The sequence below is a fragment of the Carcharhinus amblyrhynchos genome, chromosome 15 (assembly GCF_965287045.1).
Source record: "Carcharhinus amblyrhynchos chromosome 15, sCarAmb.v2.hapA, whole genome shotgun sequence".
Taxonomy (NCBI): Eukaryota; Metazoa; Chordata; class Chondrichthyes; order Carcharhiniformes; family Carcharhinidae; genus Carcharhinus; species Carcharhinus amblyrhynchos.
In genome coordinates this window covers 17,185,121-17,329,299 of record NC_137338.1, presented here as the reverse complement: position 1 = coordinate 17,329,299, position 144,179 = coordinate 17,185,121, and the positions used below count along the sequence as shown (strand labels likewise).

General features: G+C 42.5%; 2 protein-coding genes across 3 annotated transcripts; one reads left to right on the top strand and one right to left on the bottom strand.

Annotated features, from left to right (window-relative positions):
• The first annotated feature begins 3,461 nt into the window (after positions 1 to 3,461).
• LOC145353462 (uncharacterized) lies at positions 3,462 to 36,169 on the top strand. Its single transcript, XM_080204257.1, has 5 exons — positions 3,462 to 3,530; positions 22,895 to 22,973; positions 24,520 to 24,879; positions 25,908 to 26,213; positions 35,964 to 36,169. Exons 1-5 carry the CDS (start codon positions 3,522 to 3,524, stop codon positions 36,167 to 36,169), a joined length of 960 nt encoding a protein of 319 aa, XP_080060383.1. The 5' UTR covers positions 3,462 to 3,521.
• Positions 36,170 to 82,933: 46,764 nt separating this feature from the next.
• Positions 82,934 to 143,078, bottom strand: cip2a (cellular inhibitor of PP2A). 2 transcript variants are annotated; one of them, XM_080203220.1, is made up of 22 exons: positions 142,979 to 143,078; positions 141,575 to 141,678; positions 136,197 to 136,344; positions 132,845 to 132,954; positions 132,218 to 132,312; positions 128,471 to 128,567; positions 121,874 to 121,996; positions 120,425 to 120,570; positions 118,793 to 118,868; positions 117,499 to 117,726; positions 111,162 to 111,321; positions 110,193 to 110,334; positions 108,701 to 108,800; positions 104,312 to 104,430; positions 98,641 to 98,821; positions 95,784 to 95,858; positions 92,057 to 92,167; positions 89,963 to 90,159; positions 89,375 to 89,488; positions 89,152 to 89,234; positions 86,811 to 86,950; positions 82,934 to 84,039 (listed from the first exon to the last, which is right to left on the bottom strand). In XM_080203220.1, exons 2-22 carry the CDS (start codon positions 141,674 to 141,676, stop codon positions 83,869 to 83,871), a joined length of 2,718 nt encoding a protein of 905 aa, XP_080059346.1. In that variant the 5' UTR covers positions 141,677 to 141,678; positions 142,979 to 143,078; the 3' UTR covers positions 82,934 to 83,868. The 2 variants fall into 2 exon arrangements, with proteins under 2 accessions (XP_080059346.1, XP_080059345.1); XM_080203219.1 differs by lacking the exon at positions 142,979 to 143,078 and adding an exon at positions 141,823 to 141,923.
• Positions 143,079 to 144,179: the final 1,101 nt, after the last annotated feature.

The following is a 144,179-nucleotide window of genomic DNA, read 5'->3' as shown; positions in this document are numbered from 1 at the left end:
GAGCAAAGAGACATTGACTGACCTTCAAAATAAGTTGACATTTTATGAGGATAAATGTGTACTTCTTTGTTAAAGTGCTATCCAGAATCAGAATAAACTCATCAGCCATTTTATATTCTTCCCCCGGTTGGTGTGGCAGATGGAGTGGTTGAAAAACCGAGTGGCAAACAGCCAATGCCTACCCACCCCCACAGATATTCTATTTACCATGGCAGGGCAGGATATATCCTGAGTCCAAGCACCCAGGCAAAACACTCTGGCTGCACCAGAAGGTTGCACTCAGTTGTTATAGGTAGGTCCCTCTGAGATTTTCCCCCTCCCCTGCACCCCACCCCCACTGCAATTCCCTTTCCCACTTGCCTTTTACACCCCAACTCCCATCCCCTTTGCAGGGGACGCCAGCCTGGACTCACCTTCACCCTGATTCCATGGTTCCACTTCTTTGGTAATTGGCTGCAGTCCCAGCAATGGCCACCAGCTCCAGTGGTGCTACTGAGTTAAGAGAGCTGCTGGCCATTTGATTGACTGCAGCATTCTGAGGCAGAGCTTTCCTTTCCATGGGGGTGCACCTGCCTCAAACCAATTATAATCACGAAACCCAGTGAATTCCCCTGACGTCAGGTCAAACACGGACAAATTCCCGCTGATTATCACCCAACACTCTCCCTTAGATGAGAAATCCCTTCTCCTCCACATTGCACACCTCTTGGAAGAAGCACTGAGGGTAGCAGGGACATAGTCTGGCCTATTGGTCTTTGTCTGGTTCGTTGGCCTAGGGGTAAGATTCTCGCTTAGGGTGTGAGAGGTCCCAGGTTCAAATCATGGATAAGCCCCATTTTTGTGGGGTGACACAGTGATTAGCACTGCTACCTCATAGGGACCTGGGTTCAATTCCAGCCTCTGGTCACTGTCTGTGCAGAGTTTGCATGTTCTCCCTATTTCTGCATGGGTTTCCTCCAGGTGCTCTGGTTTCCTCTCACACTCCAGCAATTAGGCGAATTGGCCATGATAAATTGACCCTAGTGTCAGGGGGATTAGCGGGGTAAATATGTGGGGTTATGGGAATAGGGCCTGGGTTGGATTGTGGTGGTTGAATACTCGATGGGCTGAATGGCCTTCTTATGCACTGTAGGGATTCTATGATAGAATGTACTCTGAGTGGGGAAACATCAATTTTCACCACCAATAAGTGGCTTGGTAGCAGCGTGACTAACTATACCAGGAGATTCCTGAAGGGCATTTCTGCAGACTGGGCCCATAGCAGATGGTGAGTAAATTAATGAAAGGGAATTACTGACTTGCCTTTGTCCTCACTCACCTACCTGTCTCAGGTGTGTATGCCCATGAAAGTATTGGTAGCAGAGATCATTACTTGGAAAAGTTCCACCTTCAGATTGAGGACTCCATTACATTGTGTAGCACTGACAATGCTGAATGGGATAGATTCAGAACAGGTCCAGCAACTCAGAAACTGGGCATTCTGAGACATTGTGAGCCCTTAGCAGCAGCAGAATTGTATTCAACCACAATCTGTTAACTCATATCCCTCATTCTCCCAAAGCCGTCAAGCCGGTGAATCAACTCTGGTTCAATGGAGGATGTGTCAGGAACAATACCTGACTTGTCAGCTGCAAATCTGGTGAAGCTACAATAAGCATGCTAAACAACCGCACAATGCAGTTTACACATTCTCCCTGTGACTGCGTGGGTTTCCTTTGGGTGCTCTGGTTTCCTCCCACAGTCCGACAATGTGTAGTTTAGGTGCATTGGCCATGCTAAATTACCCCTTAGTGTACCCGAACAGGCACCAGAGTGTGGCGACTAGGGAATCTTACAGTAACTTCATTACAATCTGAATGTAAGCCTACTTGCGACTAACAAATGAACTTTTTGTTTTAAACAATTTCCCCTGCGCACCTCTCTGTCTTTGAGATATTGGCTGGGATTCTCTGACCTCGCCCGCAGCTGGGATTCTCCAGTCCCGCTGTTCATAAGTTCATAAGGCGTGGGAGCAGAAGTAGGCCATTCGGCCCATCAAATCTGCTCTGCCATTCGACCATGGCTGATATGCCCCTCATCCCTATTTTCCTGCCTTCTCCCCATAACCCTTCAATCCATTAGCAATTCAAAAAGTGTCTAACTCCTTCTTAAATTTACTCACTGTCCCAGCATCCACTGCACTTCGGGATAACAAATTCCACAGATTCACAATCCTTTGGGAGAAGTAATTTCTCCTTGACTCTGTTTTAAATTTGCTACGCCTTATCCAAAGACTATGACTCTCCTTCTAGAACACCTCACTAGCGGAAGTGTCCACTCCACGTCTACTTCATCCATATAAGATGATAAACTTGATTACCTCAATTTGATCTCCCCTCATTCTTCTAACTGCCAGAGAGTATAGGCCTAAGCTGTTCAATCATTAGATCCCGAGCTTCTTTATGTGTGCACTACATCTGGTTCTGTAGGTGTCAGAACATTAAGAGTGGCCTGTGCTGTCCTTTTCATCTCTGCCCTGAACTCAAACTGCTAATGGAAGCACCACTGTACTCAAGAGAATACCCAAGGCAGACTTGAAACTTTTAACACTGGGTTTTTTTCCCCCAAGTTAAGCTTTATTACGTTAAAGACATGGTTGCACACATTAACAATGACACATCGCTCAAAAGCAAAATCTGAACTAGATAGGGATTTCCCTGTTTAATTACACAACTTCTATACCAAGAAAACTCTCCCTCTTTATGTTAGAAGGGTCTCGTCAATTATTAGTAGGCAATGAAGCAATTGAGGTCAGATTTGTTCAGTAGAGTTTGTCTTCTGTTGAAGCTGCTATAAACGGAGTTTTGGTTGACTGCCACATTCTCCATTCTCGCTGGGTAGCAGTAGTGGGGTTCCCGGGACAGGAGAATTCCAGCCATTATGTTACATGAGAAACGCTTTATAAATGATTGTTCTTGTTGCTTATGGATGTGACATTGTTATCTGATCAAGAGAATGCAAGTTGCACGTGGTTAATTGAGTGATAGGACATCTGCAAAAAAAAGATATGTGTTATGAGTGTGAATTTAATTCATTAAAATTTCATAAATAATTATAAATTTTCCTTTAACATACTTACTGTACTCAAATTCTGAGACTGCTCAGCCATGTTTAGAGCATCGCTTTGTCAGTTGACAGCTCTTACTTGACCAGTTTTGAGAACTGTGGAGGGCCAACATTGTATGTTTATTTATTAGTCACAAGCAAGGCTTACGTTAACACACAGCAATGAAGTTATTGTGAAATCCTCCTAGTCACCACTTGCTTGGGTCAATGCACCCAGCTGGCACGTCTTTCAGAATGTGGGAGGAAACCAGAGAATCCTGAAGAAAGCCACACGGAGAACGTGAAAACTCCGCACAGACAGTGACCCAAGTCGGGAATTGGACCTGGGTCCCTGGCGCTGTGAGGTAGCGATGCTAACCACTGTGTCACCATGCTGCCCTGACTGAGTGCTTCATTACTCAACATTTGGATGACACATGGATATGGTTAGTAATTAGCAGAGATTGTACATGTGTCTTGTATGTAGATTTTGTGCAAATTGACAATTGATTTACCGGTAAGCATTATCTTAGTCTTTTTTTCTGTTTGATGCAATTGAATACTTGAGAAAACAAGAATGCCTAAAATACTGATACATTCTAAATAATCCAAAAGTAGCGTTCTCTGCTTCCAATGGAAGCACATGTATGTTTAATCTTTCAAAAAGGCAAAGTTAGAATTTATTTTGTTGACACAATAGGGATGATTTTAACCAAATTTGGTTAAATTCGACGGGGTGAATGAGCGACAGAACTGGGTGGAATGCTGGTTTTAAATCTGATCCAATGTTACTTCCCATTGCCTTCTATATTCTGGCAGTTGGGTAAAGTCACTGTCCCGCTGAATGTCGCCCGAGAACTAAATCCTCACATTTTTGGCAGCTCTATAAATAAAATCAAGAGATAAGGGAAAGTTGACCGTTGTGAATCTGTTTGATGCCTCGCTTTAAAATAACAATTACATTGTAGCAATATTAAAGCAAAATACTGCGGATGCTGGGAATATGGAATAAAAATAAAGAATGCTGGAAAAAAAAATCAGCTGGTCTGGTGTGGAGAGAGAAGCAGAGTTAATGTTTCGCGTCCAGTGTGAAGAGTCATGCAGAATTGATGCATTAACTCTGTTTGATTTGATTTATTATTGTCACATGTATTAACATGGTGAAAAGTATTGTTCCTTGTGTGCTATACAGACAAAGCATACTGTTCATAGAGAAGGAAATGAGAGCGTGCAGAATGTAGTGTTACAGTTATAGCCAAGGTGTAGAGAAAAATCAACATAATGCAAGGTAGGTGCATTCAAAAATCTGACAGCAGCAGGAGAGAAGCTGTTCTTGAGTCAGTTGATACGTAACCTCAGATTTTTGTATTGTTTTCCCGATGGAAGAAGGTGGAAGAGAGAATATCTGGTGTACAAGAGGCCCTTAATTATGCTGGTTGCTTTTCTGAGGCAGCAGGAAGTGTGGACAGTCAATGAGTGGGAGGCTGGTTTGTGTGATGGATTGGGCTACATTCAGGACCCTTTGTAGTTTCTTGCAGCACGGTAGCACAGTGGTTAGCACTGCCGCTTCACAGCTTCAGAGACCTGGGTTCAATCCCCGGCTTGGGTCACTGTCTGTGTGGAGATTGCACATTCTTCTTGTGTCTTCATGGGTTTTCTCTGGGTGCTCCGGTTTCCTCCCACAGTCCAAAGATGTGCAAGTTAGGTTGATTGGCCATGGTAAAATTGCCCCTTAGTGAGATGCATAGGTTAGAGGGATTAGTGGGGGTAAAATATGTAGGGATATGGGAGTAGGGCCTGGATGAGATTGTGGTCGGTAAATGTTCGATGGGCCGAATGGCCTCTTTCTGTACTGTAAGGTTTTGAATTCTTGGTTTCTAATTCTTGCGGTGTTGGACAGAGCAGGAGTTATACCAAACTGTGAGACAACCAGAAAGAATTCTCTGTATGGTACATCCTTAAAGGTTGTTGAGAGTCATAGCTGTCATGCCAAATTTCCTTCATCTTCTGAGAAAGTAGAGGCATCAGTGGGCTTTTTGGAGGGGACCAGAGCAGGTTGTTGGTGATCTGGACACCTAAAAACTTGAAGCGCTCGACTCTTTCTACTTCGTCCCCTTTGATGTAGACATTCTCTACAGAATCCACCATACCTGCTGAGCACTTCCTGTTTTTATTTTATATTGAATTGTTGCGCCGCACTTTTCCCTCTGCAGTTCAAGGGGAAAGATATCTGCATTTGTCTGGATCTTAGGGTTAGGCTTAGGATTACGGTTAGGATTGGGGTTAGGGTTAGGAGATAGAGACATCAATGTGATTTTAGGACTCAGTCAAACTACGTTGGCCATGTAACTTGTTTAAAGAAATATTAAGCTGATTTCCCGTTTAGGTGCCCTCAGTGATCTTGATGAACAAATTGCAGCCAGAGATTTTCTAATTATTAACGAAAATGAATGGAGAATTGAGTACTTTTGCTCTATAATTTCTCAAACAGCACTGCACATTGTCTGGAGCAACTGACTAAGAAGTCTGCTCCATAGTTACCGTAATCTAACATGCATGTGCAACATTACAGAACGATTGCTGAGTTGAAATTTAACAAGTTTATAGATCAATTAGACAAGTGGGGAAGGAAAATAGATGATTTGCTGCTTTCTCTCTCAGTAAATTCGAAGTAAATGGCCAATTATAAATTCATTCAGGTCAGCGAATGCCACAAACAAGCATATTCAGCAAAGCAAGGGCAGCAAAACCAGTAGCTTTTTTTTGCAGGGAATAATTATTCCGAGTCTTAAGAATTTGTATGAAAATTCATCTGTAAAGATATAAATTGTGAACAGGAGAAGGCCATTCGGCCTCCTCAGCCTGCTCTGCCATCCATTAAGATCATGGCTGATCTGACTGTAGCCTCAACTCCACATTCTGCCCACCCCCTGTACCCTAGTCTGACTCGTCAATCAAGAATCTATCTGACTCAGCCTTAAAAAGATTCAATGACGCTGCCTTCACCACTCTCTGGGGAAGAGAATGCCACAGAAAGCTCCTAATAAAATCAAAATGCCCATTGTAACCGGCATCCGGTTACAAATGTTGCCTGAAATACGCAATCTGGGTTGTTAATAGCGAGAGCAACAATGATATAATGCAGTGTTTCCTTGTATGCACTCCATAGGTAATCCCCCCATGACTATTAAACAAGGCAGAGAATACAAATTTTATTTTAGTAGTAACAAGAAATGCTGTTAACTTGACAGGCAAGCATTTCATTAATTATTTATAAGACTGTGCCGATGATAGCGCTGATTTTAGTGACTGCCTCTGCCCTCATTAATATATTCTACACATCGCACCAGGTGGAAACAATGACAGTAAATTCATATTTGAGGAAAGATTCAACACTTGCAACCCAGATAAACATCACAAAATCTTTTCAATCTTGTAGAAGTGGAAGAAAATGTTTTTCTGCCGAGGAATGCGTATTATTCAACATAATTATTTCATATAAGGGGCGTAATTCTATTTTATGAGTACTCTCACAGGGAAGAAATTGTCAAATGACTCCTGAGCGACAAAATGGAATGATTGAATACCATAGGTTATTACCGCCCATGAGAAGTGTTGGTGCCCTCCAGTATCTCTGTGTGGCACAACCTTTAAGAAGTCAGAGGACAAAGGCTGTGTGGTTCATAGCTGTATCTGTGGTTTGGTGATCAGTAAGTGTGAATACTCTGCTGATTGCTGTTTCTCATTACAATACATTTTAATATCTACTATGCAACGGAACCTTATCATGACATTGTAGTACATCAAAAAGAGCAGGAGTAAGCAATTTGGCCCCTCGAGACAATTCTACCATTTGGAAATATTGCCTACGTTATACCAGTGACTACAACTCAAAAATATTTAATTAGTTGTAAAGTGATTTGGGACATCACAGAAGATGTTGTATAAATGTAGGTTCTGTCTTCCTTTCATTACATCTGCGTGCAGTGAGCAGATTAACAACAGCAATGGTGAAATTGGAGGCCCAGTGCTGAGTCTTTAAAGATCATGGAATCACAGAATCCCTGCAGTACACAAGTGTCCATTCGGCCCATCAGGTCCACACTGACTCTCCAACTGAGCATTTCACTCAGGCCTCTCCCTCACCCCCTCCCCACAATTCCACACATTTCCCATGGCTAATCCATCCAATCTACACATTTTGGGACACTAAGGGGCAATTGAGCATGGCCAATCTACCTAAGCTACATATTTTTGGAGTGTGGGAAGAAACTGGGGCACCCAGAGAAAACCCACTCAGACGCGGCGACAATGTTCAAACACCACATAATCACCCAAGCCCAGAATTGAACCTAGATCCCTGGAAGCTCGTGGACTCCCTGGCCCCCCTCACCCTATCGCACCCCCACCAAGCCTCGAGATCAGGTCCTCCCCTTGCCTTTCTCTGTTCAAATCTGTGATAAGCTGTTCGTCTGAACTTACAATGCTTTAGACGCAGTAGGTGTGATCTTACTGCCCGTTCGCACCAAACACTCACTGCAACGGGGTTGGAGAATTTGGCAGCTTGCCAAATCTCCGTTCACTGCGACAGGATGGGAAAATCCTGCTGGCCTGAACAGTGGTGAGAATGTGGCCAATGATTTAGTATGCTTTACGTACCATTTCAATACAGCAGTGTAACTAAAAATAATTTGATTTTGATTTGGTTTATTACTGTCACACGCCATTAGCATGCAGTGAAAAGTATTATTTCTTGTGCGCTATGCAGACAAAGCATACTGTTCATAGAAAAGGAAAGGAGAGAATGCAGAATGTAGTGTTACAGTCATAGCTAGAGTGCAGAGAAAGGTCAACTTAATACGGGGGAAGTCCATTCAAAAGTCTGATGGCAGCAGGAGAAAAGCTGTTCTTGAGTCAGTTGGTACATGACCTCAGACTTTTGTATCTTTTTCCTGATGGAAGAAGGTGGAAGAGAGAATATCCAGGGTGCGTGCAGTCCTTAATTTTGGTTAATTCAAATTAATTATGGTCCAGTGATGTGCAGGTTAGGTTGATTGGCCATGCTAAATTGACTGTAGGTGCATAGGTTAGAGGATTAATGGGTAAAATATGTATGTGTGGATGTGGGGGTAGGGCCTGGGTGGGATTGTGGTCGGTGCAGACTCGATGGGCTGAATGGTCTCTTTCTGTACTTTCTTTGAAAACGGCCAAACTATCGGTGTGAAAACTTTTGAGCTTTTTCACAAAGTGCACGGTTTAGATGGTATCCTGTGTTCGAGGCAAGTGAGCTACATTTACCACAAAGCACAGGTCTGACTCTAGTTAGAAAATTCTAAAAATATTTCTGAATACTGTACATGTAGTATTCCTATCATATGGGTGTTGCAAAATACACAGGCAAGGCAGCTTGGTGCGAAGATCTGCATTCTGATATCTGCAACAAACATCCTGTGTGGGCAGGAATTCAGGAACCTTCAGTTTTACCAGTCATCAGCTACATTTCTTCATATCATAGAAACTACAGCACAGAAACAGGCCATTCGGCCCATCGAGTCTGCATCGATCACAATTCCACCCAGGCCTTGCCCCCATATCGCTACATATTTACCCACTAATCCACGCATCTCAGGACACTAAGAGGCAATTTTAGCATGGCCAATCAACCTAACCCGCACATCTTTGAACTGTGGGAGGAAACCGGAGCCCCCGGAGGAAACCCACGCAGACACAAGGAGAATGTGCAAACTCCACACAGTGACCCAAGCTGGGAATCGAACCCAGGCCCCTGAAGCTGTGAAGCAGCAGTGCTGACCACTGTGCTACCGTGCCGCCCAAATCTTATTCGTATCTCATTTACTTGGGCCACGATGACATGGGCAACAATCAAGTGACACTTCACATCTCCTCGGGTTAAGATATTAAATTGGGGGAAGACTAACTACAGCCAGATTAGGCAGGATTTGGAGGCTGTTGTTTGGGAGAGGTTGGCTGAAGGTAAATCCTCATTTAGCATGTGGGAGTCTTTCAAGGAGCAGTTGATAGGAGTTCAGGACAGCCATGTGCCAATGAGAAGGAAGGACAGGAAAGGCAGGATTCAGGAATGACCAGGGAAATTGTTAGTCTAGTCAAAAAGAAAAAGGATGCATACATGAAGTCAAGGCAATTAAAAACAGGTGAAGCATTTGAAGAATACAGGGAAAGCAGAAAAGAGCTCAAACAGAGTTAGGAAGGCAAGAGCAGGGTCACAAAATGTCTTTGGCAGACAGGATTAAGGAGAATCGAAAGGCATTTTATACATGTATTAGGAACAAGAGGGTGGCTAGAGAAAGAGTTGGTTCACTCAAGGACAAAGGAGGAAAATTATGTGTAGAACCAAAGGAAGTGGGTGAGTTCCTTAATAAGCACTTTGCATCAGTATTCACAAAGGAGAGGGATATGTTGATTGATGGTGTCATGGAGAGGTATGTAAACCCTTTAGAACAAATCATCATTATGAGGGAGGAAGTGTTAGGTGAATTAAAAAACATTAAGGTAGACAAATCCCCTGAGCCAGATGGCATCAACCCCAGATTACTGAGGGAGGCAAGAAATGAAATTGCTGGGCCTCTAACAGAAATCATTGTTTCTTTGTTGACCACTGGTGAGGTACCTAGGGTTTGGAGGGTAGCCAATATTGTCCTGTTTTTTAAGGTAGCAAAGATAACACAGGTAATTATAGGCCAGTGAGTTTGACGTCAGTGATAGTGAAATTGTTTGAGAGTATTCTTAGGAACAGGATCTATACACATTTGGAACTGAATGGTCTTGTTAGTGACAGGCAGTTTTTTTTGTACATGAGAGGTCATTGAGTCTTTTGAGAAGGTGACAAAAATGATTGATGAGAGAAGGGCTATGGATGTTGTCTACATGGACATTAGTAAGGCATTTGACAAGGTCCCACACAGCAGGCTGGTGCAAAAGATTAAATCTCATGGAATCAGGGGTGAACTAGCTAGATGGATTCAGAACTGGTTTAGACATAGAAGACAGAGGATAGCAGTGAAAGGATGTTTTTCTAAATGGAGGTTTGCAACAAGTGGCATTCCAAAGGGATCCGTGCTAGGACCTCTACTTTTCATAATATATATAAATGACTTGGAAGAAAACATAACTGATTTGATTAGCAAGTTTGTGGATGATACTAAGATTGGCGGAGTCTGGGATAGTGACGAAGATTGTCAGAGAATACAGCAGAATGTAGATAAACTGGAAAATTGGGCGGAGAAATAGCAGATGGAATTTAACCCGGACAAATGGAAGGTGATGCATTTTAGTAGATCCGATTTAGGTAGGAAATAAATGGCAGAGCATAGACAAAGAGAGAGATCTGGGAGTATAGATCCACAGATCCTTAAAAAGTGGCAGCACTGGTGGAAAAAAGTGGTGAAGAAAGCATATGGCATGCTTGCCTTCATTGGACAGGACATCGAGTATAGAAGTTGGCAAATTATGTTACAGTTGTATAAAACCTTTGTTTGCCCAGATTTGGAATGCTGGGGGCGATTTTACCGTTTTGATTCTAAGTGCTGAATCTGGGTGTGATTCAGACCTGACTTGGAAACTTGTTCCCAGGTGTCCCCATACGCACTCGGCCTGAAAAAAAAATTGCGAGGCTAAATCACGCTGTGGGCGGGGCTTATCGTGCCCGAAACGCTGCAGCTCTGATCAGAACCTTCAACTGCGCATGCGCTGAAAAACGCTCCCCTGTCATATTGCTCCCGAGCTGCAAAAGCAGATAAAGCGGACCAGGAGCAATGGCCCCCACAGACGTCACCCCACCCCTACAACATAACTATCCCCGTTATACACCGCACCGCCCCCCACAACCCCAGACCCATCGCGACACCCCCGCCCCCTTCCAGCCCACCGATCACCCGCAGAGTGACAGCGGTCCCCCTACCCCCCACCGATCACCCGCAGAGTGACAGCGGTCCCCCCTACCCCCCCACCGATCACCCGCAGAGTGACAGCGGTCCCCCCTCCCCCCCTACTGATCACCCACAGAGTGACAGCGGTCCCCCCTACCCCCCCACCGATCACCCGCAGAGTGACAGCGGTCCCCCTACCCCCCACCGATCACCCGCAGAGTGACAGCGGTCCCCCCTACCCCCCCACCGATCACCCGCAGAGTGACAGCGGTCCCCCTACCCCCCCACCGATCACCCGCAGAGTGACAGCGGTCCCCCTACCCCCCCACCGATCACCCGCAGAGTGACAGCGGTCCCCCCTACCCCCCCACCGATCACCCGCAGAGTGACAGCGGTCCCCCCTACCCCCCCACCGATCACCCGCAGAGTGACAGCGGTCCCCCTACCCCCCCACCGATCACCCGCAGAGTGACAGCGGTCCCCCTACCCCCGCACCGATCACCCGCAGAGTGACAGCGGTCCCCCTACCCCCGCACCGATCACCCGCAGAGTGACAGCGGTCCACCCTCCCCCCCCTACTGATCACCCGCAGAGTGACAGCGGTCCCCCTACCCCCGCACCGATCACCCGCAGAGTGACAGCGGTCCCCCTACCCCCGCACCGATCACCCGCAGAGTGACAGCGGTCCACCCTCCCCCCCTACTGATCACCCACACAATGGCAACAGATCTTGCCCGTCCCTGCCCACCCCCCCCAGCAGAGATTCATCTGGCCTCTCTCCTCCCTAGCCCCCTCCACCAAAGAGCGATCTGTCCCTCATTCTCCCCCCCACTCACCAGAGAACGATCTCGCCCTACCTCCCCTCCCCCCAACTAGAGAATAATCAGGCCTCCCTCGCACCCCCTCCCCCACAAACAATCTGGCCTCCCTCCCCTGCTCCCCACCAGAGAATGGTTGGGCCACCCTCCCCACCAGAGTTACATTTGACCCGCCTCCTTCCTCCCCCCACCCACCACCACCGATCTGAGTCAGAGAGCCACCAAGAGTTCTGAACTTACCTCTTCAAAAGCCTGTTTCGCGCCGAATCTGTATGGGCAAACGTGATGGTAAAGGGGGAAATGCTGGTAAGATTGGGCGTCCTGCTCATTAAGTCAATTTAAATACATGCAAATGCATTTAAGTTAACGTCGTGCCCGTTTCAAGTGTGGTTCCGATCGTGGCCATTTTCGGGCCTTGGTAAAGTGGGAATCTGCGTGGACTTGGGCCCGGATCACGCAATTCCCTTCACACCCAACTTTATGAAATTTGTCGTGCCCGAAAACGGGCGTAACCCAATGGTAAAATCAGGCCCATTATGTCCAATTCTGGTCACCACCTCACTAGAAGGATGTGGAGGCTTTGGAGAGAGTGCAGAAAAAACTTACCAGGATGTTGCCTGGTATGGAGGGTATTAGCTATGAGGAGGGATTGAATAAACTGGAGTTGTTTTCCTTGTAAAGAAGCAGGCTGAGGGGTGACCCGATAGAAGTTTATAAAATTATGAGAGGTATAGATAGGGTGAACCAATGGAAGGGCAGAGATAACAGTTAGATGGGGGCACAACTTCAAGATAAGGGGGGAAAGGTTCAGTGGAGATGTGCTGAGGAAGTTTTTACATAGAGGGTGGTGCGGGCCCGGAATGCACTGCCAAGTGAGGGGTTTGAGGCAGTTACATTAGCCACATTTAAGACTTATCTCGATAGGCATATAAACAATCGAGGAATAGAGGGATATAAGTGGTTGGTTTGGATAGGTAAACGTGATCGACGCAGGCTTGGGGGGCCGAAGGGCTTGTTCCTGTGACTGTACTATTCTTTGTTCTTTGTTTGTCCTCTATGTTAATGATTTGGAGAAAGGAACAGAGGCCAGGTTTGCAGGTGATACAAAGATGTGAGGGAAGGCAAGTTGTAAGGACAGTATAAATAGTTTACAGAGCGAGATCGGCAGGCTAAATAAATGGGCAGAAATTTGGCAAACGGAATTCAGTGTGGGAAAATGTGAGATTGTTCATTTTGGAAGAAGGAATGAGAAGGTGGATTATTACCTAAATGGAGAGAGAGCACAATGGGACTTGGGGATCCTTGTTCGTGAAACCCAGAAGGCTAGCATACAGGTGCAGAGGTAATAGGGAAGGTGTATGAAATCCTGGCTTTTATTTTAAGGGAGCTGGAATATAAAAATAAAGAAGTGTTGCTGCAACTGTCCAAGGTAATAATGAGGCCACATGTAAAATATTGTGTACAGTTTTAGTCCCCTTATTTAAGGAAAGATATATTATCACTGGAGGCATATAAAGATAGGGGATTAAACAGGGCAAAGTTGGGAGGATGTTTCTGCTCACGGGAGAGGGTAGGATCAGAGGGCATAATCGCAGGATAAGAGGATGCTCATTCAAGATAGATTTGAGGAAGAATTTCGTCTCTCAAAGAGTGAAGAATTGTTTCAATTCTTTGTCCCAGGAAGCTGTGGAAACCAAGTTCTTGAACATTTTCAAGGCTAAGATTGGTAGGTTTTTAATTAGTAAGAGCATTAAGGTTGATACAAAGGCCAGGAAATGGAGTGTTAGATCAGCCATGATCTAATAAACTAGTGCAGCAGGCTTGAAAAGCTGAATGGCCTATTCTTGTTTGTAATTTGTATGGTCTTATGGACTGTATCCGCTCATACTTTACCATAGCTTGGACTTCAAAATAAAGACAAAGGGCGGAATTTTCCCATCTCACCTGCCACGGGAATTGTAGCTTACAGGGACAGACAATGCAAAGGTCCATTGACCTTTCTGACTTTGGGACAATGGCGGTTGGAAAATCCCACTCAAAATACTTTGGGAGTCCTGCAGCGAGGTCTTTTTTGAATGAATATCTCCTTAAAGTTAAGCAATTGAGGTGAGTGAACGTACCGTGATCCCTTGAATTCATAATATCTAAGCCAGCTTTATAAATGTATGCATCCAGGATCCATGCCCATGGCCAGCCTTAGGAAATTATTGTTGTACAACTGTAATACTCCCACATTAAAATTGATGGATGAGAAATGGTGGGTGGTACACTTTAGTTTCCTGATATACGTAGTTGAGATTTCTCACTGGTGATGCAGATTCATGAAACTGTAAATTTTTCCTTCAACATGAATCCCAAATCACCGAAAATTGTTAAAAAATGTGTAACTTGGTTTTAATTTTGAAAAATGTTCAAAGCACAGTTCAGAATTAAAATGATATTTCATTGTGGTATAAAAATGAAATTATATCTATGTGATATTTTTCATATCCTCTGGACATCCAAAAGTCTTTTAAAACCAATACTTTGTTTTAAGAAGAGAAGTCATTGATGTTATGCAGCATAACATGGTCCCATAAACAGTGAGTGAGTGAGTGAAGGAGTTAGTCAAGGGAAGAATTTGGTCATAACTCTGACAGAATTCCCTTGGGTTATTTTCATGTCAACTTGACGAAACTTCTTCTATAACATTTCTGCTGAAAGATATGATCTTTGGTATTGCAACACTCACTGCGCTACAATGTCAACCTAGATATGTCTTCAAGTGTTGAAGTTGGGTTTGAAACCACAATCTTTTGCCTCAGAGATGTGAAAGATACCAACAGACATTAGCTGACAGATAAATTCTGAGATGCTTTGCTGCCAGTGAGACATCTCATAATTCACAACTTGTTTTTCTTGAGAGGCCAGACAAAACTTTTGGAGTTTTAAATCGGCCTTTGTTCAAGCTATAGCAGGGGTGTCTGGCTCTATGCAGTGGCATACCGACTTCCTAAGTGATATATTGCAGCAGTAATTATATCTTTGCTTATCTTACAAGTAATTTGCATATATTAATCACAAGTGTACATTTGTTCTGAAGTCATTAATATCCATTACAAAGAATAACCTGGTGAATATAATTAACAGGTTACAGCCTCGAAACACTTGTCCAATTGTAATATTCAATTACTAATGAAGCAAGCCTTCATGGCTGCACCACCCAAACACCCACACCTACAGACCTCTGCCGTTGTGGCTATTCTCCTTGTGGTTTGTCAAAATTCCGATTCTCTTGTCCCTTGTTCATCTTGTTTATGCAGCCCATCTGTAACTGCGGGAACTGCACAGAGACCACTTCACAGCAGTTTCCCAGGAGAATTCATTTCACAGGGGGACTTTACTGTATTCAATGATTTTAACCCCTTCACACAGAGTTGACAGGAATCACAAGATCATGAGCATCTTGCTTGCAATCTTCAATCATATGAAGAGGAGAAGGCCAGGGTGCCCTTCAAGCCAGTTCTGCATTAATACATCTTTTATCCTCTTACAATCAGGTCTTATAATGAGGGTCCAACGACCCACTTGGGGATTTAGAAGATCCCATGGCACTATTTTGAAGCAGATAGGGTGAATTATTGCCATTGTACTGACCAATATTTATCCCTCAATCAACATCGTAGAGGTTTTTTTTCTTTATCCTTTCACAGGATGAGGGCATCACTGGCAGCTCCAGTATTTATTACCCATCCTTAATTGTCCTTGAACTGAGGGGCTTGTTAGTCCACATTTCAGAGGGCAGTTAAGATGCAACCACATTGCTGTGGATCTGAAGACAGTGTAGGCCAGAACAGGTAAAGATGGCAGGTTTCCTTCCCTAAGGGCTATTAATGAACCAGATGGATTTTTACAACAATCTATGATAGTTATCATGGTCAACAGCATTAAGGCTGGCTTTTTCTAATATTCCAGATTTAGTAATTGAACATAATTTGGCTGCCATGGAGGGATTTGAGCCTGCATCCCCAGAGCAATAGCCTTGGTCTCCAAATTACTAGTGCAGTGACCTTACCATTATGTCACCATCTCCCCGAAAGTAATAACTACTTCATCATGATCACATAGCTGTTTGTGGGTATTTGCTGCACAGGTATTGGCCGCTACATTTCCTTCATTACAACAGTAACTATGCTAAGAAAATTACTTTGTTGACTATAAAGCACTTTGAGACACCCACTGGTCCTGTCAAGCATTATACAAATAGAAGTCGTTTTATTTTCTTTTACTTTAGATCTGCAGACCATCATAAGAGGCTGAGTAAATTGGGTCTGTTCACTCTAGAAACATAGAGACCCTACAGTGCAGGAGGAAGCCATTCAGCCCATCAAGTCTGTGCCAACCACGATCCCACCCAGGCCCTATCCCCGTAACTGCGCATATTTGCCCTGCTAATCCCTCTAACCCATGTATCCCAGAACACGAAGGGGAAACTTATCATGGCTACTCCACCTAACCTGCACATCTTTGGACTGTGGGAGGAAATTGGAGCACCCAAAAGAAACCCATGCAGACACGGGAAAAATGTGCAAACTCTACACAGAGGGTGACCAAGCCAGGAATTGAACCCGGGTTCCTGGAGTTGTGAGGCAGCAGTGCTAACCACTGTGCCGCTGTGCCATCCCAGGGTAGATAGTGAGATATTGGGCAGAATTTTATGATCTCACTCATCCCAAAACCATAAAATCCCACCTGACGTTCCCATTATCCTGTGGCAGGTAGGATGGTAAAATTCCTGCCATTTTGTCTCCCTGGTTGGGGAATCTGGATCAAGGGGCCAGGAAAGTAAAGTTTATTTATTTGTCACAAGTAAGGCTTACATTAACACTGCAATGAAGTTCTGTGAAATTCATCTAATCCCCACACTTTGACTGTGGGAGGAAACCAGAGCACCCAGAGGAAACCGGAGCACCAACGGGGAGATCGTGCAAACTCCGCACAGACAGTGACCCAAGCTGGGAATCGAGCCCAGGTCCCTGGCACTGTGAGGCAGCGGTGCTAACCACTGTGCCACCATGTTTATTTCATGGATTGGAATTTTCCTTGTCAATAGGACTCCTGTCAAATCAGTGACATGTCAGGTTTGGCACGGACCTACCCTCAGTCTAGCATGGCCACAGCAAATCCTCCAATGGTAATAATTGTAGTGCCTTTACAGTGATATCTCAGGTCTTAGGGGGCAGAGGGAAAGGAAATATTTGCTGTACTTGCAGTGGTGTCATGTGACTGGCAGTACTAACTGACACAGCACAGTTAATTGGCATGCTACAGTTGATCACTGTACAGCCAATTGTACTGGTTTTTGTTACCCTCTCAGTTTTAAATCCTCCAGCCTCAGTAACACTGGACGCAGGTAATATTAATTGATGTTTTTCCATTATTGGGTATCGCCCAACTAAATTTAGTTTCAACTTCTGGTGGGACTATGCCAGAGGTTATGGTGGAAGCTAAAGTGTTCACTGATGAGCTGCAATTCTCACACTCGCGTGCCAATATGTCACCCAAAAATGGATGGAAAAGAAATCAGAGCAATAATTTCTAACCTGTGACATTTTGGTCTATTAGAGTGTGATTTGTCCACCAGTTAGATAAATCTGTAGTCACCACTCCTGCAAAATGGGTTTATTTTCTATCCTGTGCACCTTACCTTGTAGATTATGTTTGACATCACCCTTTGGTTCATGGGTTGATGCCTGTGGATCTTCAATGGCATTTAGATACACTTTTTGAAGAGTAACTGAAGAATAACAGAAGGTCCTGATATCCAATAATATTCATACAGTACTGTTATTAAAGCGTAAAGCCTCCTAAGACATTTCAGTGTTGTAAGTCAGAGATAAGCAGGAATAAGATAGAATTCAGGGAATTGACTCAAGGCATTATCAAATGTTAGGTGGTTGTGTGAAGGTAGCTTTTGAAAATGGAAACCAATGTCACAAAGCTGGGGGATTTAGCAAGAGGATTCCAGAGGACAATCCAGCCACAGTAGGTCAGAAGGCGGAGGTAGGACGAGAGGATGTTAAATAGGAATACATAAGGAATTGTAAAAGAGGATGTGGACCCTGAAGTCAATGGACTGAAGAATAGGAAGTCAATAGAATTCGACAATTCTGGAGATAATGGCTGAATGGGATTCAGCGCAAGTAAGTTTGGAAGAAGCTTGTTCAATGTGAGTTCAATGTGACTGCAAATCATTTAAATATATTGAACTCCATTTAACCATAAGCATGTGTAATAAATATCAACAGGCAGCAACCTAATGGTATTGATCTTTGTTCTATATTCTCCCAGTAACTAGTGCACATGGAACATTAGCGCAGGTTAAAATACTTGACAAATGGAGTGAGTAAGGTCATTGCAAGCTATTTTCATTGTCTTCAAACCTGTTGACAAGTCATAGATATTAGGACCTGAAAAGAAACCCACTTGTTTTTCAATCTATCCTCTTAGCCACTGGTGCACACAAGAAATGATTTTTAAATCAGACGTAATATTGCTGTGGTTTAGATTAATAGCCGCCACCAGGTGACATGCTTATGCTTTGAGCCAATATGTTCCATGTTTCTCAACTTCTCTTTTTAAAGTTTATTTATTAGCGTCACAAGTAGGCTTACATTACCGCAGCAATGAAATTACTGTGAAAATCCCCTAGTCGCCACATACTGACGGAGAATTTAGCATGGCCAGTGGACCTAATTAGCATGCCTTTCAGACTGTGGGAGGAAACCGGAGCACCCGAAGGAAACCCTCGCAGACATGCAGATTCTGCACAGAAATTGCCCCAAGCTGGGAATCGAACCCTGGCCCCTATTGCAGTGAGGCAGCAGTGCTAACTTCTGTGCTGACCAATGCGGGTGCAAAGTTATAAATGGTGTTGTACAGATTATCTCACTTTGACAGTCTGATCTTGGGGTTTGTTGTACGAAGAGCCTGACCAAGGATATTGAGGAACTCCTGGGTCATTACTGAAACATCAAGGCCCTGATTTTACCAGCACGGCCGCCCGTGACTTATAAGATTGCGCCCGAGGCCAATGCCGTTCTGCGAGTCTTGCCTGCCCCGATTTCAGGGTGGACGTGCCGGTGAAATCAGAGCCCAAGTGTTGATCTGAGGACAAACTTTCTTCTTGGAATGATATAGTTTCCTCGGTTGAAACCTGACCTTGCTACAAAGTAGAGAGTGGTCAGTATCAAGGTCAGCACTGTTATAGCTGTGGGTGATGAGAACACTGTTGATGGTAAGATCTAACTGATACAGCTTGGTTTAGAAGTAGCTGTCTATCACATGGAGCCTTTGGTAACAAATATTTCTCCAACGATTTCTGTCCATTTTCATCCATCTTGTCGATTCCCTGGTGCCCTAGGCAGATTGATCAAGCTGGGTAGTCAGTACCCAACAATGTTACAACTGAGAAAATACCATTGAGCATATCCAGTGCAGGGAGAAGAGACCTGGAGTGGTGATATTGTCACTAAGCTAGTAAACCAGGACAATGCTCCAGGGACCTCTTGGTTCACATTTGAATTCAATAAAAATCTGGCATTAAGACAATCATCTGATTCACAAAAGTACTTTAGAAAAGGAAATCTGCCAACCTTACTTGATCTGACCTATGTGTGACTCCATGCCCAGCAATGCCTTTACTTTCTCAGAAGACTAAGGAAATTTGGCATGTCAGCTACGACTCATTCCAACTTTTACAGATGCATCATACAAAGCATTCTTTCTGGTTGTATCACAGCTTGGTATAGTTCCTGCTCTTGCCCTAGACCATAAGAAACTACAAAAGGTCGTGAATGTAATCTAATCCATCACGCAAACCAGCCTCCCATCCATTGACTCTGCCTACACTTAGCATTGCCTTGGCAAAGCAGCCAACATAATTAAGGACCCCACGCACCCTGGACATTCTCTCTTCCACCTTCTTCCATTGGGAAAAAGGTACAAAAATCTGAGGTCACATACCAACTGCCTCAAGAGCAGCTTCTTCCCTACTGCTGTCAGACTTTTGAATGGACTTACCTTGCACTACATTGATCTTTCTCTAAATCCTAGCTATGACTGTAACAGTACATTCTGCACTCTCTTGTTTCCTTCTCTATGAATAGCATGCTCTATCTGTATAGTGGGCAAGAAACAATACTTTTCACTGTATACATGTGACAATAATAAATCAAATCAAATCAGATCAATGTCTTTGACTCGTAATGGCATTTGATGGTGGTGATGGCATTACGAGTCAAAATGAAATGGCATTTGACTTACAGATAGACAATAAATGCTGGTCCAATCAGAGACACCCACATCCCATGAACGAATAAAAAAATGCTTAATATATGCCGGGGTATGCCATCAAACTGAGATAAGCTAGGTTACATTTAAATATTTCCTTATTATAATGCATGGTCCAGTTTTGGTTACTTCAGGTTACCTGTTCATTTGTACCCCCACGTTATTGAACCGAGATTCTACTTCAAGTCATTACAGCACTTTCTGTGCTGTAATGTTCTATGGTTCTATGGTTCATGTTTCTTGTGAGCATGACCTCAAGAAGCTAAAACTCCTTAAAACCTCCACTTCATATGCAGGAATGCAAAAACAGATGAAAAATCCTGCTTAACCAGGAACACTGGCTCCTGTCACATGAACTGGAAGTCTCCTGCCAAAAAAGAAACTGAAATGTTTTCATTTCATCGCCATGGGGCAAATGCTGGAGATGGGTGGGAAATAATGGGCTAGAGTTATGTGATTTTTTTGAAACAATGTTCTGATGGTGTGAGGATGTAAAGGGGTTTTTTAGTGTTGCGAATGCGTGCTTTGGGGGCTCTGTAGTATTGTATATTGTCGGCATAATCAGATAATTGCAAGTTTTGTAGAACAAAGAATAATGGCTGCTGATCATTTTACTGAATGCAGTCACAGATTGCCATGTGGAGAGAAACTGTGTGCAGCGGGGAGTAATTGGTTAAATACGAGATAAGTATGAATGGGGCATACATACCTCATCTGGAAAAATGTGTGTTGGAAACGAGTGATAGGCTGTTCCCTTTGTGCATGCTTCAGCGGGAAAGGAGTATAAGTCCTTTGTATAATCATAGTAAGTTGTTAGTCTTTCTGCAGTGGAGGGGTATCACTTACCCACCTCACGTTAGGTAGAAGACTGACCCGACGTCGTAAATCACATTTAAATAAACACTTATAAAAGATGACTGGAGTTGAATCGATTATTGTCGAACCGAGCCTGACGAGGTATGAAGTTTTAAATTGCCAGGTGTACATCAGGAATGCCAGAAACCAATTTTTGGCGGAATTACTTTTCCCTCCACTCCTTTGATGTCGAGCAAGCCACACGGGACTCCAGATCTGCGTTTTTTTGTTACTAATTTTTAAAAGAATATTTGTTGCAGCGCTGTTCCTTCATCAGGTGAATGAGGAATTGTGTTCACAAACAGGGCATATATAGACACCAGAATTTTCCACTGTACACTGTGGCAGCCTCCTGGCGTCTAAGGGTCTGAAACTTGAAAAGCGAAACTGAATGCTCAAATTCTTGGGTGTGTCAGTGTTAAGGTGCAAAGAGATACAAATGTGTCAAATATCTCACCAAACTAGTGTATAAAGAAAGATCTGCCCTCAACTGTGTGAATTTGCTTTCATTTATCTGCATATTCATCAAGCTTCTTGATAGAAGTCAAGTGTTCTTTACAATTTAAGATGCAGTCATTAAAACACAAAAATGCATTTTTTCAAACCTTCAGCCCATAATGCGAATATCACCATAAATATAAGTGCAATCGGTGTTGGGCAAAATTGCGTTTTGAGAGATGAACGGCCAAGACTCAGGCTCTGGGGCAGCAGCTGGTAGCTCGGCCTCAGGGTACCTCTGCACTCATGATGTGGAGATGCCAGCGTTGGACCGGGGTAAACACAGTAAGAAACCTCACAACACCAGGTTAAAGTCCAACAGGTTTATTTGGCAGCACAAGCTTTCGCAGTACTGCTCCTTCATCAGATGACTGAGGAGTTGTGTTCACAAACAGGGCATATATAGACAGAAACTCAATTTACAAGGTAATGGTTGGAATGCGAGTCTTTACAGGTAATCAGGCTTTTAAGATTTGACACTAGTTTGGTGAGATATTTGACATATTTGTATCTCGTTGCATCTTGACACTGACACACCCAAGAAAATCAAATTCTTGAGCAATTAGACAATGGGCCAAGCGCAGGTAAAAGAAGTGTGTATTGTCTACAGCCAGGACAGTTAGTGAGATTTTGCAAGCCCAAGCAAGTTATGGACTTCAACTGAGATCTTGGGTTCATGTCACACTATCTGTAACCCCCCCCCCCGCCAATGACGTGCCTGGGCTTGCAAAATCCCACTAACTGTCCTGGCTGTTAATTAGATGTGGCTGTTAATTAAATGTTGAGAACCCTTCCGATCCCAGAACCCCAGCATTGCTAGTGTGTTTAGGCCCCACCCCTCCAGCTGGCTGTGTGATCCTCGCCAGCATTTTGGAATTGCACAGAGCGCTGTTAAATCAGGCAAAGTAAAGTTTATTTATTTGTCACAAGTAAGGCTTGCGTTAACACTGCAGTGAAGTTACTGTGAAATTCCCCTAGTCGCCATAGCCCGCACCTGTTTGTGTCAATGCACCTACCCAGCAGAATGTGGGAGGAAACCGGAGAACCTGGGGGAAATCCATGCAGACAGGGGGAGAGCGTGCAGACTCCACACAGACAATGACCCAAGCCGGGAATCGAACCCGGATCCTTGATGCTGTGAGGCAGCAGCGCTAACCACTGTGTCACCGCGCTGCCCCAGCAGCAGAAGGGAAATGGTAGCTGTGAACCCCATGGGTTTCACGCAGATTTTCCCACCTGACCGAGAACTCCAGGCAATTCTGGGGAAACTGAACCCATTGTGAAGCACCTTGTAACATTTCTTAATGTTATGGCTGTAAGTTGGCGCTTTAAATCATACTTTTATAACACACCAGCTAATCCTTTTATCAAATTTCGTGACTTCTGTTCTTATATCTTCAGGATGCGACAAATGAAATGGCACCTCTGGGAACTCAAACAATCAAACTTTGCATTTTGCTTTATTTCTTTCTCATTGCAGGTAAGACTTAATTCAAGTCTAACATCATGAAAGACTGCAGTAATTATTAATTGCAAGGGGGGAACAAAGAAACTAGAAATGTTTCACTGCCATACCAGCCAATAGAAATATTCCTTCCTATAACTTTCCAAGTCAAAGCATAGAAATAGGTTCTACCACTTTTATTAGTCATAATACAGTTTTAAAAATATACCCATAATCTCCGTAATATTCACATCTCTAATTTCTTCTTTGCCCCTTGCTGCATGGAGCCTACTTAAAAGTTAACTTTTGATCACCAGCATATTCTCCCTCCATCCACTGCTCAAATGTCTGCTTATTTTCATTGTCATGATGTGCTTTGGGGTACTTTATTACACAGGGGTATCAGAGTGGGAGTTGTTATTGTTCCTTGGAATGAGTTATTGAACCCTATATGGAATCCTAACTCAGCATTGTTCAAATTCTGCCACATATATGCTAAGTAAAATATTATGCTTTGCTTCACCTGCATTTTTACATCCACCACGTGAGAGAGAGGTGGTTCCTCCATTAGTGACCAATCACACTTGCGGTATGGCCCATTTTTATGTAAAGTTTATTTATTAGTGACAAATAGGCTTACATTAACACTACATTATTGTGAAAATCCCCGAATTGCCACACACTCCGATGCCTGCTTGGGTATACTGAGGGAGAATTTAGCATGGCTAATTGCACTTAACCAGCACGTCTTTCAGTCTGTGGGAGGAAACTGGAGGACACGGAAGAAACCCACACATACAGAGGGAGAATGTGCAGACTCCATACAGACAATGACCCAAGCCGGGAATCGATCCCTGATCCCTGTGAGGCAGCAGTGCGAACCACTGTGCCACGCTAGGTGATGTCATGTGAAATCAGTGCAAAGGGAAGGCAGAGAGTAAAAATTGCAGACAGAAAAACACAAAACTATGAGCTGAGGACAAGAACAGGAAAATTTTAAATAACAGGCAAGGGTATAAGGAATTACACAAAGAAAGGGGGTCAGTAAAGGTTAGGATTTTAGAAATGAATTTGCACAGATTAGTGCTGGAAGGTATTAAATCATCAATATATCCAGACAATTTATCTTCTTTTCAGGGGGGAAATGAATCACATTGAACTTTAGACATATTCAATTCATTGAATTACAGATTACTAAGTAAGTAATCCAGCATAGAGTCGCATTCATGATTGCATTCAGGGTGGCACAGTGGTTAGTACTGCTGACTCACAGCGCCAGGGACCCAGGGTTTGATTCCAGTCTTGGGTCACTGTCAATGTGGAGTTTGCACATTCTCCCTGTGTCTGCGTGGATTTCCTCCGGGTGCTCCGGTTTCCTTCCACAGTCCAAAGATGTGCGGGTTAGGTTGATTGGCCATGCTAAATTGCCCCTTAGTGTCAGGGGGATTACAAGAGTAAATATGTGGGGTTATGGGGATAGGACCTGGGTGGCATTGTGGTGGGTACAGGCTCAATGGGCCAAATGGCCTCCTACTGCATTGTAGATTCTATGTATTCTTTATCCTTTTTGTACTTCTTGCAGTGGGAGGCAAAAACCTGTCTGTCTTCCAAACACCGTCGGAGATCAGAGTGTTGAAGGAGGGCATTGCCCAAATAAATTGTTCATACGGCAATACAGCTGAACAATGGAGGATTTCATGGAAAAGAAGCACAAGCACGACACCATTATGTCAAAAATTAGAAAATAAAAAGAATTCCACGCTTATCAGCCATTGCACAAAACATAAGTACATTATGGTGGCCCCCTCAGCAAAATCCTCATCCTTAATAATCAAAGATCTTCATTTCAATGATTCCGACATTTATTTTTGTGAAGTTGCTTATGAGATACCGCCCCCTCAACAGATGGAGAAAGGAAAAGGCACACGTATCACAGTGAGAGGTGAGTTTCACATCCACAACCCATTTATCGCCCTTCTGATTTTAATATTTTATGCTTATTTCTATATTGTAGGTGGAGAATTAGGAGAAAGGAAAACTCAAACAGCCCCCTTTAACGTAGTTAAACATCTCAAGGTGCAGCACAGGAGCAGGTTCAAACACAATTTGGCACCAAGTCACATAAGGACAGAAGAGCAATTACTTGGTCCAAAAGTAGGTTTTAAGGACCGTTTGAAAGCAGGAGAGACAGATTGAGAGGGTCAGGGATAGAATTACACAGCTTCAGGCCTTGGCATGTCCAAGAACAGTCCAGAACTAGAGAAACTGGAGGAGATGACAGAGAGGCACAGACAGAGAGGGATTTGAGAAGAAAGTTGAGAACTCAAAAGTTAAGGCACTGTCAACCTGGAAGCCTGCTGAGCCCAGACGGGCAATGGGACTTGGTCCTGGATAATTACAGGATGGGATTTTCTCACCCTTCCCGCCAGCAGGATTAGTGTCCTGCCGAAGGGTGGCACTACCCTCCCTGCCCTCCCTTCCCCCCCCAACCCCCACCCCCTTTCCCTGAGGGTAGGATAAGTGAGACACACAAAACACCAGTGGTATTGATGGTACCAGAAGATCCCACCGGGGGTCAATGGCAAGCTGCCTCTGCCACTGGAAAACACACCCAAGGAGGGGTTGTGAGTCCTGCCCTAGTTGCGTTCAATGCGTTGTCAAAGAGCAGGCTGTACTGAAGGGTAACTATACATCTGCCTTATGTTGAGGCTACCTCTCACTTGTTTCAGACGGGGTGGGGGTGGGAGGTGGGCTACACACCCATTTGCAGGTTTGCCTGAAAATGATGTCAAGTGGGTCCTTGGGCATCAAGGGGGTGGCCACTGTGCCTCCTCGATTTTCAATTGGCAGCCTTTTGTATTTACACATAGTTGAAAATTGCTCCTTGCGTGCCCTCAGGAAACCCTCAGAAACATTCAGTACAAACTAGCAAACAGCCTAAACCATTAACTTGTTACGATTGATTTTCAGCTTCTCCCACTGTCCAGTTAAGAGCAGAGACTTTGCCTTACCCTCATGAGGGTATACAGCTAATCTGCACCTCACTGGAGTTCTACCCTGAGAACATTCAAGTGTCCTGGTTTCAGGATGGACAGTTGATCATCAATGGCCCCAAGAATGGGAGGCTCAGTGCGAACACTGATGGTTCATTCTCCATTACAAGCTTCCTGAATCTTTCTCTATTTGACTGGAATGGAGGCGGGAATTATTCCTGTCAAGTGAACCACTCAACACTGTCTGCACCCATCACTGAAAGGATTTCTGCTTCGAATGAAGGTAAAAATATCAATTTGTTTTGCTACAAAAATCTTTGGACTCTGCAGACTCGTGGAATTTTAAGTTCCATGATTCCAGTTATTTTGGGGTAGGATATATATATATGAATGTTGCACTTGTATCATTCTTTCTCCATCCGTATCCCCCTTCCATGCCCAATCCTGACCTCGACCCTGGAAAAAAGCTGTTACCTCATTCACTTATACCTCCACTCTCAGAGTCCCAACCTTTGTGGCTCCATTTGCCACAATGTGCCTGCAGCTACTGATCCGCACAACTGCACCTTCACCGCCACCTTGGATGTCCTGCTTTTTAATAAGACCAGTCCTTTCTCACCATTACTCTCACACATGTGCAAATTTGGCCATTAAGATCAGGGTGAACTGATCAGCTCATTCTGCTGCTTCTCTCCCTTCCACAAACCCAATGGGCCAAAGTTCCTCCAGAGCTACCTGATTCCCCTGCCCTAAACTCACATCTTTCTCTAGTATCTCCCTTCATCTTGTCCTCTATTGACTTTACTTCCATTAAACTGCTGATCACGCAACTTCCCCTCCTGCTCCCCCGATGTTGGCCGATATTGTTTGTGATCCATTCCCTTTATAAATCCCTCTGTACAAAGGCCAACCCTTGATGCCACCATTCTTGCAAACTACAGGCCCATCTCCAACCTGCTTTTCCTCTCCAAAGCTCTTGAATGTGTTTCCCTTCCCAAATCCATGCTCTGCTTTTCTGGAACATCATATTTGAATCCTCCCAATCAGTTCGCCTCTCCCTCCTGCCACAGTGCCGAAACGGCAGCTTTAATCAATATAATCAAGGCAACACACTGTGGATGCTGGAGTCTGAAACAACAAGAGAAAATGCTGGAAAATCTCAGCAGGGTCACTCCCAGAATCCCATCTCAGAAGCAGCAGAGTGAGCTGATCGGTTCATCTTGATCTTAACAGTACATGAATGAGACTAATGGTGAGGGAGTACTGGTTTTATTCTCTACTGGTGGCACGGTGGCACAGTGGTTGGCACCACTGCCTCACAACACCAGGGACCTGGTATTGATTCCCAGTTTGGGTCACCGTCTGTGTGGAGTTTGCACATTCTCCCCATGTCTGCGTGGGTTTCCTCTGGATGCTCCGGTTTCCCCCCACACTCTGAAGGATGTGCTGATTAGGTGCACTGACCCAAATAGGTGCTGGACTGTGGTGACTAGGGGGAATTTCACAGTAACTTCATTGCAGTGTTAATGTAAGCCTAACTTGCGACTAATAAATAAACTTTTTTAAAAATTAAAAAGCAGGACATCCAAGGTGGCGGTGAAGGTGTAGTCGTGCAGGTTGGTAGCTGCAGGCACATTGTGGCAAATGGAGCCATAAAGGTTAGAGAGTCGGGATTCTGAGAGTGCAGTTGTAAGTGATTAAGGTAACAGTTTTTTTCCGGGGTGAATACAGGAGGAGGTCAGGCTTGGGCATGGAAGGGGATATGGATGGAGAAAGAGTGATACCTGATTCAAAACATTGGCTCTATCCTCTCTCCACAGATGCTGTCAGACCTGCTGAGATTTTCCAGCATTTCCTATGTTTTCTTTCAGCTCTTATCAATGTTGTAAGGTATTTTCACCAGGGGCTCTGCTCCACCACTGATTCAGCCCCTACCATGGGGTTGACAGGGGGCTGGGAACAACTAAATATGCTTATTTATGCTGGATGCAGTAAGTATATTTATCATTCACTTACAAAAACAAACACTTACAATGCCTTATGTCCAACTTACTTGCATGGAAGAGACTGTGTAGTGGTAATGTCATTAAACAAGACATTCAGAGACCCATAAGTCATAGGAGCAGTATTAGGCCATTCAGCCCATCAAGTCTGCTCCACCATTTAATCATGGCTGATAGGTTTCTCAACCCCATTCTCCTGCCTTTTCCACAGAACCTTACCAATCAAGAATCCATCTATCTGTCTTAAAGGCTCTCAACAACCTGGTCTCCACATCCCTCTGTGGTAATGAATTCCATTGATTAACTACCCTCTGGCTGAAGAAAATCCTCCTCATCTTTGTTCTAAAGGGTCATCCCTTTATTCTGAGGCTGTGCCCTCGGATCCTGGTCTCATATACTAACGGAAACATCTTTCCCACGTCCACTCTATCCAGGACCCCTGTGTACTACTCAGGCAAGTGCACAGGGGGCATGGGCTCAAATCCCACCATGGGAGCAGCTGGGATTTAAATTCAAATTGATTTTTTAAAAATCTGGAATTAAAAGCTCTTCTCAATTATACTTGCATCCAAAAAATTATCTGGTTCACTAATGTCCTTTAGGGAAGAAAACTTGCCATTCTTACCTGGCCCACAAGTGATTCCAGACTCACAGTAAAGTTGACACTTACCTGCTGTCTGAAATGGCAAAGTAAGTGAAGTTCAAGGGCAACGAGAGATGGGCAACAAATGCTGGCCTTGCCAGAGACGCTTGGGTCTCATGGGAGTATGAAGAAAGAAAGAGATAAGAATATTTTGGCCTTCAGCAATAGATGGTGATTGTTCTCTCTGAGACTGCTTTGTTCCAAGCTGCTTCAATCAATTATAATTCATCACCTTCCTCGTTTCCTGTCGCACCACCCAGCTTATCTGGCCTTTTTTATCACGCTCTGTTGAACCACTCAATAATTGGTTTGCCGTTTCATTTTGTGCCACACTGTTCTTGTTTATCATGTACACGTTGTCCCCAAAGATCACCCATTAACCCTATTGCCCAGTCATTTCACTCAGTGCGTGTGCAGCAGTATCCATTTTCCCATCATGCTTAGTAATATCATTGTTTCCTACCATGCTTTGCGCCCTCTCCTTTTAGTAGACAGTCATTCTGCTCAGGCTACACACCATAGTCTACATGTACAGACCCATATATTCCTCTTCTGCTGACTGCTTCCCAAATCTGTAGCAACCCATGTAGTCCCATCCATCCAGGCTGACCTGGAGGGAGCATGTAAACATCTCAACTAGAGCTTTGAATGAGGAATAATTCTCAACCCGGAATAAAGAATTAACTTCTATAGTCTCTGGAAAGATTGGTTAATAATACCAATCAATGATCTTTGCATTAGTCCATTTTTGTCACTGTCCTATAGGACTGGCATCACTTGGGCTAGTTCCCTCATTAGAGTATTATTCAACATCTAGGCCAGAATTTTACCATCCCGCTCACTGCGGGCATCAGAGCGAACAAGGGGCGGATGGTGGAAAAGTCCGCTGACTTTGGGTGGGATTTTACGGACGAGCGAGACCATAAAATCCCACTCTTCATGTCTGATGCAATTTTAACCCAGGAAGGTAAATTCTCCTGCACGATCTTCCTAAGATTGACTCTGGTTTAATCCATGAGCCAAGAACCATACATCATGTAGATGTCATTCTAACTGCCTGACTAGATACATCTCCCCCTTTCTTATACATTTCATTGATAATGTAGTCCTGTCACTCATCTTCTTCCACTAGATCACTAACTCTCCTAAGAATATTTCGTCTTCTGTACCTGACTGTTGTTGAGTCTCTGCTATCCCCTGGATAATTTCCCCAAACCCATACTGTATTCAATGAACTGACATTTCCAAACTCGCAACATCTAGGCTATTCATTGTGGGCATCCCAGTGTTAAAAATCCTGACCACATCCACAAGGAGATGATTGTGGTTAGTGAGCTGGGTAAGATGCTCTTTTGCAAAGTTGGTGGAGACTCAATGGGCCAAATGGCCTCCATCTGCATTGTAGGGATTCTATGGTTCTATAATGGACTAGTGGCCAGAGGTGTCTTCCTTTATTCTAAGCTCACTCTGGCATACATGCAAGAGCAATAGTATTTCCCTAACCATGGAGTCCCATTGCTACCATCTTCTTTTCTGAATCACTTTCATTCTCCTGCCACAATTTTGGTTCGAATGTCAGGTCATAGTTCAATATTGGAAATGTGCTGTTGTGCGGCTCACCCCATTTGTCAAGGTTCAGATCTATTATCTTTCCCCACCAATCCCTGCTATTTACTCAGGATGGTCCAAAGCCCATGCCACAGCTTTAAGATCCTTGTCCCTTTTTATAGTTATACGCTGCAAGCACATACACCTCCTCTGAATGTGCTTTTAGAACAAATACATTGCACAAATCACACGGTGCATGTTACAATGGGCACGAAGGGCAGGGGAAATCGCTGATAGATCCTCCCGTGGGTTTTGTGAAGTATGACCGCCTGTTCTGAGCAAGTGGAAGCATACCCAATGAGGAGTGGGGGTTAAAACCCATTGCTTCAACCCTGACTGGTAGGGTAGGTCCCCATGTATTGCTGTAAGCACTCAGGCCGGCTTTGTTGTGTTATAAGAACATAACATAAGAACATAAGAAATAGGAGCAGGAGTAGGCCATCTAGCCCCTCGAGCCTGCCCCGCCATTCAATAAGATCATGGCTGATCTGTCGTGGCTCAGTTCCACTTTCCCGCCCTCTCCCCATAACCCTTAATCCCCTCTCTTACCAAAAACCCATCAACCCGCGTCTTAAAAATATTTAGCGAGGCAGCCTCCACCACTTCAACGGGCAGAGAATTCCAGAGATTCACCACCCTTTGAGTGAAGAAGTTCCTCCTCAACTCCGTTCTAAACCGCCCCCCCTTTATCTTGAGGCTGTGCCCCCTAGTCCTGCTGTCTTTTTTGAGCGGGAAGAGTCTCTCCACCTCTATCCTATCCATCCCATTCATTATCTTATACGTCTCAATGAGATCTCCCCTCATTCTTCTAAACTCTAACGAGTACAAGCCTAGTTTATTCAGCCTCTCCTCATAGCTCAACCCCCTCAACTCCGGTATCAGCCTAGTAAACCTCCTCTGCACTCCCTCCAAGGCCAAAATATCTTTGCGCAGGTGCGGCGCCCAAAACTGCACACAGTACTCCAGCTGCGGCCTCACCAATGCCCTATACAGCTGCAGCAAGACCTCCCTACTTTTATATTCAATCCCCCTCGCTATGAAGGCCAGCATCCCATTCGCCTTCCTGACAACCTGCTGCACCTGCAAGCTGGGTTTTTGCGACTCATGCACAAGGACCCCGAGGTCCCTCTGCACCGTCGCCTGCTGCAGTTTTTTGCCACGTAAGTAACAGTCCTTCCTACCATTCTTCCTACCAAAGTGGACCACCTCACACTTGCCAACATTAAATTCCATTTGCCATTTCCTGGCCCATTCGCCCAGCCTATCTAGATCCTTCTGCAGACTCTCCACACCCTCCGCACAATTTGCCGTTCCCCCAATCTTGGTGTCATCAGCAAATTTCGACACCCTACACTCGGTTCCCTCCTCCAGATCATCTATATAAATGGTAAAAAGCTGAGGCCCCAGCACCGACCCCTGGGGCACTCCACTAGTCACCATCCGCCAATCCGAATAGCACCTGTTGACCCCCACTCTCTGCCTCCTATTTGACAACCAATCCTCTATCCACGCTAACACCCTACCTCCAACTCCATGTCCCTCGACCTTCTGCAATAACCTCTTGTGAGGTACTTTGTCAAACGCCTTCTGAAAATCCAGAAAGACCACATTCACCGGCTCTCCTCTATCCACCGCCCTAGACACATCCTCATAGAACTCCAGTAAATTTGTCAGACACGACTTCCCTTTAATGAAACCGTGCTGCGTCTGCTCTATCAAGCAATTGCCTTCAAGATGCCTCGCAATTTCCTCCTTAATGACGGATTCTAACATTTTACTTACAACAGACGTTAAACTAACCGGCCTATAATTCCCTGCCTTTTGCCTGGCACCCTTCTTAAACAACGGCGTAACATTAGCCGTTTTCCAATCTTCCGGCACTTCCCCGGAATCCAGTGACGTCTGGAAAATAACCACCAAGGCATCCACTATCACCTCCGCCATTTCTTTCAGAACCCTCGGATGCATTCCATCCAGTCCTGGGGACTTGTCCACAATCAGCCCCTCCAGTCTGTCGAGCACCGCCTCTCTAGTAACAGTAATGTCATTAAGACCCTCCAGTCCTACCACATTTCCATCACTAACACGCGGCAAATTATTCACGTCCTCCTCCGTGAAGACAGAAACAAAAAAGTTATTCAATACCTTAGCCATATCCCCATCCCCTACCACTAGGTCCCCTTTCTCATCCTCTAAAGGATCAACGTTCACCCTAGCCAGCCTCTTCCTTTTTATATATTTATAAAAACTCTTGCTATCCTTTTTTATATTAAGCGCTAACCCAGCTTCATAGTTTCTCCTACCCTTCTTTATCAACTTCTTTGTCAATCTTTGTTGACATTTAAACCTCTCCCAATCCTCTTCTCTCCCACTACTCTTAGCTACTCTAAATTCCTCCTCTTTTAATTTAACACTTTCCTTCACCTCCTTCGTTATCCACGGCTTATTACCTCTCCTCCTACTGTCCTTTTTGACCATCGGAATAAATTTCCGCTGAGCACCAAGAAAGATCTCCTTAAAGATCCTCCACTGCTCCTCAGCAGACCCTCCCTCCAACGCGCTCCCCCAGTCCACATTCGCCAATTCTTCTCTCATCCTACCGTACTCCCCTCTGTTCAAACAAAGGACGCGTGTCTGGGAACCCATTTTCTCCTCCTCCATCTGCACCAGAAACTCCACCATACAATGATCACTCTCCCCAAGAGGATCCTTCACCGCAAGGTCCCTAATTCTACCCTCCTCATTACATAGCACGAGATCCAAGATAGCTCTCTCCCTCGTCGGCTCCAACACGCACTGTTCCAGGAAACTATCCCGGCAGCATTCCAAGAACTCCTCCTCGAGCCCACCGCGCCCAACATGGGTCGACCAATCAATATGTAGATTGAAATCCCCCATAACTACGGCCGTCCCATTCCTGCATGCCGCACTTATTTGCGCGTTAACAGCCCGCCCCACCTCCAGATCATTATTCGGGGGCCTATAGACGACACCCACCAGCGTCTTCCTCCCTTTGCTGTTCCTAATCTCCATCCACAACGATTCCACTTTCTGCTCCTTGGCTCCAATATCATCCCTTGCTACCACCCTGATGCTATCCTTAATCAGCAGAGCTACGCCCCCCCCTTTTCCCTCCTGCCTATCCTTCCTAAACACTTGATAGCCCTGTACATTCAGCCCCCAGTCCCTGTCACCTTGCAGCCACGTCTCTGTAATGGCCACCAGATCATATCCATTTGTGTCGATCTGCGCCACCAGCTCATCCACTTTATTCCGAATGCTTCGTGCATTCAGATAAAGCGCTTTCATCCCAGCCTTCACCTGGACCCTATTTGCCGTAACGCCACCAACCATACTCACGCCCCCTACTCCCTCTATTATTGGGACATCCTCAGCCTCTTCCCTTACCTGTACCCTATCCTTAACTTTAGACCTCGTAACGTCACCTACCCTCGCACCCTCCCCCCCGCAATTAGTTTAAAACCCTGTCTACAGTCCTCTTTACTCGATTCGCCAGCACTTTGGTCCAAGCACGGTTCAGGCCAACCCCATCCCGCCCGAACAGGTCCCACCTACCCCAATACTGGTGCCAATGCCCCATAAATTCAAACCCATTCCTCCCACACCAATCCCTGAGCCACCCATTCACTTCCTTAACCCTGTCAACCTTATGCCCGTCTGCACTCGGTTCAGGCAGTAGCCCAGAGATGACCACCTTTTCGGTTCTACTTTTTAATTCCATTCCCAGCTTTTCATACTCCCTCCCCAGATCCTCAGTCCGCATTTTGCCTACGTCGCCGGCACCCACATGTACCACAACGACCGGATTCTCACCCTCCCACTCCAGGTTCCTCTGCAGCTCAGCTGCGACATCCCGGACCCGAGCACCAGGCAGACAACACACCCTTCTGTGCACTTTGTCATTGTGACAAAGGACAGTGTCAATACCCTTCACCCCACTATCCCCAATCACTACTACGTTCCTTTTCACCTTCTCTTTGCCTATGTCCTGCTGCATCACTGTACCGTGTGCAGTTTGCTCACCAACCTCACCTGCCTCGTCCTCATCCAGACTGGAAGCAAGAACCTCAAACCTGTTATGCAGATTAAGAGGCTGAGGCCTCCGGTCCCCACCCTCCTTCCTCCTCTCCCCACTCTCCTTCCTCCTCTTCTCACCCCCCTTCCTCCACTCAGCAGCCCCCTCTTGTTCCTGACCCTTAGAGTTAGCCAGTCTAGGGGGGGTGGATGTCACTTGCACCCCATTGACAATGGCACCCTTTCTCCCCCTGATGAGCCTCAGTGTCTGTAGCTCAGAGGCCAGCTCATCCACCTTGAGCTGGAGCTCCTCCAGCAACCTGCACTTACTGCAGACATGGTCACTGGGATGGACCCTGGAGTCCACCAGTTCCCACATCATACAGAAACCACACATCACATGCCCCTCCATTATTCACTGTAGTAGTTTTGAAAAAAATTTTTTTTTTTCCTTGTTTTTCAAACGAACTCACCTGGCCTTTTTTCCTTCAAGCCCTTTTTGATATTAAGCCCTAATAGCTCACTCTGCTTCCCTCTCACTCCACTGCCCACTCCGACACTGCCCGCTGTCTACACCAGGCCTCCTTTTAAACCTGGCGCTGATTTAAAGCTGATGGCCCACAACTGCCTGCTAACCACTCCCTCAGAATTCTTAAAGCAGCAAATACAATAAATAAATGCTTTAAACAGTTCTACAAAGAACAAAGTGCTTTAAACTTATTTTAAACAGGTTTTTAACAGGTAAAATCTTAGCTCTCTCTCTGCTCCTTCACTCGTCTGCTCCAGAGATGGACCTCTGGTTTAGATGGCAATTTGAACCTTTTTCTTGAACAATGGAAAAGTCCCAAATTGCTTGCTTTAACTTCATTTGTTCCATATTTCACGCATACAAACACATACAAACACACATAAACTCACGCACAACACATATAAATACACTCACACACACACACACACATACTGTCACAGAAACACACACACACACACTCACACACACACTCACATACTCCCACACATGTACGTACACACAAACACACACTCAAACACAGACTCACACATACACAAGCTCATACATACATGCTCACAAACACATGCTCACACACACACATGCTCACAAACACACACGCTCACACTCAGACACACAAACACACACATACATACACACTCACACACACACAAACTCAAACACTCACACACTCATACAAACACAAAACACTCACACACGCACTCTCTCATATAAACGCACACACACACACACACTCTTTCACATACACTCTCTCACATACACTCTCACACACACTCTCTCTTTTACATATAAATGCACAATCTCTCTCACACACACACACACCCTCTCTCACATTTTCTCTTACATACGCTCTCTCTCACGCACACACACGCACCCTCACGCAAACTCTCACCCACACACACTCTCTCTCACACACACTCACACACTCTCATACACAAACTCTCTTACACAAACACACATGTGCACACACACACTCCCTCTCCACACACACACACACACACACACACACACACGGTCTCTTTTGCATACACTCTCTCTCATGCACACACATACTCTCACACAAACTCTCACACACATACACAAACTGTCTCTCACACACACTCACACACAAACTCTCTTACACAGACACGCACACACACACACATACACACACACACACACACACACACAAACACCAACTGCACGTTGAGGGAACGGAACTCTTTTCCTTTCATGTAGCGTGCAGAATTCTTCTCAACAGTCTTGAGGGTGACGTGGGTGCAGTCTATGGCCCCCAAAACAGTTGGCATCCTAGTGATGGCCACCAATTCTGCAGCCCGGGCTTCCTGCTGGGCCTGGCCCACGTCAAATTTGATATACTGGACTGCCCAGGCATACAGAGCATCCGTGACCTCTCTCACACACTTGTATATGGAGGACTGTGAGATGCCACACAGGTTTCCACTGTCAGCCTGGTAGCAAAAAGTTTAGGGCGGCTGTCATTTTCACAGCCACCGGGAGTGGGTGCCCCCATGCCCCTAGGTGCCAGGTACCACACTGCCTCCTTTTGTAGGCAGAGCCATTGGCGGCACACAATGCCCGACAGCTGCTGGAAGAACATTCGCGTCCAGAACTGCCAAGGTCTCCATCCCTCTTCTCCTGCCACCCCGTCTCCCCAACACCCATCAACACCCACCCAGGGCAATTGTTGGCCACACAAACCACACACACACACACACACACACACACACACACAAACCCCTCCCCCACATACACGCACACACACACACACACACAAACCCCTCCCCCACATACACGCACACACAGACACACACACACACACACACACACACATAGCTGCTTTACAAGCTTGATGGCTGACGTGTGTGTTTTTGAAGAGCTTCTTCCTTCTCCACCCAAACACTGAGATGCTCCTCGGTTTAAGTTTATATCCATCTATACTTAAACCAGCTGACGGCCAAGTCTCCGTCACCTTTGACACTGGTTTTCCATTATATTGAGGTCAGATGTGCTAGGCCTGTACACCCTTCCCCTGGTTGCCCTGTTTCCCCTCATCCTCCTTCTTGGAGCGTGTCCAGCGTGCCTCTTCTTCCTGATCTTTTGATTCCCTCTGGCCTTTGGCTGCTCATAGTAACAGCCTTCTGTGGCCTGTCGGTGGTGGGTGCCACGTCCATCTCCTATGTTCCTTTGCGTGAAGCACTATGCACCTTTCTCCAGCACAAAGTTCCTCCTGGCACCTCGGTGCATGAGTCAGTCGGTGAAACAAATAATTGCCCAGTGACTCATTGAACTCTTCCTCTGATATGGTGGCCAAGTGCCAATTTGGAATACCACTGCCCCAGTGGTGTAGCAAAAAGCACAGGAAGGCACCATTGATTGAAATGAGTGAATAAGTATCTGTCCCATTCTGAGACACTGAGTACAATGAGTCACTTTCTGGGAATTCCTGTGCTTTTGGCTACAGTAAGAAGTCTTACAACACCAGGTTAAAGCCCAACAGGTTTATTTGGTAGCAAAAGCTACTAGCTTTCGACCCTTTGTCAGGTGAGTGGAGAGTTCGGATCACTGTTGACTGCTATCAATTGTGCGTTTGCTGTCAACACCTTTCAGTTAAAACTGAAGTGGGAAGAGGAGAATCTATGAACAATTTTTGTCAGGCATATGTTAATGTGCAGCGATATAGGCATGAGTTAGTTGTGTAGAATGGCCATGGTGAAGTGTGTAACATGAATATCTTACTGAAAAAATAGTGAGGGCGATTCTTCCAAAAACGCGTCAAACTGGAGTAAATGCCACTGTTTTTTTCAACAGAAATTTCAAAATGAATCTCCCACACTCTGTGCACAGCAACGCTCCAGTGTTAATCACATTAAAATTCAGGGGACAGGGCCTACTCCCGCTGGAGAGGCCGGCAGCTTAGCACTGACTGGGCCCCTGCACTTGCGCCAATCTGTCAGTGCCGAGTTTGGCACATGCACAGTTGCCCCACACTGCCAGTCTCCCGATTGCTGGCCAGTCCCATGCCCTCCACATCGTTGGTCATGCAACCCCTCCACATCCCAACCGCTGCTGCTGGCCAGCCTCGACCCCTGCACACCCCAGCCCACCTCGATCTCCCAATCCCCGCGGACCCCGACTCCACCCTCCCCCGCAGATCCTGACCCGACTCCCACCGCCCCGATTGCTGCCGTCCCTCCCTCTGCCCATGATCCCAAAGTGCAGAGTAGCAGGGGGAACGCCCAACCCCACCAATCACCCCCCCCCCACCACCCCCGGGAGGCCCCACCCCTCTGTCCCCACTCCCTTGCCACTGCCTGGTGTCCGGTGGGCATTGCCATTTTGGCAGTGCCAGGGGCTCAGGCTGGCAATGCCCAGGGGGCACCCTCTTCATGCATGACCTCCAGGGGAACTCCACTGCACCCCGTTTCATTCCGGTGGGGTTGGGCTGCCATTCCCCCATAAGTGAGGAGCTGTTGTAAACTCCGCTGGAGTGAAACACTCTTGGCGGGGTGGAGGCAGACTCTAGCAGGCCCGGACACCTCAGTCCTGGGCCTGCTAATGAAGTGCTAATTCTACTTTAAATGAACCATACAGCTCCGTGCTGATCTCTGGCGCAGAGCTGATGGGCCAGAGGCTCCCGGAAGCCGTGATGCCCAGCAGGGAGCCCCCCCCCAAACAGCCTCCACTAAGTCTCCCAGCTGAGAAAATCGCCCCCATTATGGTTACCAAACAGCTCACATCACTTTCATCATCTTCTCATACAAATTTATTCAACAATTACACTGTACGCAAAAAATAAGATTAAAGTCTTGAGTGATGCTTTGTGGATTATTTCTCAACACAGCTTTCAGTCCGTGTTCCCAATAACTTTCCACAGGTCCTCCCAGTGATAACCTATTCTGGATGTCCCCAACGGTTAGCTGTCTAAGTGCATTGTTGGTGATCGTGATTATTGCAGTAGTGTGGATATGTTTAATTACAAGTAAGTACTCCTGACTTCTTACATTTCAATCTACAGTCAGAAAGTCAGAGGGTGGAAATGTATGAGAATTCAACAAGGTGTCAGTTCCAGTTAGAAACGGGCTCCACTGGCCAGTTTTCTCTCCAGATCTTGTCTCTTTAACCGCCAACATGAAGAGGGGCCATGATTTGCACTGTCACTCTGGTGAGGTGGGGACTTTTAGAGCAAGGAAACAGCTCCAGGAAGAGACTGGGCTGCCATTTTGAAAGGGTTAGGGTTAATCTCCCAATCTCCACCTACTGAGGTATCTGCGGCCTCCACCTCCCTCCCATTCCTAACCATCACCAGCACCCCCAACCCCTTCCCCCCTCCCCCCTCAACATTGCCCTCCCCTTCACCCCCAGATTGTCACCAGCATCCCCAACCCCTTCCCCCCTGCCCAACCTCAATCATAGCTGGCATTGCCCCGACCACCCCAACCATTGCCAGCATCACCCCATTCCCCCGTCCCCTCCACCCCATCATCACTAACATCCCTATCCCTCTCTTGTGTCTGCTCCTCCCCCACCACAAATACATGTCCCTGCACAGGGAGTGGGGTTCCCCCATGATTTGTCCTGACACTGCCCCCCCAGCACAGCTTGGCATTTCCAGACTTGCAACCTGGCAGTGCCAAGCTGTCTGGGGGGGGGGGGGGAGCGGAATATCACCAGGGACAAGCCCCTCCCCATCGGGGGGTTATACTCACCTTAGTGCCTCCAAGGAGATCCCTGTGACCGGTTCACTGCTGGGTGAACCTGCTGTAAACCTCATCGACCTGACATCAGGTTGGCGAGGTCTTGATGGGGGGTGTGGAGGGGGTGGTGAGCAATCTGGTGATGATGATGGGGGGGGGGGTTTTAATTAGATTCAAATTTATTCAAGTGAATGGTAATCAGGTTCTTCCCCATTATGTGTGTGTACCTGTGTACATTGCTGGGGAGGGGAGGCTAAATTCCGAGATCGTAATCTCACCGGTGAGATTCGCCATTTCCGAGTCTCACCGAAACTTGAGGCAACAATCTCACTGATGGCGAGAGCAGGCTCACATTCCCACCCATAGACGTTTACAGCACTCACAGGGGCCTTTTGGCCCATCATGTCTGCACTGCCCATCAAGGGCCTATCTATTCTAATCCCATCTCCTAAGCATCAGGCATAGGAGCAGAATTAGGCCACTCAGCCCATCAAGTCTGCTCCGCCCTGGCTGATATTTTTCTCATCCCCATTCTCCTGCCTTTTCCCCACAGCCCAAAACAGACAGCGCCTTGGCGCTGACATGGGACCTGGAAGTTCCCGGCGGGGAACTGAACCCCGCACGAGAAGCCGGGATTTGGCCTCTAAATAACGATGAAGTTGCTCGCAAACTAATCAAACTATTTTTAATCCAAAACAAGGCTATTGCAGCACATTTGGAATTTTGTATTACACTCAGTTGTCTATACCATGGTTTCTGAGGTAAACGCATGATGGCACAAATGTTTAAATGAAGACAGCCCGGCGCTGTGGAACTCACTGATTGTGCAGATCGGACTGAGCCTCGAGATGATGTGAGCCGTTCGCAGGCTGTCTGTAATTTCCAAATGTATTTTTCTGAAATTGTCAGCAAAGTTGAGCATTCAAAATCTATAATCTGACTCTTAAGAGGTATCCTCAATACAATGGATTTCCTACATTGTTTACCCAACAGGTCTTTACCAGGATACAATTACACCCATAATTAAATCACTAATGTGGTTTTAGCTTTCTTCCTAGGGCATTCCATTCAAGTTACAACAATCTTAGGCAGGAGCTGAAGAATGTAGACTTGGGGCAGATGTTTGAGGGCAAATCAACATCTGGCATGTGGGGAGGCTTTCAAGTGTAAGTTGATAGGGATTCAAGACGGGCACATTCCTGTAAGGATGAAGGATAAGTATGAGAAGTTTTGGGAACCTTGGATAACGAGAGATATTGTGAGCCCTGTCAAAGAGAAAAAGGAAGCATTTGTCAAAGCTAGGAGGCTGGGAACACACGAAGCAAGGGTGGAATACAAGGAAAGTACAAAGAAACTTAAGTAAGGAGGGCTAAAATGGGTCATGAAAAAGAATTGGTCAGCAGGATTAAGGAAAATCCCAAGGCTTTTTATACATATATAAAGAACAAAAGGGTAGCCAGGGAGAGGGTTGGCCCACTCAAGAACAAGGGAAGGAATCTATGCGTGGAGCCAGAGGAAATGGGCGAGGTATTAAATGTGTACTGTGCATCACTATTCACCAAAGAGAATGACTTGGTGGATGAGGAATGTGGGAAAAGGTGTGTAGATAGTTTGAGTCATGTTGAGCTCAAAAAGGAGGATGTATTGGGGTTCTTGAGAAACATTAAGATAGGCAAGTCCCCAGGGCCTGATGGGATAAACTCCAGAATACTGAGAGAAGCAAGGGAGGAAATTGCTGGGGCCTTGAGAGAAATCTTTGTATCCCCATTGGCCATGGGGGAGGCCCCAGAAGATTGGAGAATAGCCAATGTTGTTCCTTTGTTTAAGAAGGGAAGCAAGAATAATCCAAGTAATTGTAGGCCGGAGAGCCTTACAACAGTGGTAGGGAAAATATTGGAGAGGATTCTTCGAGACTGGATTTATCTCCATTTGGAAATAAGTGGACATATTAGTGAGAGACAACATGGTTTTGTGAAGGGGGATTAGTGTCTCACGAACTTGATTGAGTTTTTCGAGGAAGTGACAAAGATGATTGATGTGGGTAAGGCAGTGGATGTTGTCTACATGGACTTCAGTAAGGCCTTTGACAAGGTCCCTCATGGCAGACAGGTGCAGAAGGTGAAGTCGCATGGGATCAGAGGTGAGCTGGCAAGGTGGACATGGGGGGAACGTGCAAACTCCACACACTCAGTGACTTGAGGCCGGAATTGAACCTGTATCCCAGGTGCAGTAATGCAGCAATGCTAACTACTGTGCCACCCACAGTTTATTGAATCTCTATTTTAATATACCTCCTCTTCCCCCTGATTTTTCTAACCTTACTCAAGTACCCATTACATTCAATCGGATGATCTAGTGGCATGTACACACAAGAAACATCTTAATTCTCTTCTATCTTTACATATGTTGATTGTCTTATTGTCTATTTACAGCTTTGTCTTTTCATTTCAGGTTTCTAGCAGTTGCAGTTTCTTTCCTTCTAGTGTTGCTGCTCAGTACACCACACCACCAACATGGTCAGAATTCTCTAACTCTCTGCCTCAACAGCACTGCGTGTACCTAAACCACATGGACTGCAGCAGTTCAAGAAGGCAGCTCACCACCACTTTCCCAGGACAACTAGGGATGAGAATAGATGCTGGCCTAGCCAGTGACGCCCATATCCCATACATGAAAGCATTCTTTCTGGTTGTATCACAGCTTGGTGTGACTCCTGCTCTGCCCAGGACAGCAAAAAACCACAAAAGGTTGTAAATGTAACCCAATCCATCACGCCAACCAGCCTCTCATCCATTGACTCTGGCTACACTTCCCGCTGCCTCATTAAAGCAGCCAGCATAATTACAGACCCTACGCACCCCAGACATGTTCTGTCTTCCACCTTCTTCCATTGGGAAAAAAATACAAAAGTCTGAAGTCACGTACCAACTAACTCAAGACAGCTTCTTCCCTGCTGCTGACAGACTAGCATTAAGTTGATCTTTCTCTATACCCCTGCTGTGACTGTAACACTACATTCTGCACTCTCTCATTTCCTTCTCTATGAATGTTATGTTTTCTCTCTATAGCGTGCAAGAAACAATCCTTTTCACTATAGGTTAATGCATGTGACAATAATAAATCAAATCAAATCAATTAAGAATAAATTAATTTATCTAGTTTCCGTTTTAAAGCAATCTCTCCACACTGAAGTTGACCTGTATTAATGGGCTATAATCTTTGCTGTTGTTTTGTCTATTGAGCTTCTCTGAGAAATTTCCTGTTTGGCTTGTTTCAGAAAAAACGGTTTCATCGGCAAACGAATCAGCCGTGCCTGACAGTAGCCAAAGTGGGAGAGAGCAACCGAACACTGATGATACCGTCATCTACTCTCTGCTTGGTCCAGAGTAAACTTATCATATATAAACAGTTCATTCAAAGAGTGTAAAGTGCATCATTCAAAATGTTCAAATGCTCATCTACATCATTTTGAAAATATCTTATATTGATGGCTAGTTGGTATTCCAACAAATAGAATCTCCTGTCAGCACAAAATTGGCTGACATAGCGGTGTCGCCGCAGCACAAAGGCCTGTCATTGCTTACTGATTGTGGGCCACACAACACCGCCAATGGTATCCTAAGCATCATTGGTGCTGAAAAAGATCTCACGCCATCTGGCAGAATGCTGTGAATGGACGCTACCCTGAAATGAAACAGCCTAACCACCCACCTGACGTCATTCTTTCTCTTCCTGTTTTGCTGCCACATCTGTAACACCTGACGACATGTCATGTGGTCCCAGTTCCTCTTCAAGGTGAATCTGAAGGTCTTCCTATCCCACCCGGGGAGATATTGCCTCCCTCCTGGAGTCCACCTCGGTGAACGGAGCTCCCGGTCCAGAATCAATGCCGGTGGGCGGCTGTTGGGGTGGGGGGAGCTCCTGCTTGGCTACTGCACTGTTGAAGACTGGTTTTCTCTCCGGTATGAGAACAGGTGGACAGCCTCCTTTTACTAAGCAGTGAGCCTGCCCGGGTCATGTTATTGGCTAAGCAGCTCCTGATAGATTGACTAACAGAGAATCGATGCTGCAGTCACGCGGACTAATATAAAATTTTACAGATGAGGTGATAAACCAAACTTTCATCATCCCAGTGTTGATCTGCATGGCTACAGACAGGGGCGGCACGATAGCACGGTGGTTAGCACTGCTGCTTCACAGCACCAGGGACCTGGGTTCGGTTCCCAGCTTGGGTCACTGTCTGTGTAGACTTTGCACATTCTCCCCATGTCTGTGTGGCTTTCCTCCCACATTCTGAAAGATGTGCTTGTTAGGTGCATTGACCTGTGCAGGCACTGGATTGTGGTGACTAGAGGAATTTCACAATAACTTCATTGCAGTATTAATGTAAGTCTTACTTATAACTAATAAACTTTAAAATATTATACCTTATTAAGCTATATCGCTACTTTTAGTGATTTGTATTCCGTAACCTCCTCTATCCTATTCAGGCTTCCATTTTTTAAGTAATATGTGATTCCTTATCATTAATACCAAGATAATCCACACTCATCCTGTTGAAATTCATTTGCCAATAATATGGTAATTCTGCATGTTTGTTAGTGTCTCTTGTAATTTCTTACAGTATTAACTAGAACAGGGGGATTTGCATGACATTAAAGTGAGATAAAAAATATATAAACAAGTCATTGCCTCAATGGTTTGCTCCTGTTTTGGTTTACAACTTTATCACCCTCTCACCACCTTTTACAGATGCACCGTAGAAAGCATTCTTTCTGGTTGTATCACAGCTTGGTATGGCTCTTGGTCATGAACGTAGCCCAATCCATCACGCAAAGCAGCCTCCCATCCATTGACTGTCTACACTTCCCGCTGCCTCGGCAAAGCAGCCAGCATAATTAAGGACTCCATACACACCGAATATTTTCTCTTCCACCTTCTTCCATCAGGAAAAAGATAGAACATAGAACATAGAACATTACAGCGCAGAACAGGCCCTTCGGCCCACGATGTTGCGCCGACCAGTTACAAAACAATGACCCACTAACCTAAACCAATCCCTTTTCGTCCATAAACCTATCCACGGATCTCTTAAACGCCCCCAAACTAGGCGCATTTACAACTGCAGCAGGCAGGGCATTCCAATCCCTCACCACCCTCTGGGTAAAGAACCTACCCCTGACATCCGTCCTATAACTACCCCCCCTTAATTTAAAGCCATGCCCCCTCGTGCTAGATTTCTCCATCAGAGGAAAAAGGCTATCACTATCCACCCTATCTAAACCTCTAATCATCTTATATGTTTCAATAAGTTCCCCTCTTAGCCGCCTTCTTTCCAGCGAAAACAACCCCAAATCCCTCAGCCTCTCCTCATAGGACCTCTCCTCCATACCAGGCAACATCCTGGTAAACCTCCTCTGCACCCTCTCCAAAGCCTCCACATCCTTCCTGTAATGTGGGGACCAGAACTGCACGCAGTACTCCAAGTGCGGCCGCACCAGAGTTGTGTACAGTTGCAACATAACGCTGCGACTCCTAAATTCAATCCCCCTACCAATAAACGCCAAGACACCGTATGCCTTCTTAACAACCTTATCTACTTGATTCCCAACTTTCAGGGATCTATGTACACATACACCTAGATCCCTCTGCTCCTCCACACTATTCAAAGTCCTCCCGTTAGCCCTATACTCGACACATCTGTTATTCCTACCAAAGTGAATTACCTCACACTTCTCCGCATTAAACTCCATCCGCCACCTCTCGGCCCAGCTCTGCAACCTGTCTAAGTCTTCCTGCAAACTATGACACCCTTCCTCACTATCTACCACACCTCCGACTTTGGTGTCATCGGCAAATTTACTAATCCACCCAACTATACCCTCATCCAGATCATTAATAAAAATTACAAACAGCAGTGGCCCCAAAACAGATCCCTGAGGCACACCACTCGTAACCGAACTCCATGATGAATATTTACCATCAACCACCACCCTCTGTCTCCTATCCGCTAGCCAATTCCTGATCCAATTCCCTAGATCACCCCCAATCCCATACATCTGCATTTTCTGCAGAAGCCTACCATGGTGAACCTTATCAAACGCCTTACTAAAATCCATATACACCACGTCCACTGCCTTACCCCCATCCACCTCTTTGGTCACTTTCTCAAAAAACTCAATAAGGTTAGTAAGGCACGACCTACCCGCCACAAAACCATGCTGACTATCTCCAATCAATTCATTACTCTCCAAATAACTATAAATCCTATCCCTAATAATTTTTTCTAAAACCTTGCCCACAACAGAAGTGAGACTCACCGGTCTATAATTCCCAGGGAAGTCTCTGTTCCCCTTCTTAAACAATGGGACAACTTTCGCTAACCTCCAATCTTCCGGTACTATACCAGAGGCCAACGACGACCTGAAGATCAGAGCCAGAGGCTCTGCAATCACTTCTCTTGCCTCCCAGAGAATCCTGGGGTAAATCCCATCCGGACCAGGGGACTTATCTATTTTCAGACCCTCCACAGTATCCAGCACATCCTCCTTATCAACTGTAACACTGTCAATTCTACTCCCCTGCAACCCAGTGTCCTCCTCAGCTATATCCATGTCCCCCTGCGTGAACACCGAAGAGAAATATTGGTTCAATGCCTCTCCAATCTCCTCCGGTTCCACACATAACTTCCCTCTGCTGTCTATAACTGGCCCTAATCTTGCCCTAACCAACCTTCTGTTCTTGACATACCTATAGAACGCCTTAGGATTCTCCTTAACCCTATCAGCCAAAGTCTTCTCATGTCCTCTTTTAGCCCTTCTTAGCTCACTCTTCAACTCCCTCCTAGCCAATCTAAAGTTTTCTAGTGCACTACCCGAGCCCACACGTCTCATCCGAACATAAGCCTCCTTTTTCCTTTTAACCAACGAAACTACTTTTTTGGTGCACCACGGTTCCCTAGCCCTACCAATTCCTCCTTGCCTGACAGGGACATACCTATCACGGACTTGCAGTAGCTGCTCCTTGAAAAAACTCCACATTTCGGACGTTCCCAGTCCCTGTAATCTCCTAGTCCAACCTATGCTTCCTAATTCTCTCCTAATAGCCTCATAATTACCCTTCCCCCAGCTAAAACCACTGGCCCGAGGTTCATGCCTATCCCTTTCCATCACTAAGGTGAACGTAACCGAATTGTGGTCACTATCACCAAAATGCACACCAACTTCCAAGTCTAGCACCTGGTCTGGCTCATTTCCCAGCACCAAATCCAATATAGCCTCACCTCTAGTTGGCCTATCTACATACTGAGTCAAAAAACCTTCCTGCACACTTTGTACAAAAACTGACCCCTCTAACGAGCTAGAGCTATAACAATTCCAATCAATATTAGTAAAGTTAAAATCCCCCATAACAATTACCCTATTACTTTCACTCCTAACCAGGATCGTCTCTGCAATCCTTTCCTCAACCTCTCTAGAACTTTTAGGAGGTCTATAAAAGACTCCCAACAGGGTGACCTCTCCACTCCTATTTTTAATCTCCACCCATACTACCTCAACAGACAAGCCCTCATCAAACTTCCTCTCTGACACTGTGATACAGTCCCTGACCAATAATGCTACCCCTCCCCCACTTCTACCTCCTTCTCTACTCCGACTAAAACATTTGAACCCCGGGACCTGCAGCAACCATTCCTGCCCCTGCTCTATCCATGTCTCTGAAATGGCCACAACATCGAAGTCCCAGGTACTGATCCACGCTGCAAGTTCATCCACTTTATTGCGAATACTCCTCGCATTAAAGTATACGCATTTCAAACCCTGCTCCACCCCACCCCTGCGATGCTGTGCATTGCAGTCCCCATCTATGCCCCCCTCACTTTCAACCCCTCTACTCAGGATCCCACCCCCCCTCCGAATCAGTTTAAACCTCCCTGCATAGCCTTAGCAAATTTACCCCCCAGGATATTGGTCCAAAAGGATATTGGTACAAAAGTCTGAAGTCACATTCCGACTGACACAAGAACAGCATCTTCCCTACTGCCATCAGACTTTTGAATGGAAGCACCTCACATTAAATTGATCTTTCTCTACATCCTAGCTATGACTGTAACACTACATTCTGCACTTACTCCTTTCCTTCTTTAGGAATGGTATGTTTTGCCTGTATAGCTCGCAATACTTTTCACTGTATGCTAATGCATATGACAAAAATAAATCAAATCAAATCAAATCTGTAAATAAAGGTGTATCCTTTAGTTCAGTGACAAGCAATGTTTATGATATAGTTATATTCCCTCCTATGTGACTTTGCACCCAATATACAATTATTTACTTACTGATTAATGCTTCCCAACATTGCCAAAACCAAGAATGATTCACAATGAATATTTAACTTACCACATTGTTAGTATTTCTGAACTTTGAGTCAGTGTAACTGTAACTGATTGCCTTAATCAGTTCTATCCCACATTATGCCAGTCACAGTCACATAAGGTGGATTCTCGGAGGCTATTTCCCAGGGCTGAAATTGTCACTACGAGAGGACACAGGTTTAAGGTGCTGGGAAGCAAGTACAGGGGAGATGTTAGGGGTAAGTTTTTCACTCACAGGGTGGTGAGTGAGTGGAATCGGCTGCCGTCGGTGGTGGTAGAGGCGAACTCGCTGGGGTCTTTTAAAAGACTTCTGGATGTGTATATGGGATCTAATGGCATTGGAAGTTACAGATAGTTCTATGGCTTGGTAGGTATAGATGTGATCGGCGCAACTTGTGGGCCAAAGGGCCTGTTTGTGCTGTAGTGTTCTATGTTCTATATCTAAATATTCATTTGGTGTATGAAGAGAAAAGAGGGTAGACTTTCCAATGGACATGATTCAAATCTCAATGCTTAACTCTCCAGTGTGGTCTTCTCTTGACAACATGACCATTTTTAATAAGTCATGGATTTCTTTCAATTCTGAAAGGACGAAAGTCATAGGCTAGATTTTGCAGTCAGTTGTACAGCGTTGGTGAACCAATGACATTGAATGAAACTACTCACTCACCTATCATAATTCCCATGATGAAAAAGTCATTGCCTTATAGGAGAGTCCCCTGCCAGCATTGGTTTAAAGGCCTAAGATAAAGGCAAAATACTGCGGATGCTGGAATCTGAAATTTAATCAGAAAATGCTGGAAAATCTCAGCAGGTCTGACAGCATCTATGAAGAGAGAATAGGGCTGACGTTTCCAGTCAAGATATCCAGATTCGAAACGTTGGCTCTATTCTCTCTCCACAGATGCTGTCAAACCTGAGATTTTCCAGTATTTTCTGACCAGCCTCCCATCCATTGACTCAGTCTACACTTCCCACTGTCTCGGCAAAGCAGCCAGCATAATTAAGGACACAACGCATCCCGGACATTCTCTCTTCTACATTCTTCAGTCGGGAAAAAGATGCAAAAGTCTGAGGTCACCAACCGACTCAAGAACAGCTTCTTTCCTGCTACTGTCGGACTTTTAAATGGACCTACCTTGCATTAAGTTGATCTTTCCCAGTACCCTGGCTACAACTGTAACACCTCATTCTGCACTCTCTCGTTTCCTTCTCTAGGAACGGTATACTCTATCTGTAAAGCGTGCAAGAAACAATACTTTTCACCTTATGCGAGTACATGTGACAATAATAAATCAGATCAAATCATTAATTTCCTGCTTTGTTTTTCATTCTTTGGGGTGTGAGCTGCGCTGGCAAGGCTGGCATGTATCGGTTGCCCCTAATTGCCTTCAGAAAGTGGTGGTGGGCTTTTTTTCCTTGAACCACTGCCAACCATTTGAAGAGAGTGCTTCTTCAGCATCACGGGATAAGGAATTCCACAATATTGACCCAGAAGCAACGGAGGAACAATTATTAACATCGAAATCAGAATGACGTGGTGTTTGAAGAGGAACTTTGGTGGCGATGGCTTATGCATTTGTAACCCTAATCCTTGTAGTTTGTAGAAGTTGCAGGTTTGGGATGAAACCTTGGCAGCTTGTTGCATTGCATCCTGTACATCCCGCACAGTACAGCCATGGCAAGCCACGGGTAGATAAAATAAATGTTCAATCTTGTCAACAGGAGTGATTTTAATGGTGTAAATCTTGCTTTCTGTCACAACTGCACTCCACACGGGCTGGAGGAGAATGTTTGACCAACTTCTTACCTTGGAGAGTGTAGGTGGTGGAAAGGCTCTGTGGGTCAGGGGGCGAGCTACACAACTCAAAATACTCAGTACTTGACCTGTTCAATAATATAACATTCATGTGACCTTTGAGAGCATTTCACTTCTCACTTGTGTCGAATGCCACTCATTGACTCAAACAATGGGCCAGATCTTTACGATGCCGAGCTTGATTGCCAGTTACTCCCTTTTTGGGGGCGCAGCATGATGGCACAGTGGTTAGCACTGCTGCCTCACAGCGCCTGGGATCCATGCCCGATTCCCGGCTTGGATTACTGTCTGTGCAGAGTCTGCACGTTCTCCCCTTGTCTGCATGGGTTTCCTCCGGGTGCTCCAATTTCCCTCCACAGTCCAAAAGACGTGCTGGTTAGAAGCATTGGCCATGCTAAATTCTTCTTCAGTGTACTCGAATAGGCACTAGAATGTGGCAACTAGGTGATTTTCACAGTAACTTCACTGCAGTGTTAATGTAAACCTACTTGTGACACTAATAAATAAACTTAAAATTTTCAGTCCTCGCAGACATATCTTCCTGTCCCAGAATATCTCAACATGTTGCTCTGATAATGACCCATTCCATCTCTTTGCCAGTGGCTGGGAGCAGGCTAATGGGTCTGTAATTGTTTTAGTTAGATCTGTCCTGCTTTTTGTGGACAAGAGATATGTGATAACCCCTGGGAGTTACAGAGGGAATCCCTGATTGACCTTCCCGTCGGACCTGTAGGATACGAGCTCCCTAGTGATTGGTAATCAATCAAACCAGGTTGAATTCGCTTACTGAACGCTTTATAAAGCAGGCCCCTGAGTGGGTCCATTATTGTTTGTCACAGTTGGGACCTGTTTATGTTCACCACGGGTTTGTGGTTTTATTTTACTTAATTTTGTGCAATAAAGAACTGTTCTTTTACAGCTGATTCCTGGAAATTTTCCATATCCTCCTGCAGGAGTAGCTGCTCTAGAAAAGCTTAGCTAGGGAGGGGGGGTGGTTGGCTACTTGAGGAGCAAAGGCTTTCAGTCTTTGGAATATTGGGGATGATTCTCCCAGGCCACTGTGCTGCTCTAGCAGTGTTGTGAGCTGGGAGACATTATGGAGGCTGTTTAGCAGGCTTCCTGCTGGCACCATGGCCTCCGGGACTTGGATTTCCTGAGCCATCAGCTCCACGCCAGAAATTGATGCAGAGCTGATTTCCATTTTAAAATTCTCATTTCCCTAACATTAGTGGGCAGAGGACTGAAGTCTCCAGCCCCGCTAGCCTCTCCCACACCCCCGCCGCCCCCCAGCCAACTAGGAGTGGTTCACTCCAGCAGGGTTTACAACAGCATCCCACCATCAGGGAGCTGGCAGTCTGAGCCTGCTGGAGTGAAGGGGGCCATGGAGGCCAACCAGGAGGTCAGGGCTAAGGTGGGGGGGGGGGGTGCCCCTTGAACATTGCTAGCCTGGCAGTGCCAACCTGGTCCCCTGGCACTGCCCAGGGGGGAATATGGAAATGCCTGGGGGCATCTTGGCACTGCCCACTGGGCACTGAGCAGTGTCAAGGGGGGCATGGGGGCAGGGCCTATTGGAAGTGGGGTTTATTGGGCAGAAACCAGTTGAGAGGGGATGAGTGAAGTGGGGGGAGGGGGTCCCGCTGCCACTCCTCAGTCGGGATCACAGTCAGAGAGAGGGAAAGGGCTGATCAGGGCTGGCCATCGAGGCTGGGAGGTCAGGACTGTAGGGAGGGTGTGGGGTTGGTTGGGGGGGACCAGGGCTGGTGCGGGGGAGAACATAGAAAGACGTCCGGGAGGCCAGCAATCTGAGAGTGGGCGGGGCTGGGGAGGGGGGGGGCGCTCGCACAGCCAGTGTTGAGTGGCTGCAGGGCTGGCCAGCGATTGGAGGCCAGCAGCGCGGGGCCACTGCACATGTGCTGATCTGTCACAGCGGAGATTAGCACATGCTCAGTGGCCCCACTCAGCGCTATGCTGCTGGCCTCTCCAGTGAGACTAGGCCCTGCCCCTGGTTTTCAGCGTGGATCTCCCTGAGGCACTCAGCAGTGCACAGAATGTGGAAGGTTCACTTTGAAAATCCCACTGAAAAGAAACCAGCTGGCATTCGTCCAGCTTTTACGTAAGTTCGGCATTTTGAATTTTTTTGGGAGATTGCTGACCATTACTTTCCTAATAATGTCACGCGGAGTGAATGGAAGCGGCTGAAGACTGGCACTGGTGGTGATGGGAAGTCATGATGTGGAGATGCCGGCGTTGGACTGGGGTGGGCACAGTAAGAAGTCTCACAACACCAGGTTAGAGTCCGACAGGTTTATTTGGCAGCACCATTTGTAAATCGACAGAACAAGTTCAGCAGCAAAGCTGTGTGGAATGTGCCAGAAGTTACCTTGAAACCGGTTGCCTGACAACAGTTTGTGTCATGCTGATCTGCACAATGTGCCTGGTAATTTTATATTGTTGGCCAGGTTTTCTGTGCTGCTTTCTGAAGGTGTGGCACCCTTGCATTGATTACTGAAATAAACCTATTGTTAAAATGAACTTTAGAGAGCTCCATTGATTAAATTAAATTTTTTTTTAATCAGCTACCTAACCTGTCAGGTTAAAATATCACCGCTTCCCCTTATACCTGGTGAGGATGATTTGGCAGCCAAGTTGCTGTGATCGTCCGTTTGGCCCGTAGGACTCAACTTGAACTGACCCAAAACCCATCCACGCACACAGTTAAAACCAAACCCTCAGCTGTTTTGCGCCCACCCTGACACTCCCTACTTTGGTGGGCACTGCCAGGAGTCATAGTGCCAGGGAGGTAGTGCCAGGTTAGTTTGTGCCCCTGGCAGACACCCCTCAACAGTTTCCCATTTTGCAGAAACTGTTCTAAACCTCGCCAACGTGATGTCATGTTGGCGAAAGGGGGTAATTCCCCACCTGGGGGGGGTGGTATCAGATGGCAGGGAAGCCTCTCCCTCCCACCCCCACCCAATTAAATTTATTTTAACGTATTTAAATTAAAGGCAGGAGCGTCATTCCGTCATCTATTTCTGTTACTCCTGCTGCTTCACTGAACGAGATGTGTAAATTTATTTATCGACAGCACTTTAAAATCAAAGCAAAATACTCCTGGAAACCTAGAGTAAAAACAGAAAAACTCTGGAAAGACTCAGCAGGTCTAGCAGCACCTGTGGAGAGGGAAGCAGAGGGTGGAATCTGCTGATGATTTGTCAGAGTGCCAGGTTCAGCGAGAAAACCAGCATGTAGCTCTCCAGTTGCAGTGCCAAGTTTTCTCTTTAGATTCTCTGGCACTCTGATAACGGTTGGAACGTGAGTCTTTACAGGTAATCAAGTCTTAAAGGTACAGAAAATGAGTGGAGAGAGGGTTAAGCACAGGTTAAAGAAGTGTGTATTGTCTCCAGCCTCCTCAAGACGTGCCAGATCATCGACATGGATGCCATCATCTCACATGAGACCATTATCCACCAGACACACATTACATACTCTTTAACTTGGCCAACGTTGTCTATCTGATACACGGCAGGAAAGGATGTCCCGAGGCATGGTACACTGGGGAGACCATGCAGACGCGCCAGCAATGGATGAATGAACAATCACCAGGCAGGAGCATTCTCTTCCTGTCGGAGAACACTCGGCAGTGCACAAAACGTGGAAGGTTCACTTTGAAAATCCCACTGAAAAGAAACCAGCTGGCATTCGTCCAGCTTTTACGTAAGTTCGGCATTTTGAATTTTTTTGGGAGATTGCTGACCATTACTTTCCTAATAATGTCACGCGGAGTGAATGGAAGCGGCTGAAGACTGGCACTGGTGGTGATGGGAAGTCATGATGTGGAGATGCCGGCATTGGACTGGGGTGGGCACAGTAAGAAGTCTCACAACACCAGGTTAGAGTCCGACAGGTTTATTTGGCAGCACCATTTGTAAATTGACAGAACAAGTTCAGCAGCAAAGCTATGTGAAATGTGCCAGAAGTTACCTTGAAACCGGTTGCCTGACAACAGTTTGTGTCATGCTGATCTGCACAATGTGCCTGGTAACAGCGGTCACAGGCATTCAGCCTCCGACCTTCGCGTAAGTATTCTCCAGGGTGGACTTCACCACAATGCAGAACCGCTGAGCAGAAGCTGAAAGTCATGCACATGAGGACAGCCTCAACCAGGATCTTGGGTTCAAGTCACGCTATCTGTAACCCCCACAACTTGCCTGTGCTTGCAAAATCTCATTAACTATCCTGGCTGGAGACAATACACATCTCTTTAACTTGTGCTTAACCCTCTCTCCACTCACATTGTCTGTACCTTTAAGACTTGATTACCTGTAAAGACTCGCATTCCAACTGTTATCTTGTAAATTGAGTTTGTGTCTATATATGCCCTGTTTGTGAACACAACTCCTCACTCACCTGAAGAAGGAGCCTGAGACTCTGAAAGCTTGTGCTACCAAATAAACCTGTTGGACTCTAACCTGGTGTTGTGAAACTTCTTACTGTGCCCACCCCAATCCAACATCCAGCACCTCCAGATAACAACTCACAAGAAAGGATCTGGAATTTGATCTGCAATACTCTCCCCGCCCTTAAATCTTTGCTCAACAGGTAGTTTCAGTTCAGGAAGCTCAAATTTTAAAACGTTAAAGCTCTGTGGGTTGTGAAATGTAATGAAAAACTTAAAAGAAACTATAGGACAAGGAGGACAGAGAGAAAACCTAGAAAATGTAAGTAAACTGTTTTTCAAGTCTTGCAAAACGTATAAGCAAGTTCGAGTTTGAGCAGAGGTTTCGTCTTTAGTGCTGGACTTTGATTCAATAATACGCAGGTTCAGCAACATTCTTTTTCTTAAGACGTCGGTGAGGTTTCAGTAAGAGAACTCTCTCCTGTAAAAAAAAGGCAAACACTTGAAATGTGAAATAAAAGCAGAGAATTGGTAGAAATACTCAGCAGGTCTGGCACTAGCTGTGATTTTGAGTCGAATGTGACTCTTCAAAACTGAAGGAAAACTGTTGAAATTGTCAGTGGTTAGTGCTGCCCTCAAGGCAGCTACTTATTTCTTAACTTGATTGGATCCACTGATTTCCACAGGTGCACAGTTCCCTAGGAATAAAAAATGACTTTGTTCCTCCCCAGCCTGACAACGTTGAACTATTTGGAACCCCTACTGTCGGCCAAGGCTGAGAAAAGAGAATGTAATAGAAATCAGCGTTCAATCCTGGGATCTTTTTAAAATCCAGTTCTCAGCCAGTAACAAACTAAATTGTCATCAGAACACTTGCAGCAGAACAGAATTAACACCAGCTTCTAGAAATTTCCTTTGGAATTTTTCCTGTTGTTTAGGCTGGAAAGAGGTATGTGTTTAGAATCATAGAACGGCGATAGAATGGAATACAAAAGGAGGCCATTTGGCCCATCCAACATGCACTGACAACAGTCCCACCCAGGCCCTATCCTCGTAAGCCCATATATATAAATCCTACTAATCCCCTAATGGTCAACTTAGCATGGCCAACCAACCTAATCTACGCATCTTTGGATTGTAGGAAGAAACCAGAGCACCTGGAGGAAACCCACGCAGACACAGCGAGAATGTGCAAAATGTGCAAATTTTGAAATTGTGTCTCGTCCACCCAGGTCCAGGTCATTAATATATATCAAAGATAAAGCAGTGATCCTCACTCTAATCCCCAAGGGAACCCCATTTTAAGCAGATCCTTGTAAATTTTGAGATGGGTCAAGGGTTACCTTGTAATCATTACCAACCTTGGACATGTTAGTATGAGCCAAGCAGATAGCAGATCCTCGTTCGCAGCAAGACATTCCAGAGTGAGGCTTGCCCCTGGGTATGCACAAGTGAACTCTGCAAAACAGTGGACAATGCCTTCCACCTGGTTTAGTGGGTGCAGACACTAATCAATGTATGGGGACCAAAAAGGGGTAAAGATTCCTTTAAAAAGGGGCCATTCTGCGAAACAGATTGGACCAAGATCCCAGTTGAGGCCATTCTCATGTGTGCGGAAATTGGCTATCAGTCTGTGCTCAGCGACTCTGCGCAGTCGTGTGTCGTGAAGGCCACCATGGAGAACAAACTCACCTTGCTGTACCCTATCTCGGTAACTCACCTTGCTGTACCCTATCTCTGTAACTCACCTTGGTGAACCCTATCTCTGTAACTCACCTTGGTGAACCCTATCTCTGTAACTCACCTTGGTGAACCCCATCTCTGTAACTCACCTTGGTGAACCCTATCTCTGTAACTCACCTTGCTGTACCCTATCTTGGTAACTCACCTTGCTGGACCCTATCTCTGTAACTCACCTTGCTGGACCCTATCTCTGTAACTCACCTTGGTGAACCCTATCTCTGTAACTCACCTTGCTGTACCCTATCTCTGTAACTCACCTTGGTGAACCCTATCTCTGTAACTCACCTTGGTGAACCCTATCTCTGTAACTCAGCTTGGTGAACCCTATCTCTGTAACTCACCTTGCTGGACCCTATCTCTGTAACTCACCTTGCTGTACCCTACCTCTATTAGTCCCCTTGCTGAATCCTGTCGCTAGAACTTCCTCCTGCTCCACAAGCTCCTACTGATACCTCTGCCCTTTAGCGGTGGTGCATCCACAGCCATTTCCTTCATCTCACCATTCGAAGCTGAGGTTCAGCCGTTCAGGCTCAATGCTCTGGAATTTCCTACCTGAATTCCGTCATCTCTTCCTGTGGTCCGGCTTCTGACTAGAGTCCCCAACCTGTTCTTCTTTGTCTCAGTTATTAACGAGATGCTGAATGCTTATTGAATGTTGCACAACTTACTTTTTTATGGATGCACTTGTTTAGTGAATGATTTTTTCTCAGAATTCTATATGGTTTCATTGTTGCTTTTATTTATTTTGGAAATGATAGAACATGCAAAAATATCAATTTACAACTTACTTTAATACTCTGAATTGGAAACAATAAGCATTATGCTTATTGATAACTTTGGTAAATTTGCACTAACGCCTCGGTCCTATTGCGATCCATTTTATTACTGAACACATTAGTTTTATTGCTTGGCGTTCTAAAGATCTAAGGTTGTTTCAAACTTTTGGCTTTGGTGGGATTTAGTTAAACTTTAATCCAACAACCGGAGAAGTTTGAGAGTTTTTATTGGGCTGCTTTTTCTACACCCCATGATAACGATTGCCCTCCACCACCAGAGAAAGTTCTTGTGGGTGGGGACGCTAATTAGCTGACAAGGCATGGGGAAAAGCAACCACTTAGCTTTATTACAGACCCAATTAATTCTGGTTTTTGCAGATGAGCTGCTATGTTACTGATGGTGGAGAAGCGCCCCTGCCTTACATAGAGGTCCCATCTCCATGGAGACCACTTCCCTGTGCCAGGCCAGAGGCTGTTGGAGCCTATGGCCATGAAACATAGAAACATGGCAAATAGGGGTGGAAGTAGGCCATTCAGCCCTTTGAGCCTGCACCACCATCTAATATGATCATGGCCAATCATGCACTTTCAGTATCCCGCTCGGTTTTATCTCCATATCTCTTGATTCCTTTAGCTATGAGGGCCAAATCCAGCTGCCTTTTGAACATATCTAACAAACTGGCCCCAATAGCTTTCTGTGGTAGAGAATTCCACAGGGTTCACAACTTTAAGTGAAGAGGTTCTTTCTCATCTCAGTCCTGAATGGCTTACCCCTTATTCTTAGTCTGCAACCCCTAGCTCTGGACTTCCCAAACATCAGGAACTTTCTTCACACATTTAGCCTGTCCAGTCCCATCAGGATTTTATATGTTTCTATGAGATCCCTTCTCATTCTTCCAAATTCCGGTGAGTACAAGCCCAGTCAATCCAATCTCTCTTCATATGTCAGTCCTGCCATTCGGGAATCAATTCCGTGAATCTTCGCTGGGCTCCCTCAATAGCAAGAATGTCCTTCCTCAGGCGAGGAGACCAAAACACAACACTGAGGTACCACCAGTAGGAAAGGCTGCATCCATGGTCCAAACAATCCATGATGTGGAGATGCCGGCGTTTAACTGGGGTAAACACAGTAAGAAGTCTCACAACACCAGGTTAAAGTCCATCCAGTTTATTTGATAGTAAACCCACAAGCTTTCGGAAACGCTCTTCCTTCATCAGATGTGTGGAAGGAACCTTCCCACATATCCCACACCACTGCAAGTTTAAAGTTTATTTATTAGTGTCACAAGTAGGCTTACATTTACACTGCAATGAAGTTACTATGAAAATCCCCTAGTGGCCACATTCCGGCACCTGTTCAGGTACACTGAGGGAGAATTTAGCATGGCCAATGCACCCAACCAGCACGTCTACACACCGCCTCCGCCCCGCCCCCCCCAGCCCCCAGCCCCCCCCCCCCCCCTACCCCCCACACCCCCACCCTTCCCCAACCCCCCACAGGAGATTTTCATGTCATGTCAGTGAGGTTTGACCCAGGCATGAACCTGCTGTGAAGATTCCACGGAGGTGCAAAGGCAAGTAGAGCATCCAGGGGAGAGGAACATAGCCAGTTGTGCCAACTTCTCATAACATTCTACCCATAATGTTAATTTTTTTTTCATTGAATTTTAAGGAATGCGTTCGACTGTTCCACTGAGAAATGAAATGAAGAATCTGGCCGAAGATATCTTTGGATGAAATTGATTGTGGACGATAACTTCAGATGAAATTGACTGAAGGGATATCAAGAATGTTATGCCAAATTGTCGTGTTTTGTGTTTTTGGAATTTCCCATCTACTGAGCGCAGGTAACATTCCACTTTACTGATGTTTTATATTTGTATATTGGCTTTAACTATAAAATAATTGAAGGCTAAATTAGCTATAAATCCTCCAAAACAAAGAGGAAGATAGCAAAATAAAGGATAAGTTAGCAAGATGAGGGAGTATTTAATGAATGGCAAGACACTGGAAAGCTCAGGGGAATGGATGGATCCTGGGCTACTTATTCACAGATCTCTGAAGGCTGCAGAGCATGTGAATAAATTAGTTAAGAAGGCATATGGAACCCTTGCTTTTATCAGTCTTGGCATAGAGTATAAGAGCAAGGAGGTTATACTGGAGTTGTAGAGAGCATTGGTTAAGCCACAGCTGGAGTACTGTGTGTAGTTCTGGTCACCTCACCAAAAGGAAGGACGTGCTTGCACTAAAGGGTGCACAGAGGAAGTTCACCAGGTTGTTGCCTGGTATGGAACATTTGACCTACACGGAGAGACTAAATAGGTTGGATTGTTTCTTTTAATAAGAAGTCTCACAACGCCAGGTTAAAGTTCAAAAGGTTTATTTGGTATCATGAGCTTTTGGAGTGCTACACCTTCATCAGATGAGTGGGCATTTTGCACTGGGGGGGGATGCCCGCAGCCCTGGGGGGCTGCCACCTGGCAGTGCCAGTCTGGGCTCCCTGGCCCAAGGGACAAAGTGCCGAAGCTCAGGGGGCACCTTGGTTCTGCCCATCCAGCATGGGGCAGTGCAAGAGGGTGGGGCCTATGCGGGTGGGGCCTATGGGGTTTGGATTGGTGAGGTCAGGGTCAGGGAGGGCCCGCTGCCACTCTGCGGACAGGATTGATGGGGAAAGGAGGGAGGCCAACGATCAGGGCAGGCTGTGGGGGGCTGGGGGGGTGGGGGGGTTGGTGTGGGGGGGAAGGGGCGGTCAGGCTGCTGGGGGTTCGGGACTGCCAAATCAAGGGTGGGGGGATTGCTGGAGATTGGGACAGGCCACGTGGTGGGGGGTTCGAACTGGCCCAGGAATGGTTCGGGGAGCCAACGATTGGGCTGTGGGAGGGGTTGAAGGGCCAGCATTGCGGTCGTCTTGGGGCTGGCCAGCAATCTCAGCACTGACAAGGTCAGTGTACGTGCAGTGGCCTGCTCAGCGCCTCTAAGGCGAGAATTATTATTGATTATTCACACAATTCACACGAGTGCACTCTGCTGTTCACAGCGTGTGGGAGATTCATCTCTGAACTCCCACTGAAAGAAACAACATGAATTGCTCAGTTTTCACCTAATTCAACACTTGAATTTACTTGGGGGAATCCCAGCCGCTATTGGGGGACACTTTGGTGGAAGTGATGAAAGTTGAATTAGTTTTAGGATCGCTATAGCATATAAGTCCCAAATTGGAGAAAAGCTTATTTTATAAAGCTGACACATGACTATAAACAGTTATCTGAAGATAACTGTCAGTGGAAAGCATCCACCATAGGCCCTCTTAAAGAAACAGGGTGAGACTATCAAATCCAGAGCCCATTAACCATTTTCTCAATTCTAAAAAATAATGTCCTACTTATATATGATTCTTTGTTCTTTGTTCTTTGTACCTAATACTTACATTCTATCTAATTATTTGCATATATCCATCATGGGTCTGCACAGATCTGTGGAGAGAGAAGCAGAGTTGATATTTCGATTAACACATTAACATTGCATAGCAACCTGTTCCGTCAGCCACCCACCCACAAAATAACGGTCCACTCTTATTTTGCTTAGTTGTTGCTGATGATCCTTCAGTAGGACGGCATGGTGGCACAGTGGTTAGCCCTGCTAGCTCACAGCACCAGGGACCTGGGTTCGATTCCTGGTTGGGGTCACTGTCTGTGTGGAGTCTGCACGTTCTCCCTGTGTCTGTATGGGGGTGCTCCAGTTTCCTCCCACAGTCTGAAAGATGTGCTGGTTAGGTGCACTGACCCAAACAGGTGCCAGAGTATAGTGGCTGGGGGATTTTCACATTAACTCCATTGCAGTGTTAATGTAAGCCTTACTTGTGACCAATAAATAAACATATAGTTTATGCTGAAGTAATATTGGCTGCTATTTGGAACTTGGATCAGAAATTTGATGTACTTTTATTTTAACCTAAAAGACTAATTCTGCTCTAATTCCTTCCAGATGTGAGCATTACAGGCATCATTTCCAAGGACGTTGTTTTGCCATGTAAATTTCAACCAGCACCTTTGTCTGAGATACTGCTTCACTGGACACGCGATTTGCCTACAGGGACCATTGTCGTTCACAGCTTTTATCGAGAGACAGATCAGCTATCCCAGCAACCAATAAGATACAACGGAAGGACAAAGATTTTTATCGATAAGATAACGAATGGCAATGCATCCCTTCAGCTTTCAGGAGTTAATAAGGCTGATGAAGGACAGTACCAATGTTACGTCAGTACATCAGAAGGAAAACTTGAATTGGTTACCTCGCTACAAGTGGCTGGTCAGATATGTGCCATTTTCCATTGAAAATGTATTTTCTATGAGCTGGGTTTTGATTAGAAATTACTAGAATGTGAAAACTCTGAAGGCATGATCTTACAAAAGAAATTCTAACTGCCAAACGAACGTGAAAACAGGAGAGAATCGCACTGGTTTTTTGGGCGAGCTATGAGTCACGCACCAATAACACTTAGAGCAAAAAAGTGCCAAGGTGTGATTCTGGCCAGCAAGGGGGGAGTGGAGCCTGAGCTCACCAGGGAAGCCAGATGCTGAGGTCTTGGGGTGCCATTGCCCAGATCTTCCAGAGATCTCCTGCCACCTCCCCCCCACCTACCCCATGGATATCGGATACTGCCCCTCGCCAATCGCCTCATGCCAGTCTACCCCCCAACAGACATCGGACCCTCCCCACCCACGCCACCAATCATCCCCTGTACTGGTCAAACCCCCTCACCCACCACACAGATATTGCCACCCATCCACACCAATGACCCTCATTTGCAGAATACCCATTCCTCTCTCAGCTGATCGTGTCCACCTGCAAAGTTACCTTCCTCCCACCCTGATCACCACCCTGACACAGTTATGGTACCCAGTGGGCAGTGCCAGGTTGTCCAGTTGGCACTGCCAAGGTGCCAGGGTGCCAGGCAGACACTTCCAGGCTGGCACTGCCCTATGGGCACTGCCCTGCCCTTGCCCTGATGACCTGGAGGGCTTCATTGATGTCCAATCCTCCCAGTGAGGACATCATGACTGGTCTCTGCTGGTGAAGTTCATCTATGATTCTCGCTGGGGAGTGGGGGGAGCCTCGAGCGGTGAGGTGGTTAAGCTGATTGAGTCTGGATGATAACTAAGCTTGTCATTAACATTTAAATCAGCTTTGCACCATTTCAGGATGTGAAGCTAATTTCTCTAGCTAAACAGGACCTGTGTGATGAATGGAGAGAGAAACCAGATGCATTTCTCATTTTTCGCCTCTCTCCCAATCTTAGCACCGCACCTCACCAAAAGTCGGGCGGGACGAGGTTGTAAGACTGCATCCTTAGTCTTACTGAGGAGTCAAGAAACTACGTTTATAATATAATCTCAAAACAAAATAAGTTTTAAAAAATGTACATAGAAAGATAGGAACAGGAGAAGGTTGGTTCGTGCCTTTCATATCTGCTCTGTACCTCAATTCCATCAATCTGCCTTTGACCCATATCCCAAAAATACCCTCACATACAGGAGGACAAACACTGAGATATAAAACTTCAAAGGATGCTGTTTAATTCAGCACCGACTAGGGTGAAACATCCCAAAGCAATGCATATCATTAATGGATGTGAAATTCAGGATATGGTCAAGGCTGTACTGACACACGGGGCTATCAACACAATGCAAAACCCTAAAGAGTAAACCTGGGAACGAGTGAGAGGAAATCTAACGTTAAAGTTTATTTATTAGTCACAAGTAAGTTTACATTAACACTGCAATGAAGTTGATGATTAATGTAATATTATGATAAATACAATATTAAATCGTATATTAATACTTATTCAGAAGTGGGGGGGTTTTAGCTTTGTGCAATACTTTAAAGTGTCTGATGGCGAATGAGCAGACAGTTTTACATTTCTTCTGCTTTTGATTGCCATTATTACATGTGCAGCTGAACAGTAATATCTCTGAGAGTCTAAGCTGTCTTAATAATTGATTATTATTTCTTCTCAGCTGAATGGAAGAATGTAAAACTGGATTCCCCAAATATGCTAACGCCTGGAGACAGCGCAGTAAATATTACCTGCTCTGCTTCTGGGGCCTATCCAAAACCATCATTACTATGGCAAGATGAAAATGGGAAGAACCTAACTAATCAAGCAAGTTCAAAAGACTCTGTTGATGCAGAAGGATTACACAATGTTAAAAGCATTTTGAAGATCGATCGGTTATCAAACAAAACCTACAAGTGCAATATTAAGATTGAACGATTGCAGAAGTCATGGGCTGCAACCTGGAAAATGCAAGGTAACAACTGATGAATATTCCTTAAAGAAACCTCCCAAATATTACAGTTGGTTAAAGTTTATTTATTAATCGCAAGACGGCTTACATTAAGACTGCAATGAAGTTACTGTGAAAATCCCCTAGTCGCCACACTCCAATGCCAATTCAGGCACACTGAGGGGCAATTTAGCATGGCCAGTGCACCTAACCAGCACCTAAATGTGTAGTGGTCCATTTTGCCAGATCCAGTGGAATGAAGGAGTACAATATCAAGGGTAGGAGTCTTAGCAGTGTTGAGGAGCAGAAGGACCTTGGGGTCCGGGTCCACAGGACTCTTAAGTCGGCCTCGCAGGTGGAGGATGTGGCCAAGAAGGCGTATGGTGTGCTAGCCTTCATTACTCGAGGGATTGAGTTTAGGAGTCGGGAGATAATGCTGCAACTTTATAAGACCCTTGTCAGACCTCACTTGGAGTACTGTGCGCAGGTCTGGTCGCCTCACTACAAGAAGGATGTGGAAGCTATTGAAAGGGTGCAGAGGAGATTTACAAGGATGTTGCCTGGATTGGGAGGCGTGCCTTATGAGGATAGGTTGAGGGAGTTAGGTCTCTTCTCCCTGGAGAGACAAAGATTGAGAGGCGACCTGATAGAGGTTTATAAAATGTTGAGAGGTATGGATAGGGTGGATTCTCGGAGGCTATTTCCCAGGGCTGAAATGCTCACTATGAGAGAACACAGGTTTATGGTGCTGGGGAACAGGTACAGAGGAGATGTCAGGGGTAAGTTTTTCACTCAGAGAGTGGTGAGTGAGTGGGATCGGCTGCCGTCGGTGGTGGTAGAGGCGAACTCGCTGGGGTCTTTTAAGAGACTTCTGGATGAGTACATGGGATTTAATGGGATTGAGAATTATAGATAGGCCTGGTAGATATGGATATATTCTGATGTACCCAACATGCAAACCACTCTGTCAGTCTTCGGAACACCACCTCACCCTTACAAAGGTCTAACTGCTCAGCCAGCAGGGACCGTTCCTCCCACACTTGCGTACAAATCATCAAATCTGATTGGGCTACCTTCCCGTTTTGTCCATACGACGAGCTTAAAAATCATACAGGCCAATGTAAAATTCAGCTAATTGGGATTTTAAATCCCCTTAGTCAGCTCTTCATTTGCGGCTGGGCGTGTGCCCACCTAGCAAAATATCACATGAGCGTGTGAAGACATCGCGCCCAACCTGAGGATATAAAATTCTACCCAAGGTCCCTCTTTACAACACTAGGGCAGGGCAGGCATGTGTGTGCAGATCCTAATCTTGCAAGAAGCTGGCGATCGTTTGTTCTCTGCAGCCTTTCATTGAAAGAGATGGTACTGATCAGGGCATAGGCGCTGGCAGTGCACTGCACAATGTCTCAGATACCCATGATAAGGTGTAGAGGTAACAAAGGAACACATGAGTAAAAAAGAAATGCATATAGTTGGCATGATTTATCAAAATGATCTGATGTTACTGGCTTCTACCTTGCTGTATCTCAGGATGTCTGTTATTGTCATTTGGTATTGCAATCACCACCACCTAGACATTGTTGCTGGGTATTAATGCTATTTTCCAATTCCTGTAATGCTTTCTTCATTACCCAGATAGGGAAATAAATAACACATCCTTCCTAAGATTCCTGCAACAATGATGTCACTATGAACGCAGGGTGCCTTCATTGTTCCTACAGTGCTATCAGTTATCTTGATGAATTTTTAAAGGAACCATAGAACTTCTACAGCGCACAAGGAAACCATTCAGCCCATCGGGTTTGCACCAAGTCTCCCAAAGAGCATCTTAACTAGGCCCATCTCCCCCAACCCCCCTCACCCCTTCCCCATCCTCGTAACCTCACGCATATATCAAGGTTCGTCCGCCTAATCAGAACACCTTTGGACTGTGGGAGGAAACCGGAGCATTTTGAGGAAACTCACACAGACACAGGGAGAACCTGCAAACACCACACAGATAATAACCCAAGGCCAGAATTGAAGGCAGGTGATGTCAAATTCGTTTTTCAGAGACCCTTACGTACTTGATGCAAGAACAAGACACTGATCTGTATAAGAAAACCCAGTCCTTCAATCTCAAGCTAGTATAAGCTCTCTGAGGATCATTTTACTAACTCAGAACAATGCTCTGAGCTTAGCCGAGCGATAATCTCTTTCGAACAGGGGGATTCTCCCCCTTAACACTCTTTTTACAGCAATTTGTCACATACATACAGTATAACTTCACTCATATCACGTGCTTAGCAACAGCAGAAGTAAGTACAAGTACAGTATACAAGTAAAAATAGGTCGAAAACCCACCGCCCCCCCAGTTGCCATTGAAACTGTACGTCCACCATTGCTCCACTGAGATAGCAACCATTCTCATGTATATCTTAGGGCATTACTTTGCCCATAAAGTGAATGTCATCTCCTTCAAGCAAGGACAGCATTTAGCCAAGTCCAGTCTAGACTGATTTAATAAAGCAAGAGTTTTGTTACTTACAAGGCCAGGGTGACAGTTCAGAATTAGGGAGTATGTACTGATATCAGCACACATTGTTTCAAACAAGATGCAGTTAATCACAGCTTTTAAGCTAATGGAGACCTTTCACTAATCTCAAATCAACCATCTGCATTTGCAATTTTGCAGGATCTCAGCTTGCAAAACCTTTTTTACAAATGGCCAAGATCATAGGAGATTCATGGGATGTTAACCCCTTAACATCTCAGTGAGGCAGCAGCGTTAACCACTGTGCTACCATGCTGACCTGCCGTGCCTTCGCTCACATAGAGAATGGATCCTTGTTTCCTGTATATTTTACAACATTATAACTCCTGCCGCTGACTGCAAAGGCACAAGGAACAGTTTGGCTTGTGCACACAGCCAACAAATCATTGGAAGACATCTGCATTTAGCATCCAGCTGGAGAACTAGTTATTGCTGCTGGCACTGGTCCTACTTTCTTATTACTATTTTCGTCTATTACCATGATGGTTTGCTATCCTGATCTTTAATTTCAGGCATACTTTTAGGGTGCAACGTGCAATAGATGCAAGACCAACTTCTGTATCGCTGTAATTACACCTACGCCATGTGCAGGAAGTGCTCCCCCTAGTGTTACAGCACAAATAAATACAACCATTTTACAATGGACTCTCTAAAATTAAAGTTTATTTATCATTGTGACAAGTAGGCTTATATTCACACTGCAATGAAGTACTGTGAAAATCCCTGTAATAACTCCACGGTGGGGAAAGTCCCATCACCAAGTTACTTTATTTACACCATACATCTGTACACAGCCAACTCTCCAGTTGCTCCCTGCTGAATGCAGGCTGGGAAACTGACGCACCTGCTTTAAATAGGGAGCATGAGGATCCCTGATTTAACCATCAATTAGGACTCATCAGGTACCTCTTTTAAGCACCAATCAAGTAAACAAACTCAAATTAACTTAGGGACAAATTAAAAGGGGCAGCTTCCCAAAAGGATGGGGGGACAGCCCGAACAAAAAACAAAATACAAAGGAAACTTAAAACATTAAATCATAATGTGGTTTTCGGGGACTATAATACACCCCAGTCCCTGCGGTGCCCAGTGGATGTGGAAGGCAGGAGTCACCAGGCACTTCATACTCTCGCAAGCCAACCTTATTAGCCTGGCTGAAGTCATCACAATCTGCTGGTCGCCACACTCTGGCGCCTGTTCAGATACACTGAGGGAGAATTTATCATGGCCAATCCACCTAACCAGCACATCTTTGGACTGTGGGAGGAAATCAGAGCACCCGGAGGAAACCCAGGCAGACACGGGGTGAACATGCAAACTCTGCACAGACAGTGACCCAAGCTGGAACTCGAATCCGGGGCCCGTGGGGTTGTGAGGCAGAAGTGCTAACCACTGTGCCACCCATTGCCACTCGAGTACACAAAATGGGAAAGTAAAATAATGTTTTATGTTACACATTAAATATTTTGGGTTTTTTTCAGCACGGTTCAATGAAGCAGAGGATAAAGACATTACCATGACCTGCAGCGAGTTCACCAATAATGATCAGGTGTTGAAAATTACTTGGAAGTTTAGAGAAACAGAAAGCTCTCAATTGGTGACGAAATGTGAATCAATCCACCAAAATGGAAATATACGCACAAGTTGTCAGACAAAGCAATCAGAGATGTTAATCAACCGGAATCAATCATCCCTTATACTGCAACATATAAATTTAAAAGATGCAGGGGAATATATCTGTGAAGTCACAACCAGTAATATGACGCAAATGTTCACCTACACTCTAACAGGTAAGCTGTCAATAATTTTTGGCTACACATTAAAATTTGATTAACTTGTTCTTTAACCTTGGATATAAATAAGGCATCAGTGTTTTGTAAAATGAATTGTTCAATGTAAGATAAATGTACTTTCTTAAAACTGCCATTCTCATAACTTTAGACCAGAGTGTAGGCAGTTTTGAGTGGGGACATCCAGAAACTGTTAAAGTTTATTAATTAGTGTCACAAGTAGGCTTACATTAATGTTGCAACGAAGTTACTGTGAAAATCCCCTAGTCGCCACAATCCAGCGTCTGTTTGGGTATACTGAGGGAGCATTTAGTATAGTCAATTCACCTAACCAGCACGTCTTTCAGACTGCAGGATGAAACCAGAGTACCCGAAGGAAACCCATGCTGAAACAGGGAGAATGTGCAGACTCCACATAGACAGTGACCCAAGTCAGGAATTGAACGCAGGTCACTGGAACTGTGAGGCAGCAGTGCTAACCACTGTGCCACTGTGGTACGCTATATAAATTTGTTTTGGCTATGAGCATTGCAACAGACAGAAAGACCTTAATTCTAGCAGTCAACTACATCAGCTCATTGAAAGAATGGACAGTGTGAACAAGTAGTATGGGAGGCCTGAGTAAGAGTTCTTGCCTTTCAGGTCACTTGCCTCCACTGTACTTAGTGCTGTTGAGTGACCTGAAGAGGAGGACATATGTGAGAAAATCAATTGCATAATTGGATTAGTTCAAAGAAAGATATTAGACTGAGCTGACCTATGTTGTGCTTTTACCAATTATAGGATACCATAGCTGAAATTTGTTCTGATTTTGTTTCAGTTTTCATAACTTCATTGGTATTTCCTTCCATTGTGTGTGATATTTATCTACTTCAACATTAATTTGGAATTATATAGCAACCAACTTAACAGAACCTCTGTCGATAGAGATATCTCAGATTCCCCATTCCCTGTTTCCAATGTCACATTCCAAGTAAGTTAGCAAAGAATACTGGAGGGACTTGGGCTATTTCACTCTCCTTTGTGCAAATAAAAGTACCAGAATCAAATTAAGAATATCACACAACAGATTCACAGGAAGGAGAACAAGGAAGCAACATTTATCAGTGGAAAGGGAGACCGTGGCCAGGCTTGGAGAGGGAGGAGATTGGAGACTCCCGCAATTTCTTCCCGTGTTCTGTTGGTGGACAGTATCTTGGTAGATTCTGTGACCGCTTGTCTTTTCACAATTTGATTGCACTCAACTTGAGATCTGAATACCAAATCAGACCAGCGGGTCCGGCACAGTAGCACAGTGGGTAGCACTGTTACTCTACAGCTCCAGGGACCTGGGGTCGATTCCTGGCTTGAGTCACTGTCTGTGCACAATCTCCTTGTGTCTGTGTGGGTTTCCTCCGGGTGCTCCGGTTTCCTCCCACAGTCCAAAGATGTGCGGGTTAAGTTGATTGGCCATGCTAAAATTGCCTTAGTGTCCTGAGATGCGAAGGTTAGAGGGATTAATAGGTAAATATGTAGGAATATGGGGGTAGGGCCTGGATGAGATTGTGGTTGGTGCAGACTCAATGGGCCGAATGGCCTCTTTCTGTACCGGAGAGATTCTATGATTCTAGGTTTTCACAATATCTACAGCCAGATTATGCTATTAGGTAAAATGGAAATTAGTGGGTTAGGAAGTAAGAACACTGGAAAACAGGAAATCCACATTGCTTTAGTTAGTAAGAGCAATTTTATACAGTCTTTGATAATACATCCAAACAAAATACAAACTGGTTTGCAGAACAGGTGGAGTGATATCTTCTTGTGAGTGCCTTCAATTTGTTTCTAACTCTGTAAAGCACAATACCTGCTAACAAGATATTTCATTTTTATCACCTCCATTATGCATATTGCTTTAAGACTTTGAAGAGCAAAAGACAATGAAGCCAATTTTCAGAAGCTCTATTGAGTTTGCAGGTCCATTAGCAACAATTAGCAAGTATGTACCCTCCACAAACTGCTTCTAGTAATCTCTCCTGTGGTCGTTTTAGCCTTTAACAAAGAAAAACATATTGCAAGGCACAATCTAAGCAAAAACAAATGACAGGTTAAAAACAAAGTTCAAGTTAATTTATTAGTCACAAGTAGGCTTACATTAACACTGCAATGAAGGTACTATGAAAATCCCCTTGTCGCCACACTCGGGCGCCTGTTCAAGTACATTGAGGGAGAATTTAGCATGGCCAATGCACTTAACCTGCACATCTTTGGACTGCGGGAGGAAACCGAGGCACCCAGAGGAAATCCACACAGACACAGGGAGAACGTGCAAACTCCAAATAGACAGTGACCCAAGACAGGAATTGAACCCAGGTCCCTGGCACTGTGAGGCAGCAGTGCTACAGGACCACCATGCTGCCCCGCAAGGCAAGTGACACAAGGCTTGACCAAAAAGGCCTTTAAGAACACGTGGGAGATCACTAAGCAGAAAGGTCCAGGAAGGCAATTCCAGAATCTGGGGGCTGATGAGATGATGTGGAATGAAGGCATGCGTCAGTATCACAGGAAGGAGAGAATTTCAAAAGATTATTATAGGGCTGGAAGATTTTACCTAGGTAGGTGGTGCAAGGCCATGGAGAAATTTTAAGGTGAGTATTTTAAATTGAAGGATCTGTCTGGGAAACATATAATTCAGTAAGGACAGACTGCTGGCTGAGTTTACCTTGGTATGTAATAGGACAGGGGTTGCCAAACCTTTTGAGCCGCAGAACCCCTAGTGACCTCCCAAGAATTCTCATCATGTCAAATTTGGATAATCTTTTAGACAACTGCTATATTATGCTACCTTCATGATTTCCAAACAGTTTCAAACATGGACTACCTGTTCATTTAATTGCAAAGTGAGAATGAAGCCTGAAACAAAAAGTTGGGAGTAGAGGTATTTCCGTCATCTTCCCCTTCTTCCAGCGAATAACTAATATTTTGGATACAAGTTGCCCGACCCCTTTTCATGAGCAGTCACTTCCACTGAGCATTCGGACCATTGAACCTGCACCAAAAACAATCCCACTCAGGTCCATAATCCCATGTATTTATCCTGCTAATCCAGCTCACACTAAGGGGCAAATTAACATGGCCAATCCACCTAACCCGCTTGTCATTGGAGTGTGAGAGGAAACCCGAGCACCTGGAGGAAACGTACAAACTGCATACAGTCACCCAAGGCCAGAATTGAACCGGGGTCCCTGGCACTAACGAGGCATCAGCGTTAACCACTGTGCCAACCATTTGTTACTATGGAGCTAATGATGTTTATGTTAGATTAGAAATCTTATCTGTCAGGAGCATTTTTATTTGTGTTCTTTGATTCTAGGCATTCAGAATGTCTGTGATTTGATTGGAATTTACAAGGTTTATGTCCAACTATTAATTTGATTTGGCATGATAGTATTTAGCTTTGTATGTTTGCGCACTGAATAATTTATTTCATTGGAAAACTGATTTTATTTAGTCTTAAATGTTGCGTCATGCCAGGATTGCCTGTGTTTGGGATTGCTGGTATTTATTAACGGTTCTGTTCTCTGCAAATAGGTCATTCATTTAAACTACTGACAATGTAGGGGTAAAATTGCATGTTGCAATACAAGTTACAAAAGGCTTAAATGAAGATATGCCTTTTTTTGGGAAGTATTTCAAATATAATAAAACATCCCATGATGATTCACAGGGATGTTACATAAAACAAAAAAGTTGATTCTGAACAACAGTTGAGCTACAATGGTTGGTACAGTGGTGCAGTGATTAGCACTGCTGCCTCACGGCACCAGGGACCTGGATTCAATTCTTGGCTTGAGTCATTGTGTGTGTGGAGTTTGCCCGTTTTCCCCGCGTCTGTGTGGGTTTCCTCCAGGTGCTCTGGTTTCCTCCCACACTCCGAAAGACGTGCTGGTTAAATGCATTGGCCACGCTAAATTTGCCCTCAATGTATGCAAGCAGGTGCCAGGGTGTGGCAACTAGGGGATTTTCACAGTAGCTTCATTGCAGTATTAATGTAAGACTGCCTGTGACTAATTAATAAATTTATACAAGATATTAAGACAGAAGACTACAAAGTCAAAGATATCTCAACCTAGTAAAAGTTGTTAGTACTTTTGTTAAAGTAGATGTTCATGAATTTATTAATATTGGCAAGTTCATATGCAATTATTGCGTGTTGCAAGTTCAATCTATCCTCTTTTAATCTTAATTTTCTGGCTCACGTTTAACATTTGCCAAGAGTGTACAAAATCAAGGAAAGCACTACATTTCAAAAGGGTTGAGAGCTTCAAATTTTTAGGCATCCAGATCACCAACAACCTGTCCTGGTCTCCCCATGTTAAAAAAGCCACCAGCACCTCTACTTTTTCAGAAAACTAAGTAAATTTGGCATGCCAGTTATGACTCTCACCAACTTTTACAGATGCACCATAGAACGCATTCTTTCTGGTAATGGCTCCTGCTCTGCTCAAGACCGCAAGAAACTACAAAAGGCTGTGAATGTAGCCCAATCCATCATGCAAAGCAGCCTCCCACCCGTTGACTCTGTCTACACTTACCATTGTCTTGGCAAAGCAGCCAGCATAATTAAGGACTCCACACACCCCGGACTTTCTCTCTTTCAACTTCTTCCATCAGGAAACAGGTACAAAAGTCTGAGGTCACGTACCAACCGACTTGAGAAAGCTTCTTCCCTGCTGCTGTCAGACTTTTGAATGGACTGACCTTGCATTAAGTTGATCTTTTTCTTCACCTTAGCTATAACTGTAACACTACATTCTGCACTGTCTCGTTTCCTTCTCTGCTTTTTCTGTATAGTGCGCAAGAAACAATACTTTTTACTGTATTCTAATAGATGTGACAATAATGAATCAAATCAAATATCACTGAGGTAGAAATTAAATAATGTGCTCAACAGACCATGAGTTGCATACACAAGACCAGCCATCCCAATGAGAATATATTTTGTCGAGTGAAACTCCTGCCTTATATTTTAATGAAGCACTTTATTTTCTCTTTTGCTATGAACCCCATGAAAACTCTGCTTAGAAAGACCACGTTGTTGATTTCTTGCATTATATATTGTATAGAATCATTGAATCCCCACAGTATCGAAGGACGCCATCCGGCCCATTGACTCTGTACCGATCACAATCCCACCCAGGCCCTATTCCCATAACCCCACACATTTACCCCACTAATCCCCCTGATACTAGGGTCAATTTAGCATGGCCAATCAACCTGCACATCTTTGGACTGTGGGAGGAAACTGGAGCACCTGGACAAAACCCATGTAGACATGGGGAGAAAGTGCAAATTCCACAGAGACAACGACCCACAGCAGGAATTGAACCCATGCCCCTGGCACTGTGAGGCAGCAGTGCTAATCACTGCGCCGTCATGCAACCCAAATAATCATTATATTTTTGCCTTGCCTCTTATATTCTACGTGTTGATTGCTTATGTATGAAGAAGATTCTACTATCAATCCTAGATTTGCCTTTTCCTCATTTGATCAGTTGTCACCATAGTTTTACTCTCATAACTTAGTTTGAAATAAATTTCCAGATTTACCTTTTATACCATTTAGTGTTGTATACCTCAATAAAATCACCTCTTGGCCAACTTCTTTCCAGGCAATGATTCTGAGCTCAAGGTGAGTGTCAGGCATCTTAGAATCAGCGTCATGACTCTCCGCAGCACTAGCTCCAGTATTTCAGTTTCTCTTACATGACAGAACTGATCACGGTACTAAAAAGGGGTGTTGCTTATGCACAACCAGAGAACAATACCTTAGGATGACTTATGATTTCTATTTGACTGTTTTGGTCATCTAGTCTAGTATTTATCAATTTTATTGATTACTGTAAGAAGAGAAAAGAGCTTATGTTTAGCATCCAGATGACAGCTTTGACAAAGCTGCCAGACCTGCTGAGATTTTCCAGCATTTTCTCTTTTGGTTTCAGATTCCAGCATCCAAAGTAATTTGCTTTTATTGATTACTGTTCTGCTTTGATGGGATATGTGATATGTTATCTCTGCTTTTTTTAGTTAAGTAAATGCAAAATCTTGCTTCATAAGTTATATTGATCCAGGAATGCTAATTACTCATACCTTGTTAGATCAGGCACAATTGAGGGTCTAAATGTCAGAAACTTAGAGATTTTAATAAGAAAGGTTTCGTACTTCGATCTTAAAATCCTACAACTATAATAATGCTTAAGAAAAACAATTAGAATGAGGTATGCCCTCCATTAATAATGTAGAAATAACTAAGGATGGTGCCATAAGGATGATAGCATAGAAACCTCTCATCATCAAGTTCCTAGGATTCCTTGACCATTGCCTGCACAGTGATGTCTTTCTCTACTTCCGTCTCTGAAGTGATGTTGCACTCTGTCTCAATCATACTACAAAAGATATGGTAAAACTGCATTAAAAAAAGACTTCAATTTTCCAACTTTTACCCCCACTTCCCATTTTTCCAGAATTCCACATTTGAAAATAGTCCAAATTCACCTCTTCCATTGGCTTAGGTTGCAAGTCATCTTTTGTCACCCCACTGTCTAACTAGAGTCATGTAGACTGAAGACAAATTTTTTATTACCTACAGTACCCAGAGTTTATACTATTAAAGACGTTAATTCCCATTAAGAAAAATGTCAATAATACTTCCTACAGCAATACCTAAACCGAAAGAAAAGTTTCCCTCTAATACAGATGTTCTACCCTACAAATATGGTTAATCAATTATATCAATGCATAGTTCAAAGATAGTGTCATCCGAAGTAAACTCTACAAAGTTATGAGAGGCATGGATAGTCAGAGGGTTTTCCCAGGGTGGAAGAGTCAACTATAAGAGGGCACAGGTTTATGGTGAGAGATGGTAAGTTTAGGGGAGGTGAGAAAGTTTATCACACATAGGATGGTGGGTGCCTGGAACGCACTGCCAGTGGAGGTGACAGAAGCAGGGATGTTAGCAGTGTTCAAGATGTACCTTGATAGACACATGAACAGGAGGCAAACAGAGGGATATTGCACAGACTTGATAGGCCAAAGGGCCTGTTCCTTGTGCAGTATTGTTCTTTATTCTTTATTCTCTTTGTTCTTTTAACCATTTCTTCAAAACTCATAAAAAACTCTTAATTGCCAAAAATACAATTAAGACAACATACAATTGCTTGAATGCCGACACAGGCAACATAGTCATCAAATACATTAAGTGTACTTTTTCACAAGCAACAGCTGCCGTCCTATATAGTGTCCCAACCCCAACTAGCAGAAATTCACGAGGAATGATTGAAAAAGTGGTTAAAAATAAAATCCATTGATAATACGTCAGACCAACAATGAACCCTAAAAGTGAATCACGTTATCAGAATCTTAAAATGTCCTCAGGAACCCTAGTCATTTCCAGCATTTTCTATTTTTATTCCAGACTTACAGCTGTTTATTTAACTTTCCTATTTATTGTCATAGTTTTCAACTTAGATGTATGTTTTCTGTGAATTCTATGAGGTTTGCTAAAGTGTACTTTGTTCAAATTACAGTCTCAGCCTCAAGAACGCAAGAGGAAACACCAAAACGGGAACATATTTTGGCATACGTTGTTGCTGCATTGAGCTTTGCTCTGTTTATTGTGCTACTGCTGTATTGCCAATGCCATGTTCGTCGTGTTAATAATGATTTATAGCAATGTAATAAAGACAGTTTTTTTTTAAATAAGTAAGTCACAGCTGTGGTATAAATACAATTAAAGTCATAATGCCAGGTCATTAGCACAGTTAACCTGCTAAATACGCATGTTATACACACCTTTTGTTACGTCTTGAAAACTTACATTAAAGATATGGCCAAAACATGAGTCCAGTGACACATTCAATAGGTACAAAATTTTGTGGGCCAGATGACTGGTCATCTGCCTAAGTCACTATAAAGTGCTAATTTCATATTATGGTAGATTACTCCAGTGACATACCACTAATTACGTGAAATATACCCACGGCAGCTCTGTGGGAGTGTGCTTTATACACAATTCTCCTGAATGGCTCTTGTCACTTTAAACGATGCTGAGATTGTGTAATATGGGCATTAAAATATTAGGAATCTACACTGAAAGTGACCTCAAATGCAATTGCCAAGTGTGAGAAATGCTTAAGATGTTTAAGAGAGTAAACAGAAGACTTTACATGCTACAGCTTGGCAAACATCACAACGTAGTTCGAATTGACCTATTCAGTGTTTAATAGCAAAATTTACTGTTGAATATGCAGTGTCGGTTTGGATGCTGGACATATCAAAGGGCATGTGAACAAATTTAGGCATTCAGAAGCTAGGCACTGAATTGGATTCTACGGAATGCCTACCAAAGCTACTGTCACTTTAACAACAAACTAAGTGTTCCTTTGCTGAAAGGCAGAAAAAGTTCTCATTGGACTTCACTAGTAAACTTGAATCTCACTGCTCATTGCCACCATCTCTTGCCAAAAACATACAAAAAGTAGGTGTGCGATAGAACAGAGAAAACGTACCATCCCACAAATAAGATAAAGAATGAATAAAGTATAAGGTGGCCCAATCATAAAATTTATAAATAATTATCTAATGAACTCAACTTGACAATATATGATCAGTAGACTTTAATAGAAAATGTAGTGTAGTAGATCTTTCATTTCTATGCTGTAAATTAAAGAGATATATTTTGTAATGCACCTTGATTAATTGTGTGCTGAAAAATTCATTTGTCAATCCTTTTATTTATATTATTTTTATTTTATTGATTGTTTATAAATTGGTTATAAATTAGGATTGCTTTTATTTCTATATCATCACACTTTTTGTTCATGTCATGATTTTTTTCATAAACCACTGCGTAGCCGAATTTATTGGATTTCTATGAGGCTGTGACTTGTGTGGTAGACAGAGGGGAACCGGTGGATGTGGTGTTTTTAGATTTCCAAAAGGTATTTGATAAGGTGCCTCATAAAAGGTTGCAGCAGGAGATTAGGATGCACGGAGTTGGGGGTAAGGTGTTAGCATGGATAGAGGATTGGCTATCTAATAGGAAGCAGAGAGTTGGTATCAATGGGTGCCATTCTGGTTGGCAGTTGGTGACTAGTGGAGTGCCGCAGGGCTCGGTGCTGGGGCCTCAACTGTTTACCATTTACATAGATGATCTGGAGGAGGGGGCTGAGTGTAGGGTGATGAAATTTGCTGATAACACGAAGATGAGTGGAAAAGCAAATTGCGTGGAAGGTGTGGAAAGTCTGCAGAGGGATCTGGATAGGCTGAGCGAGTGGGCGAGGACCTGGCAGATGGAGTATAATGTTAGCAAGCGTAAGGTTATCCACTTTGGTAGAAATAATAGTAGGAGGGATTATTATTTAAAAGGTGAAAAGCTGCAGCATGCTACGGTGCAGAGGGACCTGGGGGTCCTTGTGCACAAATCGCAAAAACCCCGTCTGCAGGTGCAGCAGGTGATCAAGGCGACAAATGGAATGTTGGCCTTTATAGCGAGGGGGATAGAATATAAAAGTATGGAGGTCTTGCTGCAACTATACAGGGTACTGGTGAGGCCGCAGCTGGAGTACTATGTGCAGTTTTGGTCGCCGCACTCGTGAAAGGATATATTGGCCTTGGAGGGAGTGCAGAGAAGGTTCACTAGGCTGATACCGGAGATGAGGGGGTTAGCCTATGAAGAGAGACTGGGTCTGTACTCGTTGGAGTTTAGAAGGCTGAGGGGGGGTTTTATAGAGACATGTAAGATAATGAAGGGGATAGATAGGGTAGAGGTAGAGAGATTCTTCCCGCTTAGAAAGAAAAGAAGGACTAGAGGACACAGCCTCAAGATAAGCGGGGGGTGGGGAGGGGGGCAGTTTAGATCGGAGTTGAGGAGGAACTTCTTCACTCAAACGATGGTGAATCTCTGGAATTCGCTGCCTGTTGAAGTGGTGGAGGCTACCTCGCTGAATATATTTAAGTCACGGGTAGATAGGTTTCTGATAGACAGGGGAATTAAGGGTTATGGGGAGAAAGCGGGAAAGTGGAACTGATCCATTTCAGATCAGCCATGATCTTATTGAATGGCGGGGCAGGCTCGAAGGGCTAGATGGCCTACTCCTGCTCCTATTTCTTATGTTCTTATGTAGAGAAAAATCATTTATGTACTGGCTCCTGATCATTTTCCAGTGACCTCAACTATATACCTAGACACAAGATAGTCAAGCTGCGGCAAAGTAATTCATCAACACTGACCATCAATGCTCTCACATGAATAATAGTCACTTGATTAAGGTGCTAAAAGGTAATTTACACCAGAAGTAGTTTATCCCATCAAGGAATTCCAGGGGCACGGTGAATTTTACCTGGACTTTGAAGGCGTTCTAAATTACTGAATTTAGACTGACCCCATCACATTGATAGCAGTCAGCATATAATCCACACTATATTTATACAAAAAAGCTTCAAGATACGCTCACAAACCTACCAATTACCCAACCTCTGCTGTTGAACATAAAGACAGCTATGATGCTTGAAGTGCTGTCACTATTATGAAACTACTTAGCTCAATTGTTGCAGCTCTGCATGTACATTTTACCAAGAGATTCTGAATGGTTCAGAATGCTGAACCATTTATTTTGTTAATGATGGATTATTCATTGAATTCCTTGTTAGTCTCAGCACAAATGGACATGTGGCTCCTTCTGTAAACTGCAGAAAAGGTACATGGCGATTTGTTGTGCATTACTTGTGCATATTTAACTTTCTCCACTAGAGCAGACGACAATCAAAAACATTACTGCCTGTTGAGTTTAGAGTATTAAAGTCATTCCGTTCAGCAATATTCCCAGTGTTTGGCAATTTTAACTCAAAGTCACAGATTGATCAAATTTATTGGATTCAGCTTTGTGCATCTTGCAGAGGGGGAATCAAACCACTTGATTAAAATATCATATATAATTGATAAACCAAGCTTTTTCAAATAACAGACTTGATTAAATTATATCTAAGGTGAAAATGCTTCAAGTCTGTAAGAGTTGTCAATAGGAGGAAGGTCTTACGCTATAGATTGATATTGATCAGAGGGGAAGTTTGGCAGAACAATGGCAGTGGTACTTAATCCTGATAAGTATGAGGTGATGCATTTTGGGAAGTCTTATAAGGGTAGTATGTACACAACGAATGGAAGTATTGAGGAACAAATGGATCTTGGTATAAAGTCGCAACTTGTGGGCCGAAGGGCCTGTTTGTGCTGTAGTGTTCTATGTTCTAAGTCCATAAATCCTTGACGGTGGCAGCACAGGTAGAGTGTGAAAGAGGCATACAGAATGTTTGCCTTCATTAGCCAGGCACAGAATGTAGGAGCCGGGATTTCTTGGTACAATTTTATTGGTTAGGCAACAAATGGAATATTGTATACATTTCTGGTCACACTATCAGAAGGATATGATTACATTGGAGAGGACATGGGCAGATTCACCAGGATGTTACCTGGGATGGAAAATTTCAATTATGAGGAGACTAGATAAGCTGGGTTTCTTTTCCCTGGAGCAGGGGAGGTTGAGGGGGGATCTGATAAAGGTATACATAATTGAGGGGCATAGATTGTAAGAAACTTTTCCCTATGCCAGGGGTGTCCAAGGACAGAGGGCATTGGTTTAAGGTGAGGCACAAGTGGTTTAGAGAAAAAGAACTTTCATTCAGTGGAAGATGGAAATGCAAAATGTGCCATGTGAGGGGTTGGTGGAGGCAGTTACTCTTGCAACATTTAAAGAGCACCTGGATGAGTACTTAAGTCATCAAGGCCATAATAGGCTATGGCCCAAATGCTGGTAAATGGGATTAACACATATTAGCATTTAATAGTCAGCATAGACTTGGGGGGCCAAAGGACCCATTTCTGTGCTGCATGACTCATGGAATAGTACCATGAAATGATTCTGTGTGTACACCTTCATAGACAAAAGCTTCCAATAACGAGCTTTTTAAAATTCAATTATAGAATGTGGGCCAGCACTTTTTCCCCATCCCTAATTATCCTTGAAAAATATGGCAGTGAGCTGTCTTCTTGAACTGCTACAATCCCTGTAGAAATGGTACAGTAGTAAAATAGCAACGTAAGACGCAAAGGGAAGTGGTGCTGATAATGTTAAAACCAGGTAAACAATAAGTCAGGAATCCAGTTCCTTCAGTTTTCATTCAAACATTAGGCTGTGAGCACTCCCTCAGGAGAGGCAGCTTGTCAAGTAAGCATATTAATTGTTAAATTATTGATATTTACACACTTCAATTTATCCTTGGGCTTCCTGAAACTAGCTGATTAAATCAAGATTAGAACATGGTAGCAAGTGAGATAGAAATATAGCACATCGAAATATAGGTTCAGGCACCAGTGTGGCGTAGGGTTTTTTCACAGTAACTCCATTGTGGTATTAATGTAAGCCTACTTGTGACACTAATAAACTTTAAACAATACATATTCCATTCTCACAGCTGTTTTCTTACCCACGAGTGGGAAAGCATGTTTAAAGTGATTTTGTTGAATGTACTTATTATACTTGAAGATTTGTTCTATCTCATCAGGATGAGTGATGTTTTGATAAAAGCAAATTATGGTGGATGCTGAAACCAAACAAGAACAGAAAATGCTGGAAAATCTCAGCAGGTCTGACAGCATCTGTGGAGAGAGAATAGAGGCAACATTTCCAGTCAGGTTGATTCAGACTTGAAACGTAGGCTGTTCTCTCTCCACAGATACTGTCAGACCATCTGAGATTTTCCAACATTTTCTGTTCTTGTTTGGTTCCAGCATCCACAGTAATTTGCTTTTATCAAAATATCTGTTTTTGAATGATATTGTTTGCTTTATATTTATCTGTCACTGCAAAGTCACGTACACACTTAGCATTTTTGCCTTGGATCATTCTGCTGATAACATATTCATGCTGTCCAAATTTGCAGCCCACAAACACACACTAGGTAATTACTGGTTTCCAGAGACATCAATTATATTAACATTGCCTGCAGTGATGCTAACTGTAGTTTGCAAGTGCTTGGATTTGCAACTCTGGGTAGATTCACACACATACAATGCATCAAATGTACACAGCAAATCAGAACGCCCCAGATCAGAAGTATTCATTAGCTGGCAGATTCCATAACGTCCTTCATGTGTTTAGACAGATGTGTGTAACCCACAAAAGGATAAATCTGCAGTTGTGCACGAGGCTTTTGAGGAGCTACCAAAACAGTTTAATTTTGCTCCAGCCCCAGTCTCCTGACTTCATCAGACTGAAGGATACTAAAACAGTGACTTCTAGACGTTTTTAGGTGTCCAGGTCACCAACAACTTGTCCTGGCCCCTTCATGCGGACAGTCTAGTTAAGAAATCCCACCAACGCCTCTACTTTCTCAGGAGACTAAGGAAGTTTGACATGTCCACAACAACTTTCACCAACTTCTATAGATTCACCATAGAAAGCATTCTTTTCTGTTGTATCACAGCTTGACATGGCTCCTGCTGTGTCCAAAACAAGAAACTACAAAAGAGTCATGAATGAAGCCCAGTCCATCACATCCATTGACACTGCCTACACTTCTCATTGCCTTGGCAAAGCAGCCAGTATAATCAAGAATCTCAATCACCCCAGACATACTCTTCCAGCTTCTTCTGTCGGGAAAAAGATACAAAAGTCTGAGGACATGTACCAAACAGCTCTAAGGCATCTTCTCTCTGCTGCCATCAGACCTTTGAATGGATCTACCTTGCATTAAGTTGATCTTTATCTACACCCTAGCTATGACTGCAACACTACATTCTGCACTCTCTCCTTTACTTCCCTACATACAGTATGCTTTGTCTGTATAGCATGCAAGAAACCATACTTTTCACTGTATGCTAATATATATATATATATATATACATATGACAATAAAAATCAAATCAAAATGAGACAAAACCATTTAAACCTTGGCTGATAACATTTAGCAGAAACTCAACCACTGAAGCACAACAGTGCTACAGTATATATAACTGACCAACAGATCAGTAATCAAACATGCCACTAGCAAATTAAAGATACACTTCATGTGTTTAGACAGATTTTGGAGAAGCCCTTTGAAATGCACTATCCAGGATCTCCAGAACAGTCATGGCTTACTGAACTCTGCACAATGTTGTGCAGAAGCAAGCTTTGAATCTCAAGGGGAACCTTGGTGAGCTCAGATCCTCTATCGCCAATTTTGAAGAGGCATGGGTGAGATGATGAGGAGATGCCTCACCAGCTGCTCACGTCACTGCCTACAATGTCCTTATTAATACAACATTCATTTAGATTGTACAAACAGACCCCCGACACAAGTATTCAATGGAACTTTCCACAATGTAACCGACACAAATCATTTTTAGTTGACATCCTCAGGGTTTAGAGCCATTGAGGGTCCCACGAAAACTTGTACAGGAGCAAATCAAAGTAACAAAAGGGAAGGCATATTAGCTAGTGGCTGAAGTGGTAGCATCAAGTGAAGTTCCAACAGCAGTATATGCATTTGCCATTGTCCCTCTTGCAGTAATCCTATTAATATTGGAGAGCACTTTTGGATGCTGCAAGAAACAAGACAAAAGTTGTCATCTTATTTGTGTTCTCAGACATATTGATACCCAGAGTCTCCTTGGAGGGAGTGCAGAGGAGGTTTACTAGGCTGATACCGGAGTTGAGGGGGTTGAGCTATGAGGAGAGGCTGAATAAACTAGGCTTGTACTCGTTAGAGTTTAGAAGAATGAGGGGAGATCTCATTGAGACGTATAAGATGATGAATGGGATGGATAGGATAGAGGTGGAAAGACTCTTCCCGCTCAAAAAAGACAGTAGGACTAGGGGGCACAGCCTCAAGATAAAGGGGGGGCAGTTCAGAACGGAGTTGAGGAGGAACTTCTTCACTCAAAGGGTGGTGAATCTCTGGAATTCTCTGCCCGTTGAAGTGGTGGAGGCTGCCTCGCTAAATATTTTTAAGAAGCGGGTTGATGGGTTTTTGATAAGAGAGGGGATTAAGGGTTATGGGGAGAGGGCGGGAAAGTGGAACTGAGCCACGACAGATCAGCCATGATCTTATTGAATGGCGGGGCAGGCTCGAAGGGCCAGATGGCCTACTCCTGCTCCTATTTCTTATGTTCTTATGTCTGCACAAGTATATTTAAGGTGTGCGTGTTTTTTTTTAAAAAAATACATAAATTCCATGGTGCTGGCCACTCTATTCGAAGAACACATCTTAATGTGTCTGAAACATTAGCCCTGCCTGCTCATCACACATTATTTGCTGTTCATATTCTCAATAATTCTTTTTTATAAAAATCTATGGGATATAGCATCTATGGTTTGCTGAGCAAGCTTAGAGAGGCTGTACTCTCACATGCAATTCCCACTGCTATCTGTGCCACCGCTACTTATTGTTGTTCACTTGTGAACTCTGTCTACAAAGTCTCACCAAAGTGAGTATTTCACCTGGTGCATGGCATGGTCAATGAAATGAGTTTCAGGGAAAGATATAAAATTGTACAGGGGTGAGAGAGTGGGAGTGATATAAGACCAGATAGAATGTGAAGAAATGCACAGCCAGAGGGTGGATGGGCATGAAAGACGAGAAGAACTTCAACAATACATGTGCAACTTTACTGAGATTAAGAAAATTTTCCTTTGAAGTATAAACACTAACCTTCTGAGAAGAAAACAAAGTTTGAGCATATACAAATGTGACATAAACCATAGTCTGCATTTTAAGCATATTTTAATTTGAAAAAAGTTTATTTTGTATGAGGAAAAGAAAGAAATTAAATGTGTAATAGAATTGCGTGGCTGTACATAACCAACTGAAATTAGACCGTACGTATAGAGATGACAGCATAATTAAAACGTTATCAAAATTCATTACAAAGGTGAACAGGAAGCAAAAAGTGACTGGAATGTGCAGTAATTTTTTTAGTAAATTATTTTGAACCCAAAATCTGCAAATCGATTTCTTTTTAAATGTAGAGCAGTGTTTTCCCAATTTGGTCAGGGACATTCATAAAAACATTGAAAATATAACATTTCCATACATTTACATTGTGCTACTCATTAGTTTATGCAGTTTTTTTAATCATCAAGATAAAATGAACTGCTGCTTTATAGCTGATGCATTTCAGAATCCAGGACAGCAATGAGATGACTGAATTGCATCTACTATTAACATAATTTGAAAGTTCTGGTTTTGCATTCTTCTCACTAGGACACACAGTTGCTCAAGTATGAGACAGCTATCTTCCGATGTCAAAGTTATATTGACTGAAAAGATAAAGTATTAACCAAAAAGAGTACATGTCTTGATCTGAACTATCTATGCGGTTGGTCAATTTATGGCTGAAGGATGTAACACGCCAGATGTTGAGATGAATGAGCTAGAAATAGTTTTGAACTGTTACACTAAATTTAAAAACTACAAATATTACTAAGTTCTTGCCAGTAAATGTGCTCAAAACAGTTCAATTCAGATCGTAGCAATATCAAACATTCACTTTCAAATGAAAATGTAAAAAAACTAAACGGTATCAAATTTTTTATTAAAAGTATAGGCAGATATATAATGCATTAGATGCAAGGACTACAAGCAAACATTGGAGTCAATCTCCATTTCTCTCAACTATAAAATCACAAGGCTACAGACTGAGATTTACTGTATTCGACTGTAGTTTGCTACTACTCAGACTGTGAATCATTGCTATCATCTGAGAATGCTTGTTGAGTTCATCCTGTTGGGCTTGGACAAGGGCTTCTTTTTGTTGCAATCGTGCTTCTACCTGGGATTTTTGAACTTCTAGAGATGACAACTGCAAAATGAGACACAAAATGAACATCTATATTAGGCAAGAGTGTAGAACAACAAATTTATTAATAAAACAAAACTAATTTCTAAGTATCTGTTCCTGAATGTAAGTAATTTTATTCAGGAAATAAACAAAAATAATACATAATGCCAAAAAAAATGGCAATACGGAGCTCTGAACTGCAGAAAGATCTGGGTATGCCAGTGCATGAATCCTGAAAGGTTAGTATGCAGGTACAGCAAGTCATGAGGAAAGTTAACAGAATGTTACTATTTATTGAGAGGGAATTGAATACAACAGTAGAGAACAAGTCATTGGTAGTACAAAACTGGAGTACTGTTGAAAGAAAACATTTTGTGAAAGCTTTTTATCTTACATTGGTCAGGACCAACGCAAGAATATTAATATCAAGGGAAACATTATATTGTCTGGAACAGGCTCGAGGGCTCTGTAGTCTACACCTGCTCCTAATTTGTATACTTGTTTCTGCATTAGACTTGAGCAACATCAAGTGCAAATTGCATTAGTTTTCTGAAGTGATTTTCTTTTACACAATTTTCAGTTCAAATTAATTTGTCATCAAACATAAGATCTGTCATAAACCATCACAACCAGATGGAATGTCAGAACCTTAGTATATATTAAATACATCAAGGAATATTTTAAGTGGTAACCCGATGCAAATTTACAAATGCAACTGAAAATGGGTTACCCACAAAAATAATTTTTAAAGCATCTAGTCCAACAGCTGAGAGCAATCTACTGAACTGCATTCATTTGTTTCATTGGTAGACAATGGATTGTTTCCTTTTTTAATATTTGAAAATTATTAGTCGCTTTGGTCCTAAAAATGGAATCTCAATTTTTAGAGCCAATTTGAATAATTAGCTGAAATGTACAATGATGATCAATTTTATCTGCTTGCATCCAGGTCAGGCTACTTTTGGTGCAGTACTGTTGCACAGCAGGTTAGCACTGCTGCCTCACAGTGCCAGGGACTCAGGTTCGATTCCCAGCTTGGGTCACTGTCTGTGCTGAGTTTGCACATTCTCCCCGTGTCTGGGTCTCCTCTGGGTGTTCGGGTTTCCTCCCACAGTCCAAAGACGTGCAGGTTAAGTGAACTGGCCATGCCAAGTTGTCCCTTGGTGTCGGGGGACTAGCAAGGGTAAATGCATGGGGTTATGGGGATAAAGCCTGGGTGGGATTGCATTTGATGCAGACTCAATGGGCTGAATGGCCTCCTGCTTCACTGTAGGATTCTATGGCCAGTATTGCAAACAAAAGATCTCAGAATCGCAATCCACACTGTAAGTGCATTTGAAATGTTATTTTATTTGCACTGGTTTGATCAATTTTGTGCAAATTGCACTGGGGGAAAAGACAAACCAAAAAACACAATCTCACAGAACCTCAAGGCCAACATATTTATTCAAATTATAGCCCAAATGAGTTCCAGAACACAACAACAAATTGAAACAGATTGAAATCCACAAAAGTTCCACAAGAAATTGGATTATGTACACACAGTGGAGAACGCTGGCATGATATGCAAAATGCGAAGAAGTTTAACAGTAATGAAGAGAAGTTACCATTTCATCCAAGCCAATTAATACAAAAGTAAATTTTGGGAGTGATTAGTTCATTTCGCTATTCAAAAAAAGACAGAATATTGTGGAGAAAAAAATGCTAGAAATTATTCTTCATATTTAATAAAAAATTACCGATGTGTCAACACTAGTGCAATTATTTCTCAGGATGATTTTAACAAACACCTACCACCCATTGTTGGTTAGGTTTATTTAATTTGATCCACTTGTGTACTCGTAAAGAAAAAGATGGAATAAATTTTATCTGGCACCTTAGACAATTAACATAAGTAGCCGTTGTTCCTTATACTTTAGATTATTATCAATCTCAGAACAGCATATCCTAAAGTATGCAAGAAGGAATTTCTCAAAATATTAATTGTTGTTATTTCTCAGATTGGTACACAGTTACACAGGCCAAGGGCATTCTGCAGTTCCCAGGCTCTCAGTCTGCCTCCGTTGAAGGGCATTTTTTTTTGGATAACTGAGGACGTAGGGAGGGAAATTGTTAAGCATGAGTGCCAATTTATGTAGACTTATGACATGTGCTCCAAAGGAATGCCCTTGAAAACAAACTACCAAATTATCCTGCGCTGGGTTCAAAACAATAGTTAGGAAACTTTCTGTTCCCTTTAGGTATATCTGAATCTAGAGGTAAAAGGCAACTTTGGAACCCACCATTCTAATTAGCAATCAGAGAAAATGCTGGAAAATCTCAGCAAATCTGGCAGTCAGAAGACCCTTTGTCAAAGCTGTCATCTTGTGTCAGATTGGACAAAGGCTCACCTGGATTTGAAACATCAGCTTTTTTCTCTCCAAACAGATGCTGCCAGACCGGAGATTTTCCAGCATTTTCTCTTTTGGTTTCAGATTCCAGCATCTGCAGTAATTTGCTTTTATTTATTTTGTCCTAATTAGCAATTTTAGATTCCCAATTAAATTTGTGTTACAAAATATTCAGAACACCCTGGATAGTCTCAGATTATAGTCAGATACACTGGTTTCTAATGCAATTGGACCTGCAACCTTGTAATGAGAAGTTTACTTTCATTCCTGAAAAGTTAATTATTTCTAGTACAACGCAGAGGACAGGAGACAGCAACTCAAACTGAATATTGTAATCCTCACATGTGCTTCAACAATCTCCTGAAAGGCAGAAAGATTAACAATTTTAAATACATAGTTTACCTTAATACTAAGCTCTTTCCTAGCTAACTCTGTCTTGCTAAGCTCCTTTCGGAGAACGTCAATAGCTTCTTCCATATCCTCTTTCTCCTTCTTTGCTGTTTTTATTTTTTCTTGCTGTGCTTGGAGATTTTGTTCCAAACCTGTCAAATTATTACAAAAAAAAAGTCAGTGGTTCAAGACTAACACGCAGACTGCAGATTTATCAGCACTATTGCAATCACACATCCAGGATTGCCAATTAGCTTTTAATATAAAAAAAAATCAAAACATTCATTAAACATGAAAAGTTTGACCAGTACACTACTCCTTTACTTGTCTTCAGAAACGTATTCAGGTTTTATGGATGATACAAGTTACAAAACATATCTTAAGCTATAGTATACAGCCCCTGTAAAGTAATAAGCCAAGTGTGGTTAGACACACTGTACTCTGAAACCAAGTGGCAGATGCTACACAACAGAACTAAGGATTCTTCCTCAAATCCCCTCAAATGATTACTACACCATAAACCAAGTGGCCTCACTGGATTCTGGCTTTCACACAAGCGTTTCCCAAACTTCACTCTCTAAAAGACATAACGGAGAATCTTCTTTTAAACAATGCTTTCTTCAGCTGTTTTCAGCAAGGATCCACTTCCAAGATTTCCTAATCTCCTTTCAGTATTCTTCTGCCTTGAACTGCTATTGCATTCAAGCTTTTACACAATCTCTCAGGTATCCAGCCACCAATAGAACACCACTGCTTCATAGGTTGTCACCAAACTTTTGATTTATCTCTGATGTCTGGCTCCTTACTTTAATCTAGTTCTTGCAGCTGTCTCTAACTCAGAACATTTTCTTTGCCTTTTACTTGAATTACAACAAACGTACTTGTTCAAATTCCAGTTCCTTTTGCTCCTTTGCTGTCCATCTTCCTGGTACCTCTCTTTTCATTGTTCTAGAAACCAGGCAATCTGTTCTTTAATTTCTGGGACTTGCTTTCTTACCCATATTCTCAATTGTCTGGCACAGCTGTGAGAACTGTTCCCTCTCTAGCTACTAAACCCCAATTACCTTGGGTTCAGTTAAAACCGAACACAAAAAGGTCTAACTTAAAAATGGTCCCTGGTTGCTGTTCAGTCATTCTCTACCTTTGTTCACTTTTTATATTATAATCTCCCTAAGCAAAATGCAGATTGTTTGAAATGAAACCAAACCTCCATTACATGCAAATGCCTTTGTTTAACTTTAATCTAATTAGAGTTTCAACCCTTTCTTACACAAACATTAAACTCATTGAAATCTATACTTTTTTCTAACATCCAAAAATATAAACATTGATCACTTAAAACTATTCCGGCTGTCTAACAAATTGCAATTTTCCATTTAAACTGCAAAATTCACATCAGAAATGCTGTATCTCTCTTTTTTTTTGGAGCTGTGTCTTCTTGTTACACTGCTCCCTAATTCAGTCCCCAATATTAATCAAGCCCTAGCCCAGTCTATTCCCTACGCAATTTTGCATCTGAAAGCAGCTTGTGTAACCAAAATAACTTAGCCAGCATTAAATTACACAACTTCAGTATACGAATAGTTGATCAAACTCTCACAACATGCCAGTCTGCTACACTGGGTAGACTGGCAAGAGCTCATGAATCTCAGATGAGAGAACAGTTGCATAGATAGGACCTAAAAGGAGTCTTCCTGCATTCAGGTCTTCAAAAGCATTTTGATAAAAAGAAAATACAATTGAGATGTTAGAAGATGTAGGAGCATGTGTATTGTGATTCATGTACAAACTGCATGCCTGATATCTGTAAGTGACCACAATTCATACAGTAACCGTTATTTTAATTCAAATGATGCATTGAATTATTTCACTGACGTGTGCCTTCAATTACAGAAATGCATGAAATGCAATGAACTTCTAAGATTGTGATAGCACTCGACATGAGCAAAGGACAAATGTAGAACAGTGTAAGGGTCCTCTGACTTTGGATAGATTGCCCTGCGTCTGCTTGTGGCAAGCTGTGAGAAATGTTTCCTGTTGGGCCATCTACCTAAAGTTTTGAAGCAAGATGAAAGGCACAATCCTAACATAAATTAAATACTCTCAAGATAGGGCAAGATTTATAATAAAGTTTTCCTATTGCTCCATCTTCTTTTAAGTTCCCATTAGGATCTCACACAAATTTCCAAGGATGGTTTTTCCTGATGACTTGAACCATTTGGAACGTAAAACCATACAAATGTATTATAATACATCACATCACTCCATGGCACATTTCACTTTCCTGTTCAAATAATAAATACATTTTGAAGCAAACAAATGGACGTAGATGAGTGAAAAACCAAAGATGTACCCATTAATTTATTGTCCTTTTCCTGTAACTGAATGCATAGATCATTTTTCTGTGCTTCCATCTCTGCTAACTGAGCAAGGCATCTAAGATTCAACAAGAAAAACAGAATATTTTACTGATTCCTTAAAAGAATTTCCACTTGACAAACATGACTTCAAGTCATTCTGATAGACCTAAGAACTATAAAAACTACATCCGTTCACAGGTTGTAAAATGGACTTACCTGTCATTCTGTTGTTTAAGGGATTCAATTTGCTTTTTGAACAATTCACTTTGTTCACTTAAAGAATTGTGTTCAATCTGTAGTTCTTTAAGTTGCCTTTCAACTGCTTCAAGGCTGAAAAGAAAGTTTATATAAATGTACAAATTTGAAATTAGATTTATGGATGATATTTTCAAGGAAGTTATTGTCAAAAATACAATTCATTTAACCTTTTAAAAAGTTATGCAAATATAAATATACTTCTGTAAGTTGCTACATCAAGTTCCAATGATGGTACATTCTCTCCTCTCCTACAATGCCCTCAGTGCCTCAAGTTATTTTTCCTAATGTCCTCCCCCATGTATCCATTGTCACTTTGAAATAGGATGCTGAATGAAGGATGCCAGTGGTTTATTAGAAGATCATCCCCTATTCTTGTAGGCAAGTGTTGGACCTCCACACGATAGCATAAAACTGGTAAGATTATTGCTTCGTGCCATACACATGGTCATTTCTTTACAATGAACCACATTAGCATTGCATTTCATTTTTTGAAACGACAGGATGGAAAATTGCACCAAAATCGGAGCAGATACCACTCAAACTTACTTTTGAGCAAGACTCTTTGAAGTAACTTTTAAGGACTCATGTTCTTCAGAAATGGACTGTAGTTTACAATTGTGCTGATAAAGCTCTTCAATATCAGCCTTAGCACGGTCAGATTCCAACAGTTGTGTCTTTAGCGCTCCATCAAGTTCCTCATTTTTTCTCTCTGCTTCCATTAAAAGTGAAGCTAACTGTCGTGCCTACAACTCAAAAAATATCCAAATTTATAAAATGGAACAATTCAGAATGAATGTGCAAAGTAGAGATTGAATCTGCCTTAACATACAAATTAGGAAAAAAAAGTGAAAATTCGATGTTCAAGACATTAAATATTACCCAGGGAATACGCACCTCATCTGTACAAATCATCAGATGTCACTAGTGCATAAATGCAGAGTGACAAGTGATATCAGACAAGCAACACACTGCTGTAACAAGCTTGGTGTCTATGATGGTGGTGAACAAGTAGAGTTCACCATCAATATATGTGAAAGTTGATACCATGTTTGGACATCATGGGGGTGATTCTCCTATTCCAACATGCTAATTTTTTGGTGCGCAGATTGGAAGATACGTGTGTGCGCCGATTCACGCACGTGTTCCTGATTGCATGCACATCCCCTACTGCCAGAAAGCAGGCGCAGTCAGGACCACGCAGGAAACCAGCAGGAAGATCAGGTTAAGTGATTTTAATCCATTTGTCATGTAATTGATATGTCATTATCTGGCCCAGGAATGAATTCTTCAGGCCTGATAGCATCTCCCATCTGCCAGTACAATTTCACTCTGGTGGGATTTAGAGTAGCTCCCCACTTTCAGGAAACTAGCAGGAGACCCCACTGGCGTGAAGGGCAGGGGGCGATGGGAAGAAAAAGAAAGAAAAATCAGAGCCCCCCCAGGAGTTGGCAGTGCTGGCCTGTGCCCTGGCACTGCCCAAGGGACAAAGTGCCCATGCCTGGATGGCACCTGGGCACTGCCCACCAGGCATTGGGCACACTGCCACATAGCGTTCTATGCTTTTTTAAAAAATTGTTCCATCCAAAAAACAATTCACGTAGAATCCAATTCATGGTTCCCACCAGAGAGAGAAACAAAATCCAAGCTGACAAGATGAGGCATTGCATCCTATCTTGGGCTTGATTTGATGCTTCATCTTAACCAAAACGCCAGAATGTCTTTGAAAAATTGCATCAGGCGATGCCTCGGTTAAACCTATTGATTACCCTGATCAGTGGCTCTATCCACTGCCAGGGAAGCATTTTCCTTCACATATAAGTTACAAACCCTAACATCAATGATTCCAATTGAAATTGGCTCAACCCAAAACTCTATACCAAGTGATCAATTAAAATGCCAGTAAAGCGGTAAGGTTAATTAAAAGGAAGAACAGTAAATAACAGTTAATGCCTGAAATCTGTCTCCTGATGCAAATTTCAAAATGAGCAAAATGAAAAGGATTTACTGTGGTTTCTGCCGTGCTTCCCAGCCAAAAGGAATGGATAACTCAGAAGCTGTGCAATTTTCAAAATTATTTATAAACCCCATAAAATTTTTGTTCAATTACAAAAATATTAACCATAATTGATTACGGCCCTTCATTTCCATAGATTGAAAGAATGAAGCTTCTGCAAAATAGATGTGCATTCTACTGGCATTTCACTTTTGATAATTTTTATATGTTACTTATAATTGACATTAATGTGACAAATCCAACAGTGCCTTACTCTGCTACATTTTGAAGATTCTCACAACTTAGAGCCTAGGGAATTAGTCTACACTAGACAATGTTTGGGCAATTTCTGTACTGAAAAAATTCTAATTTGCATTAAGTTATATAATGTAGCCAATCAAAAGATTAATTCAATTAAAAGACTGAATTAAAGAGAGACAGTGGGTGAGATTCTCTGGCTCCTGCTCTGTTTTTCTCAGCCATGCCCCATTTGCTGCCAGTGGATCTTCTGGTCTAGCTACTATCAATGGGAATTCCCAATGAGGCCACATGGTGGAACCAGAGAATCTTGCTGGTGTGAACAGCCAGAGAATTCCAGCCAGTATCTTTTAAAATTAATTATCTATCTCGTGATATATTAAAAATACCTCTGCTTCTGCATGGGCTCTCTGACAGCGGTACTGGGCAATCAAACGATCAGCCTGTGCCAGGGCCAGTGCCTTTGCTTCCAATAGGTCCTGCAAACGGTTTTCTTTAGACTAAACAAAAAAGAGTTAAATTTCAAATATATTCATGCTAAAGATTGTTAGTATCAAAACATGTTCCAAAACATCAATCTGTGATATTGTAAAATATGGAAATCAAATGAAATAAGGATGTTCAACGCCTTGCTCAGTTCACACACTATTGTATCAGAGGGGAGGCATGCAAAAGGTATAATGAAGGACAGCCATCTCTATATGAATCAGTCTGGTGAAACTACCCTACATACCTTCTCTTGGCAAATGCATCCTTTCTTAGGCAAGGCCACCAAACTGCGCACACCACTCCAGGTGTGGTCTCAAAGTCCTGCACAGCTGAGGTAAGATTGAAATTGTCTTGCAAGCAAAACCAACACTTCTTCATACTTGCTTTCATTGATCGGTGTATAAGGACAACCAGCTGCTTCTGTGCATCAACATTTCCCAAACTATCACAATTTAATTAATATTCTAGTTTCCATTTTTCTGACAAAAGTGGATAACTTCATACTTATCCACATTATAAAACAGTTGCCATGTATTTGCCCACTCACTCAAAGTGTAAATCACCTTGAAGCTTCTTTACTTCCTCCTCTTGACTCAAAACATCGCCTAGTTTTTTTTGTCATCAACTTGAAACTATTACTATGATTTCCTCAACCAAACTGTTGATGTACGTTGTGAATAGTTAGGGCCTAAGCATTGATCCCTGTGGTACCCCACTAATCACCACCTTCCACTCAAAAATAGCCATTTATTCTGACCGTTTGAAAAGAAAAATATTACAGGAAAAATGGAGGGCAATCTTATTTAAAGTTTGCTAAACCATGTAAAACAGCAGTTAAAAAAGGAAAGATGTTTCCTCACACTATTTCATATCTCTTAGCTGTCATAGTCTGAACCAAAGTTTAAAAGAAAATTGGATAAATTTTATATTGTTGCACCATAAACTCCCAAAATATTAGGTTCTTGTGAATAAATAAGGGGGTTCTCATAGAAAGCTATAAAATTCCAACAGGATTAGACAGGCAAGCTGCAAGAAAGATGCTCCCTATGGCGTGATGTCCAGAACCAAGGGTCACAGTCTAAAGATACAGAGTAGGCTGCTTAGGACAGACGGGTAGAAATTTCTTCACCCAGAGAGTGGTCAGCCTGTGGAATTCACTATCATAGAAGGTAGTTGAGGCCAAAACACACTGTTTTCAAGAAGCAGTTAGATTTAACACTTGAGGTGAAGGGAATCAAAGGATAGGAAGGAAAGACGGGATCATGCTTTTCAGTTGGATGATCAACCATGTCATAATGAATGGCAGAACAGGCTCGAAGGGCCTCCTTCTATTCCTATTTTCTGTTTCTATAACTCCGTTGCACAAGGCATTGAGATGGAAATGCCAACCTCCAGAATGTCAAATCAAAGATGCCCCAAAGATACACTAGGGAATCCCTTTTGAGGTTTCCAGGTTAAGGCTTGCACAGCAGTTGCTCGGAAGTGCAAACTTTCCCCGAGCAGTTACCCCGCACTGGGAACCATCCAAAGAATCAAACTTTGGATGGTTCTGACTGAATTACATCAGTAGTTATTGAGAGAAGGTTAGAAGAATTACAGCCTCTTATTTTTCACAGCTATTGAACAGACCCATAGAATACCACCCCCCCATACGGCTGACAATGCCCCTTATGCCAAACCCATCCTCCCACCGACAAGAACTCCAAATCATGTGATTCCTCCACCTACTGCAACATCAAACCAGACTTTCATGCTCCCCCACCTCCTGCCATACCCAACATCATCCCCCCCACCCCGCATAATCTCCTCACCCTGTGCATACTAGACATCAACAAACGCCTTCCCCCCCAGACCTGACATGAACCCTTCTCTTCCCCAAGGTCCACCACATACACAACCCTTTCCCCGCCCCACTAGAACAGATGACCCTACCACCCCTGCCCAGGCCCAACTCCAACCCTCTCCTTTCTGAGGCCCACCACATACACTGTCCTCAAAACTGACATTCTCCATTTCGCCTGACAGTTGTACATGTGCTGAGTAACCCTTAAACGAGAACGACGAACGTCACATCATTGTATTAATTATATACCACAAAATGCACCATTGTTACAAGGATAAGAGTAGGACATTAGGACATTTGTTTAAATAGCCAGCTAAAATTGTTGCTGAAACTTGTGTTAAAGAGAAACAAAAAGTGTTTACAAAACATCTCTTGGAACATGCCAACAGGAAGGAACAAACCTGATCAGAAATAGTGCCAGCAAATAGCAGTCCCACACTATGCTGCCTGCCACCTTCAGGACTTCAGGTAACACCTGCCTGTATTCATGGTCAGCTCAGAATCATATAAACAGGCCTGCTCTACGCAATGAGGGTTGTATTTTAAATGATTAATGGATTACATAGAATGGCTGGAGAAACTAGTTCATCTGGTGGAGAGATCCACAACATGACAGCATAATCTTTAATTTAGAACTAGACAATTTAGGAGAAATATGAATGCATCGCTTCACACAAATGTTTGTGGAAACACTTATTACTTTCTTCCCCTTCAAAAGCCTATGGCTACCAAGTCACTGAAATTTTAAATCAAGGTTGATAAAATCAGCCAGTGCCGAATTGAATGGTAAAACAGTTTGAAGAGAAGAAGGGCCTACTCTTGCTCCTATGTCTTTTCTCATGTTTTCATATCAATTTGAAGCAGCTTTGTACTTCAATGCACCTTGCATTGATTATATACATGAGCCATCCCTTCTAACCTCTGCAGAAAGATCTGATGGTCTGATCTCTATTCTGCTGTTAGCCAATATCACAGTTAAACTAGTTACAGGAATTTAAAAATTGCAGCAGTTTTAAATCCAGATAATAAAAAAAACCTTTTCCTCACTTTCTCAAAATAGTGCAACTATGAAATATAAAAGCATTACAGTCAACGGTTTCCTTGTCTAGGCGCTATGTTCTGGAATCCTCCCTCTGAATTTCTTCGCCCTTTTCTCTACTCCTAAGACATTCCTTACAACCTACATCATTGCCCTAATATTTTCTAATGTAGCCCCGTGTCAATTTTTGTCTGCTAGTGCATCTGTGAAGCACATTGAAATATTTCACTGTGCTCAAGACACTATATAAATGCAAGCAGGATGTGTAAAAGTCTATTCAGCTACACAAAAAAATACAAATTTACAAGACACTTAGGAGCAAAGAATTACAATTTCATACATTTTTCCATGCAGTTAATAAGCTCTTCATACCTTTATACATAGTGCTTTTCATATCAGTAAAAACAGCACCAAATCATCAGATGTGACATTTATAGATGCGCAGCGGAGGTAGATTATTAGGCTGATTTCAAAAGCATTACATCACAATGAAGAATTTCACTTTGAACTTGGAGAGTAAATAGTGTAGCTTCTGTTATTCAACACATCATGTTGTTCACATTCAATTGCAAAAGAAACCATATTGAAACCAAGAGAGAATTATAAAATGTTTCAGTATTTTCTTATTTTTGTCAACTTTATGTAACATGTGGTTTCTGTTCCGATAACATATGGCACATATAATTTTGGTTTATTAATTTTCAATCCTACCTGTTTAAAAATATCAAATTCAACAGGTACTTACAGCAAGAGATGAAAGCTTCTGCTCATAGACATCCATCATATCTGACAGCCTCACATCCTTGACTTGTTCCTTCAGCTGTAAAAATATACTAAATGTATTGTTAAGCAGCCAAATAAAAAGACAGTCAATACAGAATGCTCAGCAGCGAAATAAAAATAAATATTTTTACAGGTGTTTATTTCTTGCACAAAACTGACGACAAAATCATTTGTGAAACTCAAGTATATAATATGGCAAATAAAAATTCAACATTTGTGCTTAGAGATCAGCTTCAATACACAATTTCAGGAAACTGTAACAATCAAAAAATTAACCTTTTTTTCAAACAATTACAGCGAAATTTCTTAATGAGACTCAGTCATCAATATAGTCTATGCTATATTGCTCCACTTTCCTCAATTAGACTATTAACATCGATTAAATATGGGAGTTTGGTAGCATGGTGACTAGTAATCTACAGGTATGGATGAATGCTCCAGAGACACAAGTTCAATGTGGTTGACTCTGAGCTACCTTTTGAAATGTCTTAGGAAGCCAGTTTTATTCAAAAAGATGGTTCACAACCACCACCTTATCAAGGGCAATTAAGATTGGGCAATACATGACAGCCTTGCCAGCAATATCCACATTGCAAAACAAGTTAATTTTAAATCTCAGTCAATAACAACCAGGGACTTGTGCCAAAACTGGAAGAGGAGTCTCACAGACTAAATCAATAAATATCTGGACTTAAATATACTCAGATTCATACATTTCACCAACTCCAGCAACATCCAAGGCTCCTCATTACTACCTCTACTGGCAGAATGGTATATAGTCAGGAGGGATAGGTTGTGATTGACTGCAACATTAATGCCATAAGTAAAGCCTCATAGCACTAGATCAAACATGGGCAAGGAAACTTTCTGCTGATTATCAGCTATCATCTTCCCTTGACCCGTAGTTGAAAAAAAAGCACCGAGATGGTAAGGGCACAAACTATATCTTAGCTGGGTGGTACATTAGAATCACAATTGACCCTAACTATGTCAGTGCCAGATTGAGCCTGTGATAGGTGGTGAGCTTACGCAAGGATATTTTGGCCTTGGAGGGAGTGCAGAGGAGGTTTACTAGGCTGATGCTGGAGTTGAGGGGGTTGAGCTATGAGGAGAGGCTGAATAAACTAGGCTTGTACTCGTTAGAGTTTAGAAGAATGAGGGGAGATCTCATTGAGACACATAAGATGACGAATGGGATGGATAGGATAGAGGTGGAGAGGCTCTTCCCGCTCAGAAAGGACAGTGGGACTAGGGGGCACAGCCTCAAGATAAAGGGGGGGTGGTTTAGAACGGAGTTGAGGAAGAACTTCTTCACTCAAAGGGTGGTGAATCTCTGGAATTCTCTGCCTGTTGAAGTGGTGGAGGCTACCTCGCTAAATATTTTTAAGACGCGGGTTGATGGGTTTTTGATAAGAGAGGGGATTAAGGGTTATGGGGAGAGGGCAGGAATGTGGAACTGAGCCACGACAGACCAGCCATGATCTTATTGAATGGCGGGGCAGGCTCGAAGGGCTAGATGGCCTACTCCTGCTCCTATTTCTTATGTTCTTATGAAAACCATGCCTGAACATGCTCTCACAAAGATGTCCATATGTATTTACCCTTGACAGTACTGATTGGAATAATTACTGCAAAGTCCTTCTGGAACCAAGTCCCATCTTCACATTGAAGATTCAGCAGCACTACTCAATAGGATAGATTTAGAAGAAATCTAACACCTCAAAACTGGGGACCCCATGTGCCTTGAGCCATTAGCAGCATCAGAATTGTGTTAAACTGTAATCTGAAGCCTCATGGCCAGATATAGTCCTCACACCAGCATTTCTATCAAGCTGGGGAACCAACTTCCATTCAACGAAGAATGCCAATGACCATGCCAAGTGCAGCACCAGACATACTAAAAACAAAATGCCAAACAGGTTAAGATACAAGCTTACATGCATGCTGGACAGCAGAATCATCATAGTACACATATAACCAAGTGATTCCACATTCAACAGAATAGATCAAATCTCTGGAAACTTGTCATATCCAGTTGTGGATGGCGATGGACTGTTACAACAACTAATGGAAGGAGGTGGGTCCATGAACACCCACATCCTCAATGGTGCTGGAGCTCAGTGCTAAAATGCAAAGAAATATACACAACCATTTTCAAACAGAAGATGTGAATGGATAATCTCTCTCTGCCTCCACCTGAGATCCTCACTATCATAATGCAATGGAATACTGTCCACTTGCCTGGTTGTGCAAAGTCCCACTTACAGTCAAGATGTTTCATCTATGGCTGGCATTCCCATCCACTAACTTGAATCTTTACTCCCTTCACTTTTGGTGCAATATGGTTGCAATGTGTACCATTTACAAGATGTACCTCTGCACCTCACCAAAAATTCTTGAACAGCACCTCCCAAACTAGCAAGCTCTACCAGAGAGAAGGACAAAGACAACAGGCACATGGGAACACCCACACCAAGGCAAACATCTTCCTGAATTGGAAATACACCAGTATTTCTGCATTAAAATCCTGAAACTCCTTCCCAAACAACACTGTGGGAGTACCTTCACTAGCACTTTTAGGTTGCATTCACCAAAACTTTTCAAGGGCACTTAGGGGTGGGTAATAAGTGCTGGCCTAACCAATAATATCTACATCCCATGATGGAATATAAAGATTAATAAGACAATTCACTGGTCCAAAAGCATTTTTAATATCTTCTGAAATAGTGTCAATATTTGCCAGAAGTGAGTGCAATATTAGAAGCAAACAATATATATAAACAAATAACCCATAAAGCCTATTAACATGCAGTACAAACCTCCGTTCCTAATTGTAATTTATCAATCAACTCATGAATATTGGATCTGGCAGCACTGGTTGTACTCGAACATTTAGACATTACAAAACTTGTTGATTGCTGGTGGACAGGAATTTTTTTCATTACATGGTCAGAGCTCTGTTGTTTATATGCATTATTGGCAGCAATGTTTTCCCCAAGTCTGAAAGGAACAAAACAGCACAGGTGTAAAACTTGTCCTCGACCATTTCTACATTCAGGGCAACATATCACAGAAACACAGATTTGCTATGACACAGAAGGAGCCTTTTTGATCCATCAAGAATATAGAAACACACAGGGACTTAGGTGTGCAAGTCCACAAATCCCTGAAGGTGGCAGCACAGGTGGAGAAGGTGGTAAAGAAGGAATATGGTATTCTTGCCTTTATAGGGCACGGTATAGAGTATAAAAGCTGGAGTCTGATATTGCAGCTGTATAGAATGCTGGTTAGGCCACATTTGGAGTACTGCGTCCAATTCTGCCACACTACCAGAAGGATGTGGAGGTTTTAGAGAGAGTGCAGAGAAGGTTTACCAGGATGTTGCCTGGTATGGAGGGTCTTAGCTATGAGGAGAAATTGGATAGACTGGGGTTGTCCTCCCTGGAAAGACGGAGAATGAGGGGAGACCTAATAGAGGTGTACAAAATTATGAAGGGTATAGATAGGGTGTATAGTGGGAAGCTTTTTCCCAGGTCGGAGGTGATGATCACGAGGGGGGTCACAGGCTCAAGGTGAGAGGGGCTAGGTACAACTCGGATATCAGAGGGATGTTTTGTACGCAGAGGGTGGTGGGGGCCTGGAATGCGCTGCCAAGTAGGGTGGTGGAGGCAGACATGCCGGCATAGTTTAAGAATCACCTGGATAGTCACATGAGCAACCTGGGAATGGAGGGATACAAACAAATGGTCTAGTTGGACCAATGCGCGACACAGGCTTGGAGGGCCGAAGGGCCTGTTTCCTGTGCTGTCCCGTTCTTTGTTCTTGTCTGCACCAGCTCTCCAAAGGAGCATGATGACTAAGTGTCATTCTCCTGCCTTTGCCCCAACCCTGTATTTTGGGTGGAATTTTACAACATTTTTTCTAAGTGTCCAGCTAGTCTGAAAATGGGAGACGTCCAGATCTGTTTTTTTGGGCGAGTTTTCACTCCCCCACCAATCAGGTACCCACTCCTCCCCCACTGCATGCAGAATGGCAGCTAATGGTCTCTTCCCACAGGCTCCAGTCAGCACTGCCCAAGGCTCTAACTCCGGGGGGGTTCTTAATGGCCTCCAGTTCCACTGGCGAGGCCAACACAACTGTTCTCTGTTCATGGGGAGCAGGTGTTTTCCTTGCCGGAGAGAACTTCCCCAGGCGAGGCTATAAAGGCAAGCGATCCTGACGATTGAGCACCAGGCTTGCTAAACACATACAAATCACTGTATTAATAAATTTAAATTAATCAATCAGCTTCTCAACCATTTCCGGCGAGTGACTGATGATGCCAGAAATCCGGGTGTCGTAACATCATGCCAGTTGCGAAAATCAGCACCAAATCATGCTAGCTGCTTTATGCCCAATTTTGCAACATTTTCCTATCGCAAAAAGGGCGTGAAGTGGTGTAAAATTCCACCATTATTTCTATTCAAGAAATCATCTAATGCCCTCTTGAATGCCTTGATTAAATCTGTTTCCACCACACTACCAGGCAAGGCATTCCAGAGCCAAACCACTCATTGCGTGGAAAGATTTTTCTCATCACATTTGCTTCTTTCGCAAATGACTTAATCTGTGCTTTCTCATTCTTGATCATGTTACAAGAGGAAACAGTTTCTCCTTATTTATTCTGTCTAGCTCCCTTATGATTATAAGCATCTCTACCAAATCTCCTCTTAGCTTTCTTCTCTCCAAGGGGAGCAGTGCTAATTTCGCCAACCTATCCTCATAACTGCATCTCTGGATTCATTCTTGTAAACCTCTTCTGCATTCTTACCCTCCCTACAGTGCTGCACCCAGAACTGTGCACAGTATTCCAGCTGAGGTCCAACTAGAATCCTCCTTGGTTTTGTACTCTATGCCATTATCAACAAACCCAGAATAATATGTGCTTTATTAATTGTTCTCACCACCCATCCTGCAGCCTTCAATGATCTATGCACATATACAACCAGGTCCCTATGGTCCGGCACCCTTTTGAGAATTTTACCCTTTATTTCATATTATTTCTTCATGTGCTTTCTGGCAAAATGCATCAGCTCACATTTCTTCACATCAAACATCATCTATCAGTTATTCCACTTATTTGTCCACTTCACCAACTTCTCTATGTTCTTTTAAAATTCTACACTATCCCTCTCTTCAGCTTACAATGCAAATTTTGCATATTCCGCAAACTTTGAAAATGTCATCTGTACATCAACATCTAGATCATTAATATATATCAAGGGTCCCAATGCTAATCCTTGTAGTGGTGTTCCACAAGCCTTCTTTATGCCTGAAATATATCTATTTATCATTACTTTTTGCCTACTATTCAGCTAATTTTGTACCCCAGTGCTGTTGTCTTTTTGTTCCATGAGTGATAGTTTTTCTCAAGTCTGTTGCATGGCAAAGTACTGAATGCCTTCTGAGAGTCATGAATGCCACAACAGCATTACACTCTTCGATCACTTTTATTACTTCTCCAAAAAATTCCAGTAAGTAGTCTCACAACACCAAGTTAAAGTCCAAAAGGTTTATTTGGTAGCACGAGCTTTTGAAGCACTGCTCCTTCATCAGGTGAGTCACTCATCTGATGAAGGAGCAGCGCTCCAAAAGCTTGTGCTATCAAATAAACCTGTTGGACTTTAACCTGGTGCTATGAGACTTCTTACTGCACCCACTCCAGTCCAACTCTGGCACCTCCAAGCCTAAAAATGTTAGTAATTAGATAAACATGATCCTTCCCTTTAGAAATCTAGACTGGCTCTTCTGAATCAACCCATATTCCTCCAGGTGACTACTAATTATCTTCCAAGTAATATTTTCCGATGTTGAATTAACTTACTTATAATTACTGGGGCTATTCTTACTCCATTTTGAGCAAGGCAATGACATTTGCAAATCTCCAGTCCTCTGGAACCGGCCTGAATCAGAAAAGACTGGAAGATTATGGCCAGTGGCTCTGAAATTTCCATTCTCACTTCCTTTTCAATATTCTTTGATGCATCTCAGCTGGTCCCAATCCCTTGTCAACTTTCAGTACCAATAATCTATTCAACATTTCCTCATCATCAATCTTGAACCCTTTCAGGGAAAATTTCCTCATCTCTCACCATGTCCAGGAGAAAATTAACACAATTGTAATTACACAGCAGGGAAATTTCAAAACATACCAGAAGTTTTAAATTCAGCCAAAATGTTGAAAACAAAATATATAGAAGGAAATAGGTAATATTGATGATGTAATTCATTGTGTAACAGATTTTGCATTGTATTTTAAGAAGGATAATTTATCAATAACAGTTAACCTCCGAGTCATCCATTTCAGCTAATCAAACCACTGAGCCTCAATTCCATAAGTTCTTCCCATACATCAACTTAAGTTTAGTAGGCAGCATATTGAATGACCTGTCTGTACTGTGAAGTACTTGCAATTCAGAAACCAGAAAAGATATTCTGGCTGCTGAAAGGACTCATAGTAAATACTATTCCATGTTGCAACAAAGTTCACTTTTTGCAGTTAGATTACGTTTGAGTGTAATCTGTGCCATAACAAACTAAACAACATGTTTTCCCCATATTTTGCAACATATAGGAAGTAGTTCTTAGAACTTGGCATACCATTTGAAAATAACAAGACATCAACACTGTCAGCTTGTTAAAATATGAACTTGCTAATTACAAAAAATGTTGGAAATTTTCAGCAGGTCAAGTAGCATTTGTGGAGATGTTGTAGGTAAAATGTTAGAATCCGTCATCAAGGAGGAAATAGCAAGGCATCTTGAGGGGAATTGCTTGATAGGGCGGACGCAGCACGGTTTCGTTAAGGGGAAGTCATGTCTGACAAATTTACTGGAGTTCTATGAGGATGTGTCTAGGGCGGTGGATAGAGGAGAGCCGGTGGATGTGGTGTTTCTTGATTTTCAGAAGGCGTTTGACAAAGTACCTCACAAGAGGTTATTGCAGAAGGTCAGGGGGCATGGAGTTGGGGGTAGGGTGTTAGCGTGGATAGAGGGTTGGTTGTCAAATAGGAGGCAGAGAGTGGGGGTCAATGGGTGCTATTCGGATTGGCGGTTGGTGACCAGTGGACTGCCCCAGGGGTCGGTGCTGGGGCCTCAGCTATTTACCATTTATATAGATGATCTGGAGGAGGGAACCGAGTGTATGGTGTCGAAATTTGCTGATGACACCAAGATTGGTGGAACGGCAAATTGCACGGAGGGTGTGGAGAGTCTGCAGAAGGATCTAAATAGGCTGGGCGAATGGGCCAGGAACTGGAAAACGGAACTTAATGTTGGCAAGTGCGAGGTGGTCCACTTTGGTAGGAATAATGGTAGGAAGGATTATTACTTACATGGCGAAAACTGCAGCAGGCAACAGTGCAGAGGGACCTCGGGGTCCTTGTGCATGAGTCGCAAAAACCCAGCTTGCAGGTACAGCAGGTGGTCAGGAAGGCGAATGGGATGCTGGCCTTCATCGCGAGGGGGATTGAATATAAAAGTAGGGAGGTCTTGCTGCGGCTGTATAGGGCATTGGTAAGGCCGCAGCTGGAGTACTGTGTGCAGTTTTGGGCGCCGTACTTATGCAAGGATATTTTGGCCTTGGAGGGAGTGCAGAGGAGGTTTACTAGGCTGATGCTGGAGTTGAGGGGGTTGAGCTATGAGGAGAGGCTGAATAAACTAGGCTTGTACTCGTTAGAGTTTAGAAGAATGAGGGGAGATCTCATTGAGATGTATAAGATGATGAATGGGATGGATAGGATAGAGGTGGAGAGGCTCTTCCCGCTCAGAAAGGACAGTAGGACTAGAGGGCACAGCCTCAAGATAAAGGGGGGGAGGTTTAGAATGGAGTTGAGGAAGAACTTCTTCACTCAAAGGGTGGTGAATCTCTGGAATTCTCTGCCCGTTGACGTGGTGGAGGCTACCTCGCTAAACATTTTTAAGACGCGGATTGATGGGTTTTTGATAAGAGAGGGGATTAAGGGTTATGGGGAGAGGGCAGGAATTGGAACTGAGCCACGACAGATCAGCCATGATCTTATTGAATGGCGGGGCAGGCTCGAAGGGCTAGATGGCCTACTCCTGCTCCTATTTCTTATGTTCTTATGTATTGACATTTCAAGTCAATGACCAAATCAAATCAAAGATCTTCTACCTAACCTATTTCTCTCTCCACAGAAGTCATCTGATCTAATTATTTTCAGCATTCTATTTTGACTTCAGATTTCTAGCTTTTGAAATATTTTGCTTTTATTGTAGCCTAATATTTACTGTTGGTAATATCCAATAAATGTTTAACTTGCTTGTTTGGCATCCCTCTGTCCACTATTTTAGTTGAGGTGCTATCCAAGCGATGTAACTAATATCGACAAAATGTAGATTTATTAATTTACATTGGTTATCAAATTGATGGCACATGATCACGATGATTCTCAGCATGCAACAAAAAAAATCAAATACGTTTAACACTTACTTTATAGCAGGAAAATCAGGCAAAGGTGCTGCCTCAAATAGAATTTTTAATGCAAGCTGTACATGCTCTCTATGTTCAGACGTCAAAGCAAACGACAATGGTGAAGTAAGTCGTTGGTCCTGAAGAAACATTAAAAAACTGTAAACAGCAAAAAAATCCATATTTTGTACCATTATTTAGGTTTACTATTTTTACTTTCCTCCATGGCATCCTGAAGGGACGTAAACACTGAATAGCTCTGTCATTCTTCAGAAAGGACAGACAGAAAAAGAAAAGGTAGTGGAGTTGCATTGTTGATTAAAGAAGATATTGATACAATACTGACGGAAGATATTAGCATAGAAAATATGGAATCTGTATGGGTCAAGTTAAGAAACACCAAGGGACAGAAAAAAAATTGTGGGGTCATATACAGACCACCAAATTGTAGTGGTAACGTTGGGAATAGCATTAGACAGGAAATCAGAGGTGTACGTGATAAAGGAACATCTATGATTATAGGTGACTTTAATCTGCATATAGACCGAGAGTGTCAAATTAGTCACAGTACAATAGAGAAGAAATTTCTGGGGCGTATTCGGGATGGTTTTCCAGGCCAATACATTGAGGAACCAACAAGGGAACAGGCCATCTTGGACTGAATATTGTATAATGAGAGAGGATTAGTTGGCAATCTAGCTGCGATAGAACTCTTGGGGATGAATGAACATAACGTGATAGAGTTCTTTATCATGGGGGATGGTGAGGTTGTGATTCAGGCCAGGGTCCTGAATCTCAATAATGGTAACAATGACATACAAGGCATGCGTTGGACCAGAAAAATTACTGAAAGGAAGGACAGTGGACTGGCAATGGCAGGCATTCGAGGAACTCCAAAAGTTGTTTATTCTTATTTGGACAAGAGCGGAAAAGGAACTGCAACCAAACCACAGCTTACAAGAGAAATTAAAGGTAGTATTAGATTCAAAGAGGAAGCATACAAATTGGCAAGAAAAAGTGGTGGACCTGAGGATAGGGAACAGTTTATAATGCAGCAAAATTAGACCAAGAGACTGATTAAGGGGTAGAGCACGAAAGTAACCTAGCAGGAACATAAATACTGACCGGAAAAGTTTTGATAGGTTTGTAAAGAGAAAAAGACTGACAAAAATGAATGTAGGCCTCTTAGTCAGAAATGGGGGACTTTATAATGGGAACAAAAATGACTTTGGACTCTGGAATGGTTTTTACAGAATGGAGAGTAGCTAATGTAAGTCTGCTATTCAAAAAAGGGAAGTATAGAGAAAATAGGAAACTATAGACCAGTGACAGACCTAATAGGGAAGTTGCTAGAGTCCTTTATCAAGGATTTCGTAAGACAGCATTTGGAAAGCAGTGCTATAATCAGACAAAGTCAATATGGATTTACAAAGGGAAATCACGCTTGACAAATCAACTGGAATTCTTTGAGGACGTAACTCATTGAGTTGGGAGAACTGGTAGATATAGTTTATTTAGACTTTTGACAAGATCTCACATAGCAGTGGACTATGTAAAGTTAAAGCACATGGGATTGCAGGTAATGTCTTGAGATAGATAGAAAGCTAGTTAGCAGACATGAAGCAAAGAGTTGGAACAAGTCAATCTTTTTTCAACTGACATGCAGTGACTAGTGGGGTATCACCAAGATCTGTGTTAGGATCCCAACTGTTCACATTATATATTAATGATTTGGATGAGGGAACTAAGTGTATGATCACCAAATTTGCAGAAAGGTTGGGTGAAGGGTAAGCTGCGAGGAGGATTCAGAGATGCTTCAGCATAGTTTGAAAGGCTGAGTGAGTGGGCATTTGCAATATAATGCAGATAAATGCAAGGTTATTTATTTCAGAAGCAAAAACAGGAAGGCAGATTATTTGAAAGAGTGTAAATTGGGAGAGGTGGATACTCAGTAAGACCTTGGGGTCCTCATGCATCAGTCACTGAAAGTAAGCACACAGTTACAGCAGGAAATAAAGGCAGCAAATGGTATGTTGGCCTTTATAGTAAAAGGATTTGAGCATTGGCATAGGGATGTTGCATTGTAATTGTGCAGAGATTTGGTGAGGCCACACCTGGAGTATTGAGTGCTGTTTTGGTGTTCTTATCTGAGGAAGGATGTTCTCGTTATAGCGGGAATAGAGAGAAGATTTATCAGGCCGATTCCTGGACTGGCAAGACTGTCAAATAAGGAGAGACTAATTTGGTTAGGATTATATTCAGTTATAAGAGTGACACTCTAATAAAACACTCATATATAAATGAGTGTTCCTCATGGCAGCAGAGTCTAAAACTAGGGCTCATATTTTGAGTTCAAGGGGTAAATCTTTTAGGTCTGAGGAGAGGAGAAGAGAAATCTCTTCATCTAAAGAGTGGTGAATCTGTGGAATTCACTACCACAGAAAGTAGCTGAGGCCAAAACGTTGTGTGATTTCAAGAAGGAACAAAATTATAATGAATAGCGGAACAAGCTCTAATGGCTAAATGGCCTACTCTTGCTTCTATTTACTATGTATGTTTCTATGTACGACAGAGACTTACGATGAAAATGAAAGATTATGGACAATTTACACAAATTTCCTTACAAAGGTAATATGTGCAAATATCATAGCACATGGCTGGACTTAAGAGGTATAATAGTTTCAAGATGAAAATAAAAAGATCTGAACAGATTCATGGACATTAAATTTTGCAATTGATTAACAAAATATCTCAGAAATAAAAGGGGTCAATTAGATGGAATGATTTGTGGAATGTTTGGCTTTTTCTGTATTAAATAGGTTACAAAATAGAAACAAAAAAATATTTTAAGTGTCATGGCACTTTAGAAATAATATGAAGCTTAATCCACACAGACATATCTGAGGGCCAAGTCCTAATCCTTTGCAGTACCCGACTGATTACAGCCTGCCAACCTGAAAATGATCTGTTTATTGCTCATCTATTTTCTGTCTGCTTACCAATCCTCAATTCATGATAACACTGGCCCAATTCTATAAGTCTTCATTTTGTGTATCTGGTAGCTAAGTATGACAACTTCATATCCTAGTATTTAATGCTTGAGAAATTATTGCTGATCTACTGTTAGAATGAAATTTCTGGAGGACAAATTGGACAACATTCTGATTTCTGCATTTATCTGCACATACAGATGCTGGAAGTTAATGTCCAATTTGCTCTAAAAATTGGTTAAGTTATTATGTTCTGGTCCCTACAAAACACACTAGAAAAAAAGGGCTTATCCATTCAAGTGAATTTTCAACAGCAGGTAAGTTTTAATTACTGTGAAACAACCTTTAACATTGAAGATTTGTTTTTTGTTTAAGTATGAATTTGCATTTCTTCAGTTTTTAATAATAGTTGAAGATATAAAAGTTTATCTTGTCAACTCCTTTATATGTACATGATTTGCCTGAATTAAAAATGCTATTTTGAACTGGGTTCGACTCAGAGTGCCTCTGAGGAGTTGATTTAAGGCATCATGGCATGGCTTCCTCTGTTGCTTATTTTCATCCTCATAACTTTGCCACACCCAATTTCCACAAGCTTTCCCAGCTCTATAATTTCCATTATCACTCCACTCCACTCGCACTGGCATCTTATACATCTCTCCCTTTCCCTACAAATGCCCAGAATTCACCTACTCTGATGATTGGTCCTGCAGCTACCTGGTTTCTAATGTTTGGTATGCCCTGTCTAAAACTCACCCAGAGGAAGCTGGTAACTAGAAGACACAGACTTAACATAATTGGCAAAAGAATCAGAGGTGTCATAAGGAATCTTTTTCAACCTATCAAGTATTGTGCTCTGGAACTGACCAGTGATCTTTGTTGAGGGTGGCACCTATCATTAGGCTCCCCATCATGACCTCAAGTTGCCAAGCAAAACCTACAAAAAAAGCAAAGGCACCTGCAAGTTTAATGAATGGCAAGTGCCATCCATTCACCACAGCATCTTACTACAATTAGGTAGCACAGGGTAAAAAGTCAGGTGAGTGGGGAGTTCTGATCACAAACGGGGCATATAAAGGCACACACTCGTTTACAGAATACTGATTAAAATGTGAGTCTTACATGCACTGTTTGTGATCAGAACTCCCCACTCACCTGACGAAGGAGCAGAGCTCCGAAAGCTAGTGGCGTATGTTATTAAATAAACCTGTTGGACTTTAACCTGGTGTTGTGAGACTTCTTACTGTGTTTACCCAAGTCCAATGCTGACATCTCCACATCATGACTACCTAATTGTGACATTTATCTCCAAATTTAAGATATACACTTAACAAGCAATACGTTATTTTTAATTTGAATAAAGCAGAAAGAAAAAAGATATCCCACAGAAGTTGTTTTTTAGACCCAGTCTAAGTATTACCTGCAAAATCTTATAAAAGCTTGCTTCCATGTTCGGCACCAACTGTTTGACACTGTTCATAAGGCTGAGAGTCTTCAGGACAACATCTGCACCTATTTTACTGTCAATGTAAAGCAGAAGAAAAAGCACCAATTCAGAAAGACGTCAATGAAAAACTCATTCTAGACTCCAAATCTTGTTATAATTAACTTCCATATACAGTCCCTGATAAACATAAACGTGTCAATACGCCATGAACGAATTTTGAAATTTGAGCTTCATAAATCCATTTCCTGTAGCTAATACTAGAAAACAAAACTATTTGGTAATTCAGTTTAAAAGCATTTTATTGAGCAACAACCTGCTTAGTAGAGAAGCATCAATGAATGGTGAGGGATCATTCAATTAATTTTGATAGCATTTAACAAAGGTTTTTCCAGGGCTTATGAGCAAGATTTTCTGGCCTCCCCTCAGTGCTTTTAAAAAAAAAGAATGGTATGCATTTAGCCATTGTCAACAGGCATTTCCAATTAAGCCACCCCACACGTCCAGGGAACCTGTGGCAGGGGGTGTATTGTCAGTGGGACCAGAGAATCCCACTAGCATGAAAAGACAGAGAATTCCAGCTTACGACTATGCGAATAGTTGTTACCAAGAATAATAGAATTCCAACACAGGAAAAGCCCACGCTGCGTACCATGTCTGCATTGGTAGATCTAATTAATCGAACCTTCTGCTCTTTGCCCCAGCCTTTTATAATTTTTCCACTGAAGTATTTATAAACTTTCTTTGAAAGTAACTATTAAGGTCGATTCTACCAGCTTTTCAAGCTGCTCCATTCCAGAGCACAACACTTGTGTAAAATTAAATTTTCCTCATGTTGCCTCTGATTCTTCTGCCAATCACTTTAAATTTGTATCCTTTGGTTGCCAACCCTACTGCCACTGGTAGTTGAAGAACCATCACTGATCAGGTGGATTCTGGGATTGTGGGGGAAGAGAACAGATTTATAAAAAACTCAGATCACACGAAAGAATGTTATTGGGAAAGAGAGTTGAAAAAGCACCTGGGAATAGGGTGTACTAAAGCCAGAAAGATTTTAAAGATAATGCATTATTACCACTCTTCCATTTACAAACAAATTATCAATTCTATTAACACTGTTAATCAGTGTTTTTGAATTAATAAATGAAGTGTGAACAAGTCAGGAGGAAACATCTTTCCTTTCTGCCATTATCAAGTATTCCTATGTTTAATAGGCCTTACCACTAGTCACTCTAGTAAATTTACTCTATTGGTGCCAGTTAGTAAAGCTCTGATGAATTTTGATAGACCCATCGTCACTGCACATTAGATTCAACGTAAAACATTTTTCTTTAAGCAATTAACAAATCTCTCAGCAATGCATATTGTAGAACTTTTATCAAGTATTTACTTAAAATAACTACTTTATTCCATACCTTAACATTTTCCTTGCTTTTTCTTAAACTTTGCAAGACAACCCTATGCTTACCATAGCTCCACATCTGTGATATTGCTTCGTAGGCCAATTTCCATCCTATTGTATGTGAATTGATATTCCAGAATTGAGACACAATTTCTGGCTGTGAGAACCTTAGCAACGTGCAATTTCATTGTTTCATCTCCACAAAGCAGTAAAACATAGTTAAAGAAAAGGACACATGTTTTGTTCATTTCCTGCTTCTTCAAATACAGCTCAGCTTTATATGCTACAATTTTAATAGTCTAAGACTGGTTCTCAAGTCATTAGGTTGTTGACTAGTCAGGTTAAAAACACAAAATTGTAATGAATCCAAAAAAATTGATCATTTAGTATTTGTCAAATTATACACAAGTTTTAGCATCAGAAAGTTATACTGTACTCAATGAATTACTTTCCATAAAAAAATTGCCAGTGCTTCAGAAAGGCTTGTGACATTGACAGTTTATTAAGCTCAACTATCATAACAAGACAAGGAACTCACAATGGTGTAACATGTCAACTTCTATAATGACATCCAGAACAAGGAACACACTCAAAAGTGATATTACCAAATCGGTGGAATCTAAAGTCAACAAATCAAGTTATTACATTGACTAATTTGTTGTTTCCTAGTTGAAGGATTAGAAACAATATTTTGCTTTAATATATACCCGAGTACTTGGATTCATATAGTCAGCAATCAATGTTTCACCCCTTAATCGGAGGATGGATGTATTTAGTTGTGTATAGGGGCTGAAAAAAATGAAGAATATTCTGCATCAAGATTGAAGAAAATCTCAATGTTGAAAGTTCCCAAACTGAAAATTCTTCACATCTAGTACATTTCACTGCATTTTTGCCCAGAATGTAAATTTAATTAACAAGTTCAATGACCAGAAATGCATATAACCAACAGACAGAAAGCTCAGAATTTAATTCCTTCTCGAACTATTTAAGTGCTCAACAGTTCACTTAACTGCATCTGATCAGAAAGGATATCTAATAGGACATCAAGGGCTTTTGCAATTCGATCATATTTCTTTTTCGTCAGCGTGTCGTCTTGGGCATGATCAGGAGTCTTTAACTGCTCCAAGATAACAGGGAAAAGCAGCTCCATAAATGGTTCAACTGTAGTCCAAAGAGTACAATCCATTATTTCCTGGATAATGTTACAGGAAATAAAGTTTAATTATACAATAAATCCAAGTGTGGGATAAACTATTTCATTATCCTGGAACAATGAGCAATTTAATCTTGGAACACAAAGAAAATCTCTAGTTTAGCTGGGAGTGGAGAAAATCTCTCTCTAAATATCTCCGTCCACTACTCCCATCACAATCATCTTCAAGAACAAGTGGAAGGAAATAATGGACTTCTTTATCCTTAATATCGAAATCAAAAGTTCAACCGCATCTTTTGCGACTTCTCTTCCTATCCAAGTAAAACTTGACCAAAAAGTTAAAGATTAAAAAGCACAAAAGAGTAGGGCAAAGCACAACAGGATGAAAATTCTAGCAGTGAAATTAAAATAAATTTGAAGTAATTATTTTACTAAAGGAGGAAGTCTGCCAAGAAATTAGAAATGTGCAACAACTATAGCCTGGTTAAATGGGGGGGGGGCGTCTTCTAATTAACATTATCTCAATGAATATATAGATGAGGTGAAAGGAAAGAAGGGGTTATTTCAGAAATGTGTACAGGAGTACTTCCTTCACAGGGACATTTTGGTCCAATAAGAAAGGAGGATTTGTTAAATATGATGTTGAGAAATAGGCCAAGTGGAGCAAAGGTACGTGGGGGAACATCTGGGTAAGAATTATCATTGCATCACATTTAGATTAGTAATGGAGAAAGGCAACAATCTGAATTAGAACTTTTAAATGGAAAGTAGGCTATCAATGGGGTGTGGGGACAGTGAGCTAGGATAAGGTGAAACTGAAGCTAGCTGTAGGAAAAGTTGTAAAGGCTAGGTACATTTCAACAAAAGAGAAAGCTAGGACAACTAGAGCCAAGGTTCCTTAGATGACATGGAAAAGAGTGAGAGAGAACAAAAGCAGACTTTAAGCAGCAATGGTTGGGTCTATTGGGAACAAAGAGGGTCAGCCCCACTTAGGGGCACAGGACAAAGCTAGAACCTCTAACGAGTACTTTGAATCAATGATTACAAAGGAAGAGAACGTGGACCAAAAATTGGTAGCATAAGGGATGGAGAGGCAAAGGACGTGGTGAAAATTGATAGGCAGAATGTACTGGAAAGGCTGGCTATGCCGTGACTGGATAAGCCATAGTAGTTGCTAAAGGAAACAGGAGGTGGAGAAAGCAGAAGGATTTGACTTAAAATCTTCCAATCTTGTGTAGATACATGGAAGGTGCTGGGGATTAGAGTGGCTGATAAGACACTTTCATTCAAGAGTGCAAGGATATTTATAGTAACTGTAGGCCAGTGAATTTAATATCATTGGTGGATAAGATTTCAGAACAAAAAAGATGAAAAAAATCAACTGGAACTTACTTGAAGAAGTGTGCATTATTTAAGGAGAGCCAGCATGGATTTCTACAAGGCTTGAGTAATCTAACTGAAGTTGAGATAACAGGGAAGGTTGATGAAGGGAATGTGTTGGGTGTTGCCAAATGTTTCTCTAAAGCCATACAAAGTACCATATAATAGGTTGGCTGCCAAAATTGAGCCTCATGGAATAGGAGAGTCGGTGTCAACTTGGGTAAAAATTTGCTTCAGCACAGAAAATAACAAGTCGTAGTAAATGGCTGTTTTTCAGATAATGACTTGAGAGCTAAATTTCCCAATGATATCAAGCTTGGAAGTTGTGGCATAGGATATTATCAGTTGCAAAAGGACAAATGGGCTAGCAGAATGCAAAGTCAAATGTCAGATGGAACTTAAGACACAATTATGAGATGATGCATTTTGGCGGAAGGGACAGGGAGAACGTAGTGTTCTCCAGTTAGGTCAAGTATTAAACTGTCTAACATTTCTTGGGTAAGTACCTAGGGTACATCCTGCTCACCTAGACTAAATCTTCACCCTGAACTCAGAAGTTGGAGAAACTTGCAGAGGGTCCTAGGCAGCAGGCAATCAGCCACTGTAAGTCAGGACTTACACAGGGATTTGACACACATACCATTTTCAACACCTTAGAGACAGGAAGACTGGGCCATTGAGTGCACTTAGTAAAGCATCTGGGAACTTGGGCTTCAAAGAAATATTGAGCATAAAAGGAGGGAAGTTATGTTGTCTTAATAAAGCTTTGTTTAGGCTTCAATTAGATTTCATTACCAGAGTTGAATGTAATGTTTAGCAGGGTCCTTAAGAGAGTGCAGGGGAGATTTACTGGAATGATTCAAGAGATAAGGAAATTTAGCTACAAGGTTAAGTTGGAGGAGATGGATGTGGTCTTCTTAAAGCCAAGGAGACTGAGGTGAAATTTGACACAGATATATAAGAGTATGGTAGAGTCAATATGGAGAAGAATGAGCTGTTTGCCACTAGCTTGGGAATACAGATTTAAGCTTTGGGCTGGAGGTGAAGATGTGGGATGGATGGGGTGGATAGGGGGAAATATATGATCCTCCATAAATGTTGCCAACCCCCGTGCTCAAGGTGGGAATTTGGCCAAGGTACCTGGGACTTACTCCGATACATACCTAGGAAACATTGGGCACTTTAATGTCTGATTTAAGTCAGTAACTCTACAGTTGATTTCCCACATTGCACCACACCTCCCCCAGACATTTTGAACACAAGTGTAGTGATCTGAAATACTGCCTAATTAATAAGGCATTTTGAAAACATTAAACATACAATGATTACAATGAAAATAGGCAAAAATCCCACAACTATCCAAAAAAAGGTGGGCGAAGAGGAAAACACCACTTACAGAAAACCTACGTTTAAAAAGAATAATGCAATCGTGATTCATGTTTCATTACTTATCTATATATTGCAAATATTCTGATGATGGATGCACTCTATGGGCCGAGATGAGCGAAAACAAATATACTGACTGGATTTGCCACTTAATTTAAGCTTTAAATACAACTGCCTGGCGACTGAGGAATTATAATGAATAACCTTAATAATAATAAAAGCCTTGGATAACCTTCAAAACTATACATACCTGAAACTCACATTATATCATAGCAACAGGAATAACCCTCTATTATCAGCACTAAAGTTCATTAGTATACATTAGTATTAGTCAACCTGGGCTCATTTGACACTGCTTAACTGTGGAAGATTAGAGGTACAATTTTGAAACAAAGTTTTGGGCGCCGTACTTACGCAAGGATATTTTGGCCTTGGAGGGAGTGCAGAGGAGGTTTACTAGGCTGATGCCGGAGTTGAGGGGGTTGAGCTATGAGGAGAGGCTGAATAAACTAGGCTTGTACTCGTTAGAGTTTAGAAGAATGAGGGGAGATCTCATTGAGACGCATAAGATGATGAATGGGATGGATAGGATAGAGGTGGAGAGGCTCTTCCCGCTCAGGGGGGGGGGGGGTTTAGAACGGAGTTGAGGAAGAACTCCTTCACTCAAAGGGTGGTGAATCTCTGGAATTCTCTGCCTGTTGACGTGGTGGAGGCTACCTCGCTAAACGTTTTTAAGACGCGGGTTGATGGGTTTTTGATAAGAGAGGGGATTAAGGGTTATGGGGAGAGGGCGGGAAAGTGGAACTGAGCCACGACAGATCAGCCATGATCTTATTGAATGGCGGGGCAGGGTCGAAGGGCTAGATGGCCTACTCCTGCTCCTATTTCTTATGTTCTTATGTCTATGCTTGTTTCTCTCCCCTCATATTACTTCTAAACATTCGGAAAGAATGTTTGTTGAATTTTCCAAGTCAAGTCTGATGTAACTTTTGCTGCAAAAATATATATGGTCAGGTCGTTGCTAAACTTGCTAATTAGCTATTGCTAAACTTTATTCTGTACAACTATAATTTCTAGGCAGAGTACACAATTAAGTCAGAACTAAAAACATAAAAGAAACAGGAGCAGTAATAGCCATATTGCCCCTTGGACTTGCATGACCAATCAAATGGATCATAACTGATCTAATCTGGACTTCAACTTCACTTTACTGTCTGCTCCCCATAACTCGCAATTCCTTTAAATTTGAAATCTCTCTCCACCTCAACCTCCCAATCTGAGTTAGAGAATCCAAATGCCAATGGATGCTCTGAGAGAAATTCTTCATCTGTCTTAAATGAGTGACCCCTCATTCTGAAACTAAATGAGCCTCCCATCCATTGACCTTGTCTACACTTCCTGCTGCCTCGGCAAAGAGCCAGCATAATTAAGGACTCTACGCACCCCATCGGGAAAAAGATACAAAAGTCTGAGATCACATACCAACTGACTCAGGAACAGCTTCTTCCCTGCTGCTGTCAGATCTTTGAATGACCTATCTTACATTACGTTGTTCTCTTTCTACATCCTAGCTTTGACTGTAACACTACATTCAGTACACGCTCATTTCCTTCTCTATGAAAGGTATGGTTTTGTCTGCATAGCGCGCAAGTAACAATACTTTTCACTGTATGCTACTACATACAATAATAAATCAAGTCAGATCAAGCTAAACCCAGTTCTCCACAAAGTAAAGTATTCTCTCAGAATCCATCCTGTCAAGCCCACTCGGAATCTTATATCTTTCAATAAGATCACCTCCCAATCAGCTACGTTTTAATGAGCTTTCTCAACCTTTTTTCATATGACTACACCTTCAGCCCAGAAATCAGAGTGAACCTACAAACTGTCTCCAAGCATATCCCTCCATAAATAAGGAGACCAAAACTGTAAGCAGTTCTCAATTTGCCATCATAATTACTTACTGTAGGAGCATGCTAATTTTGTGATTCAGGTGCAAGGGCACATAAATGCCTCTATAACCATAGGATTCTATTGTCTTGATTTAACTAATACTCTTCTTTGTTATTCTTCCTCCAAACCTCACATTTTTCTACATTACACTCCATCTAACAAATTTTTATTCATTTATTTAACCCTGTGCAGACATTATCCTCTTCGCAACTTGTTTTACCACTTATCTAGGTACTGTCAGCAAACTTGGCTGCAGATAAAAGCATAATATTTTGTGGGGCATTAGAACAGAAGAACAAAGAACAAAGAACAACACAGCACGGGAAACAGGCCCTTCGGCCCAACGAGCCCGCGCCGCCGTCCCATTGTCTCAGTGACCTATTCATGATTTTAGTCTACGCCTAATGTGCGAGGATCAGGGAGGTCCAATATAGGGACAATTTAGTACCCAATCAGCCTAAAAGCACATCTTTGGAATGTGGGAGGAAACCAGAGCACCCGGAGGAAACCCACGCAACCACGGGGAGAACGTGCAAACTCCCACAGACACAGGCCCAAATCCATGTGTCCGCACAGCAACAGAGATAGTCTCTGAGCTGTCATGTTGCCCTCGAGATGGTCCAGTTTAAGCACACTAACGACATGAAGCGATAGGCAACTCCCGAAGCAACGTCCAAGAGCAGCCCACTACAACCTGCCGCATGCATGCCCCTTGCTGGTCAACAAGGTGGACTTAAATGCCTGTGGAGACAAAAAATTTCATTATTAAACAGGCAAAGACTGTAACATCCCTGAGGCAAAAACGTAATCCCAAGCCTACAATGTTTAGTAAGGCCTGCTATATCCCCCTATATGTAGACCGCTCATGTGGCTGTCTAAGTGACTCTTCAACAACCCTAGCGTGCCTGCTTCCACCACCTTACTCGGCAGTGCATTCCACACCCCCACTACCCTTTGCGTGAAAAACTGCCCTCTAATATTTGTCTTATACCTAGCCCCCCTCACCCTAAGCGCGTGACCCCTCGTTCTATCCATTTCTAATAGCGGAAAAAGCTTACCACCATTTACTCTATCTATCCCCTTCATAATCTTATAAACCTCTATTAGATCCCCCCTCAACCGACGTCTCTCAAGGGAAAACAGCCCAAGTTCGTTCAATCTTTCCTCGTAAGACAGCCCTTCCATACCAGGCAGCATCCTGGTAAATCTCCTCTGCACTCTCTCCAGGATCTCTACATCCTTCCGGTAGTACGGCGACCAGAACTGGACGCAGTACTCCAAGTGAGGCCTAACCAACGTTCTATACAACTGCAACATCAGACTCCTACTCTTATATTCTATACCCCTTCCTATGAAGGCTAACATACCATACGCTTTCCTCATCACATTCTGCACCTGCACCGACACCTTCAGGGACTTGTGCACTTGCACCCCCAGGTCTCATAAGTACATTTTTCCCCTCAATCATTCATTTAGGTGCATTCTAAGAATGTGTACCTCAAACAGCTCCTTCAGAAGAACCAAAGCCAACAATGAACACCTCTCAGGGTTCTCTAGTGGTTGACTTGACCAATGGATAAGAGTGATAATTGGCTCTGAAGGTTTAACATGTGATTTGAAGCTAGCTGTTGTAATCCGTTGCTCAGAGGAGGTTCCAAACATTGTATGACACAATATTCTCCTGAGACTGCTCACTGAACAGAAAGCGAGAAGGAGTTCAAGGATCTGTGGGGGAGAAAAGTTGCATTAAATCAAATTTTTCCACAACATTCAAGAAGATATTGAACCACTATGGTGCCAATTTAATTTTAGCTTCCATTTTTCTGTACCCTCTGTGTATTTTGTTATCTCCACATCACTGAAGACCAAACGATTTTTGCTGTATTATGTTACAATTATGTTACTTGTTTTAAAATTGGTTACTTTAAAGTCCATGCTGCTTGTACTCTACCATGTGTTTGTTGCCTTTTCTTGAGATTGAACATTACTGAAAGATCAAATTGGATCCACTCATACCAATCAAGTAAAATGTTCTGTATTAAGAGTTAACACCAAACAGTTAAAAGAAAAAAAATCAAGTTCATAGAATCCATTCAGTGCAGAAAGAGGCCACACAGCCCATCAAGTCAGCACTGAAAACTGTCCCATCCAGGCCCATTCCTCCTAATCCACGTATTTACCTTACCAATCCCCCTGACACTAACAGGCAATTTAGCATGGCCAATCCACCTAACGTATATTTTTCGACTGTGGGAGGAAACCAGAGCACCCGTAAGAAACCCAGACACGAGGAGAACATGCAAACTCCACACAACATTGAGCCCAGGTCCCTGGTGCTGTGAGATTTGAAAGAGATAAAATGGGATTTTAGAATCAATTTACAGGAGCACTGCAAGGCAGTAAAGCTCTGAAGAATTAAGACAATGTAAGTGCAGCTAAGGACACAGGCTGAAGTATTTTGAAAATGTTGCAAACCTCGCAGGCTGGGTATGTTAGAGAAATTGAACAGAAAGGGAACATCCTATTGCACCACAATAACCATGTAGGGAGAAAATGGAGAGAGAAAAAGTATTACATTCATCCGAGTAGGGTTAGAAAATTTCTTCAAGATTTAAACAAATTTAGTTAAATTATGCAGATTATGAAGCAAATATCATGTTATAACAATAACAGTGTTAGCAAAATCATTTTCAAAGATAACACTGCAATTCTAAACTTCAAAATTCTTTCTAACTTGAATAAACATTTCTTTTTACATTTGAGATACACCTGAGAATTAAATAGCTCATACCTTGGCTGCTGAATTGGAGTCTTTACCGCGCAAAAGACCTAACACTTGACCCAGGCATGATTGAAAGTGTTCATACCTAATATGAGAGAAAGAATTTGAACATCAAGTTACTTTTTTGCAACATCCACATACTCTTACATTGCTACAATAAACATATCTATTCTGCATTAGGAAAAAGATTACATGACAATGTCATAACAACAATGTTAAATGAAAATATTACTAGGGATTTGCATTTTTGAGGTTTAACAAACCAAAAAGAAAGAAAGTAGCAATTATAAGCATGGAAACAAGGCAAACAATTTATAGTTACTTCATTGTAAATTTGAGCAAAGAAACAGGCTCCAGCATAAAGAAACACCTTCCTTCTTTCAATTAAACGCTAATGGAACGAACACAACAGCAAGTCAACAGTTGTTTGGAGTTAGTGCTATCCTCAAAGAACTTGCACACAACAGACCAAACTTCTTGACAATTTTGCAAAATAGTGGACTCAAATTACTGTATTTACTACAGAACAGTTGGGCCAAATCAAAATTCAAACTTGAGATCCATGTATCTAAACTTAGGTTTCCAAACAGAATACCAAGATTAGAAAGAAAAAACTTCACTGTATAGCACTATCAACTTCAGGATGTCTGAAAGTGCTTCATACGCTTTATAAAATTACAATGATGTATTTTTGAGGTGTAGTCAATATTGTAGGAAATATGGTAAACAATTTGTAATGAACAAAGTCCTCAGATAACGACCATACCATTTAACTTTGCAATGTTGGTGAAAGATAAACATTTGCCTGGTCACAGAGGAGAACACCCTTAAATTTTCTCCATTAGAATTTCTTAGAAATCAGATCTGGTCCAGATTTAACTTTATATTCAAAAGACAGCACCTCTGTTAGTGTTGCAATCCCTCAGTGCAGCCGAGACTACATGCTTAGTCTCAAGTACAACTTGAACTAAAACTTTCAAATTCAAGAGTTGAGCTCATTCAGCCACTGAACTAAGATTGTTTAGATTACATAATAGTTCATTCTCAATAATTTGACAGTTCGAAAGTACTCCCTTAGTTTTGTTTGGAATATCATCCTAGTCTGGAGTAAGATTCAAACCATAAACCTTCTGATGTTGAGTTAAAGATTGGCATTGTAGGAGTTTGAGTTGATGATTGCAAAAAGCACAGAAAATTTGAAAAAATTGCCAATTGGGTTGTTAATGTCCTACACAGCCAAACATTTCCTCTTCAATGGCAAGTCAGTGATGTTACTTCAAGCCTCTGGGGATTGAAGAAACCTGAAATGGCTGATCTTTATAAATCCAAAATAATTACATTTTTAAACTTATGACATATTTACAATTGGATTTTGCACAAAAAGACTGGGCTGGGAACACACCATATTCTCCTGAGATGTTCCTTCCCATTTCAAAATTGTAGATCTGAAGACATCATGAGAGTATTGCATATCAAAATAACTAGCTACCAAAACATTTAATTCAAGGTTGAAAAAAAATTAGATCCACAGCTAATGAAATTATTTAAAAAGTCATCATTACAGTTAATTGGCATTAGTTGCTCCTTGATCAGATATGCCTGGGTGCAATTTTCATACAATGCCAGCAAAGAACACTCTACCTTTGGAGGAAATCTGCAATCTTGGGATTCTTAAGGAGATCCACCAAAAGATCTACGGCATATTTTCTGGTTAATGTTCCATCTCCATTCACCAGAATATTAAATATAAGTTGAAATGTCTGGTGAATATTCTTAGCATGAAACAGCTGCATTTAAAACAGAAACATTGAGGCACAGAAGCCGGAATGAGAGAATGAATACCACAGTATGTTGTTCTATTGACCAGCAACAAACCTAAAATAATTTGAATGTCAGATTGTTTTATGCATGCAATGCCTCCCTAAGGCACTTGGGGGACTTATGTATACTCGCAGGTCATCAGGTAACTACCTCTACTGCAATGTTTTCAAACCCTGCCTTCTCCAACCCATTAGTTAGAGGTCCACAGTGCACAGAAACCCTCCAACACTTTTAAGAAACTTGTATACTTATAACATTGCTACTCAGTATATTTCACAGAAATGTAATGCATACACACTCTCAAGAGCTTTCTTAAAAACCCAAGTGCAATTAATGGCAGATTTACAAAGCAAGACTTAAGAGCCCAGGAATACTGATCAAGTTTAAGTAGACCAAACTAGCTTACCTGATCGACCAGTCTATCCAACATTCCTTTCATAAAAACTCTTCACACCCATATTTGCACCTACTTCCTTCAATCTTACTAGCTTACATGACCTCTCTATTTCCATTATCTCATTCAGACAAAGACACCTTGGATAGCTTCCTTGAATTCACACCACTTACATCCCTGTTCCAATAGCACTTCCTTCCACATCCACCTGCAAAATAATTCTCCTGCCCAAGTCACATAACGGAATACTCAAATTTACAATTGTCTAGTCTTTGGCCCTCCATTCTCTGAGACACTTCTATCATTAAGCTCATTATGCCTTAACCACAACCTTTAATACCCTTTCCTGCAGTAAAACCATCTTTTGCCATGGTGATTCCCTGAACACAGACTTGAACATTTACGAATATACAACTGGTTTTAGCCATTCATCAAAGTCTTGCTGGGGCACATCCAGCACAATAAGGTCTTATTCTCTTCTGGCAAAACTGCTCACTACATGTAAGGTTTCACAGCTCCACCTTACCATCACCTCTTCAGTGCTTTGGCATCAGGCAGACTGCTTGTTTTAAATCGGGACCTAATGAATTAAAACTAAATTAACACTGGATAGACCAAAGCCATTATTCTCTCCACCAATCCCCTCCACACAAACTGTTCCTTAGCCACCAACACCAGCCTTCTTTCTGGCCATTGCCTCAGGCTGAACTGGACTATATGTGCAGCTTCTGTGCTTTATTTGACCCATCTTCTCCACCTCTGCCTACTTCTATCTGTGCTCTTGCCCAAGTCTACGCTGACCTATAATGGCTCCCAACCCAACAACAACAGGAAGGCTCAAGAACAAGATCAACAAAAGACATTTTAGGTCTTACCTTTTCTCCAACCTCTTCATTGAGAGTTACGCTTGCCAATATAGAAAGTGAAAAAACCACCATCGTCAAACTACTGTGAGCTAAGAATTTAATAAGAGACCGATAAAATCCTTTTACATGGTTCTGTGGAAATACCAATGTTAAAATGAGAACATTCAATTGAATTTTTTTTCCAATTGATCAAATACTTTAAAATCTATTATTCTAGTCTATTCAAATTGAAGTTTTAAGCTTAAATTATATTAACTTTAAACTACAAAATAATACCACAGATTTAAATGTACTTAATTCAAATTTCTTCCCCAGCAACCACTAAAACACATTGCAAACAGTGATTAACATCAGGTTCCCAGGTTCTGGATCTCTCCCATTAAAGTGCAATGTTTCACTGTGGAAACAATAGTTTACATGGCTACCCAGAAGAACAAAACTCCTGCCACCTGCAAAAATCAAAACACAGAGGAATGCCCAAGTAAATAAAAGCTGTAGGGCAGAAATCTGGCATTTTGCCACCATCTTCTCTACTTACAGGGAAATAAAGACATGATTGCCATTGATTGTCACCCAAAAGGAAATGATCAACATCTTAGCTTGACCTTGTGCCAGATCAGTTTTGCTGAACGAGATCATGTAGGCCAGAACAATTAGCCTGCCTCTAATTTATTATTGTCATATGTATTAGCATACAGTGAAAAGCATGGTTTCTTGCGTGGTATAGAAACAAAGCACATTGTTCATACAGAAGGAAACGAGAGTGCAGAATACCATAGCTAGGGTGTAGAGAAAGATCAGCTTAATGCAAGGTAAGTCCATTCAAAGGTCAGACAGCAACATGGAAGAAGCTGTTCTTGAATCAGTTCGTATGTGGCCTCAGACTCTCTCTTTTTCCCGATGGAAAGCGGCGGAAGAGAAGGTCGGGGGTGCATGGGATCCTTAATTATGCTGGCTGCTTTACAGAGCGTTAACAGATTCAATGGATGGCAGACTGGTTTGCATGACGGATTGGGCTACATTCACGACCTTTTGTAGTTTCTTGTGGTCTTGGACCAAGCAGTCATACCAAGGTGTGATACAACCAGAAAGAATGCTTTCTATGGTGCATCTGTAAAAATTGGTGAGAATCATAGCTGACATACTAAATTTCCTTAGTCTTCTGAGAAAGTAGAGATGTTGGTAGGCTTTCTTAACTATAGTGTCGGCATGGGGGGACCAGGACAAGTTGGTGGCGGCCTGGGCACATAAAGACTTGAAGCTCTCGACCCTTTATACTTCATCCCCATTGATGAAGACAGGTGCATGTTCTCCTCTACGTTTCTTTTGTTTTGTTGACATTGAGGGATTGATTATTGTCACCGCACTGGTTCACCAGATTCGTTACCTTATTCCTGTACTCTGTCTCATCATTGTTTGAGATCCGACCCCACTATGGAGGTGTCGTCAGCGAAACACGTTTATCACAGCCAAACTTGAAATCGAATTGGAGGGCAATTCAGCCAATCATAGGTGTATAAGGAGTATAGTAGGGGGCTGAGAACACAGCCTCATGGGGCACCATTGTTGACAAAAAAGTAAAGTTTATTTATTAGTCAGAAGTAGACTTGCATTAACAGTGCAATGAAGTTACTGCGAAAATCCCCTAGCTGCCACATTCCAGCACCTATTCAGGTACATTGAGGAAGAATAATGTAACATGGCTAATTCACTTAACCCGCACATCTTTGGACTACGGGAGGAAAATGGAGCACCCGGAGGAAAGCCACTCAAACACTGGGAGAACGTGCAGACTGCACACAGACAGTGAGCCAAACCGGGAACCCTGGCAGTGTGAGGCAGCAGTGCTAAGCACTGTGCCACCATGCTGCTCCATGATTATGGAAGAAGTGTTGTTGCCTATACTTGCCAATCCAAGGTTAAACAAACTTGCCTTGTAAGAAAGGATGAGTAGGTGCAATGAAATTTCTACATGGTGATCAACCAGTTCAAAATCTGCTGTTCAGTAAACTTCAGATCAAAACATGGAAAGTAAATAACTTATTTGTAGAAAGAGTCAAAACCTGGATGAATGATAAAACCTGAAGACAATTTTAATGCTGACAGAACATCTAATAAATTAAAATATTAGTAAATAATTAAAACTTAATGAAAATAACTCAGGGGAGGAAAAGGATTCCTTAAAGTATTGCATCTCTTATTTTCTATTATCGGTCCATGTTCTCCCCACCAAAATGCACCACCTCACACTTCTCCACATTGAGCTTTATCTGCCATGTGTTCACCTTCTCCACCAAATTATGCAAGCAGCTCAGTTTTCTGAACCTGTGTTGGAGGCCTTGGTGCAGGATCTGAAAAAGAGAGCTACTGTGCTGTATCCACAGGGGTCCAAAAAGCTGGAAACATTATGAAAAGGCAGTGGAGGCAGTGTGATCATCAATGCCAGGATTCTAGTCCTAAAGAATAGGTTGTAGTGTCACAAGAGGTCTAATGTATATGGTAACAGTCTGTCAGTGCATCAAGTGTTGTGTCAAACCACTGATGCACAAGCCTCAGTTGGTACTCAAATAATCAGAACCCCATTGCAGCAAACCATCAGGATTCATCTAACAGACCCTCAGATAGCTGGGTTGCAAGCCTCATATCTACATCTCAAAGCCTGGATGCATTGTCAGCTGCTCATAAAATCACTACAGCGTAAGAGGCCATTTGGCCGTCAAGCCTGCATTGACAACAATCCCACCCAGGTGCCATAACCCAAAAGTACTTATCCGGCTAATCCCCCTAACACTAATGGGCAATTTATCATGGCCAATCAACCTAATCCACACATCTTTGGACTGGGGGAGAAAACTGGAGCACTTGGAAGAAATCCACACAGACATGCAAACGCCACACAAAGTGACCAGAGGCTGGAATTGATCCCAGGTGCCTGGCACTATGAGGCAGCAGTGCTAACCACTGTGCCACCATGCCACCAACAACAGTCACACCATTCAGGCATATTGTACGGCACTCAGTGACATCACTCACCCTTGCAGAGATGGTGCACACCCAAAGACTGCAGGAATTAACTGGAGAAGGGGGCACAACTGCATACTCTAACCCCAAAGGAGAAGACAATGACAGCAGCATTGGGAATGCCACAACTGAGGTCATGGCTACCTGCAAGGTTGAAACCAATGAAGACAATGGAATCCACATAACTAATTATTTTCTCAAATTCCACTTCTTCTTCATACAATCTCATCTGACATACAAATGGCTAATAGTGCAAGAATGAACCTGTGTCTTTCCTCCTCTGTCTTTTCAGATATCCAAGAAGTGCAACTTGGTCAGACAACTGAGGAAACCAAGAGTCATGAGGACTGCATCCTATCATATGAATTCACATTTGTAGCCAAAAAGCCCAGATACTGATACGTGTATATAAAAGGATAGAATAGAGGCAGGATCTACATATTGTGAGACACCACCCTAGCTGCAGTGCATTTGTGCCCAGTTTCAAGGATGGTATAGGTATCAGCTCACCAGAGCATCAGACATAAGTTCTGTAGCGCACAACTCTGATGAACATTTCAATGGGGCAGGCTAGAGCAACAGCTAATAATAATACAACAGAATTCATTGCACTTTGAAAGCCTCTACTCAATGGTTAAGGAATATGGAAGAATCCAGCATGAACCTGACAGCAGATTTTGCATGCAGCTTAGAGCTCAGCCTTTCCAGCAGTGAAGTGATGGTCAACTCTTATCAACACATTTGTGTGTACACAATCATGATAGGTGATATCTCAGTATCAACTGTAGAATAAGCAGTTTCTGTCAGATGCCAGAGAACTGAAGTCGAAGCTCATTTCGAGGTTAAAAAATAAGCTTACTACCACACAAGTTTAGACTGCTGTCATCATGGCTGCAGAAAAGCATTCAAAGGAGCTTGCAGCATGTATTAAAAGTCCAACATTCTGTCCTCCAACAAATTGCTATGACTGCTGAGATGCCAACCTAGGAGAGCATTAGTACCTCTGTGGCACTTACACTTGTTGTCCCCTTGCTTCATTCCAATAGCCCTTGATATTGCATGCCAGCCAGCCAGTGTGCTCATGCTGAGATGAAGCAAAATCTTGTGGGTCATCCTTCAAGGCCATCAGTAGCTTCCTACAATCTAAGTTATCAGCTTTCCACCAGCTATGTTGGAGCCACAAGAACAGCATGATGTAACAGAACTCAGTGAAGCAGACACACAGAACAGGCAATAAAGAGAATGAACCAGGACAATTACTTGAGTTTTATACACAATATGGCATGATTTCAATACAAATTTGGCATGGAGCATGGTAACCTTTTGCATCGTGGCCAGGAGAACAATGTGATATTCAACATCAGAGGGAATACAAAGGCATGGAATTGTTGAGGGACAGGGAATTGGGGAATGCAGTTACGGGAAGTGTACAGTTGTTACCCTTTAGATATCCCTGATGACTGAAATACAGCTGGTGCAGAAAAATAACATGAAATAATGGCATCATGACTGCTGCACAGACACTGGACATTGACCTGCATGATGTGCTGCTTAAGGTCATATATCAGCTGGACATTGCAGCAGGGAAATCCTTTTTGGTTTCAGTACTTGACCATGCCATGTGGAGCCTGAAAAGCAATGTTCACGGAGTCAATGGCACTCTGCACCTGCAATCTGACATAATCCTCACTCTACCTGTTTGTCTCTGGCAACAGGGAATAAGAAGAAGTGTGCTCTCTGGAATAATGAGACTTAATGGTCTCCCTCATGCCAACAGTGGATGGTAAACTGCAGGATGCTACAAACATCTCTGGCACAACCTCAAAAGAACTAGACCCAGAAAAGGTCATCACAACATTCAATTTCAAAGCCAGTGGCAACATAATCAATTTTGCTACTTAGACTCACATAACTGAGGAAGTGTTCAGAAAGCATGTCATCTGGAACATTAAATATAGCAAATAAAAATAGCATCAAGTATTTCTGACTTCTAATGGCACTGATACATATAAGATGAAACATATAAGATGATTAGAGGTTTAGATAGGGTGGATAGTGATAGCCTTTTTCCTCTGATGGAGAAATCTAGCACGAGGGGGCATGGCTTTAAATTAAGGGGGGGTAGTTATAGGACGGATGTCAGGGGTAGGTTCTTTACCCAGAGGGTGGTGAGGGATTGGAATGCCCTGCCTGCTGCAGTTGTAAATGCGCCTAGTTTGGCGGCGTTTAAGAGATCCGTGGATAGGTTTATGGACGAAAAGGGATTGGTTTAGGTTAGTGGGTCATTGTTTTGTAACTGGTCGGCGCAACATCGTGGGCCGAAGGGCCTGTTCTGCGCTGTAATGTTCTATGTTCTATGATGGCACCCAAAATAACAGGTGCATTGAGCCCAATTTCATATTCAATATTTCTATGCCAGATAAGACAATATTAAAGTCACGTACCTTTGACCTGTGTTCACTGTCAGCTGTAAGGCTTAGGAGCAGAAGTAGGCCATTTAGGCCATCAAGCCTTCTCCTCCATTCAGTGAGATCATGACTGATCTGATGTGATGTCATAATCCTTATCCCCATAACCCTCGATTCCCTTATTGATTAAAAATCTCTCAGCCTTGAACATAGTTAACGACTCACCCTCTATAGCCCTCTGCATTAAAGAATTCTGCAGATTCCCTACCTTCAGAGGAAAAAAAATCCTTGTCTTTGAAATGGGCAACCCCTTACTCTGGAATTATGCCCTCTGGCCTAAAGACTCGCCCACAATGGGAAATAATCTCTTAGCAACTACCCTGTCAACCCCCTAACAATCCTGCATGTCTCAATAACAGGATGGTTGACAGGTTTTTCATCTCTTACTGGCCTGTCTCACTGATCGACCAGCATGACGAGCCAGCAAGAATGCTCCAATGAGCTTTCTTTTAGGTAAAACTATCTTGGGAAATGAATCAAGGGCAAGACTCAGCTAAATGGTGGAACAAGCTTGAGGCACTAAACTGGCTACAGCTGACTCTGTAACAGTGCACCTGAGGATCTTGGTTTTTTTTGTTGCAATTGCTACATCTACTTTCAGTCTGTTAACATAAAAATGAAAGTCTTGTATTTATATAGCATCTTTCACTATCACAGGATGTCCCAAATAATAAGCTAATAAACTATATTTTTCAATTATAACCATGGTTGTAATAACGTGGGAGGCCCTGATCTCAGATACAGTTAAGCTAAATATTCTCACTGAACCAATACTGTGATGGTAAATAGGATGAGCAATTTTGTGAATTTTTTTTTTCAGGAAGCAAATGACAATTGAAGTTTTATGAAATGACTGAACCTTGCATTAAACACTTGGGTAATGCTCAAGTTTTGAATAATGCATTTCAGTGGTTGGTTTGCTTTTGCTGAAAAGAAAGTGTTTCTTCTATTGCTTCATTTAAATTGCTCAGTTGGGCATTTTTTCTCAGCAGATGAGATCTTGGGATTAACACAAATAGACACTATAATTAAATTTACTGCAATCATGATTTCAGTTTACTACAATCCAAACAGAAAAAAAAACATTAATAAATAAATAAATAAATAAAGCTCTTACCAAAGATTTTATATGGGCTTGAACAGAAAGATTGTGACGACACAGGTTTGCCATCAGCCCTAGACATGGCATGGTTAGCTCATCTTCTGGAGCTTGACTAAATTCAAACAGAATTCACATTAATTTGCTCATCTGGGACTTTTCCAGATAGCTTACATTAAAATGACATCTTACTACCTGCAATAAGGTGCTCAAAATTAAGCTTTCAAACAAAGACTGGTCATAACTTCAAATTAGCTAACAAATTAGAACTGACTGTCATTTGGTTATGCAGCATCTGGTCTGTTTAAGTGTAAATATCGTAAAGCAGAACTCCAGCTTCTTTGGATAAACAGACTGGGATTGCAAATAAGCTGATGAGCTTTTAATTGAATTTACCAGTCAAACTTTCTAATCAGCTGATTTTACCATGCTATGGTTTAATATTACTTGTGGACAATACTGAAATTAAATATATAATTAGAATATTTTATGTTTAAGCTGTTGTAACTAACTCATATCATGGTAGAAAATTAACATCTGCAAACTATTTGATCTGTTGCCATGAGCTTGATTATCTGGTGTCCAAATCAAAACTCTGTCCTTCAAGTGAGTAATACAATTTTCTTTTAAATTCATGTTTATGAAAGTAATAAAGTTCTACATTAGAGCTTTATTCAATACAATAATTAAGTGAACATTTAATTTCCCTAATGTTAGATAATGCTGTCCAATATGTTCACTTCTTATAAAAACAAATTACTGCAGATGCTGAAATCTGAAACCAAAACAGAAAATGCTGGAAAATCACAGCAGGTCTGGCAGCATCTGTAAGAAGAGAAAAGAACTGACGTTTCTAGTCCAGATGACCTTTGTCAAAGGTAGAGCTAATTATCTGAGGTTGAATTCGATGTTGAGATAAGAAGGCTGTAACATGTTCACTTAATTATTGTACTGAATAAAGCTCCAATATAGAACTTTGTTACTTTCATAAACATGAATTTAAAAGAAAATTATATTATTGACTTGAAGGACAGAATTTTGATTTGGACACCAGATAATCAAGCTCATAGCAAAAGATCAAATAGTTTGCAGATGTTAATTTTCTACCATGATATGAGTTAGTTACAACAACTTGAACATAAAATATTCTAATAATATATTTAATTTCAATATTGTCCACAAGTAATATTAAACAATAGCATGGTAAAATCAGCTGATTAGAAAGTTTGACTGGTAAGCTGGAAGATGTTTCTCCAGTTTCACTTTTTATATTTCTTTGTAGCATTTCCAGTTTAGAATCATTGCCTTTAAGAGATTCCACAAAATAAATTATACAAGATGCATCCCATTTCATTAATTAAGAAATGGAACTGAAAAAGTTAGCATTTCACATGTGGAAAATCACAAACTCGAACAGGAGAGAGGGGTACGAACAGCATTACAGTGAACAAGACAAAGTAGTGTTTTGGATTAACTGAATATTGTGAAGTGTTGAATCAGGTATCAACTGCAAAGGTGAAGACATGGACACCATTTCCGAAGCAATGAAGAGGAGATGCTAGCAGACAATGCTTGGAGGTTGAAAATGTAATTTTAATGATGGACTAACAAGCAAAAAGACAACACTGAATTTTTGGGCAGTTTTGGGCGCCGTACTTACACAAGGATATTTTGGCCTTGGAGGGAGTGCAGAGGAGGTTTACTAGGCTGATGCTGGAGTTGAGGGGGTTGAGCTATGAGGAGAGGCTGAATAAACTAGGCTTGTACTCGTTAGAGTTTAGAAGAATGAGGGGAGATCTCATTGAGACATATAAGATGATGAATGGAATGGATAGGATAGAGGTGGAGAGACTCTTCCCGCTCAGAAAGGACAGTAGGACTAGGGGGCACAGCCTCAAGATAAAGGGGGGGGGGGGGGGGGGGCGGTTTAGAACGGAGTTGAGGAGGAATTTCTTCACTCAAAGGGTGGTGAATCTCTGGAATTCTCTGCCCGTTGAAGTGGTGGAGGCTACCTCGCTAAATATTTTTAAGACGCGGGTTGATGGGCTTTTGATAAGAGAGGGGATTAAGGGTTATGGGGAGAGGGCGGGAATGTGGAACTGAGCCACGACAGATCAGCCATGATCTTATTGAATGGCGGGGCAGGCTCGAAGGGCTAGATGGCCTACTCCAGCTCCTATTTCTTATGTTCTTATGAATTTAACTTGAAAGAACACCACAGAAGAGTTCAGGTCATGACATGGAGATGATAGTGAAAGTATAAACCAGGTTGCTTGTTTCTACTGACATTAGGCTAAAGGAAATCCAGGCCTAATGAACAGTCAGAAGTGTAACAATTGTTTGGTAGTAATAAATAGGCAGTTTTGGATGTCATTGGCATTCTCAGAAAAGCTTACCCTCTTCCGGTGTCACTGAAATTGCTAAGGATCAAACGGTAAATTATGGAAACAGGAGGACCAAGTATGGGACTGTGGAACATATGCGAGACAGCAGTGATTATGGGATGAGAAATTGTTTGTGCACTGGCACATACTTACATAGAATAAACTGTGGAGGAAAGGTAGTTTGATAACAAATGTTCAATAGTGTAAAGGGCTAAAGGTGACAAGATGGAACAAGTGCAACACACAAAATTTTCATCAACTTTGACTAGCCTAGTCTGGGAAATCAGGGGATTGGAAATCAGGGGATTGGAAATCAGGGGATTGGAAATCAGGGGATTGGAAATCAGGGGATTGGAAATCAGGGGATTGGAAATCAGGGGATTGGAAATCAGGGGATTGGAAATCAGGGGATTGGAAATCAGGGGATTGGAAATCAGAATTTGTGAAAGATGTGAGCATGTGATCATGTGTCAACGATATCTTTAAAGGTGTTGGATAGAAAGGCTTAGACAGAGGTAGGATTGATGGAGAATTTAAAAAAAGGATGACAATAACTGGCTTTGAAAAGGGTGAAAACAAGTTGCAAAAAGGAGGGATAATCCATTGGACAGATAGCCATTTGGTTGTTCAGATGAGTGTGACTGAGAAACCAGGTGGTAGAGTATCATAGAAAATTACAGCGCAGCACAGGCCCTTCTGCCCTCAATGTTGCACCGACCAGTGGAACGAATCTAATGACCCTCTAACCTAATCTATTTCAATGTTATCCATATGCCTATCCACTGACCATTTGAACGCCCTTAAAGTTGGCAAGTCCGCAACTGCTGCAGGCAGGTCATTCCACGCCCTTACTACCCTCTAAAGAACCTACCTCTGACATCCGTCCTACAATTATCACCCCTCAATTTAAAGCTATGTCCCCTCATGCTAGCCATCACCATCCGAGGAAAAAAGCTCTCACTGTCCACCCTATCTAATCCTCTGATCATCTTGTATGCCTCAATTAGGTCACCTCTTAACCTTCTTCTCTCTAATGAAAACAACCTCAAGTCCTCAGCCTTTCCTCATAAGACCTTCCCACCATACCAGGCAACACCCTGGTAAACCTCCTCTGCACCCTTTCCAGTGCTTCCACATCTTTCTTATAATGCGGCGACCAGAACTGTATGCAATACTCCAAGTGCAGCTGCACCAGAGTTTTGTACAGTTGCAATGTGAAATCAAGCAATCAGTAATGTGAAAGCAATTGGAAATGGTCTGTAGAGAGACATTAGGAAGGAGAGTGATAGCTTCAATACAAAGCTGCATATTAAAAGCTGCATAAAACATGCAAGATGTTCTAATCAGGTTGTTAGTAGCAATAAAGTTATCTCAAACTTACATATGTTTTACCAGAAAAGCAATCAGCACATCGATATTTGCGCTACAATTAAAAACTCTGGTGTTGTAAGTCATTTTCTGTAGAAGCTGCAAGCTCTGTTGAAAAACAAATGATTAAGTAATTTATTAAAATTTGAAACTGTGCAATCAATACGTACATTATAAATAATTACATACATCTCTGATGCTCAAATTTTAAATGTAATTATTTTCAAGAGCAAAAAATACACAGTCACAGAACAGGGTGATAGTAAATCCTGAATTGTAATTACCTGAAACTTACTTTGAGATTTCTGATAGATAATAAATGTCAAAGAAAATAACACCTATTAAACTGTTTGGAATAAAAAGAAAATCAGAAAATAAAACTCTCTACTCTGCTTTACATTACTTTTGGATAAAAGGATCAGCAATTGTTATGCTGGGTGTGATGCCCTATTTAATCTTTAAATATCATAGAAAGGCAGTTAACAAGATGATTCTAGTCTGATAGAAGTAGTTGCTTTAAAAACACTCCTCTGATTTTCTAATAATTTAACATCTTTTGTTTTATTCCATCCTGGAGCCTTTTCCTCTTCCCATGCCAGAGCTACAAAAGATGGTTCTGTCATTTACACTAGATTCATACCTGCAGTACAACCTGTTCATTGGGAGCTGTACTGTAATGTTGGACCACTGCAGCAAGTGCACTGATGAGGTTGTATGTGTGCAAAGTCTCTCTACTTTCATTGTCTGATGCTGGAATAGAAACATACAATGAAAAAATGTTTAAAAACTGACACTGGTGACAGGTGCAATAATGTAAAAAAATGTCAATTTCTGTAATTACAAGTGCAACATAATGGTACAGTAGTTCATTAAACTACCACTACACTCTATAACAAAGTGGTTCCACTCACAGGGATGTCCTGATTTCAATGTTCTTTATAGGGAGACACCAAAGTGAAATCAGACATTTCCACACATGGAGTGAATCACCGTGGTTTGTCCTCACACACCTCTCAATTACTGGTAATGGAACCACACAAATTTGAAAGTGAGCTATCAGGCTAGCAGTGAAAAGCAGAAAAGTAAAAAAAGAATCAAAGGATTTAAAAAATGTCCTTAAAAAAAATACATGCAATTAATCTTAACTGACCATAAACCAAATTATACTTTTATACAGAAATTACAATGATTAGCTTTATTAGATTCCATTAATTTGGAAGAAAAAGCCTTCAGCTGGTATTTTTATCATGATTTATAATAAACTGAAAGTCACAAGAATAGCTTTATCGTCAAAAATTTAAAACGGGAAAGATCATTTTTAGCTCAAGTCCATCACTCCAGAAAAACAGTGATGAGAATGTCTTTAGAGTGTTTATATTTTTATTCCTTTGGATTTTTTAGCATTCCCAATTTAGATAATTTGCAAGGCGAGTCCTGCTCACTGCAGCTTCAGAAGTATGTTAGTTCTGAGCCTCAAATAGTTTTACATAATGCATTCAGTCTAAAACACACCACAACCTTTTAATTGCTTTGACTGTGATAAATTCTCCTACACCTTGGCAGGATTCTTCTACCTTAGGTAAGCAATAGAATATCAGGTTACATTTCCAATTGAAAAGATTAAGTAATTTATTAAATAAACCAAGAACTAGCAACTACAGAGTAGCTACTAGCTGACTAGTGGTGTGCCTCAGCAGTCGGTGCTGAGACCACAACTTTTCACAATATACATTAATGATTTGGAAGAAGGAACTGAAGGCACTGTTGGTAAGTTTGCAGATGATACAAAGATATGTAGAGGGACAGGTAGTATTGAGGAAGCAGGAGGGCTGCAGAAGGACTTGGGGAAATGCTTAGGAACTCAGATGCATAGAGGGACTTGGGAGCCCTTGTTCAAGATTCTCTTCAGGTTAACGTGCAGGTTCAGTCTGCAGTTAGGAAAGCAAATGCAATGTTAGCATTCATGTCAAGAGGGCTAGAATACAAGAGCAGGGATATACTTCCAAGGCTGCATAAGGCTCCGGTCAAACCCCAGTTAGAATATTGTGAGCAGTTTTGGGCCCTGCATTTAAGGAAAGATGCGCTGGCCTTGGAAAGGGTCCAGAGGAGGTTCACAAGAATGATCCCTGGAATGATGAGCTTGTCATATGAGAAACGGTTGAGGACTCTGGGTCTGTACTCGTTGGAAATTTAGAAGGATGAGGGGAATTTATTGAAACTTACAGGATACTCCGTGGCCTGGATAGAGTGGGCGTGGAGAAGATGTTGCCATTAGTAGGAAAAACTAGAACCAAAGGGCACAACCTCAAAATAAAAGAACGACCCTTTAAAATTCACAGTCCTCAGCCAGAGTGTACGTATGGAACTTTTTGCCACAGAATGTTGTGGAGGCCAGGTCATTGATTACTAGGGGGATCAGGAGTTAAGGAAAATGCAGGAGCATGGGGATGAGAAAAATATCAGTCATGATCGAATGGCAGAGTAGACTCGATGGGCTGACTGGCCTAATTCTGTTCCTATGTCTTATGGTCTTATATACATGGCAGCAGAAAATCAAGAATTTAGCTCAGAAAGGAAAAATAAGAAAGGTGGAATCAATCTTATATTCTTTGGCAGAATATTGTGTTTCTAGTATTTATCATTTCTGTGGGAGTGAGGCTAAACCAAATCTCTTGACAGTTCCAAAGTAAAGTGCCTGCCCTCTAACTTACTCCATATGCTTGTTGCACTCAATAACCACATTCAAAAACGATCAGCGGCTACTTACATAACCCAACAGCTCATTTTCTTTTGTTCAATTCATTCATGGAAATGGGTGTCGCTGGCTGGCCAGCATTTATTGCCAATACCTAGTTGGCCTTCGAGGGCAGTTGAGAGTCACCTACATTGCTGTGGCTCTGGGGTCACACGTAAGCCAGACCAGGTAAGGACAGCAGATTTCCTTCCCTAAAGGACATTAGTGAACCAGATGGGTTTTCCAACAATCGACAATGGTTTCACGATCATCAGTAGATTCTTAATTCCAATATTTTTATTGAAATCAAATTCCACGCCCTGTCATGAGGGATTTGAACCCAAATCCCTAGAACATTGGCTGAGTTTCTGGTTTAATAGTCTAGCAAAAATACCACCAGGCCATAGCCTCCCCTATTTATTTGGACATTGCTGAGATATGGATTTTAATGCTGCAGGCTTTTCAACACCGTATGTATTGTGACCGGATTTAAAGAGATAGCTACCTTGCTAAAACTAAACAGGAATACTCATTTTTGTCAGTCTCCTCTTTAGTCTTTCTTCTGACATTCATCTGACAGACCTGCCTTCAACCAAAATGGCACTGAAGGGGGATGATCTTTTCCAGATCTGGATGCAAATTTGAAGGACTCTCAAATTTTCTTCCTACCCTTTCTTTTTGGGAGAAAAAAAACAACTCTTCCCCCTTTTCTCTGTATAACATTCCTTAACTTCTATGTATTTATTTCTGAAGCAATTATCACCTTCTTTCAAAGGATATAAGCTAATAATTCTCAAATTTATTCAGAACAGGTTTCTGGCAAATAAGTTCTCATACAGCTTTTTCTGTTTCAAGTTATTTTGTATTAATTACTGTGTTATGACTTTCAAATCTTTGGTAATTACTATCCCTTTTTGATCTTTTAATTTGCAATTGTGAACATCTTTTTCCTTCACATTCTACTAATGCTGCTGGTTTTATTCTAATTGTGGTTTTATTCTAATTGTAGTTTTATCAAATCACTCTGTCTCATCTGCATACATCTCATCACACTTGCAAACAGTTCAGTTTGTGAACCACAGTATAAATTATTCCCTAAAGGAGATCTAATATTGATATAGATATATAAACATATGTTTGATTTAAAACTTGCAACTATTCATATATGAAGACACCTTATAACAGTATAAAATGAAAATAAAAGTGATAATGTAATTGAACCACAGCATTCAATTTAATCTATCAAAATGAATCATACCTAACTGCGTTAGCAATCCAATAATCTTTAGAGTCAATGTAACTTTTGTGTTAGGATCACCAACAAGTTCCACAAGGCTATTCAGACATTCACTTGGCAAACTTTGATTTGTTGCAAATATCATCACTGCTTTTGTCCCGCAAATTACCTAGAAGGATAAAAGAATATTTCAAAATTTGATTTCCCCTGATATTTCTACACTATGAATACCATTGTGTCAAGCACAGTATGTCAAATATAATCCTTAGGTCTTTCAGTCTACTGATCCAGAATCTAAATCAGTTGTCATTTTAGCTAATTTCACCCAATATTCTATTTTTCATCAAAATGAATACAAATTACAGAGTTTAAACTGCAAATTGAACAGGAAAAGCATTTGTCCATCCTTAAGATTTGAACAGTGCAGTGGGCATTTGAAGAATACAGCATATTTAATAATTTCAAAAAAACATTGTTATATGTTTCCATGATCATTCAGATTTTTTCTACAAGCAATAGTACAAAAGCTATTATTTTATAAAAGGGACATTCAAGCTATGTAAGTGACATCAAAGCCACTAACAGAACGAGAGTGTCAAATTCCATTTGTATCAAAGGGTACGCTGGAAAATTTGTTGATGTTTGACTCCATTATTCTGTGAAGGTCATAAATCAGTAATCTCCATTTCATGTAAATTATTTTAAGCTATGTATCTAATTGTTATCCTTTAACAGTCTCCAAGCTTAGAATATACAGCAAATCTATGCAATAAGTGCCAATTAGTCTGATAATTGCACTCTCCAGTTCCAGGACACACAAGCCCCATTTGCAATGGCAGAGTAGACTGGAATATGAGCAAGATCCTGGGCTGAGATTCTAATCTCTCCAAACCAGGACCTAAAATTCCAGTTGGAAACCTTAGGCATCTGGAACCACGTTAAAGACAAAGGTTGAGGAGTTTCCATAATTTCCTTGTTCAAAAGGCCTGACAGAAATTACAATCAGGACAGGGTCACACAACAGTGGACAGCATAACAGTGGTTAGCAACACTGTCTCACAGAGCCAGGGACCCGAGTTCAATTCTGACATTGGGTGACTGCCTGTTTGGCGTTTCCCATTCTTCCCATGTTTGCATGGGTTTCCTCCGGGTGGTCCGGTTTGCTCCCACAATTCAAAGATGTGCAGGTTACCCATACTAAAAGGAAAATTGCCCCTTAGTATCAGGTGGATTAGCAGGGTAAATGTGTTGGGTTACAAGGATAGGGCCTGGGCGGGATCGTCATCGATACAGGCTGATGGGCCTAATGGCCTCTTGTACTGTAGGGATTCTATGACTAGTCGCTTTGAAATTTTTTGGAGGCCCAAAATTTCTCACAAAGGAATGGTGAAGTCCTGTACTGGGAATTAATCAGAAGAGGGCATGGGCATGGTGGTTGCTGCAGCACCTTTAGAAGCATCTGCAGCCGATCCTGACTAAGTAAATAACTCTGATCACAGATGAGTTTCAACTTGTAGGCTCCCAGAAATTTCCATGCCCTGGTATTTAGTATTGACATAGTGAAGTGGGACATTGCTGCAGGCTCAGATTTTTCACTGGGTCAGAAGAAACTGTTGATCTATTGTCACTGCGGAGGAGTACATAAAATTAAACACTACTGTAGGAGGGGAGGATGACATTTATCAAAATTGCAGACATGTGGTGACCAGATTTGCACATGGCTTAATGATGGATTTCTGGTGTTTGTCAGCAACAAAGGGAAGACGACAACCTGGACCTGAAAGTACTCTCTAGGTTGAGGTACCCCTTATCTGATGGCAATGACCTGTAATTTATAACTTTCTAAATGATCTCTAAAAGACACTCAGGAGTCTGATGTTTTATCTAACGGAGAAGTAGCCCCTCCTCATCAAATAGATTGTAGGAGCCAAAAAAACTGCTCTTGATAGACAAAGCCACCATCTGCTGGTATAATGATTGCTACAACCACGGTAGTGATGTTTATATTCAGCTGTTAACCAGCCTAACAATTCTTCTACAACTACACATTCATATCAAAGGGAAAACTGAAGATAAGAAAACAACATATTTCTCTACTCACAGATATCCTTTTTTAAAAAAAATCCATAAATGGATGTGAGTGTCATCAGTGAAGCCAGCATTTGCCCAGCCCCTTGAGAAGGTTGTGGTGAGCTGCTTTCTTGAACTGCTGCAGCCCCTGTGGTGTAGGTACACTAACAGTGCTGCTAGAGAGGGAGTTCCAGGATTTTGACTCAGTGACAGCAAAGAATCAGCAATATATCTAGATGGTGAGTGGCTTGGAGGGAAACTTGCAGGTGATAGTGTTCCCATAGTCTGCTGCCCTTGTCCTTCCAGGTAGTAGCGGTTGTGGATTTAGAAGGTGCTGCATCAGAGCCTTTCTGCAGTGCATCTTGTAGATGGTACATACTGCTGCTACTGTTCAGTGGTGTAGGGAGTGAATGCTTGTGGATGATATCCACAAGTGGATTATTTTGTCCTGGATGGTGCCAAACTTTGAGTATAGCTGGAGCTGCACTTATCCCGGCAAGTGAAGACTATTCCATCACACTCCTGACTTGTGTCTTGGACAGGCTTTGGGGAGTCAGGTGAGTTACACTTCACAGGATTCCTAGCCTCTGACCTATTCCTGTGGCCACAGTATTCAAATTCTGGTCACTGGCACAAAAACAGTTAAGCTCTTTTGTCCATGTTTGACCACAGGCTATAACAAGTTCAGGAGCTGAGTGACCCAAGTGGAATCCAAACTAAGCATCAGTGAGCAAGTCATTGCTATGCAAGTGCCACTTGATAGCACTACTGACGGGCCCTTCCATCACTTTACTAATGATCAAGATAGATTAATGGCCAGTAATTGGCTGGGTTGCATTTGATCTGCTTTTTGTGTATGCTGGATAGATACCAGTGTTATAGACGTACTACACACACAAGTTTTTAACCAGAACGAAGCTTTTGTTATCGGTCTGGAAGGTGTCTTTCAATTAAATTTAAAAGCAACCAAAGTCTAAGAGATCCTTCCATGTTTCTTCAATGCTTTGTTTATAACTGTAATTTTGGATTCTTCACATTTTCAATTCAACAAATTTTTTTTTAAAAAACAAGGAACTACATTCTTAACCCCAAAATGCTTTAAGCTGGCAATTGACTGAATCACACAGGATAAGAGAATATGTGCAGGTTCCTTGAAAGGACAGTCTAATAAATTCAATTGCCTTTTGGCAACGTGCAATTGGCAATTACAATAAGTGAACTGAATGTTTCAAAAGCAAAACACAAAACAATCCCGTCTGAGCATAGGGGAAATTTGCAGAAGAAATTCCTTCACCACACCTTCCAAAAATATGATATAAGCTAGTATAAAAGCAAGTTATTGACTTATGCACAAGTAATATTTTTGTGCAGTCAAAAGAGTTTTGTGGTGGGGCCGACAGAGCAGTGCCGCTCTTGCTCCCCGAAATTCTTTCCCTCAAGCCACTTGCTTGTTCAACTCCCTCGCTTGTTTCTTTCACTCACTTCTTCCATCTCGTCACCTCTCTTCTCTGTCCTTGCTCACAGCAAGGATGCAGGGGAGAAAGCGATGAACAGGAGAAAGTTGGCGAGACAGTGAGAGTTGGCTAATGGGAGACATTTTGATTTGATTTATTATTGTCATACTTATTAGTATACAGTGAAAAGTATTGTTTCTTGCATGCTATATAGACAAGACATACCATTCATACAGAAGGAAACAAGAGAGTACAGAACGTAGTGTTACAGTCATAGATAGGGTATAAAGAAAGATCAACTTAATGCAAGGTAAGTACATTCAATAGACTGACAGCAGCAGGGAAGAAGCTGTTCTTGAATCGGTTGGTACGTGACCTCAGACTTTTGTATCTATTTCCCGAAGGAAGAAGGTGAAGAGAGAATGTCCAGGGTGTATAGGGTCCTTAATTATGCTGCCTGCTTTGCCAAGGCAGTGAGAAGTGTAGACACAGTCAATGGCTGGGAGGCTGGTTTGCGTGATGGATTGGACTACATTCACGACCTTTTGTAGTTCCTCGCAATCTTGGGCAGAGCAGGAGCCATATCAAGCTGTGATACAACCAGAAAGAATGCTCTGTATGGTGCATCTGTAAAAATTGGTGAGAATCGTAGCTGACATGCCAAATTTCCTTAGTCTTCTGAGAAAGTAGAGGCGTTGGTGGGCCTTAACCATAGTGTCAGCATGAGGGGACCAGGACAGGTTGTTGGTGATCTGGACACCTAAAAACTTGAAGCTCTCAATCTTTTCTACTTTGATCCCATTGATGTAGACAGGGGCATGTTCTCCTTTATGCTTCCTGAAGTTGATGACTTCATTTTGTTGACATTGAGGGATAGATTATTGTTACCGCACCAGTTCACCAGATTCTCTGTCTCATTCTTGTACTTTCATTGTTTGAGATCTGACCCACTACAGTGGTGTCGTCAGCAAACTTGAAAATTGAATTGGAGGAGAATTTGGCCGCACAGTCATAGGTATGTAAGGAGTATGGTAGGGGACTGAGAACACACCCTTGAGAGGCACTGGTGTTGAGGATGATCATGGAGGAGGTGTTGTTGCCTATCCTAACCGATTGCGGTAAATCACAGAAATCATAGAAACCCTACAGTACAGAAAGACGCCATCAGCCCATCAAGTCTGCACTGCCCACAATCCCATCCAGGCCCTATCCCCATATCCCTACATATTTAACCACTAATCCCTCTAATTTACGCATCTCATTACACTAGGGGCAATTTTTAGCATGGCCAATCAACCTAACCCACACATCTTTGGACTGTGGGAGGAAACCCACGCAGACACGAGGAGAACATGCAAACTCTACATAGACAGTGACCTAAGCTGGGAATCGAACCCAGGTCGCTGGAGCTGTGAAGCAGCAGTGCTAACCACTGGGCTACCATGCCGTGGTCTGAGAGTTAGGAGCATGAAAAGAAGAAAGTGTTACTATTTTTGCCCAAATGTTAGTGTCAACCTTTACACAAGATTGACTATTCACCTTGGACCTACTAGTTGTTCCATTATAAAATACTGACATAGTTAAACAAGGCTTTCTTTGTTACAAGTACTGACATAAGACAAATCCATTATCAGTGTTAGAGTCAAAACCACGGAGAAGAATTTTATGCCAATTAGAGAAAGGAGGGAGAAAAATGAGGGAATGAGGGGACGGGAGAGCGGCAATAGGATGGAGGAAATCAAATTAGTGTCAAAAGCATTCCGTAGCCAATTAATTGTTTTTGCAGTGTGATTGCGTACATATAAACAAACGTCTCAAGATTGCCCAGAGTATTATTACATTTCAACTTTTTCATCCAACAAATGCTGTACTTACATCCAATTGTCTCTGTATTTGCAGAACATTGCTTTCTGTTTTTGCATTTTTATATTGGGTAATCGCCAGTAACAGAGATTTCATGGAAGAAGTTGGATCCATTTCTAGGTAACAAAAAAAGGGAATTTACTACATTGATAGATTTCACAATTTTAGTGGTGTTTCTGTCAAAAAGAAATCTGTAATATTGGGTTATAACATCCCCTGACTGGCAATCAGTACTAGGTTGCCACTCCCTATCCACTTACCTGTGCTAAATTTCTTCAATGCCCATCTCATCGACCTTCTTGATTCAGGCCAGGTACAATTTAGGCAGTATGGGAGCCCAAAAGAAATTCAGCAAAGGAATAGATACTCTTTCTTTTACGGCATTAGCTACCATAAAGTAGGTGAGTTTAATGATCCCATTGAAAATAAGATAAGCATTTATGGTGTTACAATGAGCAAAGAGGGGGGTCAGATCAGGTTGAACATGGATAGTAGGAGTCAAGTCAGACATGGGGCAGGGTGGACCAGATCCAGTATGGGAGCTCTGGATGGTCAGGCAGTGGGATAGGTAGTCTTCATTTATTAGTGTCACAGGTAGGCGTACATTAACACTGCAATGAGGTTACTGTGAAATTCCCCAAGTCGCCACACTCGGGCGCCTGTTCGGGTCAATGCCACCAAACCAGCACATTTTACAGACCGTGGGAGAAAACCCAAACAGACACGGGGAGAATGTGCAGAGTCTGCACAGTCAGTGACCCAAGCCGGGAATCGAACCCAGGACCCTGGTGCCGCGAGATAGCAGCGCTAAGCCACTGTGCCTGCCCAAAAGGAGAGGGAGAGGCAGGCAGATCAGTTCCGGTCAGCTGGGGGCGATCAGATCGGAGGGTGATGCTGTCAGGCTGGGGGCGGGAGAAAAAAGTATCCTGTGGGTTTGGTGGGGGGAGACGGTCAGCTCAAGTAGGGGGCGGAGAGGTAGCTGGTCTGGTCTGGTCCGGTCCGGTGGGGGGGCGTTCCCGAGGTTTGGTTTGACCGCCTAACGGTCGCAGCGCGCTCCAGCCCGCGCGCCTAGTTTAAATGGCCGGAATTTACCACTGCGGCAAAAGGGATCGGGGGGTGAGGGGAGAATTAGAACTAACCACTATTCGGTGAAACATTAATCTAGCAACAAAACTGCTGCAGATACTGATGCTTTGATGTTACTACTCCAGCAAATTCCCTTGTAGTTATAATCAAGAGAGTTCTGAATTAGGGCGTGTTTTTAAACTCACCCTCACATGCATTCCCCCCCCCCCTTCCCCTTTAAACAGTTTACCACATCCCAACGGTTTCTCTCTCCAGGCAGCGGCTGTGTGGAACCGCGCGCGTTACTGCCATTACTGCTCCGCTTTTAAAGAGTGTCGCTGGATTTCTGACCTCCGAGACTGGTTTAATCCTTCCACTGAAACGCCGGTAGGCCGAAACCTCCCAAAGGGTAAGTCAGCACCTCCCCGCATATGCCTCGCCACTTTGGCCGGCCCGCTGAGCAACGCTTGCGCGGTGGTTCGCTCCGACAAGGGACGGGGGCGGGACGGGCCGCCGCTCTGACGTCACAAAGCAAGGGTACCGCCCCCTGGCTGGGATTCCCTGTCAGTTCAACAACAACTGGCTGAGGAAAGCACCTGTCGTGTCTATGGAAGGTCCCATACACATTCACAGGGCTGTTATAAGACAAAGTGTGACACCAGCCACAGGAGGAGATACCAGACGAGAACAGAGGATGCTTCAAAAACCTTAGCACGTCAGGCAGCATCTTGTAAGGAGAGAAAACCAGACTTAACTTTTCGAGTTATGGGAACGCAGGAATTTTTCGTTCAATCGACGGTGCAGAAGGAGGCCATTCGGCCCATCGAGCTTGCAATTCCCATCCAGGCCCTATACCCCTAACCACATGTATTTACTCTGCTATTCCCCCAACACTAAGGGGGAATTTAGCGTAGCCAATCTATCTAACCCACACATCTTTGGACTGTGGGAGGAAACCAGAGCACCCAGAGGAAACCCACACAGACATGGAGAGAACATGCAAACTCCACAAAGACAGTCACTGGAGATCGGATTTGAATCCGGGTCCCTGGCGCTGTGAGGCAGCAATGCTAATCACTGGGCCACCTTGCTGCAGGGAATTAGGAGCGGAAGTAGGCAATTCAGCCCTTTTGAGCCCACTCCACCATTTAACACAACCATGACTGAACTTATCCTGATCCCAACTCCACTTTCCTGTCTCTTCCACATAGCCCTTAATCCCACTTTTCATCTAAAACATACCTATTTCTTTTTTGAATCTGTTGATTGATTCTGCCTTCACTGTACTCTGGAGCAGTGAGTTCCACAGATTCACAATCCTCTGAGAAGTAGTTTCTCCTCTCAGTATTGAATCTACCTCCTCTTACATATATCTGTATCCTCTTGTTCTAGATCAGGAGTCTCCAAACTTTTCAGTATGAGAGCCACATTGTATATTTTACACATTTTCAGGGGGCCAAAGAAAAAAAAAGTTTTATAAATGAATGAATAAAATTTTAATGAATGAATAAGCTTTATTTGGATCATCTTTGTAATCAGCATGATATGATTC

Bases quoted from the DNA above. Each gene is read 5' to 3' on its own strand.
- LOC145353462 (XM_080204257.1), top strand. The intron at 22,974-24,519 runs GTAAGACTTAAT...TACTTCTTGCAG, and splicing joins TTATTTCTTTCTCATTGCAG to TGGGAGGCAAAAACCTGTCT. The intron at 24,880-25,907 runs GTGAGTTTCACA...ATTGATTTTCAG, and splicing joins CACACGTATCACAGTGAGAG to CTTCTCCCACTGTCCAGTTA.
- cip2a (XM_080203219.1), bottom strand. From the start codon at position 141,853: ATGAGATGGGCATTGAAGAAATTTAGCACAG. The intron at 128,568-132,217 runs GTAAGTTTGAGA...GTTTGAATTTAG, and splicing joins GCTTTTCTGGTAAAACATAT to TCAAGCTCCAGAAGATGAGC. The intron at 118,869-120,424 runs GTAGAGTGTTCT...CTCTCATATTAG, and splicing joins ATTGCAGATTTCCTCCAAAG to GTATGAACACTTTCAATCAT.